The sequence below is a fragment of the Pecten maximus genome, chromosome 8, assembly GCF_902652985.1.
Source record: "Pecten maximus chromosome 8, xPecMax1.1, whole genome shotgun sequence".
NCBI lineage: Eukaryota > Metazoa > Mollusca > Bivalvia > Pectinida > Pectinidae > Pecten > Pecten maximus.
The window spans coordinates 45,578,010-45,707,943 of record NC_047022.1 but is presented as its reverse complement, the minus strand read 5'-3'; the positions used below and the strand labels follow the sequence as shown (position 1 = coordinate 45,707,943).

At 37.0% G+C, this 129,934-nt stretch overlaps 7 protein-coding genes and 2 long non-coding RNA genes across 11 annotated transcripts; 7 read left to right on the top strand and 2 right to left on the bottom strand.

The window, feature by feature from the left end:
- Positions 1 to 17,214: 17,214 nt before the first annotated feature.
- LOC117333678 (peptidyl-glycine alpha-amidating monooxygenase A-like) lies at positions 17,215 to 45,187 on the bottom strand. The gene is made up of 12 exons (XM_033893084.1): positions 44,992 to 45,187; positions 44,357 to 44,408; positions 43,746 to 43,833; positions 43,417 to 43,511; positions 41,597 to 41,668; positions 41,154 to 41,205; positions 40,786 to 40,850; positions 25,058 to 25,141; positions 24,562 to 24,638; positions 21,251 to 21,304; positions 17,668 to 17,717; positions 17,215 to 17,529 (listed from the first exon to the last, which is right to left on the bottom strand). Exons 1-12 carry the CDS (start codon positions 45,139 to 45,141, stop codon positions 17,313 to 17,315), a joined length of 1,056 nt encoding a protein of 351 aa, XP_033748975.1. The 5' UTR covers positions 45,142 to 45,187; the 3' UTR covers positions 17,215 to 17,312.
- A 7,268-nt stretch (positions 45,188 to 52,455) lies between these two features.
- Positions 52,456 to 61,059, top strand: LOC117333677. The gene is made up of 3 exons (XM_033893083.1): positions 52,456 to 52,532; positions 58,849 to 58,903; positions 59,090 to 61,059. Exons 2-3 carry the CDS (start codon positions 58,849 to 58,851, stop codon positions 60,523 to 60,525), a joined length of 1,491 nt encoding a protein of 496 aa, XP_033748974.1. The 5' UTR covers positions 52,456 to 52,532; the 3' UTR covers positions 60,526 to 61,059.
- LOC117332366 (cysteine-rich, acidic integral membrane protein-like) lies at positions 53,751 to 54,998 on the top strand. The gene has a single exon (XM_033891253.1). The coding sequence runs from the start codon at positions 53,751 to 53,753 to the stop codon at positions 54,996 to 54,998; it is 1,248 nt and encodes a 415-aa protein (XP_033747144.1).
- A 2,752-nt stretch (positions 61,060 to 63,811) lies between the features above and the next one.
- On the top strand, positions 63,812 to 75,168 carry LOC117333675. Of its 2 annotated transcripts, none has more exons than XM_033893082.1 (2): positions 63,812 to 63,966; positions 72,919 to 75,168. In XM_033893082.1, exon 2 carries the CDS (start codon positions 72,932 to 72,934, stop codon positions 74,498 to 74,500), a length of 1,569 nt encoding a protein of 522 aa, XP_033748973.1. In that variant the 5' UTR covers positions 63,812 to 63,966; positions 72,919 to 72,931; the 3' UTR covers positions 74,501 to 75,168. The 2 variants fall into 2 exon arrangements, with proteins under 2 accessions (XP_033748973.1, XP_033748972.1); XM_033893081.1 differs by lacking the exon at positions 63,812 to 63,966 and adding an exon at positions 65,981 to 66,065.
- A 41-nt stretch (positions 75,169 to 75,209) lies between these two features.
- LOC117333676 lies at positions 75,210 to 77,965 on the top strand. The gene is made up of 2 exons (XR_004533982.1): positions 75,210 to 77,480; positions 77,511 to 77,965. It is a non-coding gene; the product is annotated as an uncharacterized LOC117333676 (long non-coding RNA).
- A 925-nt stretch (positions 77,966 to 78,890) lies between these two features.
- Positions 78,891 to 80,860, top strand: LOC117332386. The gene is made up of 2 exons (XM_033891272.1): positions 78,891 to 80,092; positions 80,138 to 80,860. The coding sequence occupies exons 1-2, from the start codon at positions 79,982 to 79,984 to the stop codon at positions 80,609 to 80,611; spliced, it is 585 nt and encodes a 194-aa protein (XP_033747163.1). The 5' UTR covers positions 78,891 to 79,981; the 3' UTR covers positions 80,612 to 80,860.
- A 13,412-nt stretch (positions 80,861 to 94,272) lies between these two features.
- Positions 94,273 to 96,150, top strand: LOC117333674. Its single transcript, XR_004533981.1, has 3 exons — positions 94,273 to 94,459; positions 94,766 to 94,903; positions 95,967 to 96,150. It is a non-coding gene; the product is annotated as an uncharacterized LOC117333674 (long non-coding RNA).
- Positions 96,151 to 121,268: 25,118 nt separating this feature from the next.
- LOC117333672 (serine protease inhibitor Cvsi-1-like) lies at positions 121,269 to 124,230 on the top strand. Of its 2 annotated transcripts, XR_004533979.1 has the most exons (4): positions 121,271 to 121,342; positions 121,629 to 121,766; positions 123,693 to 123,881; positions 124,176 to 124,230. XR_004533979.1 is itself a non-coding variant. In XM_033893080.1 (3 exons), the coding sequence occupies exons 1-3, from the start codon at positions 121,306 to 121,308 to the stop codon at positions 123,878 to 123,880; spliced, it is 363 nt and encodes a 120-aa protein (XP_033748971.1). In that variant the 5' UTR covers positions 121,269 to 121,305; the 3' UTR covers positions 123,881 to 123,930. The 2 variants fall into 2 exon arrangements, 1 of the variants encoding a protein (XP_033748971.1); XM_033893080.1 differs by lacking the exon at positions 124,176 to 124,230 and having other exon boundaries at positions 121,269 to 121,342; positions 123,693 to 123,930.
- Positions 124,231 to 126,697: 2,467 nt separating this feature from the next.
- On the bottom strand, positions 126,698 to 128,309 carry LOC117333671. Its single transcript, XM_033893078.1, has 2 exons — positions 128,174 to 128,309; positions 126,698 to 127,337 (listed from the first exon to the last, which is right to left on the bottom strand). The coding sequence occupies exons 1-2, from the start codon at positions 128,216 to 128,218 to the stop codon at positions 126,828 to 126,830; spliced, it is 555 nt and encodes a 184-aa protein (XP_033748969.1). The 5' UTR covers positions 128,219 to 128,309; the 3' UTR covers positions 126,698 to 126,827.
- Positions 128,310 to 129,934: the final 1,625 nt, after the last annotated feature.

The following is a 129,934-nucleotide window of genomic DNA, read 5'->3' as shown; positions in this document are numbered from 1 at the left end:
ACAGAAAGTGTCAGTTCATCAATGAGGTCAACGTAACCACAGGTTCCTTCAACACATGATGGACAAGTATCTAAGTCGTCAGCAAAGGACAGGAAGTGTTACAACTGTGATAAGTAAGGTCATATGACGTATGACTGTCGTTTAAAGAAGAACGCGTCTGGAAACAAGTTAGCCACCGTGAGGAATGGAGAGCATTGTAACGAGAAGGCTAGGGGCTCTAGGAAGGGAACTCGTCAGAAGAGTGATACTCCAGTGACGGACAAGTCTCACCTAAGGGATACTACGACACTGCGCGTATCTTGTGATGTTGGGAGTTCAAAGTCCTTAGGTATGCCAGTAATGAGGCTAGTTATATTACCCAAGCTTCAGGATAGGTCATGAGGCGACCTTGGTGGTAACAATTTATTGAGCCATGAGACACCATCTTGTGAATTGGTTGTGAGGGTCTGTTGTACCCATCTCTTCGTTTCAAGAGTTGTGCTGAGGCACACTTTTATTTTTGTAACTCTTTGGAGTTATTGCGTGGTGATCATGTGTGGGCACTATTTTGGGTGGTCCGACTGCTGTCGGCAACCTTTGGTATGAAGAGGATGCAGCTGACGTTGTACCTACTTGAGTGACATCATGCGTCCTTTATCAATAGGTCGAACAAGGGGTCGGACAAGGGCGGACGTTGTCTTCGTGGTTTTTCCTAGTCATGATCAACGATCTCATTCACGAGTTTGACTCATCAAGGTATGGACTCCAAGTCCACAGTCTTCACATACCGGCGATATTCTTAGCAGATGACATCCTTCCTATGGACTGCAATCTCAAGTGCCTTTGAAATATGGTATTTCTATTCTCTCGTAAATGGCGCTTACATTACAATCCTGCAAAAAGCTCAATACTGATGTTTTATATCGGAAGTAAAAAGCAAAGTCCACATATCGAATGTAGGAGGAACTGCTATACAGTGGGTACACGGATTACGCGGGAATAATTCTCACGTTAAATTTTCATTGTGACTAAAGCATCAAAATATTGTGTTCGAAGGGAAGGAAGCTACTCAGTTCCTTGATAAGTGTCAATGCCAATTTCGGAAGCCTAAATGACATTCATTTGGATCGCGACAAGTGGGCCGTACTGACGGTGAACATGGCTGAGCTGGTACCCGTGATGATCTCGGAGATAAACATTTTACTGTAACCTCGTATCTGCATTGTACAATTATTTGACAGTAAAACAAAAAAAAAAAAAAAAAGAGGAAAGAAAAGATTGATGTAAACTTTTCAAAGAAGAATAAAGCCTACCTGCCTGCCTGACTGACTGACTGACTGACTGATTTCCCGAGTCCGAAGGTCATCACTTCTTTCTTATATGACAAAACCGCAACATTTTTGAATTACAGAATGATTTTAAATACCTGTCATAGAATTGAATAGATAAAGTGATCGACTGGAGAAAAGTTCAAAATGACAATTAATAAGTCAAAGTCATCAATGAATTTAAACTTCTTTATTGATCATTGCTTAAAATTCAACAAAATATAAATGCTAAAACATTTAAGAATTCAGTCTATTCAACAATACTTACATGTACATGTAAGCATAACATGTTTGAAGGCACGGATAGTTGGAAATTCCTTTGTTACTATATTTGGGTGCGTAATCGAGTTGTTGGATTGTTATGTCACTCTGGATTAGACGTCACGGTTTGCGGGAAAGTCCCTTATTACATTTGGGTATGAACTCAAATTATTGGGTGGTTATATCACTCTGTAGCGCGCATTCGGGGTTGGTAATAATTTTTGCGCAAAGTAAGAATGTTTAGAATTGGCCAATCAGGAAAGGGGGAAAATCAGTCAAATAATAATACGCGTAAGTTTCGCGTTATTTCGGTATTTTTAGCTCGTCTCTTCGAAGAAGAGTGAGAGCTTATGTTGTCCCTCCGGCGTCGGCGTCGGCGTTGGTTTTCCAAATGTTAAATTTTTGGTGCAAGTGTTGAAAGGCACAGTAATTTATGGTAATATGGTCCCTGTGGGGGTCAAACTATCCCCTCCGGAGTTAAACTAAAAGATGTTTTTTGGGAAAAAAACAGAATTTTCAAATTTTTTGACTTTTTGGATATTTTTGCGTTAAGTTTTTTGTCTGTTTAGAGTTTTTAATACATCACTTTATAATTGTACAAGGGTGCTGATATTTGGCAATAGAGTCCCTATGGAGTAAGACAATCCCTTCCTGGAGTAAAGCTTGAAAGCAACTTTTGGATTTTTTCCCTTTAAATCTGTGTTTTTTTGTTTTTTGTTTTTAAATCTTTAGACTTTGTGTTAAGCTTATATTGTGAGTGCTGAAAGGCATAGTAATTATATATAATACATGGTATTAGGTTCCCTGTGGGGGTTTAACTAGCCCTTGCCGGAGTTAAACTGAAATGGTTTTTAGAGAAAAAACCCATTTTTTAAAAGATTTTGTGCAAATGTTGAAAGCTATTTAACACATCACTTTATGATTGTACTTGGGTGCTGATATTTAGTAAAATAGTCCCTATGGAGTTACACTATCCCTTCTTGGGGTGAAACTGAATATAAAACAATATGAAAACGTCACAATAGACAATTTATACCGGTCCACATTTTTCAAGGGAGACAACTCTCATTAGGATAATATGTTGTCAAAAAATTGAAGAAATATGTCCAAAAGCAATTACATTTGTATTTAATATCTTCATTTAATCTACAACAGCATAGCTTGTCTCCCGAATGTTTTTCAATAAATAATTTATATATATATAAATTGGTATGGTTTTGAAAATTGCATGAAATCACAAAACATAATCTGATCAATTAAACAATATAAATATTATTAATGCAATTTGGGAAACCATTCCAATTAATATATTTTATTTTTTTATTGACAAACATTTGCGAGACGAGCTATGCTGTTCTCCAACAGCTCTTGTTTAGAATAGCACCATTGCTAACATTTTCATTTTTGTTGTAAGCTTCCTGAATCTGGGATCTTGAATCTTGGTTACCCAGATGTGATTTTGTGATGTAATTATAACCCGGTTATCACGGACTAACATTTCGTGACGGTTATCAATTAATTACCTCCCCTGTTTACACTGTTGTGATGTAATTATAACCCGGTTATCACGGACTAACACTGAAGGACGAATACTAATTGACTGTCAGCAAAATACTGGATTTGTACATATTTCCTTTTTAAATCTGCTTCAAATGTGGGTATCCCCGTCACCTTATTGTTATAAGATACACTTGTTTAGCTAAGTTGTCCACTTAACCAATTGACATTTCCGGGAAGTTGTGATAGCCCCGTCAATATTGACAACTCATCAGCTGTTCTGATATACGTTTGGTATAAGTGGACCACTCTGTTTTCACCATCATATCCAGCTTGTACCAAATCATTGAAGTATGCTTCTTTACAATGTACATAGCCTTTACACTATACTGACGCACCAAATGAGTTGACGTATTTCAAATGATGCATAATTTTCAAATCTGTATTTTCCAACTTTGCACAGATCTATCAACAGATAGTTCTATCTTATGACACACATATATAGTACTTGAATGGGTACACATACACAAAGCTATCGCGGAAGTATTAAGGAGTACGTTCTGTATTGACGGAGACACATGGAACGGACACATAGGTTAGACACCTGTACCGGATACCTAAACTAGACGCCAGCACTAGACACCTGGACCGGATACCTTAACTAGACACCAGAACTTAACACCTGGACCGGATACCTAAACTAAACACCAGAACTAAACACCTGAACCGGATACCTAAACTAAACACTTGGACCTGATACCTTAACTAGACACATGGACTGGATACCTAAACTAGACACTTGGACGGATACCTGGCCCAGATACCCGAACTAGACACCACATCACTCCTTTAAGGTAAGTTATAGTTCATAATTTTGTTGTCGGGTGACAAATCTTTCCATTATCAATACTTACAAAACTTGCCAAACACACACAACCGAGTACGTTTCTCTATTATAATGTTTAACTAATTATGAAATAAGCTTCTTCCCATTACATGTATATGACAAGGACTTAATTATAGTAATGGGAAATCATTCCAGAAGTTCCACAAGTGCCTCCCATATTCCCAATTGGGTCTCTAGGGCAACAAAAGCAATGCAGTGGAATTTGCGATCCTTTAAACTCCTATCAACCAATTTTCTTAGAAATCAAATTATATCTAAATTGTCTACAGCATTTGGTTACTATGGCAGCTAAACCATAACAGTTGAATTCGCAGTCCCCTAATACACCCTTTATTCAAATTTTCATCAAAATTGGACAATATTTAAATTTTGACTATTAAGAAGCCTCTTTGTGGTTAGAAGAAAGAAAACCCACTCAGTTGAATTCGCAGTCCCATAATACCCCTTATAACCGATTTTCATTGAAATAGAAATTTGTAAATTTTGACCTATGAGAAAATAATGAAAATAATGAAAATAATGTTCTATGGTAAACATATAGACCAAATTTTATCAAAACGGACAATATATAAATTTCGACTATTTAGAAGTCCAGAAAGTTTTATTGGTTTCCATTTTATGATAAAATAGTTATAGCGAATTAGTTTTGTCCATGATTTTGCAATCTTGGCTGACTGATCGGTAACCTTATATAGATTACGCAAATCTGAAATGCTGAAAGATTATTGCCAGCAAGTTTTGTTGAAATGCCCTCGGTAGTTTAGGAGAAGTAGCCGGCAGATCGTTGTGCCTACAGAAGGACGGACGGGCGACGGACAACCTGATTCATGGACACCCCAATCTTAACTTCGTTGCGGGGGTATACTTAAAATATTAATTTATGTTTATATTTTTCGGCGTGACATTTAAGCAGTGATATGTACAAATATGTTTTCTAGTTTACTCTGAATGTGACATCAAACAGTAAATATATAGTATAATTGTATTTATTTAGGGATCAGTGAACACGAGTTTCATATCAAAAATTGTTTGATATTGACAGCGAATGAAAATCGTATTCGCAAGCAAACATTGAACAATTCGCACAAGACATGTCAACTCATATTGAACAACACATGTCACACAGGACATATCAGCACACATTGATCAACAACTATCACACAAGATAGGTCAACACACATTGAACACCTGTCACACATGATATGACAACACACATTGAATAACTCCTTTCACACAAGACATATCAACACACATTGAACAACACTTGTCACACAAGATAGGTCAACACACATTGAACAACTCCTGTCACACAAGACATGACAACACACATTGAACAACACTTGTCACACAAGATAGGTCAACACAAATTGAACAACTATCACACAAGATATGACAACACACATTGAACAACACCTGTCACACAAGATATGTCAACACACGTTGAACAACACCTGTCACACAAGATATGTCAACACACATTGAACAATATCTGTCACACAAGATATGTCAACAAACGTTGAACAACACCTGTCACACAAGATATGTCAACACACATTGAACACCTATCACACAAGACATGTCAACACACGTTGAACAACACCTGTCACACAAGACATGTAAACACACATTGAACAACATCTGTCATACAAGATATGTCAACACACATTGAACAACACCTGTCACACAAGACATGCCAATACACATTGAACACCTATCACACAAGACATGTCAACACTTATTGAACTCCACACAAGATATGTCAACACACATTGAACAACACCTGTCACACAAGATATGTCAACACACATTGAACTCAACACAAATCATGTCAACACACATTGAACACCTGTCACACAAGACATGTCAACACACATTGAACAACACCTGTCATACAAGACATGTCAACACACGTTAAACAACTCCTATCACACAAGATATGTCAACACACATTGAATAACACCTGTCACACAGGATATGTCAACGCACGTTGAACAACACCTGTCACACAAGACATGCCAAAACACATTGAACACCTATCACACAAGACATGTCAACACTTATTGAACTCCACACAAGATATGTCAACACACATTAAACACCTGTCACACAAGATATGTCAACACACATTGAACTCAACACAAATCATGTCAACACACATTGAACACCTGTCACACAAGATATGTCAACACACATTGAACAACACCTGTCATACAAGACATGTCAATACACGTTGAACAACACCTGTCACACAAGACATGTAAACACACATTGAACAATACCTGTCACACAAGACATGTCAACACACGTTGAATAACACCTGTCACACAAGACATGTCAACACACATTGAACACCTATCACACAAGACATGTCAACACTTATTGAACTCCACACAAGATATGTCAACACACATTGAACAACACCTGTCTCACAAGATATGTCAACACACATTGAACTCCCGTCACACAAGACATATCAACACACATTGAACAACACCTGTCATACAATTTAGGTCAACACACATTGAACAACACCTGTCACACAAGACATGTAAACACACATTGAACAACACCTGTCACACAAGACATGTCAACACATATTGAACAACACCTGTCACACAAGATATGTCAACACACATTGAACAACTCCCGTCACACAAGACATGTCAACACACATTGAACAACTCCCGTCACACAAGACATATCAACACACATTGAACAACACCTGTCACACAAGATATGTCAACACACATTGACCAACACCTGTCACACAAGACATGACAACACACATTGAACAACTCCCGTCACACAAGACATATCAACACACATTGAACAACACCTGTCACACAAGATAGGTCAACACACATTGCACAACACCTGTAACACAAGACATGTCAACACACATTGAACAACTCCCGTCACACAAGACATATCAACACACATTGAACAACACCTGTCACACAAGATATGTCAACACACATTGACCAACACCTGTCACACAAGACATGACAACACACATTGAACAACTCCCGTCACACAAGACATATCAACACACATTGAACAACACCTGTCACACAAGATAGGTCAACACACATTGCACAACACCTGTAACACAAGATATGTCAACACACATTGCACAACACCTGTCACACAGCACATGTCAACACACATTGATCTCAACACACCACATGTCAACACACATTGATCTCAACACAACACATGTCACAAAACGTTGAACAACCCCTGTCACACAAGACATGTCAACACACATTGAACAACATCTGTCACACAAGGAAATATTTACTAAGGAGACCATGTGTCAGCCGTGAGATCATGTGTCAGCCGTGAGATCATGTGTCAGTCGTAAGATTTTCCTGTTGGTCTTCATCGACTTGTTTCCGTGATGAGTCAACAATCGAGGACATTCAATATTTAATCATCTGGGGTATATGAAACTCTATGGAAAGCAGGAATGTTATTTAGAAACTTAAAAACAGCCGTGGAGTTAAAATCTTCATAGTTATCATACAGTTTAGTTGTTTCTGCTGATAACGTTGTAGGTAAAGGTCGAGTTGAGAGACTGATAGTCGGGAATCTAGTTTCCTTGATTTTAGATTCTGTTAATAAAGTTGAGACATTTAAGACAAAACATCAATAGTGTATCTATAACGAAAATGAATGAGTTTCCAATGTTAACTGTTAGCTCGTCAACATACTCACAAGATTGGCATTATAACATATCAGGGTTTGGTCTTTATTTATATCATATCCCTACTGGGCATATATAACACATCAGAACTAGGTCTTTATTTATACCATACTAATTTTGACGATTATTAGTCCAGTTTACAAAACCCAAGCATATACTCACTTGAATATTTTATTTCTAGATTTCAATCGACCATGGATTCCTTGTGTGGCAGGTTATGGATGTCGTCCATCATTCTACCCGTTACAGCCGGGAATTACCGAAGACATCCGAATGGTTTCCGGTATTATGATTGTTCAATATCATCTCGTGTCCTCATTCTGATATTTTTTGCGTTAGTTATTGGACTGACCGTCAGTAATCGATTACCCACACACGCGGAGACCCGGTTCGTCGTCGTTCTCATCCTACTGTCGATGATAATGATTTGTGGTATAATCATCATCTGTTCCCTGGGATGCTCAGTAAGGAGACATGGTCTTCATTCCGTTGTTACCACGAGGAGACACGCCCACACTAGAAAACTACAGATGATATTCATATGGATTTTCGGTCTAATCGTCGGGATTATATTGCGTTTTGTTCGTTGGGAAACAGATCGAGTGTCTAAACACACACGGTGGACTATGTTGGAATGTCTTATTTTGTTTCAACATTATACTCATCCTGTCCTTGTTTATGGATATCATTTTTATTTCATATTTTTCTCCGTACGAACTGAAACATAGCACGGCAATAAATTACGCCATGTTTTTGCTTATAACTGCCAATATATCAGTTATCTTGTACATTTATCTGATGAAAAACACATTCTTTTATTTGATAGAAATGAACCATGGGAGCCAATTAAGGCGTTGCTTGGAAAACAATAGTACCATGACTGTTTTCATGCATAAAGCTAAAACTTTTCTAGATCCAACTTTTGTCGAATTTGCGCTTCTGTCCATTACAATACTTCTTGAGATTTGGTCTCCCAAACAAGCATGCAACTCCGATAACGGATTATCAGCGTACTCGGAAACAAACTTCGGAGCGGAATCCCAGCCCCTTCTCAATTCCGTGAGGGTAACCGAACCCCAATATTCTGAAATCAGAGGCAGAAGAACATTACACCAAATGGTTTCCCTGGCAGTGAGTATAACGGTGGGCCTGGGCCTGATTGCCTGTTATGTTATCATTACGTTGGGTATAGGAGATGGATACAGAGTACAGTACCTCGTCCAGGTATATGAACTAACGATGAAAACTACGATGATTGTAGCAACCTTTGTTGGTTTCTTTTGTTTGGTACAGTACTGTACTCCTGACGAATCGACGAAAGGTCTCAGGTCCCGGGATTATGTCTACTTACTGTCCGCGTTTGGATTATTCATGAGTCATATCTGGAGAGCGATTGGTGCTGACGTATCTTCTAACCAAAATGCAAAACTGATTTTCTTCACCAATGTCTTCAGTGTATTCCAGGATTACCTTCAAGTTGTGTTTCTCCTTTACGCTAACCGGTGTACAAAATCTGATCCTCGGTCAAACGTCAATCTGCTCGAATCAATTCTGATATTCATCATGATAAGTAACTTTGTTTTCTGGTTTACGGATAGCTTTTTCATATCTACTGCGCATGCCATGAAAAACGATCATCTCCCCAAAGAATTACTGAGATATATGTATGATATCCTCCTTCCCATGTGTATCTTCTTTAGATTCACGTCATTTTTGGAGTATTATACAACATTCGGAAAGTATAATTCATAGACATTTAGAGAGTGCACCTTGTCCCATATTAACGCTTCGGACAAAATTCCATTTTTGTCACCTGTGTGAAATTAACGCCTGTTAAACCTTTCAAAAACAAAATATGGCACACACAGAAGTATCATTATGACATTTTCTGTACCAGACTGGGACAGACAGTGATGTATCAATGTGACCTTTCCTGTACCAGAATGGAACGCCTGAGAATGCTGTTTTCTAATCAGACGGATTCATTGATGACCTGAGTCCTGTTTTCGAATAAACCGGACATATTTACATACAATGATGACCTATGATGTCTGTTTTCTAATCAACGGACGTATTTACTAACATTGATGGCCTGTAAAGTCTGTTTTCTAATAAACGGACGAATTTACTAACATTTATTACCTGTAAAGTCTGTTTTCTAATTAATGGACGTATTTATTAACATTGATGGCCTGTGAGTTCTTTTTTCTAATTAACGGACGTATTTACATACATTGATTACCTGTAAAGTCTGTTTTCTAATTAAGGGGACGTATTTACTAACAATGATGACCTGTGACGTCTGTTTTCTAATTAACGGACGAATTTACTAAAATTGATGGACTGTGAAGTCTGTTTTCTAATTAACGGACGTATTTACTAACATTGATGGCCTGTAAAGTCTGTTTTCTAATTAAGGGGACGTATTTACTAACAATGATGACCTGTGATGTCTGTTTTCTAATTAACGGACGTATTTACTAAAGTTGATGGACTGTGAAGTCTGTTTTCTAATTAACGGACGTATTTACTAACATTGATGACCTGTGAATCTGTTTTCTAATTAACGGACGTATTTACTAACAATGATGACCTTTCAAGTCTGTTTTTTAAATAACGGACGTATTTACTAACAATGATGACATGTGAAGTCTGTTTTCTAATTAACGGACGTATTTACTAACATTGATGACCTTTGAGGTCTGTTTTCTAATTAATGGACGTATTTACTTACATTGATGGCCTGTGAGGTCTGTTTTCTAATTAACGGACGTATTTACTCACACTGATGACCTGTGAAGTCTGTTTTCTAATCAAGGGGACGTATTTACTAACATTGATGACCTGTGAAGTCTGTTTTCTAATTAACGGACGTATTTACTAACATTGATGACCTGTGAATCTGTTTTCTGATTAACGGACGTATTTACTAACATAGATGACCTGTGAAGTCTGTTTTCTAATTAACGGACGTATTTACTAACATTGATGACCTGTGAAGTCTGTTTTCTAATTAACGGACATATTTACTAACAATGATGACCTTTCAAGTCTGTTTTTTAATTTACGGACGTATTTACTAACAATGATGACATGTGAAGTCTGTTTTCTAATTAACGGACGTATTTACTAACATTGATGACTTTTGAAGTCTGTTTTCTAATTAATGGACGTATTTACTAGCATTGATGGTCTGTGATGTCTGTTTTCTAATTAAGGGGACGTATCTACTAACATTGATGACCTTTCAAGTCTGTTTTTTAATTAACGGACGTATTTACTTACAATGATGACCTGTGAAGTCTGTTTTCTAATTAACGGACGTATTTACTAACATTGAATGTCTGTTAATTCTCCTTTTTAATAAAGGGGACGTATTTACTAACATTGATGACGTGTAAAGTCTGTTTTCTAATTGACGGACGTATTTACTAACATTGATGACCTGTAAAGTCTGTTTTCTAATTGACGGACGTATTTACTAACATTCATGGTCTGTGATGTCTGTTTTCTAATTAAGGGGACGTATTTACTAACATTGATGGCTTGTGAGGTCTGTTTTCTAATTAACGGACGTATTTACTTACATTGATGGACTGTGAGGTCTGTTTTTTAATTAACAGACGTATTTACTAACATTGATGACATGTAAAGTCTGTTTTTTAATTAAGGGGACTTATTTACTAACATTGATGGCCTGTGATGTCTGTTTTCTAATTAAGGGGACTTATTTACTAACATTGATGGACTGTGAGGTCTGTTTTATGATTAACGGACGTATTTACTTACATTGATGGACTGTGATGTCTGTTATCTAATTAACGGACGTATTTACTAACAATGATGACCTGTGAGGTGTGTTTTATGATTACCGGACGTATTTACTTACATTGATGGACTGTGATGTCTGTTATCTAATTAACGGACGTATTTACTTACATTGATGGACTGTGATGTATGTTATCTAATTAACGGACGTATTTACTAAAATTGATGGACTGTGAGGTATGTTTTATGATTAACGGACGTATTTACTAACAATGATGACCTGTGAGGTCTGTTTTCTAGTTAATGGACGTATTTACTAACATTGATGGCTTGTGAGGTCTGTTTTCTAATTAACGGACGTATTTACTAACATTGATGGCCTGTGAGGTCTGTTTTCTAATTAATGGACGTATTTACTTAAACTGATGGACTGTGAGGTCTGTTTTCTAATTAACGGACGTATTTACTTACACTGATGACCTGTGAAGTCTGTTTTCTAATTAATGGACGTATTTACTAATATTGATGGCCTGTGAAGTCTGTTTTCTAATTAAGGGGACTATTTACTAACATTGAATGTCTGTTAATTCTCCTTTTTAATAAAGGGGACGTATTTACTAACATTGATGACCTGTGAAGTCTGTTTTCTAATTAAGGGGACTATTTACTAACATTGATAGCATGTGAAGTCTGTTTTCTAATTAATGGACGTATTTACTAACATTGATGACCTGTGAAGTCTGTTTTCTAATTAACGGACGTATTTACTAACATTGATGACCTGTGAAGTCTGTTTTCTAATTAATGGACGTATTTACTAACATTGATGACCTGTGAAGTCTGTTTTCTAATTAACGGACGTATTTACTAACATTGATGACCTGTGAAGTCTGTTTTCTAATTAATGGACGTATTTACTAACATTGATGACCTGTGAAGTCTGTTTTCTAATTAAAGCTGACAGTGCAAGTTAAAAAGCATCTAATTGAGATTTAAAAAAAATAATACATGTAAGGTTTTCCAAAAATCGTTTCCGAGACATTCCCCAGTTAAGGTAGTGTCGTATCTAAGGACGGGCAGACATTTTTCTTTTTTGCTATGCATGGATACAACCAAGCCGCCGCTGCTATAAAAAGAACGTGCTTCGTCACACTCGCATTCACGCTAACCTCAGGTGTTCACTGTGACACACCTGTATCACCTACACTATATCTGTACACCACGTGACCTACAACTGTATTCGCGAACGACACCAAACAGACGAAGCACTTACCTGTAACCTGAGCAGAAAGATGGTCAGTGTCTCTCAGTTTATCTTTCAAATGTTGTTCAAAATAAAATCTCCAAATAAATGCTGAAAATGCATAACGAATTAATCCGAAATACTCTATCCATTTTCTCGCGTGTTTTTCGTGGGTGCAGCCATTTCGATAAGAAGTAAACAGTCTGAGGAGTTCCAATTTTTACTCGCGTCTAGCACTCGGAACTCTTCGGATGTATTCATATTATCTACACTACACTAGGGCTGTTGTAGTGCAGTAGTGCAGTTTTATCACGCTTTACTTGCGTTATGACACGTGCACAAGTAATACGAAGACAAGGAAAACATATCGATGGAAACTATGGATATAATACTGTAACAGTTGTAAAGACTCAGGTAGGAGTTTACTCATATATACTCTGTTTATAATTCTATTAGGTACATGGTTTTTTTAGGCCAAAATTGATTGGATTGTCAAAGTTTTCTTTTCTTTCTTTTATTGTAAAATAAAATTTATAGATATAATTACCTCTTTTAATTCCATATCCAAGTTCTACAATTGCGTAAAATGAAAACAAAAACCCGTTGGCGTGTGTATTGAGAACGTATACTATATAATAATGGAGAGATGTGTGGCTTTGCGTATGTATCGATAGACTGATCTCGTATCCATGCATAACGAAAAAGAAAAATGTCTGCCCGTCCTTAGATACGACACTACCATAACTGGGGGATGTCTCGAAAACGATTTTTGGAAATCTGTACATGTGTTAATTTTTTTAAAATTTCAATTGGATGCTTTTTAACTTGCACTGTCAGCTTTAAGGGGACTGTTTACTAACATTGATGACCTGTGAAGTCTGTTTTCTAATTAAGGGGACTATTTACTAGCATTGATAGCATGTGAGGTCTGTTTTTCGTTGTGCAATTTGAGTCACCATGTACATATGTATATATTTGAAATGAGTCACGTTATGGATGAAAATGTGTTATTAGTTGCATTTATCAATAATTGTTCTCTTTCATATTATGTTGATATTGAACAACGATCATAGTTTCGCAAAAATAAGTTTTTAGCTTAAGATATCACTGCATCAATATTTCTACTTTCTCTTCGTTGTACCTATTATAATCTCAACTTTGACATGTTCTTAATTCACCTGTAGAATATACATGTAGTCATTGAAGTATGAATGATATGTATTGTTTAATATATCTATAGAATATACATGTAGTCATTGGAGTACGAATGATATGTATTGTTTAATTCACCTGTAGAATATACATGTAGTCATTGAAGTATGAATGATATGTATTGTTTAATATTTCAATTTCTACTCAAGTTGGACTCAATGAAACTACCAAACTTAATCTGTTTCATTTGCTCATGAATTTGACCAGATTAACATTGATCAGTGCGTATGAATACCTAGACAAAATCCTTCCGCGAAATGATTTCACTTTTTCTACATGGTTGTTATAAACATGGAATAATTATTAAAATTATCAAATTTATAATGCATTCTTGTATTTTATGAAAGACCAGATATGCTAAATACTTCTATTTTGACAGAATAATGCTTTTTTAATCCTAAAATGGCGGACTATTTAACTCGACCGACTAGACATGCACAATCCGGAACTCCTCGGACTTTTCCGCATTTGGACTTGCACAAGCTTCGAGACATTAATGTCTAGCGACTTTTTTATTCGAAAAAAACAAACAAATGAAATATAAGGATTGAATCTTTATTTGGTCGATTTCATGGGGTCATGAATTGAGTTGTTCTTGAGACAAATTCAACATGAACTGCCTCGCAGTTCATTAAATTTGTCTCAAGAGCAACTCAATTCATGACCCCATGAAATCGACCAAATCAAGATTCAATCCTTAAATATATCTATAGAATATACATGTAGTCATTGAAATACGAATGATATGTATTGTTTAATTACGCTGTAGAATAAAGTCATTGGAGTAAGAATGATATGTATTGTTTATTTGTTGATACAGTCTTATATTACATTTCTAACCTTAATTTGAAGCAAGTTAACCAAATCAAAAACCTTTGAAAGGAAAGAAAAAACTTAGACAAGTTGCCCTGGAATGATAAGCGTCTTTCATTTCATTCATGTCTAGGTCACATGCTGGCTATTTTACAATAATTCTACTAGTGGGGTGACACCTAAAGGAGTGTCACAGAAAGAATGAAGTGTAGTTAGGGAAGATAACTCTGGATGAGCACGAAAGCCAGAAAAAAATAAATCCTGAGGGTGATACAGAAATGTCCGTCTTGAGTTCAGAGGTTCCATGCACGAGTCCTGGTTTACATCAAAATCGTTCAATGTCAATATTTCGACCAATAATAAGCAGCAGCGTGGTTACATGGCAAGAAAATCCGTGAGGTTGAATTTGCATCTAAAATTTGACCGATTGAATTCCTCAATGTGGTTGCTATGGCAATGAATCCCATGTAGTTGAATTCGAATTCCCCTATTTACAAAAATGTACCATTTTGCATCCAAATCCATTGTCTAAACTTCGACAAATCAGAAGCCTTGATATGGCAAGTATACCCATGCAATGGAATTCGCAGTCCCCTAATACCAATACAATGTATATACCATATACCAATGGTAATCGAAATCAAACAATATCTAAATTTTCACCAGTCAGAGGCAAATAAGTCTGTGGCGGCCATCTTGGCTGACCGATCGGAAAATAAAAGATCAGTTGCAAACCCCATGACATTGAAGAACATTTGTGTCAATTTTTTTTTAAGTTGGGCACTAAATAGATTATTGGTTATCTTATAACACTGGTAACCCAAAAAAACCTTTATTTCCTTTCCTTTAGCATAAATACCTTCACTTGCTCTTAATTTCCTCACTTTCACTTAATTTTCTCACTTGCACTTAATTTATTCGCGCGACATTTAAAACTCTCAAATACGTTTAAATATTAATACTGGCGCGAGGAAATTGAAGGTTTGAGGGTTACCACTGTAATAATTTTCATAATTCTTCAGTTTTCTGGAATATGGCACATTAATTGATTATGAGACATCAATTGGCATCTATGCAAGCATACGTTAGGGTCTCTCGTGTGTTGTTGTTCAGTGAGGTAGTCACCCACTACTATAAGGAGACCCAGCCTCAAAACGATCCTGATTGCAATATATACACGTGGTGACAAAACAACCAAACAATCAACCCTAAGTTCATCTTAGTAACAGATGTACTCGCGGTATTCTAATCGATAAATAATTACATATACGATCAAAGATAAAAACAAATGTCATGTATATCATTATGATGTCAAAATCAGGGCTTCTAGGGACCACAGAACCAAATCAAAAATAGATTGTGGGTTTTTCCCGTTTGGGCAGAAGATTTAATAGGAACGTGAATGCATCCGGGCCTACTGATTGGATATTTAGGTGACTGGTGACGTAACATCCGCCACCTCTCGATAAAATACGACCCTTTTTCAAAACCCTATTGTGGCCGTTCTATGAAAGATATAGAAAAACTAAAGATACGCTTTTCTTCAGAACTATCTCTTCTTGTTATGTTTGGAGTTTCAGATTTTTGGATTGAAACGCTGATTTTTAAGGACCGGTTAAACAGAAGCTACCGGTCAAAGTGACGATTTTGGCATGTTTGACCCAAAATATCTCATAAATACGAATTTCCACAGGGATACCAAATACATCCAGACCTAGATCGAGCCGAGTTTTACAATGGTTCAAAAGACCATCAAAATTGTATGTGCCATTTTTTCCGCTCCCAAATCGCTACAATAGCCGGCAAAATAGGCGAATTAGCTCATACTATCATTACGTTCCGTAAGGAACGATAACGAGTTATCGTTCCTTACTACACTTCATTCTTTATGTAAAACGATTTCAAAACTTAACAAGAGGCCCCCAAAGCCTGCATCACTCACCTGGATATTTAAGTGATCATGGCTATATACTCTCTTATAATTTATATCAAAAATATTACCGTGCTGTTTGAACCCTTCTGGCCCAAAGGGAACCACACCCTCAGTTTACCTAACATAATGTTCCGAACCAAATTTCATGAACATTTCTTCAGTTATTCGAGACTCATAGCGATTTAAATGATTAACCTCAATTTCTTATATTGGGCCACGACCCTCCCGGAAGAACATCATCCTTTTGCATAATATTATATCTTATTTCTACATTGATGCACCACACCAAATTTTATTTATATTTATTCAGTTGTTTAGCACTAGTAGCAATTTAAAGAAAATATTGACGGACAGACGCGAGGCAATGGAATACGCTTAAGGGCCCTTTGGGCCAGGTGAGCTAAAAACCGAAATAACCACGCCTAGATCTTTACTTTGATGACGATTGCATAATATTTGGTTATCTTAAGGAACCCGCTAATGTATGGGAAAGTTTATGGAACGATATACCGATATAATGACAATCCCGACGATGGTTCATGTAAGAAAAAGACAAATAAAACAATGCTGTATGCATACACAGATACAGGTGTGTCGACATGAGTTTATTTCGTTTAAGTCTGGAAAAGACAAGATATCACGTGACATACATTATGTGGAGAACTTCAGTAATTTCTGGTAAGGTGGTATTTTCGTACGTAACGGGACTGTTCCGTGTCTCCGCCAGGGTCGCTAGCGTCAGCCGGGATTTTATCAAATAACTCCTCCCATCCTCTACCCTGCGCATTTCCGGAACAAACCTTGGCTTTTGTGGCAGCGATTTTATCCGGAGTTATGCCGTAATACACAAAATAATTACACATCTCCTTCAAGTGAGTAAACCTTTAAAACATAAACGATGTGGAGTTAATTAAGTAATAACGAAATAACGGGAATATCTCAATTAAATCGTGATTCATTAACCTCATATAATACTTCATTCTCCTGGACAATTACTCTTTACTCAACAAAACTACTTACCCCATCTCTACTCTCGTGTCACCATTGTTACGATAAGTACATCTGGTCGCCTGAAATAAGGTAGAGTCCATATTTAAAAAAAAACTAGCAATGTTGATAAAATCCTTAAAATCTAGCAAGTGATATAATACATGACCTAAATAAATCAAAATCAAAGAAATATCGATAAGATATCCACTGGTATCTTGACAGCTTGTTATAATTTTTGCAGTATGGTTAATTTTGTTTTTCGCACTGCCACGGTTTATTTTTACTGAATTAGATCAGGAAGACGAGATTGTCAGGAGTCATATTGATTAATAATATCATGAAAATTTTTTTTTCCTTCATAAATTTGGATTAGATCGGTAAATGTTACAAAATCACTTTCTTCGGACCAATGCAGTTTGTCTTAAATAAACAAAAATACTGTCTCTGGATCCATTGCGATGTTAATTATATGCATTTATGGCCCTGGATACAGGGTAATATGACGGTTTGTTTAAACGAGGCTTGCCCGAGGGAAATATGAGAGCTGAGAGTAAGCAAACCTTCATATTACCCTGCATTCAAGGCCATTAATTGTTTATTATACCGAAAAATAATCAGTAATGCGATCCAGGGAGATATGATATTTATTTGTCTCCCTGGCTCACGTGCCTCAGGGAGATATGATGTTTTGTGTGCCTTCCACGTGATACGTTTTGGCTAATCAAAGGCAATGTTATAAACATGAGGAATACTAATAGGATATTCAAAAGTTTTGCGTTAAAGGTATATCTCCAGTCTGTATGGGTATAACGAAACGGTTCAAGTTTTGGGTTGAGGGATAAATAGCAAATGATGTTTATACTGGATCATTAAAACTGGTGTCGGGAAATCGGCCACTTACTGCATCTTCAACCTCATACTTGATACCCTCGGACATCTCTGGACAATATCCTGAGGTTGGTACTCCCTCATCATACTTGATACTGTCGGACCTCTCTAGACAATACCCCGAGGTTGGTACTCCCTCATCATACTTGATACTGTCGGACACCTCTAGACAATACCCCGAGGTTGGTACTCCCTCATCATACTTGATACTGTCGGACATCTCTAGACAATACCCCGAGGTTGGTACTCCCTCATCATACTTGATACTGTCGGACACCTCTAGACAATACCCCGAGGTTGGTACTACTCATCATACTTGATACTGTCGGACCTCTCTAGACAATATCCCGAGGTTGGTACTCCCTCATCATACTTGATACTGTCGGACACCTCTAGACAATACCCGAGGTTGGTACTCCCTCATCATACTTGATACTGTCGGACCTCTCTAGACAATACCCCGAGGTTGGTACTCCCTCATCATACTTGATACTGTCGGACCTCTCTAGACAATACCCCGAGGTTGGTACTCCCTCATCATACTTGATACTGTCGGACACCTCTAGACAATACCCCGAGGTTGGTACTCCCTCATCATACTTGATACTGTCGGACATCTCTAGACAATACCCCGAGGTTGGTACTCCCTCATTATACTTGATACTGTCGGACATCTCTAGGACAATATCCTGAGGTTGGTACTCCCTCATCATACTTGATACTGTCGGACATCTCTGGACAATATCCTGAGGTTGGTACTCCCTCATCATACTTGATACTGTCGGACCTCTCGAGACAATACCCCGAGGTTGGTACTCCCTCATCATACTTGATACTGTCGGACCTCTCTAGACAATACCCCGAGGTTGGTACTCCCTCATCATACTTGATACTGTCGGACCTCTCTAGACAATACCCCGAGGTTGGTACTCCCTCATCATACTTGATACTGTCGGACCTCTCTAGACAATACCCCGAGGTTGGTACTCCCTCATCATACTTGATACTGTCGGACATCTCTAGACAATACCCCGAGGTTGGTACTCCCTCATCATACTTGATACTGTCGGACCTCTCTAGACAATACCCCGAGGTTGGTACTCCCTCATCATACTTGATACTGTCGGACATCTCTAGACAATACCCCGAGGTTGGTACTCCCTCATCATACTTGATACTGTCGGACATCTCTAGACAATACCCCGAGGTTGGTACTCCCTCATCATACTTGATACTGTCGGACCTCTCTAGACAATACCCGAGGTTGGTACTCCCTCATCATACTTGATACTGTCGGACCTCTCTAGACAATACCCCGAGGTTGGTACTCCCTCATCATACTTGATACTGTCGGACCTCTCTAGACAATACCCCGAGGTTGGTACTCCCTCATCATACTTGATACTGTCGGACCTCTCTAGACAATACCCCGAGGTTGGTACTCCCTCATCATACTTGATACTGTCGGACCTCTCGAGACAATACCCCGAGGTTGGTACTCCCTCATCATACTTGATACTGTCGGACCTCTCCAGACAGTACCCCGAGGTTGGTACTCCCTCATCATACTTGATACTGTCGGACATCTCTAGACAATACCCCGAGGTTGGTATTCCCTCATCATACTTGATACTGTCGGACCTCTCTAGACAATACCCCGAGGTTGGTACTCCCTCATCATACTTGATACTGTCGGACATCTCTAGACAATACCCCGAGGTTGGTACTCCCTCATCATACTTGATACTGTCGGACCTCTCTAGACAATACCCCGAGGTTGGTACTCCCTCATCATACTTGATACTGTCGGACATCTCTAGACAATACCCCGAGGTTGGTACTCCCTCATCATACTTGATACTGTCGGACATCTCTGGACAATACCCCGAGGTTGGTACTCCCTCATCATACTTGATACTGTCGGACCTCTCTAGACAATACCCCGAGGTTGGTACTCCCTCATCATACTTGATACTGTCGGACATCTCTAGACAATACCCCGAGGTTGGTACTCCCTCATCATACTTGATACTGTCGGACCTCTCTAGACAATACCCCGAGGTTGGTACTCCCTCATCATACTTGATACTGTCGGACCTCTCTAGACAATACCCCGAGGTTGGTACTCCCTCATCATACTTGATACTGTCGGACCTCTCGAGACAATACCCCGAGGTTGGTACTCCCTCATCATACTTGATACTGTCGGACCTCTCCAGACAGTACCCCGAGGTTGGTACTCCCTCATCATACTTGATACTGTCGGACATCTCTAGACAATACCCCGAGGTTGGTATTCCCTCATCATACTTGATACTGTCGGACCTCTCTAGACAGTACCCCGAGGTTGGTACTCCCTCATCACACTTGATACTGTCGGACATCTCTAGACAATATCCCGAGGTTGGTACTCCCTCATCATACTTGATACTGTCGGACCTCTCTAGACAATACCCCGAGGTTGGTACTCCCTCATCATACTTGATACTGTCGGACCTCTCTAGACAATACCCCGCGGTTGGTACTCCCTCATCATACTTGATACTGTCGGACCTCTCCAGACAGTACCCCGAGGTTGGTACTCCCTCATCATACTTGATACTGTCGGACATCTCTAGACAATACCCCGAGGTTGGTACTCTCTCATCATACTTGATACTGTCGGACGTCTCTAGACAATACCCCGAGGTTGGTACTCCCTTACAACACTCAATCTTATACTTACGACAATATCTCCAGGCTGAAGCAGCATGTTTCTTCCTGTGATGTCAAACATTGTCTACAATAATGATTAAACTTTCCTTTAGTTGTTAAACAACGCGACAACATTCATAGGTAGCAGTGTACAGTAAAAATGCCAAATTCTGAAAAAACATGGCACATGTTTTAGATATGTAAACATTGCCAGTTAACATTACATATAACCTCTAATAAAGTATATATATTTGAAATCTGTACAACATTTGCAATTTTAATAGAGCTCTGAAGGATAAGTAAACTGATATTTTCTGTGATATTTAGAGCTGTGAATACCATGCATGGTAACAGCTTAAAAAATTCTCAAAAATTGCAAAATATTATGATATTTGACCCAAAATGACACAATTCTCTACACATTTTTTTTTTCTGAAACCTATCTAAAATTAAATATCTCTGTCCCAAAGACAGAATTAATCTTGTTTGGACATATGTTGTAAATTAAGTTTTTCCGCTATCTTACCTTTTCTGTGGGCTTCCATTTTGCGCTGTAGGCGAAACTAAATTTCCTGTGTAAACACACGTTCGGAAAATCCGGATAATTAAAATCCAGAACCAATTTATTGATTTTTGTTTTAATAAATGTGAAGCCTGTATGTACTACTTCATATTGAATATACCAATTATAGTGTACATTTATTTTTTTCATTTTTTATGCATATCATAATACAGGAGTTATTTGCTTAACAAAACAAATTGCCCATGGCCAGGCTGTCTTACTGTGGTGTGCTACCATAGAATACAAATACTTTTACCCAGCCTTTAATGCGAAAAGTTTTTTTTTATATTGTTGTTGATTTATCTAATGGCATTTAATAAATGCTCAATTTTCGACAATATTGGTTCTTGCGTTTTTTGTTAACATAAAACATAGCAGAGTTCACATGTGTGCTACACTGGGGAATTATAGCTTAAACACGATAGTATAATCATCTTCATAATTCTTACTACATCCTAATGTTACGTTATAGTGTCACCACTTGCAGGAATTCCATCCTAATTTTACGTTATGTTACCATCAGTAGTTAGGAATTCCATCCTAATTTTACGTTATGTTACCATCAGTAGTAAGGAATTCCATCCTAATTTTACGTTATGTTACCATCAGTAGTTAGGAATTCCATCCTAATTTTACGTTATGTTACCATCAGTATTTAGGAATTCCATCCTAATTTTACGTCATGTTACCATTAGTAGTTAGGAATTCCATCCTAATTTTACGCTATGTTACCATTAGTAGTTAGTAATTCCATCCTAATTTTACGTTATGTTATCATCAGTAGTCAGGAATTCCATCCTAATTTTACGTTATGTTACCATCAGTAGTTAGGAATTCCATCCTAAGTTTACGTTATGTTACCATCAGTATTTAGGAATTCCATCCTAATTTTACGTTATGTTACCATCAGTAGTCAGGAATTCCATCCTAATTTTACGTTATGTTACCATTAGTAGTCAGGAATTCCATCCTAATGTTACGTTATGTTACCATCAGTAGTTAGGAATTCCATCCTAATTTTACGTTATGTCATCATCAGTAGTCAGGAATTCCATCCTAATTTTACGTTATGTCACCATCAGTAGTCAGGAATTCCATCCTAATTTTACGTTATGTTACCATCAGTAGTCAGGAATTCCATCCTAATTTTACGTTATGTTACCATCAGTAGTCAGGAATTCCATCCTAATTTTACGTTATGTTATCATCAGTAGTCAGGAATTCCATCCTAATTTTACGTTATGTTATCATCAGTAGTCAGGAATTCCATCCTAATTTTACGTTATGTTACCATCAGTAGTTAGGAATTCCATCCTAATTTTACGTTATGTTATCATCAGTAGTCAGGAATTCCATCCTAATTTTACGTTATGTTACCATCAGTAGTTAGGAATTCCATCCTAATTTTACGTTATGTTATCATCAGTAGTCAGGAATTCCATCCTAATTTTACGTTATGTTACCATCAGTAGTCAGGAATTCCATCCTAATTTTACGTTATGTTACCATCAGTAGTCAGGAATTCCATCCTAATTTTACGTTATGTTACCATCAGTAGTTAGGAATTCCATCCTAATTTTACGTTATGTTATCATCAGTAGTCAGGAATTCCATCCTAATTTTACGTTATGTTACCATCAGTAGTCAGGAATTCCATCCTAATTTTACGTTATGTTACCATCAGTAGTCAGGAATTCCATCCTAATTTTACGTTATGTTATCATCAGTAGTTAGGAATTCCATCCTAATTTTACGTTATGTTATCATCAGTAGTCAGGAATTCCATCCTAATTTTACGTTATGTTACCATCAGTAGTTAGGAATTCCATCCTAATTTTACGTTATGTTACCATCAGTAGTCAGGAATTCCATCCTAATTTTACGTTATGTTACCATCAGTAGTCAGGAATTCCATCCTAATTTTACGTTATGTTATGGTCAGTAGTCAGGAATTCCATCCTAATTTTACGTTATGTTACCATCAGTAGTTAGGAATTCCATCCTAATTTTACGTTATGTTACCATCAGTAGTCAGGAATTCCATCCTAATTTTACGTTATGTTACCATCAGTAGTCAGGAATTCCATCCTAATTTTACGTTATGTTATGGTCAGTAGTCAGGAATTCCATCCTAATTTTACGTTATGTTACCATCAGTAGTCAGGAATTCCATCCTAATTTTACGTTATGTTACCATCAGTAGTTAGGAATTCCATCCTAATATTACGTTATGTTATCATCAGTAGTCAGGAATTCCATCCTAATTTAACGTTATGTTGGTTCTTAAAAGTATCGATTGTATCATCAAATTATCTATCGATCACCCCTACTTTTTGCCAGTGTTTTAGTGTTTTACATTGTGGATAACGCACCAGTAGACCTACAAACGTACAACTCTTACAGTTTATAACGAAAAAAGTATACGATAAATGACGTACTAACTGAGCGTTGTTGTATTTATCAATACTATGAATGACGTCACTCTCCTTAAGTACTTTTGTTTATATAAAAACGTTGTACACTAGGACTGCGTCTCAAACCTATTTCTATTCGTCCGTGAAAAATCAAGAATGCCGAGATGCGCCAGTAAGGTATCTCGCAACGCCGAGGACCTCCATATCTAACACATTGGGTCGTCTGGAACGCCATCCGCCGTCGTTCCAACTCCTTGAAACCGAGCCCAATGTTACTGTGATACGAAGTAGGATACCTTACTGCCCGTATCTCGGCATTCTGTTGGATCGCTGTGAAGTCTTGCTGTGACTGGGATTTTCACTTACTAATGGATACAATGGGTCCCCTCGTCCAATCTCAATCCATTCTCCGTTTCTCACAATGTAACCCGACAGTGCTACGCCTAAAAACAAGAGGGAAATTATAAGACATGATTATTATTATTATTTCCTAATAAATATTTACGATCAGCAGCAGTGCTTTAATCATTTACTTGAAATAACAAGTCAGTATATCATTATGTTGGTTATACATGTATATAGAGTATATGTTGTTGAGTCGTCAACATCGGAATTAGTTAGGGTCAACTAGTTTGATATAGAAACACTTAAACATGTTAGTTTTAAATTACGTCAAATTTAATGAGGCAATGTCACTCCGAAAGACGCTTTAAGGTACATAGTAATAATTGTTTGCATGAACAAAGTTAGATTAACCAGATCATCAAATGATTCCATACGGACATGTTGGATTATTGGCAGGCACATTCATCTGTGCAAAAATCTATATTAAAATAAATGACGAATGATACAGTGTACTGACCTCTAGTATGTGTGTGTATCCCGTACGCTAAAATGGGTGCGGGAGTCGTGCTGTTCCATTCACACGCAGTATCCGCCATGAAATCTGTAATACCGTAAACAGTAGGGGATATCACACACAGTATCAGTCGTGTAATCTGTAGGTGTTATACCGTAAACAGTAGGGAGATATCACACACAGTATCAGTCGTGTAATCTGTAATACCGTAAACAGCAGGGAGATATCACACACAGTATCAGTCGTGTAATCTGTAGGTGTAATACCGTAAACAGTAGGGAGATATCACACACAGTATCAGTCGTGTAATCTGTCATACCGTAAACAGTAGGGAGATATCACACACAGTATCAGTCGTGTAATCTGTAATACAGTAAACAGTAGGGAGATATCACACACAGTATCAGTCGTGTAATCTGTAGGTGTAATACCGTAAACAGTAGGGAGATATCACACACAGTATCAGTCGTGTAATCTGTAGGTGTAATACCGTAAACAGTAGGGAGATATCACACACAGTATCAGTCGTGTAATCTGTAATACCGTAAACAGTAGGGAGATATCACACACAGTATCAGTCGTGTAATCTGTAATACAGTAAACAGTAGGGAGATATCACACACAGTATCAGTCGTGTAATCTGTAGGTGTAATACCGTAAACAGTAGGGAGATATCACACACAGTATCAGTCGTGTAATCTGTAGGTGTAATACCGTAAACAGTAGGGAGATATCACACACAGTATCAGTCGTGTAATCTGTAATACCGTAAACAGTAGGGAGATATCACACACAGTATCAGTCGTGTAATCTGTAGGTGTAATACCGTAAACAGTAGGTAGAAATCACACACAGTATCAGTCGTGTTATCTGTAGGTGTAATACCGTAAACAGTAGGGAGATATTACACACAGTATCAGTCGTGTAATCTGTAATACCGTAAACAGTAAGGAGATATCACACACAGTATCAGTCGTGTAATCTGTAATACCGTAAACAGTAGGGAGATATCACACACAGTATCAGTCGTGTAATCTGTAGGTGTAATACCGTAAACAGTAGGGAGATATCACACACAGTATCAGTCGTGTAATCTGTAATACCGTAAACAGTAGGGAGATATCACACACAGTATCAGTCGTGTAATCTGTAATACCGTAAACAGTAGGGAGATATCACACACAGTATCAGTCGTGTAATCTGTAATACCGTAAACAGTAGGGAGATATCACACACAGTATCAGTCGTGTAATCTGTAGGTGTAATACCGTAAACAGTAGGGAGATATCACACACAGTATCAGTCGTGTAATCTGTAATACCGTAAACAGTAGGGAGATATCACACACAGTATCAGTCGTGTAATCTGTAGGTGTAATAACGTAGACAGTAGGGAGATATCACACACAGTATCAGTCGTGTAATCTGTAGGTGTAATATCGTAAACAGTAAGGCGATATCACACACAGTATCAGTCGTGTAATCTGTAATACCGTAAACAGTAGGGAGATATCACACACAGTATCAGTCGTGTAATCTGTAGGTGTAATACCGTAAACAGTAGGGAGATATCACACACAGTATCAGTCGTGTAATCTGTAATACCGTAAACAGTAGGGAGATATCACACACAGTATCAGTCGTGTAATCTGTAATACCGTAAACAGTAGGGAGATATCACACACAGTATCAGTCGTGTAATCTGTAATACCGTAAACAGTAGGGAGATATAACACACAATATCAGTCGTGCAATCTGTAATACCGTAAACAGTAGGGAGATATCACACACAGTATCAGTCGTGTAATCTGTAGGTGTAATACCGTAAACAGTAGGGAGATATCACACACAGTATCAGTCGTGTAATCTGTAGGTGTAATACCGTAAACAGTAGGGAGATATCACACACAGTATCAGTCGTGTAATCTGTAGGTGTAATACCGTAAACAGTAGGGAGATATCACACACAGTATCAGTCGTGTAATCCGTAATACCGTAAACAGTAGGGAGATATCACACACAGTATCAGTCGTGTAATCTGTAATACCGTAAACAGTAGGGAGATATCACACACAGTATCAGTCGTGTAATCTGTAATACCGTAAACAGTAGGGAGATATCACACACAGTATCAGTCGATTAATCTGTAATACCGTAAACAGTAGGGAGATATGACACACTCTATCAGTCGTGTAATCTGTAATACCGTAAACAGTAGGGAGATATCACACACAGTATCAGTCGTGTAATCCGTAATACCGTAAACAGTAGGGAGATATCACACACAGTATCAGTCGTGTAATCTGTAATACCGTAAACAGTAGGGAGATATCACACACAGTATCAGTCGTGTAATCTGTAATACCGTAAACAGTAGGGAGATATCACACACAGTATCAGTCGTGTAATCTGTAATACCGTAAACAGTAGGGAGATATCACACACAGTATCAGTCGTGTAATCTGTAATACCGTAAACAGTAGGGATATATCACACACAGTATCAGTCGTGTAATCTGTAATACCGTAAACAGTAGGGAGATATCACACACAGTATCAGTCGTGTAATCTGTAGGTGTAATACTGTAAACAGTAGGGAGATATCACACACAGTATCAGTCGTGTAATCTGTAATACCGTAAACAGTAGGGAGATATCACACACAGTATCAGTCGTGTAATCTGTAGGTGTAATACCGTAAACAGTAGGGAGATATCACACACAGTATCAGTCGTGTAATCTGTAATACCGTAAACAGTAGGGAGATATCACACACAGTATCAGTCGTGTAATCTGTAATACCGTAAACAGTAGGGAGATATCACACACAGTATCAGTCGTGTAATCTGTAAACCGTAAACAGTAGGCAGATATCACACACAGTATCAGTCGTGTAATCTGTAATACCGTAAACAGTAGGGAGATATCACACACAGTATCAGTCGTGTAATCTGTAATACCGTAAACAGTAGGGATATATCACACACAGTATCAGTCGTGTAATCTGTAATACCGTAAACAGTAGGGATACATCACACACAGTATCAGTCGTGTAATCTGTAATACCGTAAACAGTAGGGAGATATCACACACAGTATCAGTCGTGTAATCTGTAGGTGTAATACTGTAAACAGTAGGGAGATATCACACACAGTATCAGTCGTGTAATCTGTAATACCGTAAACAGTGGGGAGATATTATCACACAGAGTATCAGTCGTGTAATCTGTAATACCGTAAACAGTAGGGAGATATGACACACTCTATCAGTCGTGTAATCTGTAATACCGTAAACAGTAGGGAGATATCACACACAGTATCAGTCGTGTAATCTGTAATACCGTAAACAGTAGGGAGATATCACACACAGTATCAGTCGTGTAATCTGTAATACCGTAAACAGTAGGGAGATATCACACACAGTATCAGTCGGGTAATCTGTAATACCGTAAACAGTAGGGAGATATCACACACAGTATCAGTCGTGTAATCTGTAATACCGTAAACAGTAGGGAGATATGACACACTCTATCAGTCGTGTAATCTGTAATACCGTAAACAGTAGGGAGATATCACACACAGTATCAGTCGTTTAATCTGTAATACAGTAAACAGTAGGGAGATATCACACACATTATCAGTCGTGTAATCTGTAGGTGTAATACCGTAAACAGTAGGGAGATATCACACACAGTATCAGTCGTGTAATCTGTAGGTGTAATACCGTAAACAGTAGGGAGATATCACACACAGTAGCAGTCGTGTAATCTGTAGGTGTAATACCGTAAACAGTAGGGAGATATCACACACAGTATCAGTCGTGTAATCTGTAATACCGTAAACAGTCGGGAGATATTATCACACAGAGTATCAGTCGTGTAATCTGTAATACCGTAAACAGTAGGGAGATATCACACACAGTATCAGTCGTGTAATCTGTAATACCGTAAACAGTAGGGAGATATCACACACAGTATCAGTCGTGTAATCTGTAGGTGTAATACCGTAAACAGTAGGGAGATATCACACACAGTATCAGTCGTGTAATCTGTAATACCGTAAACAGTAGGGAGATATCACACACAGTATCAGTCGTGTAATCTGTAGGTGTAATACCGTAAACAGTAGGGAGATATCACACACAGTATCAGTCGTGTAATCTGTAATACCGTAAACAGTAGGGAGATATCACACACAGTATCAGTCGTGTAATCTGTAATACCGTAAACAGTAGGGAGATATCACACACAGTATCAGTCGTGTAATCTGTAATACCGTAAACAGTAGGGAGATATCACACACAGTATCAGTCGTGTAATCTGTAATACCGTAAACAGTAGGGAGATATCACACACAGTATCAGTCGTGTAATCTGTAATACCGTAAACAGTAGGGAGATATGACACACTCTATCAGTCGTGTAATCTGTAATACCGTAAACAGTAGGGAGATATCACACACAGTATCAGTCGTGTAATCTGTAATACCGTAAACAGTAGGGAGATATCACACACAGTATCAGTCGTGTAATCTGTAATACCGTAAACAGTAGGGAGATATCACACACAGTATCAGTCGTGTAATCTGTAATACCGTAAACAGTAGGGAGATATGACACACTCTATCAGTCGTGTAATCTGTAATACCGTAAACAGTAGGGAGATATCACACACAGTATCAGTCGTTTAATCTGTAATACAGTAAACAGTAGGGAGATATCACACACAGTATCAGTCGTGTAATCTGTAATACCGTAAACAGTAGGGAGATATCACACACAGTATCAGTCGTGTAATCTGTAATACAGTAAACAGTAGGGATATATCACACACAGTATCAGTCGTGTAATCTGTAATACCGTAAACAGTAGGGATATATCACACACAGTATCAGTCGTGTAATCTGTAATACCGTAAACAGTAGGGATATATCACACACAGTATCAGTCGTGTAATCTGTAGGTGTAATACTGTAAACAGTAGGGAGATATCACACACAGTATCAGTCGTGTAATCTGTAATACCGTAAACAGTGGGGAGATATTATCACACAGAGTATCAGTCGTGTAATCTGTAATACCGTAAACAGTAGGGAGATATGACACACTCTATCAGTCGTGTAATCTGTAATACCGTAAACAGTAGGGAGATATCACACACAGTATCAGTCGTGTAATCTGTAATACCGTAAACAGTAGGGAGATATCACACACAGTATCAGTCGTGTAATCTGTAATACCGTAAACAGTAGGGAGATATCACACACAATATCAGTCGTTTAATCTGTAATACCGTAAACAGTAGGGAGATATCACACACAGTATCAGTCGTGTAATCTGTAATACCGTAAACAGTAGGGAGATATGACACACTCTATCAGTCGTGTAATCTGTAATACCGTAAACAGTAGGGAGATATCACACACAGTATCAGTCGTTTGATCTGTAATACCGTAAACAGTAGGGAGATATCACACACAGTATCAGTCGTGTAATCTGTAATACCGTAAACAGTAGGGAGATATCACACACAGTATCAGTCGTGTAATCTGTAGGTGTAATACCGTAAACAGTAGGGAGATATCACACACAGTATCAGTCGTGTAATCTGTAGGTGTAATACCGTAAACAGTAGGGAGATATCACACACAGTATCAGTCGTGTAATCTGTAGGTGTAATACCGTAAACAGTAGGGAGATATCACACACAGTATCAGTCGTGTAATCTGTAATACCGTAAACAGTAGGGAGATATCACACACAGTATCAGTCGTGTAATCTGTAATACCGTAAACAGTAGGGAGATATCACACACAGTATCAGTCGTGTAATCTGTAATACCGTAAACAGTAGGGAGATATCACACACAGTATCAGTCGTGTAATCTGTAATACCGTAAACAGTAGGCAGATATCACACACAGTATCAGTCGTGTAATCTGTAATACCGTAAACGGTAGGGAGATATCACACACAGTATCAGTCGTGTAATCTGTAGGTGTGATACCGTAAACAGTAGGGAGATATCACACACAGTATCAGTCGTGTAATCTGTAGGTGTAATACCGTAAACAGTAGGGAGATATCACACACAGTATCAGTCGTGTAATCTGTAGGTGTAATACCGTAAACAGTAGGGAGATATCACACACAGTATCAGTCGTGTAATCCGTAATACCGTAAACAGTAGGGAGATATCACACACAGTATCAGTCGTGTAAAATGTAATACCGTAAACAGTAGGGAGATATCACACACAGTATCAGTCGTGTAATCTGTAATACCGTAAAGAGTAGGGAGATATCACACACAGTATCAGTCTTGTAATCTGTAATACCGTAAACAGTAGGGAGATATGACACACTCTATCCGTCGTGTAATCTGTAATACCGTAAACAGTAGGGAGATATCACACACAGTATCAGTCGTGTAATCTGTAATACCGTAAACAGTAGGGAGATATTATCACACAGAGTATCAGTCGTGTAATCTGTAATACCGTAAACAGTAGGGAGATATCACACACAGTATCAGTCGTGTAATCTGTAATACCGTAAACAGTAGGGAGATATCACAAACAGTATCAGTCGTGTAATCTGTAATACCGTAAACAGTAGGGAGATATGACACACTCTATCAGTCGTGTAATCTGTAATACCGTAAACAGTAGGGAGATATCACACACAGTATCAGTCGTTTAATCTGTAATACAGTAAACAGTAGGGAGATATCACACACAGTATCAGTCGTGTAATCTGTAATACCGTAAACAGTAGGGAGATATCACACACAGTATCAGTCGTGTAATCTGTAATACCGTAAACAGTAGGGAGATATCACACACAGTATCATTCGTGTAATCTGTAATACCGTAAATAGTAGGGATATATCACACACAGTATCAGTCGTGTAATCTGTAATACCGTAAACAGTAGGGATATATCACACACAGTATCAGTCGTGTAATCTGTAATACCGTAAACAGTAGGGAGATATCACACACAGTATCAGTCGTGTAATCTGTAGGTGTAATACGTAAACAGTAGGGAGATATCACACACAGTATCAGTCGTGTAATCTGTAATACCGTAAACAGTAGGGGAGATATCACACACAGTATCAGTCGTGTAATCTGTAGTTGTAATACCGTAAACAGTAGGGAGATATCACACACAGTATCAGTCGTGTAATCTGTAATACCGTAAACAGTAGGGAGATATCACACACAGTAATCAGTCGTGTAATCTGTAATACCGTAAACAGTAGGGATATATCACACACAGTATCAGTCGTGTAATCTGTAATACCGTAAACAGTAGGCAGATATCACACACAGTATCAGTCGTGTAATCTGTAATACCGTAAACAGTAGGGAGATATCACACACAGTATCAGTCGTGTAATCTGTAATACCGTAAACAGTAGGGATATATCACACACAGTATCAGTCGTGTAATCTGTAATACCGTAAACAGTAGGGAGATATCACACACAGTATCAGTCGTGTAATCTGTAGGTGTAATACTGTAAACAGTAGGGAGATATCACACACAGTATCAGTCGTGTAATCTGTAATACCGTAAACAGTAGGGAGATATCACACACAGTATCAGTCGTGTAATCTGTAATACCGTAAACAGTAGGGAGATATCACACACTCGTATCAGTCGTGTAATCTGTAATACCGTAAACAGTAGGGAGATATCACACACAGTATCAGTCGTGTAATCTGTAATACCGTAAACAGTAGGGAGATATCACACACAGTATCAGTCGTGTAATCTGTAATACCGTAAACAGTAGGGAGATATCACACACAGTATCAGTCGTGTAATCTGTAATACCGTAAACAGTAGGGAGATATCACACACAGTATCAGTCGTGTAATCTGTAATACCGTAAACAGTAGGGAGATATGACACACTAGTATCAGTCGTGTAATCTGTAATACCGTAAACAGTAGGGAGATATCACACACAGTATCAGTCGTGTAATCTGTAGGTGTAATACTGTAAACAGTAGGGAGATATCACACACAGTATCAGTCGTGTAATCTGTAATACCGTAAACAGTAGGGGAGATATCACACACAGTATCAGTCGTGTAATCTGTAGGTGTAATACCGTAAACAGTAGGGAGATATCACACACAGTATCAGTCGTGTAATCTGTAATACCGTAAACAGGTAGGGAGATATCACACACAGTATCAGTCGTGTAATCTGTAATACCGTAAACAGTAGGGAGATATCACACACAGTATCAGTCGTGTAATCAGTAGGTGTAATACCGTAAACAGTAGGGAGATATCACACACAGTATCAGTCGTGTAATCTGTAATACCGTAAACAGTAGGGAGATATCACACACAGTATCAGTCGTGTAATCTGTAATACCGTAAACAGTAGGGAGATATCACACACATTATCAGTCGTGTAATCTGTAGGTGTAATACCGTAAACAGTAGGGAGATATCACACACAGTATCAGTCGTGTAATCTGTAGGTGTAATACCGTAAACAGTAGGGAGATATCACACACAGTATCAGTCGTGTAATCTGTAGGTGTAATACCGTAAACAGTAGGGATATATCACACACAGTATCAGTCGTGTAATCTGTAATACCGTAAACAGTAGGGATATATCACACACAGTATCAGTCGTGTAATCTGTAATACCGTAAACAGTAGGGATATATCACACACAGTATCAGTCGTGTAATCTGTAATACCGTAAACAGTAGGGAGATATGACACACTATATCAGTCGTGTAATCTGTAATACCGTAAACAGTAGGGAGATATCACACACAGTATCAGTCGTGTAATCTGTAATACCGTAAACAGTAGGGAGATATCACACACAGTATCAGTCGTGTAATCTGTAATACCGTAAACAGTAGGGAGATATCACACACAGTATCAGTCGTGTAATCTGTAATACCGTAAACAGTAGGGAGATATGACACACTCTATCAGTCGTGTAATCTGTAATACCGTAAACAGTAGGGAGATATCACACACAGTATCAGTCGTTTAATCTGTAATACAGTAAACAGTAGGGAGATATCACACACAGTATCAGTCGTGTAATCTGTAATACCGTAAACAGTAGGGAGATATCACACACAGTATCAGTCGTGTAATCTGTAATACAGTAAACAGTAGGGATATATCACACACAGTATCAGTCGTGTAATCTGTAATACCGTAAACAGTAGGGATATATCACACACAGTATCAGTCGTGTAATCTGTAATACCGTAAACAGTAGGGATATATCACACACTGTATCAGTCGTGTAATCTGTAGGTGTAATACTGTAAACAGTAGGGAGATATCACACACAGTATCAGTCGTGTAATCTGTAATACCGTATACAGTGGGGAGATATTATCACACAGAGTATCAGTCGTGTAATCTGTAATACCGTAAACAGTAGGGAGATATGACACACTCTATCAGTCGTGTAATCTGTAATACCGTAAACAGTAGGGAGATATCACACACAGTATCAGTCGTGTAATCTGTAATACCGTAAACAGTAGGGAGATATCACACACAGTATCAGTCGTGTAATCTGTAATACCGTAAACAGTAGGGAGATATCACACACAGTATCAGTCGTGTAATCTGTAATACCGTAAACAGTAGGGAGATATCACACACAGTATCAGTCGTGTAATCTGTAATACCGTAAACAGTAGGGAGATATGACACACTCTATCAGTCGTGTAATCTGTAATACCGTAAACAGTAGGGATATATCACAAACAGTATCAGTCGTTTGATCTGTAATACAGTAAACAGTAGAGAGATATCACACACAGTATCAGTCGTGTAATCTGTAATACCGTAAACAGTAGGGAGATATCACACACAGTATCAGTCGTGTAATCTGTAGGTGTAATACCGTAAACAGTAGGGAGATATCACACACAGTATCAGTCGTGTAATCTGTAGGTGTAATACCGTAAACAGTAGGGAGATATCACACACAGTAGCAGTCGTGTAATCTGTAGGTGTAATACCGTAAACAGTAGGGAGATATCACACACAGTATCAGTCGTGTAATCTGTAATACCGTAAACAGTCGGGAGATATTATCACACAGAGTATCAGTCGTGTAATCTGTAATACCGTAAACAGTAGGGAGATATCACACACAGTATCAGTCGTGTAATCTGTAATACCGTAAACAGTAGGGAGATATCACACACAGTATCAGTCGTGTAATCTGTAATACCGTAAACAGTAGGCAGATATCACACACAGTATCAGTCGTGTAATCTGTAATACCGTAAACAGTAGGGAGATATCACACACAGTATCAGTCGTGTAATCTGTAGGTGTGATACCGTAAACAGTAGGGAGATATCACACACAGTATCAGTCGTGTAATCTGTAGGTGTAATACCGTAAACAGTAGGGAGATATCACACACAGTATCAGTCGTGTAATCTGTAGGTGTAATACCGTAAACAGTAGGGAGATATCACACACAGTATCAGTCGTGTAATCCGTAATACCGTAAACAGTAGGGAGATATCACACACAGTATCAGTCGTGTAAAATGTAATACCGTAAACAGTAGGGAGATATCACACACAGTATCAGTCGTGTAATCTGTAATACCGTAAAGAGTAGGGAGATATCACACACAGTATCAGTCGTGTAATCTGTAATACCGTAAACAGTAGGGAGATATAACACACTCTATCCGTCGTGTAATCTGTAATACCGTAAACAGTAGGGAGATATCACACACAGTATCAGTCGTGTAATCTGTAATACCGTAAACAGTAGGGAGATATCACACACAGTATTAGTCGTGTAATCTGTAATACCGTAAACAGTAGGGAGATATCACACACAGTATCAGTCATGTAATCTGTAATACCGTAAACAGTAGGGAGATATCACACACAGTATCAGTCGTGTAATCTGTAATACCGTAAACAGTAGGGAGATATGACACACTCTATCAGTCGTGTAATCTGTAATACCGTAAACAGTAGGGAGATATCACACACAGTATCAGTCGTTTAATCTGTAATACAGTAAACAGTAGGGAGATATCACACACAGTATCAGTCGTGTAATCTGTAATACCGTAAACAGTAGGGAGATATCACACATAGTATCAGTCGTGTAATCTGTAATACCGTAAACATTAGGGATATATCACACACAGTATCAGTCGTGTAATCTGTAATACCGTAAATAGTAGGGATATATCACACACAGTATCAGTCGTGTAATCTGTAATACCGTAAACAGTAGGGATATATCACACACAGTATCAGTCGTGTAATCTGTAATACCGTAAACAGTAGGGAGATATCACACACAGTATCAGTCGTGTAATCTGTAGGTGTAATACTGTAAACAGTAGGGAGATATCACACACAGTATCAGTCGTGTAATCTGTAATACCGTAAACAGTAGGGGGATATCACACACAGTATCAGTCGTGTAATCTGTAGTTGTAATACCGTAAACAGTAGGGAGATATCACACACAGTATCAGTCGTGTAATCTGTAATACCGTAAACAGTAGGGAGATATCACACACAGTGTCAGTCGTGTAATCTGTAATACCGTAAACAGTAGGGATACATCACACACAGTATCAGTCGTGTAATCTGTAATACCGTAAACAGTAGGCAGATGTCACACACAGTATCAGTCGTGCAATCTGTAATACCGTAAACAGTAGGGAGATATCACACACAGTATCAGTCGTGTAATCTGTAATACCGTAAACAGTAGGGATATATCACACACAGTATCAGTCGTGTAATCTGTAATACCGTAAACAGTAGGGAGATATCACACACAGTATCAGTCGTGTAATCTGTAGGTGTAATACTGTAAACAGTAGGGAGATATCACACACAGTATCAGTCGTGTAATCTGTAATACCGTAAACAGTGGGGAGATATTATCACACAGAGTATCAGTCGTGTAATCTGTAATACCGTAAACAGTAGGGAGATATGACACACTCTATCAGTCGTGTAATCTGTAATACCGTAAACAGTAGGGAGATATCACACACAGTATCAGTCGTGTAATCTGTAATACCGTAAACAGTAGGGAGATATCACACACAGTATCAGTCGTGTAATCTGTAATACCGTAAACAGTAGGGAGATATCACACACAGTATCAGTCGTGTAATCTGTAATACCGTAAACAGTAGGGAGATATCACACACAGTATCAGTCGTGTAATCTGTAATACCGTAAACAGTAGGGAGATATGACACACTCTATCAGTCGTGTAATCTGTAATACAGTAAACAGTAGGGAGATATCACACACAGTATCAGTCGTGTAATCTGTAGGTGTAATACTGTAAACAGTAGGGAGATATCACACACAGTATCAGTCGTGTAATCTGTAATACCGTAAACAGTAGGGGGATATCACACACAGTATCAGTCGTGTAATCTGTAGGTGTAATACCGTAAACAGTAGGAAGATATCACACACAGTATCAGTCGTGTAATATGTAATACCGTAAACAGTAGGGAGATATCACACACAGTATCAGTCGTGTAATCTGTAATACCGTAAACAGTAGGGAGATATTATCACACACAGTATCAGTCGTGTAATCAGTAGGTGTAATACCGTAAACAGTAGGGAGATATCACACACAGTATCAGTCGTGTAATCTGTAATACCGTAAACAGTAGGGAGATATCACACACAGTGTCAGTCGTGTAATCTGTAATACCGTAAACAGTAGGGATACATCACACACAGTATCAGTCGTGTAATCTGTAATACTGTAAACAGTAGGCAGATGTCACACACAGTATCAGTCGTGTAATCTGTAATACCGTAAACAGTAGGGATATATCACACACAGTATCAGTCGTGTAATCTGTAATACCGTAAACAGTAGGGAGATATCACACACAGTATCAGTCGTGTAATCTGTAGGTGTAATACTGTAAACAGTAGGGAGATATCACACACAGTATCAGTCGTGTAATCTGTAATACCGTAAACAGTGGGGAGATATTATCACACAGAGTATCAGTCGTGTAATCTGTAATACCGTAAACAGTAGGGAGATATCACACACAGTATCAGTCGTTTAATCTGTAATACAGTAAACAGTAGGGAGATATCACACACAGTATCAGTCATGTAATCTGTAATACCGTAAACAGTAGGGAGATATCACACACAGTATCAGTCGTGTAATCTGTAATACCGTAAACAGTAGGGATATATCACACACAGTATCAGTCGTGTAATCTGTAATACCGTAAACAGTAGGGAGATATCACACACAGTATCAGTCGTGTAATCTGTAATACCGTAAACAGTAGGCAGATATCACACACAGTATCAGTCGTGTAATCTGTAATACCGTAAACAGTAGGGAGATATCACACACAGTATCAGTCGTGTAATCTGTAATACCGTAAACGGTAGGGAGATATCACATACAGTATCAGTCGTGTAATCTGTAATACCGTAAACAGTAGGGAGATATCACACACAATATCAGTCGTGTAATCTGTAGGTGTAATACCGTAAACAGTATGGAGATATCACACACAGTATCAGTCGTGTAATCTGTAATACCGTAAACAGTAGGGAGATATCACACGCATTATCAGTCGTGTAATCTGTAGGTGTAATACCGTAGACAGTAGGGAGATATCACACACAGTATCAGTCGTGTAATCTGTAGGTGTAATACCGTAAACAGTAGGGAGATATCACACACAGTAACAGTCGTGTAATCTGTAATACCGTAAACAGTAGGGAGATATCACACAAAGTATCAGTCGTGTAATCTGTAATACCGTAAACAGTAGGGAGATATCACACACAGTATCAGTCGTGTAATCTGTAATACCGTAAACAGTAGGGAGATATCACACACACAGTATCAGTCGTGTAATCTGTAATACCGTAAACAGTAGGGAGATATCACACACAGTATCAGTCGTGTAATCTGTAATACCGTAAACAGTAGGCAGATATCACACACAGTATCAGTCGTGTAATCTGTAATACCGTAAACAGTAGGGAGATATCACACACAGTATCAGTCGTGTAATCTGTAATACCGTAAACGGTAGGGAGATATCACATACAGTATCAGTCGTGTAATCTGTAGGTGTAATACCTTAAACAGTAGGGAGATATCACACACAGTATCAGTCGTGTAATCTGTAATACCGTAAACAGTAGGTAGATATCACACACAGTATTAGTCGTGTAATCTGTAATACCGTAAACAGTATGGAGATATCACACACAGAGTATCAGTCGTGTAATCTGTAATACCGTAAACAGTAGGGAGATATCACACACAGTATCAGTCGTGTAATCTGTAGGTGTAATACCGTAAACAGTAGGGAGATATCACACACAGTATCAGTCGTGTAATCTGTAGGTGTAATACCGTAAACAGTATTGAGATATCACACACAGTATCAGTCGTGTAATATGTAGGTGTAATAACGTAAACAGTAGGGAGATATCACACACAGTATCAGTCGTGTAATCTGTAGGTGTAATAACGTAAACAGTAGGGAGATATCACACACAGTATCAGTCGTGTAATCTGTAATACCGTAAACAGTAGGGAGATATCACACACAGTATCAGTCGTGTAATCTGTAATACCGTAAACAGTAGGGATATATCACACACAGTATCAGTCGTGTAATCTGTAATACCGTAAAGAGTAGGGAGATATCACACACAGTATCAGTCGTGTAATCTGTAATACCGTAAACAGTAGGGAGATATGACACACTCTATCAGTCGTGTAATCTGTAATACCGTAAACAGTAGGGAGATATCACACACAGTATCAGTCGTGTAATCTGTAGGTGTAATACCGTAAACAGTAGGGAGATATCACACACAGTATCAGTCGTGTAATCTGTAATACCGTAAACAGTAGGGAGATATCACACACAGTATCAGTCGGGTAATCTGTAGGTGTAATACCGTAAACAGTAGGGATATATCACACACAGTATCAGTCGTGTAATCTGTAGGTGTAATACCGTAAACAGTAGGGAGATATCACACACAGTATCAGTCGTGTAATCTGTAATACCGTAAACAGTAGGGAGATATCACACACAGCATCAGTCGTGTAATCTGTAATACCGTAAACAGTAGGGAGATATCACACACAGTATCAGTCGTGTAATCTGTAGGTGTAATACCGTAAACAGTAGGGAGATATCACACACAGTATCAGTCGTGTAATTTGTAGGTGTAATAACGTAAACAGTTAGGAGATATCACACACAGTATCAGTCGTGTAATCTGTAGGTGTAATACCGTAAACAGTAGGGAGATATCACACAGTATCAGTCGTGTAATCTGTAATACCGTAAACAGTAGGGAGATATCACACAGTATCAGTCGTGTAATCTGTAGGTGTAATACCGTAAACAGTAGGGAGATATCACACACAGTATCAGTCGTGTAATCTGTAATACCGTAAACAGTAGGGAGATATCACACACAGTATCAGTCGTGTAATCTGTAATACCGTAAACAGTAGGGAGATATCACACACAGTATCAGTCGTGTAATCTGTAGTTGTAGTTTAGAGATGGGATGTAAGATGAATCAATCTTTACATAAGCGCCATTTAACATTAATTATTGAATTAAGTGTACTTGTATTGTCAATACATTACTAGATGTTATTAAATAAATTAATAAATATAAAGCTCACTTACTATCGACATGAGGAGGGATGTAGCCGTCGACAGCGTACATACTGACAGCAGCTGCTAGTCGTGGTCTGGTGGAGGAATGTTTCGTGGTGTCAATATAAGATCATATTGATGATGGATGTTTGATATATTGTGTATTACATGTATATAATTTACTGATATATAGTTGTTAAATATACATACTTATTATTGATTAATATCATAAGTGTGATGGTGTTAATAAAGTACACAATTTAAGTTTGAATGTTTTATCAGCATTGTTTATGGCTAGATTTCGATCATGACACAACAATATTGTTGATATGATAGACGTGGTATAACACAACCAATATGGTATAAAAATGCTCCAGAATAACTATAATGTTGGATACCTGCTGGTGCGGATTTTCAAACGCATATGTGCAAAATCTTTGACACGCTCTTCTGTAAGGGAAAGTAATGAATATCAAAATCAGCATGGATAACAATCCGCCACTATTTAAGATAATAGCGCTTATTGGTATTCTGTGGAAGCAGTTTACAAATAACACAAGATATAAGCAATGCTAGAGTTAGATATGGTAAACCGAAAATAAATTAAGCTGTATCATATTGATTTGTGAAAGAATTTATGCACGACGAAATTTTCTGTGTTTGTTTTTCTCCCTAAATGTTGTACACTTTTCTGATATCAAGATTTCGACGTGTCATTGTGTGATTACCGTGTCATGTGTAGCTATTAGATAAGATACCAAATTTATCATGAATGCTTGCAATGATGTAAAGGTACTTTTATTACATTTTATGTCTAATTAACATTCCAAATTACACTCACCTGAGATGTCGTCTCGTCCGTGAACTTGTAGGATAAAGTACCGGGGTCTACCGCCAGTATATATACCGGTATCTACGAGAAAAACGTGCGAAATACAATAGATATACATACGATGTAAGCCAAATCTGCGTCTTTTGTCATATTTAAAGCTAACCATCAATACAAAAACGATAGATAGTGAACTACACATTCGATGGTTGACATTCTTTCCGATTTACGATAGATTGACGACTCTCATTCCGATTTAAGTATATTTAATATCATACGGTTCGATTTACGGTAGATTGTCACTTACATTTCGATTTACGATTTATTTAGATATACAACATTCCAATGTACGGTAGATTCAGATTTACCATGTATTGTGATTAACGGTCCGATTTACGATAGATTTTAGTATCCGTTCCTATTTATGGTATTATGTGATTTACTGTCCATCATCATCATCATCATCATCATCATCATTCTTTATTCCTCAAAAATGATAGTTAATGTATATAATGATAGTATTTACAAAGAAATTATGTTGTTTTGGTAGTCGTAACTACAATGTCTCTTATTTCATGGACATATATTTAGTTATCAATATTGAAGTATACGTTTGTAGCTTTTCGGAGGTAAAATGCACAGTCTAATATGAACTCTTGATGAATCGTTTCATTTTCAAAATATAGTTTTTCATGGTTGCCCTTAAAAAGGGTCTTGACGAAATCCTCTTCCGACAAATTTTCAAGAACAACGTATGTTTGGACGCCAAAATAATCAACTAGTGTAGTCATCAATGTGTCTTTCTGCACATTGTAACATGCGTTCATATTTAAGGTATATTGTGATTGACGGACCGATTAACGATCGTTCCTATTTACGGAAAATTGCTATTTACGGTCAGATAAACGGTAGATTATAGCAAAGTACATCTTGGCATATTTCGAATAGCTACAGAGATCGACCGGAGGAAGTTGTGCTTCTTACAAAATCTGATGACACTAGAACATTCCTTCAAAGTGAAGTGTATTTTCATCGCACACCTATATACGTTTTTGAACATTCTAGCCGGTAAATCTGGAGCGGTTTGCGCGAAAGGATATATTCAAAGATGTGAGCTATTCTCGTACATCTATACATACCTTCGGTAATATGCATTTCCCGGAAAATGACAATGAAGTATACAGTAAAAGCTGCTATATTTTCTACCGTAAACTGGGCATTAAAAGATCGTATGATTAACGATAACAAGTTTGAACTGTTCCGTTTGTGTCATTCAACTGACCCCTGATCTCACTGCGTGACATTGAGTAAGCTGTTTTGCAGTCTCTCGTATTTCTTACCAACTGAACTGTTTTCCTTATCTACATTTTATTTTATTTTTCTCGATTTTAAACGTAAATTATTAATCTCCAATAGGAGGAAAAAAAGGATGATGATGATGATGATGATGATGATGATGATGTGTGATTAACGGTTCAATTTATTGTAGATTATGACATACTTTCAGATTTACGGTATATATTGATTAACAGAACTGTTGATCGTAACAGACATTCTTATTTACGGTATATTGTGATTAATGGTCTAATTTACGGTAGATTTTAAATCGGGTTCCGGTTTATGGTATATTATGATTTACGTTCCGGTTTACCGAGGTAGATTGTAACATACGTTTCGATTTACGGTAGATCACAACATAAGATCCACTTATGGTAAATGGTGAAATATGATCTGATTTTCGACATATTTATATTTCTCGTTCCAACTTTTGATGAATTGTCACATCTACGATAATTTACTGCATTTTGATTTACAGATTATTTGTGACTTACTTTCCGGTAAAGTCCAGCCTGGGGCACCGTTCGTCCAAGAATACAAAAATTCTCTTTTCGAGTCTTTGCAAACATGACTCGGGTCAATGCATTCCCTGAAACGAGCTCTTAGTATTGAAATATACATGAAATAAGTGACGACAGGCTAAAGTAAATCTGAGACACTATTTAGTCGAATTCATTATATTATCATTCATTTCCTTACAAACCATATCACGATATACCAAAAACTGATCCGTCGCATTAAATGATGTGGTCGTAAACACATTAAGCATACATTGTGGTTTGTATTAATGAGTGAAGATAGAAAATAAAAAGTTATTAAATACCAAATAGGCGAGTCACTGTAGGGAGTATCACAGACACTGACGGTTATGTGGTACAAGTCGTTTCGTTCTCCAACTGGTAGATATTCCACTGTAAATATAAATGTCAACTCATCAGTATTGTACGGTAAACAAAGGTAAGGACCAGGGTCATACCGGTATATCGGGATATTTCAGTAGATTTGATTTTGATGTGCCTGTATTGGGTTTTCATCAACTCCGTGTCAAAGTTTTTACAGAGACAGGGATGACATTCTTCCCTAGATGTTGAAGTTTTAGCATTGTCATTCTTTAAAAACCAAATCTTCATCACACAAACCATGTTAGGCTATTCATCTATATCTTCAAATACAATTGCGTTTGCTGTTTTCGATTAAAAACTGCAGTGATTGCTTTTAAATTGATGGCGGTTCACAGACCGCGATCTATTGGACCAATAATACGTTCAAAAGGTAGAAAATAAATAACTGTTTTTGGAAATAACTTGGCAAAAACCATTTTATTTGAAAAGGGAATAAATATAAAATCATTCTATATATTGGATATCTAAATTTGTAAAAATAAAACTTATATAGCAGACATTGGTTATCGTGATTATAACATACAATACTTACTGATGAATTCGTTTTCTTTAAGTGCAAAAGCCGAGCAGCCATATTCGATTTTCTACGAAAAGAAGAAAAAGTAACATGATCATGATACCCAGTATCATTTTTATCAATATTTATCACGATACCCAGTATCATTCTTATCAAAATTTATCACGATCATCAGTATCATTCTAATCAATATTTATCACGATACTCAGTATCATTCTTATCACTATTTATCACGATACTCAGTATCATTGTTATCAATATTTATCACGATAATCAGTATCATTCTTATCAATATTTATCACGATACCCAGTATCATTTTTATCAATATTTATCACGATCATCAGTATCATTCTTATCAAAATTTATCACGATACTCAGTATCATTCTTATCAATATCGTTGCTAGAATTTAATTTTATGTAAGTTTGAATAAAGATTATTATGGTACCATATACTGGTACGATATAATTAATTACGAAACCATTTATTTGTATTACAATGTAAATAACTTATTACAATCTAAATGACTTGTTAAAATGTAAATTGGCTTGTTAATAACTTGTTACAATATCAATAACTTGTGACATTAAAGTAACTATTCCTTACTAGTCCTACAATGTATATACCAAAACACAATCGTGTTTACTTACCTTTTCCCCGACAAAAGTACTCAGTGGTAGTTTCATGTGTTTATAATACACTTCTGAGACATTGTGTTGGTGGTCCGGCCGTATAGAAGGTAGGGTTAGCACGGCACTAACACACACAAACAACACCAGCAGTATTCTACAGGTAAACATCACGTCGGCTGTCTCACAACTGAGACGCTGTCGTACAAATCACCAGAGATAGACCACAAATAAAGCTGCTCCTTTCTTGTCAGGTTTTCCTGCGACCACCGGATGTTTGTTTGAGGAACGTATTCGTGGAAAAACGGAGCACCCGTCAAAGTCAGTAACGATGGTTTCCTTGAACATAAGGTCGTTCGTTGCCATGGTTTACGAGAAGGCTGTCTTTTAACTGCAAAAAATATAAATAATTAGCTACCTTCCTTTGAAAGCGCGGCTCCAGAATGTCTGCCGGATCGTTCGCCTGGAACTGCTTGCAAAGGGTCTTAAAATTAACAGCAATACCTATTTGGAAGAATATGCTCGGCATTTATCTTAACTCTCGTGTTTTTCTTAATGAGAAACGTCAAGACAATTTTTTTTTTAAATAATGTAACTCTAAGTTTAACAAAAAGTCCAATATAACCAACAGACAATACCGACATAATAACGAAACCGTAATGCTAACTCAAAAACAACAGAGAATACCGACATAATAACGAAACCGTAATTCTTACTAAAAAAACAACAGAGAATACCGACATAATAACGAAACCGTAATTCTAACTCAAAAACAACAGACAATACCGACATAATAACGAAACCGTAATTCTAACTCAAAACAACAGAGAATACCGACATAATAACGAAACCGTAATTCTAACTCAAAACAACAGACAATACCGACATAATAACGAAACCGTAAATCTAACTCAAAACAACAGACAATACCGACATAATAACGAAACCGAAATTCTAACTCAAAACAACAGACAATACCGACATAATAACGAAACCGTAATTCTAACTCAAAACAACAGACAATACCGACATAATAACGAAACCGTAATTCTAACTCAAAAACAACAGAGAATACCGACATAATAAAAGAGTATAACATACAATTTATGATCAGTTAGTCCGGAACGTGGAGTCGGACAATAACTGTTGGTATAACATACAATTTATGATCAGTTAGTCCGGAACGTGGAGTCGGACAATAACTGTTGGTATAACATACAATTTATGATCAGTTAGTCCGGAACGTGGAGTCAGACAATAACTGTTGGTATAACATACAATTTATGATCAGTTAGTCCGGAACGTGGAGTCGGACAATAACTGTTGGCATAACATACAATTTGTGATCAGTTAGTCCGGAACGTGGAGTAAGACAATAACTGTTGGTATAACATACAATTTATGATCAGTTAGTCCGGAACGTGGAGTCAGACAATAACTGTTGGTATAACATACAATTTGTGATCGGTTTAAAAATTGTCATTTACAATATAAATAATTAATTGTGTCGTAAAAAAATAAACAGTTCTATTTTGATGGACTTCATGCTGCCGCGGTCACACAATACTATTAAACGTATATATTATGATGTTAACTATGATACTTAGGTGCTTCTAGAACCTACTATTGTACCTGATGTAGGTTATATCTATAGACTATTGTACCTGATGTAGGTTATATCTATAGACTATTGTACCTGATGTAGGTTATATCTATAGACTATTGTACCTGATGTAGGTTATATCTATAGACTATTGTACCTGATGTAGGTTATATCTATAGACTATTGTACCTGATGTATCTATAGAGGAAACACTGGGGAAATGCCTCAACCCTCGTTATAAATTAGGTCATGCGGCTTTCGTGGAAGACAAAAAACTAAATACTCGGAAGGCATTTAACATGCACAAACACACCTCATTGTCTGTCTGACTGACATGTTACATTGTTTTGACAAAGTGCCAATTAAAACATAATGGCAGATTTACTGTTTTAAAGTTAATGTAACATGTCCAGTTTGGTTGTCAGGGCTTGGTGCATTTAGTTTCCGTCCCCTTTGCACCGTTATCACAAAGTTAAAAATGCCGAGGATGAGACCGAGGGAGTTCTATAACATTTAGTATAAAACATATACATCATCCGTCTACTTCATCAACATCAATATAATATCGCATTGTAATGTAAGATTTTTACAACAATTGCGAATCACGTTTTATTACATTTTTACAAGTGAAATATCAAAAATTATTCATTTTATAAAAGTGATATTTTTCACTAGTGAAAAATATCACTTTTGCTGATTTGACCAATCAAATTAATGATTAGAAAATACCAAAATAATTGACCAATCAGAAAGCCCGACATATAAAGTATGTCAGCACCTGGACAGGGGAAACTACATTTTTTGCTTACAAATTATCGCTGTAGTCCTAGTTAGCATACGGGGTAGGGTTTTCGTTGATAAAAAATGTAATAAACAGAATATCTAACAGTGTCTTCAGTAATACCAAGTATTTTTCACGTGCGGCTAATATTTTGATATTTTTCACTCGTGCTGCGCACTCGTGAAAAATATCAAAATATTAGCCCCACTCGTGAAATATATTTGGTATTACTGAAGACACTGTTAGATATCCTCTATTTATCAACTTACAGTGTATATAAATCACGCTTGTTGGTCCGGATGGAAGCGCGCGAGGGGTCTTACTGTGGGAGGAAAACGGAGTACCCGGGGAAACCCACGTGGTCGGGCAGGTGACCCCATACCTTTTAACGTCCGATCGTGGAATCGAATCTCGGTCACCTAGGTGAAAGACAAGTTTGTTACCACTGCGCCACCCGACAACCCTATAAGAAAATATCGCATTCCCCCTGAAGCGAAGTATTGGATTGGGTATTCGTGCTTATTTTCACACTTATTGCGGAGAAAAAGAATCAATCATAAAGATAATGAAGAAAAAGGTTGAAGTGCTTTGCTAATTCTCAATACTAATTTGCTTAAACTTCAGACTACTATAGAAAGATAATAATTCTTAATTGTGATAATTAATTGATATCATTTGGATAAACATACATTTCCTGGACGAAGGCTCGTCACCTCAAACATTTATCAAAACTGCGCAAATAACTATCAGTTAGCCAACTTTAATTAATCACAAACGAGTTCCGACCTTTTTTGTTGTTGACGCTGTAGTTTAATTTGTATTGGTCTGTCATCCTGTGTAATAATGTTGATATACGCAATTTAACTCATTAATTACGCACTAAATATTTATTTACTTTCAATGTTTCATCTTGGAATATTGTCTTTAGTGCTATAGTGTTATAGTTTACTGTAATAAAATACCGGAAACAATGTACCTGTAATAATATACCTGTTATATTATACCTGTAATGGTATACCTGTAATAATATTCATGTAATAGTATACATGTACTAGTATACCTGTAATATTATACCTGTAATATCATACCTGTTATAGTATACCTGTTATAGTATACCTGTAATAGTATACATGTACTAGTATACCTGTAATATTATACCTGTAATATCATACCTGTTATAGTATACCTGTTATGGTATACCTGTACTAGTATACCTGTTATAGTATACCTGTACTATTATACCTGTACTATTATACCTGTTATGGTATACCTGTAATAATATACCTGTACTATTATACCTGTAATATTATACCTGTTATGGTATACCTGTAATAATATACCTGTAATAATATACCTGTTATAGTATACCTGTAATAATATACCTGTAATGGTATACCTGTACTAGTATACCTGTTATAGTATACCTGTTATATTATACCTGTAATAATATACCTGTAATATTTTACCTGTAATAGTATACCTGTAATTGTATACCTATAATGGTATATTAATATTATAATCCTTATACTTTATCTGAAATAATTTACCGGCTAAACGTTCCTTATCGATTGATACAATTATTTAAGGAAACGAACACAACATATCAGCAGATTCCTGACGAAAGTTAAAAGGCGGGAAACACTAAAGAGGTGGAAAGTGATGTAACCTGACGAAAGTTAAAAGGTCAGGGACGAAACACTAAAGAGGTGGAAAGTGATTTTACCTGACGAAAGTTAAAAGGTCAGGGACGAAACACTAAAGAGGTGGAAAGTGATTTTACCTGACGAAAGTTAAAAGGTCAGGGACAAAACACTAAAGAGGTGGAAAGTGATGTAACCTGACGAAAGTTAAAAGGCAAGAAACAATAAAGAGGTGGAAAGTGATATTACCTGACGAAAGTTAAAAGGTCAGGGACGAAACACTAAAGAGGTGGAAAGTGATATTACCTGACGAAACTTAAAAGGTCAAGGAAGAAACAATAAAGAGGTGGAAAGTGATGTAACCTGACGAAAGTTAAAAGGTCAGGGACGAAACAATAAAGAGGTGGAAAGTGATATTACCTGACGAAACTTAAAAGGTCAGGGAAGAAACAATAAAGAGGTGGAAAGTGATGTAACCTGACGAAAGTTAAAAGGTCAGGGACGAAACAATAAAGAGGTGGAAAGTGATATTACCTGACGAAACTTAAAAGGTCAGGGAAGAAACAATAAAGAGGTGGAAAGTGATGTAACCTGACGAAAGTTAAAAGGTCAGGGACGAAACAATAAAGAGGTGGAAAGTGATGTAACCTGACGAAAGTTAAAAGGTCAGGGACGAAACACTAAAGAGGTGGAAAGTAATGAAACCTGACGAAAGTTAAAAGGCAAGAAATACAAAAGAGGAGGAAAGTGATGTAACCTGACGAAAGTTAAAAGGTCAGGGACGAAACAATCAAGAGGTGGAAAGTGATGTAACCTGACAAAAGTTAAAAGGTCAGGGACGAAACACCAAAGAGGTGGAAAGTAATGAAACCTGACGAAAGTTAAAAGGCAAGAAATACAAAAGAGGAGGAAAGTGATGTAACCTGACGAAAGTTAAAAGGTCAGGGACGAAACACTAAAGAGGTGGAAAGTAATGAAACCTGACGAAAGTTAAAAGGCAAGAAATACAAAAGAGGAGGAAAGTGATGTAACCTGACGAAAGTTAAAAGGTCAGGTACGAAACACTAAAGAGGTGGAAAGTGATGTAACCCAACAAAAGTTAAAAGGCAAGAAACACTAAAGAGGTGGAAAGTAATGAAACCTGACGAAAGTTAAAAGGCAAGAAATACAAAAGAGGAGGAAAGTGATGTAACCTGACGAAAGTTAAAAGGTAAGAAATACTAAAGAGGGGGAAAGTAATGGCAAGGGACTTAAGTATGGAAGATTGGGATGACCAAAATCTCGACATGGATCCGAAGGAATTCCGAAATATGGAAGTAGGAATTGTAAACCCTAACTCAATAAAGTAAATTCTTTTCAATAAGTCAAATGAATGAAACGTTACAGTCAGTACCACTACTCAATGTACAATGAAGCGTGACCCGTATATCACATGATAATATGTTATTAGAACAAGGAAAGTTAACCATGGTTTTAACGTTTTTTAGAATCTATTATCTACGGATACAAATATCAATGTATTCCATGCATTTTGTTATTCATGTACATAACAGTATACAACATATATATATATATATATATATATATATACTAATTGTTATGGAGAGTATTGACGCGTGACAACCCTTTGTTGTACAGATAACGTCATGTAGATAATACTATATACAAAATGTATATACTTATCGTAATGGAGAAAATTGATAGGTGACAACCCTTTGTTGTACAGATAACGTCATGTAGATAATACTCTATATATACTAATCGTTATTGAGAGTATTGACACGTGACATGTAGATAATACTCTATATATACTAATCGTTATGAAGAGTATTGACACGTGACATGTAGATAATACTATATATATACTAATCGTTATGGAGAGTATTGACACGTGACATGTAGATAATACTATATACATACTAATCGTTATTGAGAGTATTGACACGTGACATGTAGATAATACTATATATATGCTAATCGTTATGAAGAGTATTGACACGTGACATGTAGATAATACTATATATATACTAATCGTAATGGAGAAAATTGACACGTGATATGTAGATAATACTATATATATACTAATCGTTATGGAGAGTATTGACACGTGACATGCAGATAATACTATATATATATACTAATCGTAATGGAGAAAATTGACACGTGACATGTAGATAATACTATATATATACTAATCGTAATGGAGAAAATTGACACGTGACAACCCTTTGTTGTACAGATAACGTCATGATATGATAAACATAGAGATATATGACAATATTTAAGCAAATATAATCATGGTAGATATTTCAAATCTCCACCGCAAAAAAAAACAAAAACTTGAGTATTCGAGATTAACATCAGATTATCTAACAATGGAACTAAACCACGAATACATTCGTAACTGGTGAGATGAGCTTTGATTAAGATAGGGAGGCCCTGTCTCTACACAACAAAATGGGCACAATTACTACTTGAACAGTACAATTGTATTATTTTGTTTTTGCAATCATGTCGGTCATTAATTACTTATATCAAAAGAAATGTACAGCCTTCACAAACAAGTGTCTGATGTATCAGCTACATGGCCGACCTCGAACGCGCCCTTAAATGGTCTTTTGACATGCGTTCCTCTACAGTCGGAAAGCCCTCTCGAACGAACCCATATATCACATCTCGGACACAGGGCTCTAGCCTGGAAATAGGCCTTATGCTCATTTTTTATGACGATATCATTAAAAATAAATTACTATTACTTAGTAATTCACGATTTCTCCATAGCATTTAATCATGTATTATCACCGTGGTAGATGTCTTGACTAAACATGTGACAAATTAAGTTTCTAGACGGAAATCTGGATTTGATGGACCGCGCGAAACAGGGTCGAAAATTTTACACATATAGTATTCTCGAAAAAATTGTAGCTTGTCCCCTCTCTAAAGATGCCCCCCCCCCCCCTCCGCCCTCCAAAGATATTTAAGAAATTATGTAGATAGACAACAATTCAATAAAATCGACAATGAACCCATGTTCCTTTGATGATACAGTGTATACTATTGAGAAATGAAATACAAACATTAAAAATCAAAGGAAGTTTCTAGGAGGCCCGGAGCCCATAAACAATAAATATAAGTGCTTCCAGGAACTTCAGGCACGTATAAAATTTCCCGGTACTTAGATTAATAGTTTAATTAGAAACTCCGTAAAGTGGACATGTATCACTGTCCTAAAAAACAAATGGTCCTCCTGGTATAGGTGGTGACCTTGAAACGTGTCCGGGTCCGGGGGGACAGCCCGCCGGGACATTAATCACGACTTGTCGTTTTTGTTGTTGTTGTCCTGGATTAATGATGATGATCCAAGGTTGATGCGTTTTGGTTTCCATGAAATTATGAAATAATTAATGATACGTACTCTAGATGACAAAAACCTCCAAATGTCCCTATAAAAGCTGATACGAATCTAACTTTAATTAAACTTCTCGGCTTAACATTGGCATTTTGATTTCAGCAGGCTCAATTCTCACCAGGTGAAGAGGTAAGTTTATATTTAATTAAGATTAATCTTCTAAAGTAGGTTTGATGTTTTGTAAATTGTTACCGTAATTTATAAATAAAAATGTTACATTGACTATGGCAGACATACATGTAGTAAACATCTGATTACTGACGATGGTGACGTGTACAGTATACATCTGATTACTGACGATGGTGACATGTACAGTAAAACATCTGATTACTGACGATGGTGACGTGTACAGTAAACATCTGATTACTGACGATGGTGACGTGTACAGTATACATCTGATTACTGACGATGGTGATATGTACAGTATACATCTGATTACTGACGATGGTGATATGTACAGTATACATCTGATTACTGACGATGGTGACGTGTACAGTATACATCTGATTACTGACGATGGTGACATGTACAGTAAAACATCTGATTACTGACGATGGTGACGTGTACAGTAAACATCTGATTACTGACGATGGTGACGTGTACAGTATACATCTGATTACTGACGATGGTGATATGTACAGTATACATCTGATTACTGACGATGGTGATATGTACAGTATACATCTGATTACTGACGATGGTGACGTGTACAGTAAACATCTGATTACTGACGATGATGACGTGTACAGTAAACATCTGATTACTGACGATGGTGACGTGTACAGTATACATCTGATTACTGACGATGGTGACATGTACAGTAAACATCTGATTACTGACGATGGTGACATGTACAGTAAACATCTGATTACTGACGATGGTGACGTGTACAGTATACATCTGATTACTGACGATGGTGATATGTACAGTATACATCTGATTACTGACGATGGTGATATGTACAGTATACATCTGATTACTGACGATGGTGACGTGTACAGTAAACATCTGATTACTGACGATGATGACGTGTACAGTAAACATCTGATTACTGACGATGGTGACGTGTACAGTATACATCTGATTACTGACGATGGTGACGTGTACAGTAAACATCTGATTACTGACGATGGTGATATGTACAGTAAAACATCTGATTACTGACGATGGTGACATGTACAGTAAAACATCTGATTACTGACGATGGTGACGTGTACAGTAAACATCTGATTACTGACGATGGTGTCGTGTACAGTAAACATCTGATTACTGACGATGGTGACGTGTACAGTAAACATCTGGTTACTGACGATGGTGACGTGTACAGTAAACATCTGATTACTGACGATGGTGACATGTAAACATCTGATTACTGACGATGGTGATATGTACAGTATACATCTAATTACTGACGATGGTGACGTGTACAGTAAACATCTGATTACTGACGATGGTGACATGTACAGTATACATCTGATTACTGACGATGGTGACGTGTACAGTAAACATCTGATTACTGACGATGGTGTCGTGTACAGTATACATCTGATTACTGACGATGGTGACGTGTACAGTAAACATCTGATTACTGACGATGGTGACATGTCCATTATACATCTGAATACTGACGATGGTGACGTGTACAGTAAGCATCTGATTACTGACGATGGTGACATGTACAGTAAACATCTGATTACTGACGATGGTGACGTGTACAGTATACATCTGATTACTGACGATGGTGACATGTACAGTTTACATCTGATTACAGACGATGGTGACGTGTACAGTAAACGTCTGATTACTGACGATGGTGACGTGTACAGTAAACATCTGATTACTGACGATGGTGACGTGTACAGTATACATCTGATTACTGACGATGGTTACGTGTACAGTAAACGTCTGATTACTGACGATGGTGACGTGTACAGTAAACATCTGATTACTGACGATGGTGACGTGTACAGTATACATCTGATTACTGACGATGGTGACGTGTACAGTAAACATCTGATTACTGACGATGGTGACGTGTACAGTAAACATCTGATTACTGACGATGGTGACATGTACAGTATACATCTGATTACTGACGATGGTGACATGTACAGTAAACATCTGATTACTGACGATGGTGACATGTACAGTAAACATATGATTACTGACGATGGTGACATGTACAGTAAACATCTGATTACTGACGTTGGTGACGTGTACAGTAAACATCTGATTACAGACGATGGTGACGTGTACAGTAAATATCTAGTTACTGACGATGGTGACATGTACAGTAAACATCTGATTACTGACGATGGTGACGTGTACAGTAAACATCTAGTTACTGACGATGGTGACGTGTACAGTATACATCTGATTACTGACGATGGTGACATTTACAGTAAACATCTGATTACTGACGATGGTGACGTGTACAGTAAACATCTAGTTACTGACGATGGTGACGTGTACAGCATACATTTGATTACTGACGATGGTGACATTTACAGTAAACATCTGATTACTGACGATGGTGACCTGTACAGTAAACATCTGATTACTGACGATGGTGTGACATGTACAGTAAACATCTGATTACTGACGATGGTGACATGTACAGTATACATCTGATTACTGACGATGGTGACGTGTACAGTAAACATCTAGTTACTGACGATGGTGACGTGTACAGTATACATCTGATTACTGACGATGGTGACATTTACAGTAAACATCTGATTACAGACGATGGTGACATGTACAGTAACATCTGATTACTGACTATGGTGACGTGTACAGTAAACATCTGATTACTGACAATGGTGTCGTCTACAGTAAACATCTGATTACTGACGATGATGACGTGTACAGTAAACATCTGATTACTGACGATGGTGACGTGTACAGTATACATCTAATTACTGACGATGGTGACATGTAAACATCTGATTACTGACGATGGTGACTACTGACGATGGTGACGTGTACAGTAAACATCTGATTACTGACGATGGTGACCTGTACATTATACATCTGATTACTGACGATGGTGACGTGTACAGTAAACATCTGATTACTGACGATGGTGACGTATACAGTATACATCTGATTACTGACGATGGTGACGTGTACAGTAAACATCTAATTACTGACGATGGTGACGTGTACAGTATACATCTGATTACTGACGATGGTGACGTTTACAGTATACATCTGATTACTGACGATGGTGACGTTTACAGTATACATCTGATTACTGACGATGGTGACATGTACAGTAAAACATCTGATTACTGACGATGGTGACGTGTAAACATCTAATTACTGACGATTGTGACATATATATATGTAATAGAAGGATAATGTATGATGTAATACAAATCGCATCTATATTAACTATAAGGGTACTATGATATGTAAAACAGATCTCACATCTATATTAACTATAATGGTACTATGATAAGTAAAACAGATCTCACATCTATAATTACTATAAGGGTACTATGATATGTAAAACAGATCTCAGATCTATAATTACTATAAGGGTACTATGATATGTAAAACAGATATCAGATCTATAATTACTATAAGGGTACTATGATATGTAAAACAGATATCAGATCTATAATTACTATAAGGGTACTATGATATGTAAAACAGATCTCAGATCTATAATTACTTTAAGGGTACTATGATATGTAAAACAGATCTCAGATCTATAATTACTATAAGGGTACTGTGACATGTAAAACAGATCTCACATCTATAATTACTATAAGGGTACTGTGACATGTAAAACAGATCTCACATCTATAATTACTATAAGGGTACTATGATATGTAAAACAAATCTCACATCTATAATTACTATAAGGGTACTATGATATGTAAAACAGATCTCACATCTATAATTACTATAAGGGTACTATGATATGTAAAACAGATCTCACATCTATAATTACTATAAGGGTACTGTGATATGTAAAACAGATCTCACATCTATAATTACTATAAGGGTACTATGACATGTAAAACAGATCTCACATCTATAATTGCTATAAGGGTACTTTTGTATTTCTGTATCAGCAACGGAAGCCGCACGTGCTCTTAAAACAATACAATTAATGCCGATGTGTTTTAACTATGATCAAGTGTTTGATGAAGTGTATCACGTTTTACACTTTAAACCATTTAAAAGATACATTTTTCCAACATTGAATCCGAAGTAAAGATCGGTGATAACAGATAGTCGATGTCACAATAATAAGTGCTAACTCAACCAGACGCTGTCTCAATCAGATACTGACTCAATCAGACACTGACTCAACCAGACGCTGACTCAATCAGACACTGACACTGACTCAATCAGACACTGACTTAATCAGACACTGACTCAATCAGACACCGACTCAATCAGACGCTGACTCAATCAGACACTGACTCAATCAGGCGCTGACTCAATCAGACTCTGTGTCAATAAGACGCTGACTCAATCAGACACTGACTCAATCAGACACTGACTCAATCAGGCGCTGACTCAATCAGACACTGACTCAATCAGGCGCTGACTCAATCAGACTCTGTGTCAATAAGACGCTGACTCAATAATATGTATGTCTGTATGTCTGTCTCTATCTCATGAGGGTAAAATAACAATAATATTGTCTGTCTGTATGTCTGTCTCTATCTCACCAGGGTAAAATAACAATAATATTGTCTGTCTCTATCTCACGAGGGTTAAATAACAATATGTTGTCTGTATGTATGTCTGTCTCTATCTCACGAGGGTAAAACAACAAAAATATTGTCTGTCTGTACGTCTGTCTCCATCTCACGAGTGTAAAATAACAATAATATTGTCTGTTTGTATGTCTGTCTCTATCTCACCAGGGTAAAATAACAATAATATTGTCTGTTTGTATGTCTGTCTCCATCTCACCAGGGTTAAATAACAATAATATTGGTTGTCTGTATGTCTGTCTCTATCTCACCAGGGTAAAATAACAATAATATTGTCTGTCTGTATGTCTGTCTCTATCTCACCAGGGTAAAATAACAATAATATTGTCTGTCTGTATGTCTGTCTCTATCTCACCAGGGTAAAATAACAATAATATTGTCTGTCTGTATGTCTGTCTCTATCTCACCAGGGTAAAATAACAATAATATTGTCTGTTTGTATGTCTGTCTCTATCTCACCAGGGTAAAATAACAATAATATTGTCTGTTTGTATGTCTGTCTCTATCTCACCAGGGTAAAATAACAATAATATTGTCTGTTTGTATGTCTGTCTCTATCTCACCAGGGTAAAATAACAATAATATTGTCTGTTTGTATGTCTGTCTCTATCTCACCAGGGTAAAATAACAATAATATTGTCTGTTTGTATGTCTGTCTCTATCTCACCAGGGTAAAATAACAATAATATTGTCTGTCTCTATCTCACGAGGGTTAAATAACAATATGTTGTCTGTATGTATGTCTGTCTCTATCTCACGAGGGTAAAACAACAAAAATATTGTCTGTCTGTACGTCTGTCTCCATCTCACGAGGGTAAAATAAGAATAATATTGTCTGTTTGTACGTCTGTCTCCATCTCACGAGGGTAAAATAAGAATAATATTGTCTGTTTGTACGTCTGTCTCCATCTCACGAGGGTAAAATACCAATAATATTTTCTGTCTGTACGTCTGTCTCCATCTCACCAGGGTAAAATAACAATAATATTGGTTGTCTGTACGTCTGTCTCTATATCATGAGGGTAAAATAATAATGATATTGTCTGTCTGTACGTCTGTCTTTATCTCACGAGGGTAAAATAGACGATGGTGACGTGTACAGTATACATCTGATTACTGACGATGGTGACATTTACAGTAAACATCTGATTACTGACGATGGTGACGTGTACAGTAAACATCTAGTTACTGACGATGGTGACGTGTACAGTATACATCTGATTACTGACGATGGTGACATTTACAGTAAACATAAAATAAGAATAATATTGTCTGTTTGTACGTCTGTCTCCATCTCACGAGGGTAAAATAACAATAATATTGTCTGTTTGTACGTCTGTCTCCATCTCACCAGGGTAAAATAACAATAATATTGGTTGTCTGTACGTCTGTCTCTATATCATGAGGGTAAAATAATAATGATATTGTCTGTCTGTACGTCTGTCTTTATCTCACGAGGGTAAAATACCAATAATATTTTCTGTCCGTACGTCTTTCTCCATCTCACCAGGGTAAAATAACAATAATATTGGTTGTCTGTACGTCTGTCTCTATATCATGAGGGTAAAATAATAATGATATTGTCTGTCTGTACGTCTGTCTCTATCTCACGACGGTAAAATAATAATATTGCCTGTCTGTACGTCTTCTCCATGTTTTTTAATAGATAAATAACTATACTAGGGATATTCTTACATATGTTTCAGATGGACATGAAGCTGTGGATTTCAGTAGCGACATTTATCTGTCTGTGCTCCTTTGGTAAGATATCATTCTATTTATCAGGAAATACAGTCAATACTTAATCTTATATTGAACAAAACAACTTAAGATAAGTATAATGCATTTAAAAATGTTATATGTTATACACCTTTTGTGAAAACCTAATGAATCATAAAATATATCCAGTTGCAAAGTCCATCAAAAATAATTGTTTTTCCCTTTCAGCTTTTACTAGACATGTTTCTCTGGAAAAGAGGGAGGCTGAAGCCGATAAACCAGCCATTGTGTCTCTAAAGAAGAGGGAAGCCGATAAACCAGCGATCGTGTCTCTGAAGAAGAGGGAAGCCGATAAACCAGCGATTGTGTCTCTGAAGAAGAGGGAAGCCGATAAACCAGCCATTGTGTCTCTGAAGAAGAGAAAAGCCGATAAACCAGCGATTGTGTCTCTGAAGAAGAGGGAAGCCGATAAACCAGCGATTGTGTCTCTGAAGAAGAGGGAAGCCGATAAACCAGCGATTGTGTCTCTGAAGAAGAGGGAAGCCGATAAACCAGCGATTGTGTCTCTGAAGAAGAGGGAAGCCGATAAACCAGCCATTGTGTCTCTAAAGAAGAGGGAAGCCGATAAACCAGCGATTGTGTCTCTAAAGAAGAGGGAAGCCGATAAACCTGCCATTGTGTCTCTGAAGAAGAGGGAAGCCGATAAACCAGCCATTGTGTCTCTGAAGAAGAGGGAAGCCGATAAACCAGCGATTGTGTCTCTGAAGAAGAGGGAAGCCGATAAACCAGCGATTGTGTCTCTGAAGAAGAGGGATGCCGATAAACCAGCCATTGTGTCTCTGAAGAAGAGGGAAGCCGATAAACCAGCGATTGTGTCTCTGAAGAAGAGGGAAGCCGATAAACCAGCGATTGTGTCTCTGAAGAAGAGGGAAGCCGATAAACCAGCCATTGTGTCTCTGAAGAAGAGGGAAGCCGATAAACCAGCGATTGTGTCTCTGAAGAAGAGGGAAGCCGATAAACCAGCCATTGTGTCTCTGAAGAAGAGGGAAGCCGATAAACCAGCGATTGTGTCTCTGAAGAAGAGGGAAGCCGATAAACCAGCGATTGTGTCTCTGAAGAAGAGGGAAGCCGATAAACCAGCGATTGTGTCTCTGAAGAAGAGGGAAGCCGATAAACCAGCGATTGTGTCTCTGAAGAAGAGGGAAGCCGATAAACCAGCCATTGTGTCTCTGAAGAAGAGGGAAGCCGATAAACCAGCGATTGTGTCTCTAAAGAAGAGGGAAGCCGACAAACCAGCCATTGTGTCTCTGAAGAAGAGGGAAGCCGATAAACCAGCCATTGTGTCTCTGAAGAAGAGGGAAGCCGATAAACCAGCCATTGTGTCTCTGAAGAAGAGGGAAGCCGATAAACCAGCCATTGTGTCTCTGAAGAAGAGGGAAGCAGATAAACCAGCGATTGTGTCTCTGAAGAAGAGGGAAGCCGATAAACCAGCCATTGTGTCTCTAAAGAAGAGGGAAGCTGATAAACCAGTCATTGTGTCTCTGAAGAAGAGGGAAGCCGATAAACCAGCGATTGTGTCTCTGAAGAAGAGGGAAGCCGATAAACCAGCGATTGTGTCTCTAAAGAAGAGGGAAGCCGACAAACCAGCCATTGTGTCTCTGTAGACAATGGAATCAGATCAATTTCATAATTATTAAAGTTCTACATAATTTCTGATTTCGACAACATATTTAGATAGGTTAGTGTTAGCCTTTCACAAATATTATTCCAGTAACCTGATCAGTATTTCTTATCGACTTAACATATTGACCATTTGACACTTGTTCACATGTACGATCCCTAATGTAGTTCGATACAATGTGATTACGCCCTCTTTTCTCCAGCGGGCTAGTTATTTCTGTTGTAATTTTAGGTCCATTATACATTTTGTTTGACAAATGATTAATTCATAAGAAACAATGCCTTTTTGGGCTGTTATTCAAACCTTGGACCGGTTGGTCAAATGTCCAAATCCCGGTTTTTTTTAAAGAAACATTTAGGATGAGATGTAATTTGAGTTGCTATGTTAAATATTTTATCACTAAGACAGGTCGTCTAAACGACAACTCCAGAATGCCAAGTTAGAATATTTACACGCGACTGATATCGCCAACAGGAATTGTTTATTTTGGATAATAAAGTAAAACATATACTACGGATGTTTACTTCAGTTGTTACTATCTACACGGCATACATATGGAGACGCCTGAACCAGATTATTGATATCACGACTTATCTTTTACTAGATTTGAGACAAGCTACACATATTCTATTTACGTTCTCAACAAGTTTATGACGTCGCGGCAACAGTACAATGACGTCACGTCGACAAAGCAAGCACATTACGTCGATATTTTGTTGCATTGACATATCGGCAATATAAGATACATACGAGTGAAATCAGGATCAGAGAAAAATAATCACTTATCCCCATGAGAACGAAGCAGGTTATCTCAACCCTCAGAGAAAGATTTTTTAAACTGCTAAACACTAAGCAAGCCTCGTGTTTGACATTTAAAGAATATTTTTCCCTTGGGTTGAAATACCCCTGTTTCTCTCCCAAGGGGATGACAGATTGTATTATTTCTATAGACCTGATCACACTGATAGCAAAATATTTGATTTTGATGAAAAGAATTTAGAACGGTTCAACCAGCATCGTAATTATTGGTGCCAAATAGTGAAATAACAAAAAAAAGTGTCACAATAGAATCTAGTTGCTGACTAGACCTGAACTCTGTTGCCAGGCATCAACTAGAGCTGCCACCGAGGGGGTGACGAGTATACCCCCGCTTTTCCATGATAGGATATGTAAAAAGGGTTATTTCGGAAGAAGCCGTTACTGGCGACACAACTTCATGCCATCTTTCAACTCTGTATAAAGTTTCAAGAAAAGTGAAGAAGAGTGAAATCCATAAAGAAATGAGCGAATGCATAGCCAGAGAAATTTTGTGACGGACGGACAGACGGACGGACGGACAAGGTGCTTCCAGTATGCCCCCCTAACTTCGTTGCGAGGGTATAATATTTTAACAACAAAAATGTGTGAACTATACTCGTCGATTGGAGATAAACACTATCATAGACAAGCATAATTCAATCATCGACAAGTCACCCAGTATTCTACCATTCAGTTATAATAGCATCCGCTTGATGATATTACAGCTATATCAACAACCTTTGGTAATACTGATATTTCGCTTTCTGAGTCTCCTAATATATTTAATAATAGTTAATTTCGGGAGCAGGATGTTTGGGATCAATTCACTGTACTTAATGATAAGAACCCTGCAGGGTCTGATGAACTTATACTGAATATTATAAAACCCCTATCTCCCTCTAATAACTCCCCTCACCATGTTACGTAATCAATCATGTCATCTAGTTCTATTCCTCTGTCTTGAAATTATGGCTAACATTAATTATATATATAAAAGTAGAGATGTGATAAAAAGGATGTCTCAAATTATTGCCCATTTTCTATTAACCTCATTTTCAATACATCATTAGAAAACCTCTTTTGAAACATGTCAATAATCATTTATTTCTAGTGACCATGTGTCATAAAACATTATGAAGAACTTGAAGTTAGATCAATATTTTGTAATATTTTGCTCATTGTTTAAGCTTGAAAAAATTGTATCAAAGAAAATCAGATTATTTGGTTTAGAGATTTAATAACTGATCGTAAACGTTGAGTGATAACAAAAGACTTTTGGTCATCATATATGCGGCTAATTGCTGGTGTCCCCGAGAGATCAGTCCTTGGTCCGTGTCCCCCAGGGATCACTTCTCGGTCCGTGTCCCCCAGGGATCAGTTCTCGGTTTGTATATCCCAGGGATCAGTTCTCGGTCTGTGTCCCCCAGGGATGAGTCCTTGGTCCGTGTCCCCGAGAGATCAGTCCTTGGTCCGTGTCCCCAAGGAATCAGTTCTCGGTTTGTATCCCCCAGGGATCAGTTCTCGGTCTGTGTCCCCCAGGGATGAGTCCTTGGTCCGTGTCCCCTGGGATCAGTCCTCGGTCTGTGTCCCCCAGGGATCAGTCTTCGGTCTGTGTCCCAAGGGATCAGTCTTCGGTCTCTGTCCCCGAGGGACCAGTTCTTGGTCTGTGTCTCCCAGGGATCAGTCTTCAGTCTGTGTCCCCTAGGGATCAGTCTTCGGTCCGTGTCCCCAGGGATCAGTCTTCGGTCTGTGTCCCCGAGGGATGAGTCTTTGATAGATAATACAACACCCTACTCTGTTAACTCAGGTGATAGTGTAGCGGGACTGGACTGGGTCGATCATTGGTGACCAGGTAGCTCAATTGGTAGAACATCCGGCTTGTGTTCGGAGGTCCCGGGTTCGAACCCTGGTCTGGCCGCTTCATTTTCTCCTCTCCTGTTATAAAATTGGCGCCCATCTAAAATACCCACGGTGGTGGTATAAGGAGCTCGTGTGTCTTCGAGGGCGAAGACTTGGAAAAGAAGAGGGAGGTGTGTAGCGGGACTGGACTGGGACAATCAAGAGCATCCGGCTAGTATTCGGAGGTCCCGGGTTCGAACCCCGGTCTGACCGCTACATTTTCTCCTCTCCTGTTACAATAGATCATACAACATTCTTCTCTGTTAACTCAGGTGATAGATAATACAACATCAGTTATAAAACAATAGATTTATTGTTAGTCGTCCATAATCCCTTTGTACCTTATTGTATATTAAAGGTTGATAACTATGTTGCCGTATGTTGTTGGTTTACATTTTTTTCTTTCTGACATAAAGTGTTTATGATTTTCATGTGAACACTCGTCATATTACTTTATCAATGAAACCTTATCCAGGATTAATTTGCTCTTCCTGTCATCAGTGTATTGGGCGCCTTACATTGGCTGACATATATAGAATATACAATCCTAGCATATCTGAGCACTTTCGTTTTGGTGTAACGATTTATACCTAGAGTATCAAATTTGGTATGTTAAACAGACCTATAAATATGCTTTGGGTATCTTATTTACTTCCTCGTTGTGGAGAGAAGAAAAATAGCTTCATCACATAAACAGATACACATGAAGCTGACGGACGTCTTAAAAGTAAGTTATATACATAGAATACTTTATATTTATATTGATAAGTATTAGGTACAGGTGTTATTAGAAGTGTGTCATTGATACGTATGTCGTGGTTGTCGTCAACGTCCTACCCGATCAGTGGCCCATGTCATAATTTCATCTTTGACCTCAGTGGCGTCAGTGACCATCTTTCAGTTTACCACAGCGGTGTCGGTAATAACCTTTCCTGTGACCTCAGTGGTGTCAGTGTTCACCTGTCCTGTGACCTCAGTGGTGTCGGTAATAACCTGTCCTGTGACCTCAGCGGTGTCGGTGTTCACCTGTCCTGTGACCTCAGTGGTGTTGGTGATAACCTGTCCTGTGACCTCAGTGGTGTCGGTGTTCACCTGTCCTGTGACCTCAGTGGTGTTGGTAATAACCTGTCCTGTGACCTCAGCGGTGTCGGTGTTCACCTGTCCTGTGACCTCAGTGGTGTTGGTAATAACCTGTCCTGTGACCTCAGCGTTGTCGGTAATAACCTGTCCTGTGACCTCAGTGGTGTCAGTGTTTACCTGTCCTGTGACCTCAGCGGTGTCGGTAATAACCTGTCCTGTGACCTCAGTGGTGTCAGTGTTCACCTGTCCTGTGACCTCAGCGGTGTCGGTAATAACCTGTCCTGTGACCTCAGTGGTGTCGGTGATAACCTGTCCTGTGACCTCAGCGGTGTCGGTAATAACCTGTCCTGTGACCTCAGTGGTGTCGGTGATAACCTGTCCTGTGACCTCAGTGGTGTCGGTGATAACCTGTCCTGTGACCTCAGCGGTGTCGGTAATAACCTCTCCTGTGACCTCAGTGGTGTCGGTGTTCACCTGTCCTGTGACCTCAGTGGTGTTGGTGATAACCTTTCCTGTGTCCTCAGTGGTGTTGGTGATAACCTTTCCTGTGAATTACATTTAGGGTTTTGTAAGAGAATTTAAGGGGTTAAGAGAAATACTCCAATTGTAATGATATATCAAGAACTTGGAAGACTACCTTTACAAATGATTCGAAAATTTAAAATTTTTAAATATTGGCTTAAACTTAAATCTTCAGACAATTGTATTTTGAAAGCGTGTTATGAAGAAATGATCCAAAGAGGTAGTGAGTGGACCGATAGTATAAGAAATGAATTATTTAGATTAGGTTTAGGATACTTATGGGAGATTGAACTCAGCGGTAACGAAGCGAATATATTAAGCATTATTAAATCTAGAATACGTGATAATTTTCAACAACATTGTATGGAGTTAATAAATTCATCGTCTAAGTGTTCTTTGTACTAATATATTTGTTGAAATTTTTGTCTTAAGCAGTACTTAACAAAACCCATTGGCCAACAAACTATAAAGGAAATCGCAAAAATTAGATTATCATCGCATAAGTTGAATATAGAATCTGGAAGATATAGAAATATTGAAAGAAATAATAGAATTTGTACATATTGTGACAGCGGTGATATTGAGGACGAGTATCATTTTATAATCAAATGTAATAATCTTATAGATATTAGAAAGCATTTTATCAAACTATATTACCATAAAAAACCTAGTATGGCCAAATTTATACAACTTTTAACGACGGAAAATAATAAAGATTTATGTAATTTAGGCAAATATATTTCTATCGGTTCAAAAAGACGGTTAAATGCTGTTTAATTATTTCATGTAATAGAACGCTCTCTGCACTAGCGAAGCGATCGTGTATGTGTGGTTTGTGTGTGCTTGTGATTAACAATGCACTTTGTATTTGTATTGTATGTTATTTGTAATGTCTGCACTGCATATATATGCACTACTGAATGAATTGAAAATTGTGACCGCCAGAGGCGGCGGTGATCACCTTTCCTGTGACCTCGGTGACGTCAGTGATCACCTTTCCTGTGACCTCGGTGATGTCGATGGTCACATTTCCTTTGACCTCACCTTTTTTGTCTTTCTATTTATACCGAAACTATCAAATTAAGCGTGCTATACAGAGCTATAAATATGTTTTGGGTATCTTATTTACTTCCGCGTTGTGGAGAAGTGAAATATAGCTTCATCACATTATACATGTGAGATAATTTGGAGTGGATAAACCTGTAGCTGACGGACATCGTATACGTAAGTTTTATACATAGAATACTTTACATATATACTGATAGATACAATTATAATCGCTTCAGAAAGTTAAAGTTATACTGGGCATTCTCTTTTGAGACGTGTATCATGGTTGTCGTCAGCGTCCCAGTCAATCCATTTTCAGGGGTACATGTCATCATTCCATCTTTGACATCAGTGGTGTCGGAAATCACATTTACTTTGACCTCAGTGACGTCAGTGTTCACATTTACTTTGACCTCAGTGATCAACTTTACTTTGACCTCAGTGATCACCTTTACTTTGACCTCAGTGACCTCAGTGATCACCTTTACTTTGACCTCAGTGACGTCAGTGTTCACATTTACTTTGACCTCAGTGACGTCAGTGATCACCTTTACTTTGACCTCAGTGATCACCTTTACTTTGACCTCAGTGACGTCAGTGATCACCTTTACTTTGACCTCAGTGACGTCAGTGATCACCTTTACTTTGACCTCAGTGACGTCAGTGATCACTTTTACTTTGACCTCAGTGACGTCAGTGATCACCTTTACTTTGACCTCAGTGGCGTCAGTGATCACCTTTACTTTGACCTCAGTGACGTCAGTGATCACCTTTACTTTGACCTCAGTGACGTCAGTGATCACCTTTACTTTGACCTCAGTGACGTCAATGATCACCTTTACTTTGACCTCAGTGACGTCAGTGATCACCTTTACTTTGACATCAGTGATCACCTTTACTTTGACCTTAGTGACGTCAGTGATCACCTTTACTTTGACATCAGTGGTGTCGGAAATCAAATTTACTTTGACGTCAGTGATTACCTTTACTTTGACCTTAGTGACGTCAGTGATCACCTTTACTTTGACCTCAGTGGCGTCAGTGATCACCTTTACTTTGACCTCAGTGACGTCAATGATCACCTTTACTTTGACCTCAGTGACGTCAGTGATCACCTTTACTTTGACCTCAGTGATCACCTTTACTTTGACCTTAGTGACGTCGGTGATCACTTTTACTTTGACCTCAGTGACGTCAATGATCACCTTTACTTTGACCTCAGTGACGTCAGTGATCACCTTTACTTTGACCTCAGTGACGTCAATGATCACGTTTACTTTGACCTCAGTGATGTCAGTGATCACCTTTACTTTGACCTCAGTGACGTCAGTGATCACCTTTACTTTGACCTCAGTGATCACCTTTACTTTGACCTCAGTGACGTCAGTGATCACTTTACTTTGACCTCAGTAACGTCAGTGATCACCTTTACTTTGACCTCAGTAACGTCAGTGATCACCTTTACTTTGACCTCAGTGATCACCTTTACTTTGACCTCAGTGACGTCAGTGATCACCTTTACTTTGACCTCAGTGACGTCAGTGATCACCTTTACTTTGACCTCAGTGACGTCAGTGATCACCTTTACTTTGACCTCAGTGATCACCTTTACTTTGACCTCAGTGGCGTCAGTGATCACCCTTTACTTTGACATCAGTGGTGTCGGAAATCACATTTACTTTGACCTCAGTGACGTCAGTGATCACCTTTACTTTGACCTCAGTAACGTCAGTGATCACCTTTACTTTGACCTCAATGATCACCTTTACTTTGACATCAGTGACGTCAGTGATCATCTTTACTTTGACCTCAGTGATGTCAGTGATCATCTTTACTTTGACCTCAGTAACGTCAGTGATCACCTTTACTTTGACCTCAGTGACGTCAGTGATCACCTTTACTTTGACCTCAGTAACGTCAGTGATCACCTTTACTTTGACCTCAGTGACGTCAGTCATCACCTTTACTTTGACCTCAGTGATCACCTTTACTTTGACCTCAGTGACGTCAGTGATCACCTTTACTTTGACCTCAGTGATCACCTTTACTTTGACATCAGTGATGTCAGTGATCACCTTTACTTTGACCTCAATGACGTCAGTGTTCACATTTACTTTGACCTCAGTAACGTCAGTGATCACCTTTACTTTGACCTCAGTAACGTCAGTGATCACCTTTACTTTGACCTCAGTGACGTCAGTGATCACATTTAATTTGACCTTAGTGACGTCAGTGATCACCTTTACTTTGACCTCAGTGATCACCTTTACTTTGACCTCAGTGACGTCAGTGATCACCTTTACTTTGACCTCAGTGACGTCAGTGATCACCTTTACTTTGACCTCAGTGATCACCTTTACTTTGACCTCAGTGACGTCAGTGATCACCTTTACTTTGACCTTAGTGACGTCAGTGATCACCTTTACTTTGACCTCAGTGACGTCAATGATCACCTTTACTTTGACCTCAGTGACGTCAGTGATCACCTTTACTTTGACCTCAGTGACGTCAGTGATCACCTTTACTTTGAACTCAGTGACGTCAGTGATCACCTTTACTTTGACCTCAGTGACGTCAGTGATCACCTTTACTTTGACCTCAGTGACGTCAGTGATCACCTTTACTTTGACCTCAGTAACGTCAGTGATCACCTTTACTTTGACCTCAGTGACGTCAGTGATCACCTTTACTTTGACCTCAGTGATCACCTTTACTTTGACCTCAGTAACGTCAGTGATCACCTTTACTTTGACCTTAGTGATGTCAGTGATCACCTTTACTTTGACCTTAATGATGTCAGTGATCACCTTTACTTTGACCTCAGTGACGTCGGTGATCACCTTTACTTTGACCTCAGTGACGTCGGTGATCACCTTTACTTTGACCTTAGTGATGTCAGTGATCACCTTTACTTTGACCTTAGTGACGTCGGTGATCACCTTTACTTTGACCTTAGTGACATCAGTGATCACCTTTACTTTGACCTTAGTGATCACCTTTACTTTGACCTTAGTGACGTCGGTGATCACCTTTACTTTGACCTTAGTGACGTCAGTGATCACCTTTACTATGACCTCAATGGTGTCGTTGATCGCGTTTTCAGTGAACCGGGTTATCGTTTTTCTTTGTTTTCAGTGTTGATTGTAATCTCTTAACAGTTGGAATGATATCAAAACAAAGGCCTTGTTTTGGTACATGATTACCGACCGTAAGAAACAATAACTAAACGAAGATTTGAATAAACAAAATCATGATTCTAACTCAAACACAACAGAGAATACCGACATAATAATACAATCGTCATTTTTACTCAATTAGATAAAGCAGGCACTAACACTTAATAAAACTTCTTGGTCAGCCTGAAGACACTTGTAGGAAAACCCTTAATATCACACACAACTTCCTGGTTGGTTATCAGGGGGTGTAACCGGAATATATGATACAAAAAACATTTAATGTAGTCTCCTTACTGAGCCAAGTTATATTCGATTTAACAAATTCACACTTTCGTGAACACAGAGCAGACATTCAGGACCATGCTAGGTACATACCTAGACACATACATATATACCTATACATCATCCCATAGAGGTAAACCTACTACAGGTGATATATAGACTTACTGCAGGTTATATGTAAACTAAAAATAGGTATTATGTAAACCTGCTACAGGTGATATGTAAACATACTACAGGTGATATGTAAACTAAAACAGGTGATATGTAAACTTACTACAGGTGAAATGTAAACTAAAATCAGGTGATCTGTAAACTTACTACACGTGATATGTAAACTTACAATGTACTACAAGTGATATATAGACTTACTACAGGTGATATATAGACTTACTACGGGTGATATATCGACTTACTACAGGTGAAATGTAAACTGAAAACAGGTGATCTGTAAAATTACTACAGGTGATATGTAAACTTACAACACGTGATATGTAAACTAAAAACTGGTGATATGTAAACTTACTACAGGTGATACTGTACATAGACTTACTACAGGTGATATATAGATTTACTACAGGTGATATATAGACTTACTACATGTGATATTTAAACTAAAAACAGGTGATATGTAAACTTACTACAGGCGATATGTAAACTTACTACAGGTGATATGTAAACAAACAGGTGATATGTAAACTAACAACAGGTGATATGTAAATTAACTACAGGTGATATGTAAACTTACTACATGTGATATATAGACTTACTACAGGTGATATGTAAACAAACAGGTGATATGTAAACTTACTACAGGTGATATGTAAACAAACAGGTGATATGTAAACTAACAACAGGTGATATGTATACTTACTACAGGCGTTATGTAAACTTACTACAGGTGATATGTATACTTACTACAGGCATTATGTAAGCTTACTACAGGTGATATGTAAACTAACTACAGGTGATATATACACTTACTACAGGTGATATGTAAACCTACTACAGGTGATATATACACTTACTACAGGAGATATGTAAACCTACTACAGGTGATATGTAAACTTACTGCAGGTGATATGTAAAGTTACTATAGGTGATATGTAAACTAACTTCAGGTGATATATAAACCTACTACACTTGATATGTAAGCAAACTACAGGTGATATGAAAACCTACTACAGGTGACATGTAAAGTTACTACAAGTGACATGTAAACTTACTACAGGTGATATGTAAACTAACTACAGGTGATATGTTAACCTACTACAGGTGTTATGAATGTACGAGACGAGACGGCTTGTCTAAGCGAAGGTGTTTATGTCACCTCGTCCAGGAGTTGATATTCGGCCGTACTTGACCTCAATCGGCGTAGTCTACACCAGGTCAAGTTTGTACACGGACGTATTTACGTACCTCACTCGCGTGATCGTAGACTACACCTGCCATTGTCAGCATATTATACATTGTTGTATATTGTATATCTATTCGGTCATCCTGCACAACATTGGTGTCAGAGTAAACGGGTATTTTTCATTGTTACAGCGATTCAATTAGTAATAGCTATTTATAGCTGCACGTTTTGTGTGATATCCCAAGGCCAGTACACAGTTAGCTGTGTTCATAACAGTGTTGTTTGAAAGTGGGCTCGTACATTGTTTTCATATCGGATGAAAATGAATGCCAAAATACATATAGCTACTGGCACGGGTGATGAACTTCATATAGCTCCTCGCACGGGTGACTGATTTGAAAACATCATAGCAGAGATTGACTCCCTTATGGTGTTAAGCACCAAATATCCTCCTCTTGCATCTCCTCTTACTCAGATGGTTCTCCGACCTCACCGCAGCAAATGCCCTATATTTTGCATTGGGATTGCGCGGGGGTAGATCTCCGTCATGACAAAGGCTCCGAATTAGCTCAATATTTAAGGGGACTTTCTATTGTAAAGAGGAGAGTCCTGTTTTGAAACGGACCGAGAAGGGGACTTTGTTGCATAGCGGCATCGGTGAGGGGCTTCGCGTGTTATGATGCCCCGGAGGACTCATGTTTGGAGGGCCAGATTGGGGTTTTTCGTAGGGAAGAAACCCTGGATATTGATGTCGGGTCCACAGAGGTTCTGGCTTTGGGAACCAGTTGTTGCGAAGTTATGGATTGGAATTCCTGTTATGAGGATTCCATTTGTAGAGGTCCCTGTTGTAGGGAAAACCCTAGATTTATATTCAAGTTGCAAGGAGGCAAGTGGGGCAAGTTCTTTCTGTGAGAGAGCCCATTTAATAGATGTCAACAGGCTGCTTTATGCCGCCCTTATGCATGAGATGGATGGGATGTTGACGTGTTCAACGCAAGAAATCCCTGTGTTTCAATCCCCGGACTGATTGAGCATTGAAGGCACGACGGATTGTTAAAGCAGTCATTGGGAGGCGTTTGGAGGCAATTTTGTGCCAAGCATTTTAGAATTTTATGGCTAAGCGACATTGCTGTTTCCAGTTTGGGGATCGGACACAGATGATCCCTATGTGTACTTCCAGGATGCTGCAGCTGGCGTTAATGTAAATCCTATGTTGTTTGTTGGTTTGTCCTTATTCCATTGTAGCATCTCTTTTGTATATGTATGGCATGATGTTTACTGATAGAAGTGACGAACTGCCAGGGGGGATCTCAGTTTGCCAGTGCTGTACGGATCACGGATCTTTGGTGAGAAACGAAATACTCCTGCTGGGGAATGGCGTCGGATGATCTGCATTCCCGCAGATGACTCGTTATTGGTTTAATGTTTGCCCTGCCTGTTTCCCGTGCTATGTGGGTACATACCTAGTTGTCGGTTTTGGGCCGGTTGTTTTGGGACGCCACCCGAGTAACGGCAAGATGCTCAGTTGGCTCAATTGTTGATGACAGTGGTCGACGCTCTGCTCAGCTCTTGAGTGGTAATTGATTTCCTGCTACGAGAGAAGTTGATACATTTTTGAAGTTTGTCATGCAATGACATTGGTTAAACCTTATTGTTCCAATTCAGCTGCAGATGTTGATACTTATAGAACATTCCATTATTAAAACGGGGAGGAGTGTTGTGAATGTGCGTGTCGAGATGACTTGTCTAAGCGAAGGTGGCTATGTCACATATATAGTTATATCATACCAAGGTCTCGTAATGACGATATAAATTTTGATATGTTAGTTATAACATACCTAGGTAACGTAATGATGATATAAATGTTGATTAGTTAGTTATATCATACCTAGGTAACATAATGATGATATAAATGTTGATTAGTTAGTTATATCATACCTATGTAACGTAATGATGATATAAATGTTGATTAGTTAGTTATATCATACCTATGTAACGTAATGATGATATAAATGTTGTCTGTTAGTTATATCATACCTAGGTAACGTAATGCTGATATAAATGTTGTCTGTTAGTTATATCATACCTAGGTCACGTATTGATGATATAAATGTTGATTAGTTAGTTATATCATATCAAGGTAACGTAATGATGATATAAATGTCTATCAGTTTGATGATACACCAATACAAAATATATCGATATTTTCTGTTTTTAGGGCTCTCTATGTCATGGATTCCGTATGTGGTAAACTTTTGACCGCGGTAGTGATCCTGCCCCTCACGGCTGGAAATTCCCGACGACGACGGAATGGGTCCCGGTATTACGATTGTATTATTTCCTCCCGCGTTCTGTTCCTCGTTATCTTTGCTATTGTCATCGTATTCACCGCCAGCAAATCTATACGAACACACACGGAGATTCGCTTGGAATTTGTCCTTCTCCTCCTCTCACTGTTAATGATCTCTACAATGGTTGGGTTCTGTGTGCTGGCAATCTTGGTGCACAAACATGGCCTCCAATATGTAGTTGCCGGGAGGCGGAACACAAGCACTCCGAAACTACAGGTGATATTCCTCTGGGTGTTCGGCTTGGCTTCTGTATTTTACTGTATTTTCCTCGTGGGCAAGCAGATTGAGTGTTCCGTAGACATTGCTAATGATGGAAAGAAAGTTGGAGGATATTTTTGGGACACATTGCTTTTTTTCAATATTCTAATGATATTATGCCTATTCTCACAGATGATCGCCGTTACTTACTTCTCACCATACGAGCTGAAACAGACTGACTTGATTAACTTCGCCATGTCTATGCTGCTAATTGTAGATGTATGCATATTTGTGTACATTACTCTGATCAGTGACACGTTTGCGTACATTGTTCATATCAACAACGACGCTGGCATATCACACTGCCTGAAACGCAACAGTACGATGATCGACTTACTTCATAAATCGGAACAAATTCTCCGACCCAATTTTACCGAGTTCACTTTGCTGTCCTGTACAATACTCCTTGAGATATGGTCTCCGACTAAGGTCCCTGTTTCTACTGATGAAATGTCGTACGTAGAAACACAGGACGCAGAGACAATACCTCTCCTGCCGTATGTAACACAGACCCAACACACCAGAGGCAGACGAACGGCATGTCAGTTGATTAGTTTGATGATAAGCTTATCGCTTGGAATCGGGCATGCCATAATTTACGTTGCTATGGCAATGGGTATTGGAGAAATAGACAAAATGAGATACATAACTGAAGTATATGAATTGACGTTGAAAGTTATGATAATGTTTGCTATCTTTGCTGGGTTCTTTTGTTTGGTACAGTACTGTACTCCCGACGTATCATCCAAAGGTCTGAAGACTCGGGACTATGTTTATCTACTGTCGGCATTCGGATTATTTATGATGCATCTCGCCGAGACCATAGGAGGAAATGTATCCTCGGGCCGAACAGCCACAATACTGATGTATACCAGCATCTTCAGTATATTCCAGGACTATCTTCAAGTTGTATTTCTGCTGCATGCTAGCCGATGTAAAAAGGCCGACCCTCGAACAAACATCGACTTGCTGGAATCCATCCTGATATTCATCTTTATCAGCAACTTCATTTTCTGGTTCAACGACAGTTTCTTGATATCTGAATTTGCAGTAAATCGGATATTGGAACACGGTAGCTTTTCCAAGGATCTACAGAAGACAGTATATCATGTTTTACTACCAGTGACTGTTTTCTTTAGATTCACTTCTTTCCTGGAATATTATGCAACCTTCGTAAAGTATAGTACTTAGAAAACATGGCTGATATTTTTACGAAGAAAAGCTAAGTAGTTCAGTTTTATAGAATTGGACAAGTGAAGAATGAGCAATAGATATTTTGATAGATACAGGGTTAGGGTTGTAGCAATTATCATAGTTGTGGTATATTTGCCTAAACCCTACTACGTTATGATATTATCACCGTGCAATATCTCAAGTTCAATTTCTTTATTAACTTGGAGTCCTCAGACTCATTATCATGCACATGCACAATATTCACATTTACATAACATCGGCAATATCAAACAATGATAAATACGTCCAAGAGACAATATATTAGGAGAGCAAAACTGTGTTAGTGAAATACTTTGGCATTAGCTGCTTTAATATATTTGGCCAATTTTCGAATTATCTCGGATTTTGGCCGTTAAATAACTAGATCAGTTTAAACATGCTTCAGACGAACTCTTACTCTATACCGTATTCAACAATTTGTATTATAAAAACCTTTCGATATTTATACAAATAATGTATACATATATATAGCTTGTATATCAAAATCAGTCATGTATTCTGATATTGTATTAAGTTTTGCGTAAAAGTTATCTGTAATCTATTTTGTCTTTAGTTTTGTGTAAAAGTTATCTGTAATCTTTTTTGTGTTTAGTTCTGTGTAAAAGTTATCTGTAATCTATTTTGTGTTTAGTTTTGTGTAAAAGTTATCTGTAATCTATTTTGTCTTTAGTTTTGTGTAAAAGTTATCTGTAATCTATTTTGTCTTTAGTTTTGTGTAAAAGTTATCTGTAATCTATTTTGTATTCAGTTTTGTGCAAAAGTTATCTGTAATCTATTTTGTGTTAGTTCTGTGTAAAAGTTATCTATAATCTATTTTGTGTTTAGTTTTGTGTAAAAGTTATCTATAATCTATTTTGTGTTTAGTTTGTGTAAAAGTTATCTGTAATCTATTTTGTGTTTAGTTTGTGTAAAAGTTATCTGTCATGTAATATATTTGTGTTTAGTTGATAATAATAATAATAGGCTTTATTTAGTCTTGATTACATGTTGAGTCAATGACTCGTCTTACATATGGTCAAGTAAAATGTTCATTACTTACAACATAAATATATAATAATATCTATATTCATAAATATGCAATACATATAGCTGTAAAAAGTTAAGTAGTAATATAATGATAGACAATTATCACAGTTATATTATTTGAGATTGCCATATTGTACAAATGTTCCAGTTTCCTTGTAGCCTGATCAATCATGCAGAGGGCTATGCTTCTGTGTTGGTCATATCAACTCTTACCACGTCTACAGAGTCATCAGCATGATTGAACAGGCCCCACAAGGATTTACTAATTCTAATTAGAACAGATATCTCTATCACAGTTTTAAGTTATTTCATCTAAAAAGTAGTATATTTCAATAATAAAAAAGTCAAAACCTATTGCATTACGACACCATAAAATACTTTTTAGTGCATTTCTTAAAAGATAAAAGACTTTTGCAGTTTTTTTACATACGATGGTAAAATATTCCATATGTATGGACCTTGGTAGGCAAAAGATTTTTTGAATATATTTTTTTGAAAGATGGCATATAAAATACATTCTGTGCTAATGATCTGGTAGTTCTTGTTTGAATTGCGGATGTAAACAAGTTATTCAAGTAATCTGGGCCATATTGTTAAGGACTTTATGCATCAGAATAGAGTTGTTGTATAAAATCCGTTTTTTAAAAAGTTTTTCAATTTTAGTAATGTGGTTTTGTGAAGCATTTCCCCATATGGTAAAACCGTAGTCGAAATGGGGATTAATGAAACAATTGTAGTTAGTTAGACAAAATGATTCGGTGAGAAAAGATCGAATACGTATCATTTGGAAAATCTGGTAAAATCACTTTTTTGAAGTTTCTGCAATTTGTTTGTCCAATGTTAGACAATCAACTATGGTAATTCCGAGAAGTTTTTCTTGTTTTACATTTTCTATTGTTACATCGTTTATTGAGACAGAGAACTGTTCGGTTTGTTTAGATTTGCGCTGAGATGTTCCAATAAGCATACCTTTATTTTTTTTCTATATTTACACACATTTTGAATATATCTGGCGTCATCATTTAAATTTTGATTTATGTTCTCAACTGATTTGCCTTGTGCATGGGCGGCTGTGTCATCCGCATACATGTTCCCTGTTGAACGTTTTGTTACTACAGGCAAATCAATCACATATAAGATAAACATTAGCGGTCTGAACATTGAGCACTGGGGAACACCGACTGTGAAGGATAAGGGATGACTTTGAGAGGTTTTTTTTAAATTAACGGTTTAAACACCGTCATTGATGTAACTTCCGAAATATGCCATAGTGTTTTTGAGCAGCCAAACACTCTTAATTTGGAAAGAAACATGTTGTGATCAACAAGGTCAAAGGCCATTCTAAAGTCTAAAAATAGAACCCCTGTTAAGTATCCCTTATCTATCGAATCGTACCACATAATTATTATTTTTTGCTAAAGCAGTCTGACAGCAATGTTGAGCTCTAAAACCAGATTGACATTCTAAGATAAGATCATGACTGCATACAAAGTTGTGAAAATGTTGATGAATATGTTTTTCTGGACATGTAGATAGAATTGGTAGTACTGATATAGGTCTATAGTTACAAATTACTTCGTTTTTCCTCTTTTTAAAAAGAGGACTTACTTTAGCATTTTTCCAAAGACTGGGAAAGTTGCAATGGGCTTGATACAACATTTCAAAAAATTAGCTCCTATATTGTCAAGTCAAGTTGCTTTTGAAGTGTTTATATTGGCCGAATTTTTTTCAACAAACTGTTCTTCAATTTTAGGCATATCACAAGAGGCACCTTTAAGGTTTTCTTCAGTAAGTTGTTGAAGTGTACTCAAATGTTCGGGGGTCCATTTGTGTTCAGTATATACTGTAGTTCTGTGTATTATTATTGTCACATTTAGGTAAAAGGAGCCAACAGCTCCTTCACAGAAGTGAGGTACTCATTCTGCTCCGTCACAGAAGTGAGGTACTCATTCTGCTCCGTCACAGAAGTGAGGTACTCATTCTGCTCCGTCACAGAAGTGAGGTACTCATTCTGCTCCTACAGGTTTCTGTATACAATGTGTGAGAGCCAGAGCGGAGGTCTTTTTTTACATGCCTAGATGTTGCTTTGCTGGCTTTTACTGGTATTCCTTATAAGAGAGCGATGTTGCAAGTTTCTCTGTGACCTGTAACGATGCTTTTTTATGTTGATGTTGCTTAATACAGAGAGCCTGGAATTGTACTACGGTGTTGAATTGTGTTTTATCGACGACCCACTCTACTTTTTCTCTTAACTCGTGTATTGTGGCGGGTGTCTGACGCTATCTCGATGAAACCTACCGAGGGCCGGGACTCTCATTCGACAGTTCCGCAGTTTTCGCTACAAAGGAGACATTTTGTGTGTATTTCATATATTGAATAATAAAAATAAATAGCCAACCTCATAGTTGTATTACATGCTATTGCAAGTTAAACTAAAAGTGTTAGTCATATCATCAAATGATTTGTCAAGGAACTCTATACCATGCTTGAGTTGGTTTAGATATATGCATGTCATCCCATTGTATATTCCTGTTACAATTACACGATTATAAACTGTACGATCTTACTTCCGCTTCAGATGGGAGCCACTCGAGTCTTTTAAGAAAACATCTTATATATCATAAGTGTATTTCCTGTGGCTGCTTCAAAACGCATATCATTTCAGATTGTTTCTTTAAAATCGCACGAAATATGAGAATGAAACAATAAAAAGAAATAGAAGTGAAAACTTTTGAATTCCGCAAGGAAATATCTTTACACAACATGTCGTTGATAGAATTTCGGGGCTTTCCCTTTTTAGTATATCATATTTGGAAATATTGAGGGGTAATGTTGTTGACCATTACTTCGAAATAAGACTTCAATCAATTCACAAAGAGAGCATTTGATCATAGGAGGACGGACACAACATATGTATGATGCGGTGTTATATATTAAGTCGTACTTAAATGAAGTACTGAATTGTAGGACTCGTGTGTGACCTTGAAATATTAAACTTTAAACCCTTAAATATGTAACTATAACCATTATCATAGAAAGAAACATAAATATATGTAATATCATCATGTATCTATAACCATTATTATAAAAACAATTAAAAACATATGTAATATCATCATGTAACTATAACCATTATAATAAAAGCAATTAAAAACATATGTAATAGCATCATGTAACTATAACCATTATGATAAAAACAATTAAAAACATATGTAATATCATCATGTATCTATAACCATTATTATAAAAACAATTAAAAACATATGTAATATCATCATGTAACTATAACCATTATTATAAAAACAATTAAAAACATATGTAATATCATCATCTAACTATAACCTTTATCAGAGAAACAATCATAAACATCTGTATTAATATCATGTAACTATTACCTTTATCAGAAAAACAATCATTAATAACTGTATTAATATCATGTATAACCTTTATCAGTATTCCAGGTAACAATTCACCGTTTGCAAGCTTGGTTCGTATGGGTTTCGGGCTAGCATGCTTTTCTGCTATTGTCCAGTAGCTCATGAAGAATCTTTTTTCCTCGATGACCATTGACGTAGAGGGGCCTAACATCAGTTTTTTAAACGCATGTGAAATATGGCTTGAAGTCTTAACCTACCAAATGCGATGTTTTCATCAGTGGTGACATATCTTAGCCATGTAGTGTCAGGCATAGGAGTCAAGTCAGAAGAAGAAAGTACAACCTCTTAATCAGCTCCTCCAACGTCATGAATTATCAAAAAGTCCCCTTCGAACATAAATCAGATAAATGCAAAGCCAATACAAAGCTCCACGAAAAGGCCGAATGGGAATTGGCGGACTCCCAGGAGAAGGCGGCTGAACTGACGAAGGAGAAACTCACACAACCACCTGTATAAGCTAATGCTGAGCACTCTGAAAACCATTTATTCTTCATATTGATGCAGTACAGGAATTGGGGCAGTGCGTTACGGAAAGATAAACAAAAATCAATCTCTGTGCTAGTGGTATAGGAGTTTGGTCAAGTGAGCTCAACTATCCAACTCCAAAGCTTCCATATTTCGTTATCAAATGAACAGTTATAACAAGCTTCATGACTACATTTGTGGTAATACATTTGAAAATGTGACTGACAATAAGCCTGTAATATGTGTCCTTAGAAAAGCTAATATTGATGCTACTTGTCATAGGTAGGTTGCCGCTTTAGATAATTACAATATCACATTAAAATGTCGAACTAGGAAGAATATGGATGATGCTGATGGATCCCTTTTACCTATCGAAAGTATGATCTAACTTCATCAAAGGCGATTCGCCGGTCAATTACCTATTGATGTACCACTTGGACAGCGTGCCACTGCTTGTGTGACTCATGTGGCCATTGGAAGTGTACAGGTTGCCATTACTTGCCTGACTCGTATGCCCATTGGAAGTGTACAGGTTGCCATTACTTGCGTGACTCGTATGCCCATTGGAAGTGTACAGGTTGCCATTACTTGTGTGACTCATGCGCCCAATCGAAGTGTACAGGTTGCCATTACTTGTGTGACTCATGTGGCCGTTGGAAGTGTACAGGTTGCCATTACTTGTGTGACTCATGCGCCCAATCGAAGTGTACAGGTTGCCATTACTTGTGTGACTCATGCACCCATCGGAAGTGTACAGGTTGCCATTACTTGTGTGACTCATGCACCCATCGGAAGTGTACAGGTTGCCATTACTTGTGTGACTCATGCGCCCAATCGAAGTGTACAGGTTGCCATTACTTGTGTGACTCATGCGCCCAATCGAAGTGTACAGGTTGCCATTACTTGTGTGACTCATGCGCCCATTGGAAGTGTACAGGTTGCCATTACTTGTGTGACTCATGCACCCATCGGAAGTGTACAGGTTGCCATTACTTGTGTGACTCATGCGCCCATTGGAAGTGTACAGGTTGCCATTACTTGTGTGACTCATGTGGCCATTGGAAGTGTACATGCTGCCACTACTTGTGTGACTCATGTGCCCATTGGAAGTGTACAGGTTGCAATATGCTTAAAACGTTGAAAATGATAGGGCATCAAAGGTCGCTTCTCAGAATAAGGAGAGGGATGACCATTTAGTTCGTAACTCTAGGAGTCCTGGGGAGGAATGTCGACCCTCGAGGAAAGCAGAAACTTGCTGTTAATGCACTTAGCACTCATTTTCGGCCACGTAACTAAAGCCTTATATTAGTAGTTATTGCCAGTTGACCAGCCTGAGGGAAAAGATGTTAAAGCGTCATGAGTGATCTAATTAAAGAAGTTAGTTTAAAGAGCCTGCGGTTGAACTTTTTTTTTATATAAGTACATGTAAACACCTGAAGTGTTACACGGTATAATGTGACAGGGTGGGGTGTCATGTTACCGTGTCCAGGTTAGGACATTTCGGTGTGACGGTAAGGTTGTCAGTATAATGTGACCGGGTAGCTGTCATACTAACGTGTCCAGGATAGGACATTTCGGTGTGACGGTAAGGTTGTCAGTATAATGTGACCGGGTGGGCGTCATGTTATCGTGTCCAGGGTAGGACATTTCAGTATGACGGTAAGGTTGTCAGTATAATGTGACCGGGTGGGTGTCACGTGTCCAGGGTAGGACATTTCAGTGTGACGGTAAGGTTGTCAGTATAATGTGACCGGGTAGCTGTCATAATACCGTGTCCAGGGTAGGACATTTCAGTATGACAGTAAGGTTGTCAGTATAATGTGACCGGGTAGCTGTCATACTAACGTGTCCAGGGTAGGACATTTCAGTATGACGGTAAGGTTGTCAGTACAATGTGACCGGGTAGCTGTCATACTTCCGTGTCCAGGGTAGGACATTTCAGTGTGACGGTAAGGTTGTCAGTATAATTTGACCGGGTGGGGTGTCATACTACCGTGTCCAGGGTAGGACATTTCAATGTGACGGTAGGGTTGTCAGTATAATGTGACCGGGTGGGATGTCATGTTATCGTGTCCAGGGTAGGACATTTCAGTGTGACGGTAGGGTTGTCAGTATAATGTGACCGGGTGGGGTGTCATACTACCGTGTCCAGGGTAGGACATTTCAGTGTGACGGTAAGGTTGTCAGTATAATGTGACCGGGTGGGGTGTCATACTACCGTGTCCAGGGTAGGACATTTCAGTGTGACGTTGAGGTTGTCAGTATAATGTGACCGGGTGGGATGTCATGTTATCGTGTCCAGGGTAGGACATTTCAGTGTGACGGTAAGGTTGTCAGTATAATTTGACCGGGTGGGTGTCATGTTATCGTGTCCAGGGTAGGACATTTCAGTATGACGGTAAGGTTGTCAGTATAATGTGACCGGGTAGCTGTCATACTTCCGTGTCCAGGGTAGGACATTTCAGTGTGACGGTGAGGTTGTCAGTATAATGTGACCGGGTGGGATGTCATGTTATCGTGTCCAGGGTAGGACATTTCAGTGTGACGGTAAGGTTGTCAGTATAATGTGACCGGGTGGGTGTCATGTTATCGTGTCCAGGGTAGGACATTTCAGTATGACGGTAAGGTTGTCAGTATAATTTGACCGGGTAGCTGTCATACTTCCGTGTCCAGGGTAGGACATTTCAGTGTGACGGTGAGGTTGTCAGTATAATGTGACCGGGTGGGATGTCATGTTATCGTGTCCAGGGTAGGACATTTCAGTGTGATGGTAAGGTTGTCAGTATAATGTGACCGGGTGGAGTTTCATGTAGTCCACACCTCAACCGATCAGTCGTATACAAAGAGGATTGCCACTACTCATGACCAGACGACAATATAACAGGGTGATTGCCACTACTCAGACGACAATACTACACCGAAACTGATAAGTCAGCGACTGGTAAACAAGTTGTTTGTATGCACGATTAAAATGTATATTGATGTGAAGCATAGTGGCTTTTCGTCAACTATACGATATGTCGTTCCTCTCTGGCGGAGGGGAGATAACTCTTATTCAATATGTCCCTACATAATAACCTTACAAAGGAATATTGAAACTCTACAAATCGCTATGAAGATGGATATTTTATCCGACGAGATTAAATAGATAACCGTATCTTCCAACGCATTAGATAATTCATAAGAATTGGTACCGTATCACCAAAGTTCATAGTATCACTGCTAAGCCCTTCAATGATGCAGTGAATACCATTTTGACTTCAACTTCCTACCTTATTTTCGAATACGTAAAAATGTGAAGAAAAAAATAGACCGACATTAACCTAATATGTTGTACGTATTTTCACTCTAGAATCACACAATGAAACACATTTCGAGGTGCCGTCAGAAGGACAAATTGTATTATTTTTCAACATAATCACCTTCAGTATCCATGCACTTTTGCCAGCGGTATTTAAGGGTCTCAATGTCATTTCAGAAAGTCATCTACTGCATGTCAGGGTTGAAGTTAGTGTTATGGTGCCTGAAATAGCTGTTTTCAGATTTGGTATGGCAATAAAAAGACTCTTTCACCCTAACCCTAACACTAACTGATTCTGTCCGTTTTGCAAAAGCTGCTTGTCGATATAAACTAACCAAATGAGACCAGTCCTTGGGTAAACAGCCCTATATATTCAGAGAATAGTAGGACTTAAAAAGACAAACATGACGACAAAAAAACTGTCAACCTACCAAATCATGTACAAAAACATGACAACTACAACAAAGGCTGTCAACCTACCAAATCATGTATAACAACATGGCGACCACAAAGACTGTCAACCTACCAAATCATATACAACAACATGACGACAACAAACACTGTCAACCTACCAAATCATGTACAACAACATGACAACTACAACAAAGAATGTCAACCTACCAAAGCATGTACAACAACATGACGACAACAAAGACTGTCAACCTACCAAATCATGTACAACAACATGACAACTACAACAAAGAATGTCAACCTACCAAATCATGTACAACAACATGACGACAACAAAGACTGTCAACCTACCAAATCATGTACAACAACATGACGACAACAAACACTGTCGACCTACCAAATCATGTACAACAACATGACAACTACAACAAAGAATGTCAACCTACCAAAGCATGTACAACAACATGACGACAACAAAGACTGTCAACCTACCAAATCATGTACAACAACATGACAACTACAACAAAGAATGTCAACCTACCAAATCATGTACAACAACATGACGACAACAAAGACTGTCAACCTACCAAATCATGTACAACAACATGACGACAACAAACACTGTCGACCTACCAAATCATGTACAACAACATGACAACTACAACAAAGACTATCAACCTACCAAATCATGTACAACAACATAACAACTACAACAAAGACTGTCAACCTACCAAAGCATGTACAACAACATGACGACTACAAAGACTGTCAACCTACCAAATAATGTACAACATGACGACAACAAAGACTGTCAACCTACCAAATAATGTACAACAACATGACAACAACAAAGACTGTCAACCTACCAAATCATGTACAACAACATGACGACAACAAGGGATGTCAACCTACCAAATCATGTACAACAACATGACGACTACAAAGAATGTCAACCTACCAAATCATGTACAACAACATGACGACTACAAAGACTGTCAACCTACCAAATCATGTACAACAACATGACGACAACAAAGACTATCAACCTACCAAATTATGTACAACAACATGACGACAACAACAAAGACTATCAACCTACCAAATCATGTACAACAACATGACGACAACAAAGACTATCAACCTACCAAATTATGTACAACAACATGACGACAACAAAGACTATCAACCTACCAAATTATGTACAACAACATGACAACTACAACAAAGACTATCAACCTACCAAATCATGTACAACAACATGACGACAACAACAAAGACTGTCAACCCACCAAATCATGTACAACATGACGACAACAAAGACTGTCGACCTACCAAATCATGTACAACAACATGACAACTACAACAAAGACTGTCAACCCACCAAATCATGTACAACAACAAGACGACAACAAGGGATGTCAACCTACCAAATCATGTACAACAACATGACGACAACAACAAAGACTGTCGATCTACCAAATCATGTACAACAACATGACGACAACAACAAAGACTGTCAACCTACCAAATCATGTACAACAACATGACGACAACAAAGACTGTCAACCTACCAAATAATGTACAACAACATGACAACAACAAAGACTGTCAACCTACCAAATCATGTACAACAACATGACGACAACTACAACAAAGAATGTCAACCTACCAAATCATGTACAGCAACATGACAACTACAACAAAGACTGTCAACCTACCAAATCATGTACAACAACATGACAACAACAAAGACTGTCAACCTACCAAATTATGTACAACAACATGACAACTACAACAAAGAATGTCAACCTACCAAATCATGTACAACAACATGGCAACTACAACAAAGACTGTCAACCTACCAAATCATGTACAACAACATGACAACTACAACACAGAATGTCAACCTACCAAATCATGTACAACAACATGACGACAACAAAGACTGTCGACCTACCAAATCATGTACAACAACATGACGACAACAAAGACTATCGACCTACCAAATCATGTACAACAACATAAATACTAAAACAAAGACTGTCAACCTACCAAATCATGTACAACAACATGACGACAACAACGAAGACAACAAAGACTGTCAACCTACCAAATCATGTACAACAACAAGACGACAACAAGGGATGTCAACCTACCAAATCATGTACAACAACATGACGACAACAACAAAGACTGTCGATCTACCAAATCATGTACAACAACATGACAACTACAACAAAGAATGTCAACCTACCAAATAATGTACAACAACATGACAACAACAAAGACTGTCAACCTACCAAATCATGTACAACAACATGACGACAACAAAGACTGTCAACCTACCAAATAATGTACAACAACATGACAACAACAAAGACTGTCAACCTACCAAATCATATACAACAACATGACGACAACAAACACTGTCGACCTACCAAATCATGTACAACAACAAGACGACAACAAAGATTGTCAACCTACCAAATCATGTACAACAACATGACGACAACAAAGACTGTCAACCTACCAAATAATGTACAACAACATGACAACAACAAAGACTGTCAACCTACCAAATCATATACAACAACATGACGACAACAAACACTGTCGACCTACCAAATCATGTACAACAACATGACAACTACAACAAAGAATGTCAACCTACCAAATCATGTACAACAACATGACGACAACAAACACTGTCGACCTACCAAATCATGTACAACAACATGACGACAACAAAGAATGTCAACCTACCAAATCATGTACAACAACATGACGACAACAAAGACTGTCGACCTACCAAATCATGTACAACAACATGACAACTACAACAAAGACTGTCAACCTACCAAATCATGTACAACAACAAGACGACAACAAGGGATGTCAACCTACCACATAATGTACAACAACATGACGACAACAACAAAGACTGTCGACCTACCAAATCATGTACAACAACATGACAACTACAACAAAGAATGTCAACCTACCAAATCATGTACAACAACATGACGACAACAAGGGATGTCAACCTACCAAATAATGTACAACAACATGACAACTACAACAAAGAATGTCAACCTACCAAATCATGTACAACAACAAGACGACAACAAGGGATGTCAACCTACCAAATAATGTACAACAACATGACAACTACAACAAAGAATGTCAACCTACCAAATCATGTACAACAACATGACGACAACAAAGACTATCAACCTACCAAATTATGTACAACAACATAAATACTAAAACAAAGACTGTCAACCTACCAAATCATGTACAACAACATAAATACTAAAACAAAGATTGTCAACCTACCAAATCATGTAAAACAACATAACAACTACAACAAAGACTGTCAACCTACCAAATCATGTACAACAACAAGACGACAACAAACACTGTCGACCTACCAAATCATGTACAACAACATGATGACAACAAAGAATGTCAACCTACCAAATCATGTACAACAACATGACAACTACAACAAAGACTGTCAACCTACCAAATCATGTACAACAACAAGACGACAACAAGGGATGTCAACCTACCAAATAATGTACAACAACATGACAACTACAACAAAGAATGTCAACCTACCAAATCATGTACAACAACATGACGACAACAAAGACTGTCAACCTACCAAATCATGTACAACAACATGACGACAACAAAGACTATCAACCTACCAAATTATGTACAACAACATAACAACTACAACAAAGACTGTCAACCTACCAAATCATGTACAACAACAAGACGACAACAAACACTGTCGACCTACCAAATCATGTACAACAACATGATGACAACAAAGAATGTCAACCTACCAAATCATGTACAACAACATGACGACAACAAAGACTGTCAACCTACCAAATCATGTACAACAACATGACAACTACAACAAAGACTGTCAACCTACCAAATCATGTACAACAACAAGACGACAACAAGGGATGTCAACCTACCAAATCATGTACAACAACATGACGACAACAACAAAGACTGTCGACCTACCAAATCATGTACAACAACATGACGACAACAACAAAGACTGTCAACCTACCAAATCATGTACAACAACATGACGACAACAAAGACTGTCAACCTACCAAATCATGTACAATAACGTGAACCATTTTAAGACCCACTAAATCTTAAGGACATTTTTTTCAGAATATAAAAACTGATGATGATGATGATGATGATGATGTTAACGGTATAATTTCTGACTGTCAAAGGATTGTAATACTTGCTTATGTTATGTCTATGTAGAATTAATCTATATGTATATATACATGTCACATGAGCTTCAAGGATTATACAATTTCGGTATCTGTGTCAGATTTCGGAGAGTATAAAATCTTCCTTACTCATTATTTAAATCTGTTCTGACCATTATTATATTCCAAAATTCAAAACACACTATCTGCGTCATACATTACAAGATTTTGATACACAACAGGTTTTAATAAAATTAACAAATTAGAAGATATTGAAAATACACAATGCTAGATATCGCAATACATTACCTTTGAACCGTGGTAAACAATAGAATTACATACATGTACAAGCGGTTCTGTTTCACGATTTTCACATTTCTAAACATTTTGTAGACGTCACATTATCACGAAAGTACATATGATGGAACGTGATCACCCAAACATTGCGTGAACGTTATCACGAACTGTTATAGGTAATGTCAAAGTTCAGATGTGTTGTCATGACTAAGGCCGCTATGTTAAAAATAACATTTGCTATCTTTCAACATTCTGGGTTACTATTAAACTCCGGAACGCGACAGCTGTTAACTGATAAGACTTCCATGTATATTTTAAGATATTATAATTAAAGGAAATTTATTTTTGACTCAATCAAAGGCTTATGACTTACAGAAGATGCTTCTATATCGATTACCAATTCTTAGCTTTACCTCACCTGGACCGAAGATAATTCCTTTAAATTGGTAATAGGCATAACGTTAAGAATCATTTTTAGGGTAAGGGGAACCGATTTCGCATAAATGGTGACTCTGAAGGTAATTCCTTTAAATCGCTAGCTACTCGTTATAACGTTGAAAATGAATTTGAGCCCAATTTGGTCAGAAACATCACTTAGGAAGGGGAACTTTGGTTTGGGAAGGTAAACAGATTTAGATAAATAGCGACCCCTTTGGGGGCAGAGGAGCAGGGCCCAGTAGGGAAAAATAGAGGTTCTTTCTTCAAATCGCTACTTGTGATAAAGATATCAATGGATTTAAACCCAATTTGGTCAGAACTGTTCTGGGGAAAGGAACAGATTTTGCATAAACTCTAAACGTGACTCTGATCACTAATGGACCAGATGGAAGGGGCATCTTAGGGTAAAAGGAAGAAATACTAGCCATACAAAATTGAGTTAATGTTAAAGACATTTGGTAGGTAACGACATTTCTTAAAGGGGAAACTCATGACTTTGACCCCCAAAGAGGCAAGTGGCGGGTCCAATAGAGAAAATAGATTTTTTGTCATATTGTCAGTCATATTTGTTCCGAAACATCCTTGAGAAAATTGGGAACAGATTAAGCATAATGATAAAGATGACCGAAACTTTTTATAAAATAGCGACAGATTATTTTCTATACGGTAAATAATGTTATCTTTTATTGTTATTGTTTTAAGATCAACAGTAAATTATAATGATTTAGTTGAAATCAGAATCACTTGCCCATCTGTAAGATGCCTGTTGAGTTCACCATACTGAACTGATATTTTGTCTGGAGCATTATTGGACAAATGAGATGAAATATTGTACACACGGAGGGTTTGGGTCCCTTGGGCAAGAGAGAGCTGGGGCCTAATAGTGGAAGTGTTGAAAAAAAGGTGTAAAACCTTATTTTTCTGAAAGAAAGACAGGATTGGGTCCATACATGGTTTAACCATAGTTCGAAGAATTTGGGATAAAAGGTAGACAAATAATTGTAATGTAACTTTAAATCCTTAGCTATGAGTTATTCAGGTGAGCGATTCAGGCTCTCTGGGTTCCTTGTTATTAAATGTAACAGGTACCATCAATGATAGCCAACCTAACCTGCAGCTGCCATCGCAAATTGATACGTTTCTCTTAATATATTATTATTAGAAGTAATGGATATCATTATTATATTATGGTAAAGTGGGCCGTATTTGATAGAATTTTGTATTGTGTTAAGGTGAATGTATTATAGATGGATGAGTATGCATATTGCTTTAATATTTTTAATTTGTTTTAATTAAATAGCTTAAGGTTTGACCATTTTTATGTTATATGGAGTGTACTACCATCCATTGCTGGTTCATTGTGCAATTACACTAATTATGCTCATTTTTTCATTAACTTTAAATAAAATTTGTATTGTTTGCATGCAAGATCTATATTGGTAGTAAGACACATGTTGTTTATCTTTTTTAATTTAAAGTGAACGTGACGATAAAGATTATCAGACGTAACATATATATCATAAAACTATGACTTTTCCTTAATGATGAAAATTTAAAGTATCTGCAGCTGTGTTTTGTTAATACGTAAATCAGTACAAAACATTACAATTCCTTATGTCCTACTCGAATGCGTATATTACCGTTCGTAAGCGAAATGCTGCATGGACTCATAACTTTATACCATGAGGACTCCATATAACATTGTCAATGTTTGTTAATTATAATCAACAGTGATTCCTAATTATTAAACATATATTTATGGAACTATTTTACGGTGTAAACTCGAGTATCGTTTTACTAAAATCGCTATTTAATGTCTAAGTAGAATCTATAGATAAAGTCGCTTTTAATTGTCTAACTTATGATGGAATTAACTTTTGATTATTGAAAATTTTGTCTAAGATTAAAAGTAACCATCATCGATATCAATATACTATATTAATAAACATTAATATTGAGAAAGCAATTTTCGATATATCTTCTTTCCAATATTTTCTATTTTATTTAAGCTTTCATTCATGGCCTGGACATCCAAATGTAATAGTGATCTAACTTCGTCATTGCAGCTTATGATTTGCCAATGGAAAAAAAGAGAATAAAAATGTGAATGTGTTTACTGCAAACTGATGTCATGTGTTATAATTCTTGACATTGTGTTTTGTTGTTCCTACCGATAGGTATAGTATGTTAGCAAGGAATAGTGACAGGTTGTAGCCAATCGATCCTGTGTAGTCCACTATAGGAGGCAATGGTTGTTTCTACCAACAGGTATAGTATATTAGCAAGGAATCGTGACAGATTGTGACCAATCGATCCAGTGTAGTCAACTATAGGAGGCAATGGTTGACCCGGTTTGTGAAGTATAGGAGTGCAGTATAATCTGGGGATAACTTCTGTTGTTGAGTATGAGAATTGTTTGTATTGTTGAGTATGAGAATTGTTTGTATTGTTGAGTATGAGAATTGTTTGTATTGTTGGTCAATAATGCGCGACTCATCTCTGATTTGGTCAGAAATTTTACCATTTTCTTTTTGTAGTTAGGAGTATGGTATTTCCTGAGAACCTTGTATGGTTTGGTCTCACTAAGTAATGTCTTGCGTTTGCCACCGTAGTCATCAGTGACTAGAACTACTATAGCCTTGCCTTTGTCGGGGTTTTTTACTCGACGAGAGTTATTTTTTCCTTCCTTGTCAAATTTGATGTTTGCGTTTTCATATTTTTTAAAATACCTATGACCTCCGACCGACCTTGTCTGCTCCGCTTCGTGGTAGGAGAGTGTTGAGCTGGCTAACTCAAAATATGTGATGAAGTCATCTACCGGCACCTTCTTAGCAGCGACTTCAAAATCCAGCACTTTCCCCAGTTCGTTCGTATGTGAAGACGTCACTTTGTATTTACTGAGATTTGTGACCAATTTTTAGCTGTGTATCTGATAAGTCTATTTCTGATTTCTTTTTGTCCATTCGATACAGTGTCTATATACACTTTATGTCGATAGACGAAATATTTCATCGTAGAGCGATGATCACTAGTTACTATTTCGTCACATAGACGTACTTGTAAACATGATTTTCGCTGTTTTTATGACTCGTGCCCTGATCGGGCCTCGAACTCACGATCTACGGCACCGAATCATCTAGCCAGAAATACCCGCAGCTAATACCGCTGCTCCACATCGACGTTAAAATGGCTCAGTGATGGTTGGTCCGATATACTGACATTATCATAGTGATAAGTCGTCTATTAGATGATATGAATACCTGGATCGCACCAAATCATTTAAATCTTTAACTAGACCTTTGTTGGAAAATCAACATATGATGAATTACTGACCGCAGTCTTCCCTACTTCTGCACCTCAAGTAAGAAATCGATGCCTCGGGTCCTGATCCGATGTAACACATGCTGAAAAATTCAACGTTGTTTATCATTGAGAGATTGTACAATTTGATAACTTTCCGTCTTTCTTATATTACACCAATACATTTAAGTTTAGGTTTTGCGTTTTTTCTCCCATATATTGACCTACAATGGTAATTGATAATCAACACAAATACTGTTTTCTCGGATACGGTGGAGAGCAAGTATCTAAATATATGTAAACCGTCACCCACAATCCTCCACTTTCATGACATATTAACATCCCTATTATAATATGTTGATATCCCTTGTTTTTTCGTAGACAAAGTGATGCCTTGTCTCTAAAATTGGTTTTTGGAAACGTTGTTGGATTATTTATTCAGTTTAAGAAAGATATTTTGAATGTGTCCTCCAAATCGTCTATCTTAGTGACGAATTTCTGTTTTACATTTTTATTTACATATATATTTTACCTACACGCTTTTCTCTCTAATTATCGGATCTAGATTGTACACAACATAGAGTTGGGAATAAAGACGTATCCATAAACGTGTTAAGTGTTATATTCCCCTGGAGCAAAAGATATACTGACCTCATCAACGACATTTTCAGTTTTTAAAAATTATATCATCTTCCGTATTGCTATCAAGGTCTGTATTGCTACGAGGGTTGATTGATATGTTGTGATCCTCGTATTGAAGGAGGTACTCAATGCGGCTTTTGCAAAATGAACAAATTCGGTTAGGGTCACCAACTCATAATGGTTGTCATTCGCACGATTGATGTGAGCAGATTTTTCTTGAACTTCACGATTCTTTGGCAATGACTTCTTATAGTAAAAATAATAGTCCTATCGTTCACCTACTTAGCTATCTATATATAGATATATGTTTGTAAAGGATGAGCAGATGTTATAATTCCCACTTAAACGTTCTATAGTCCTTGATGAGTAACTGCTATTCCACTTGTAGGAACATTAAACATAATGGCACTTTGTTCCTTAATGTTAAATTTGTTGAAATTGAAATCGAGCATAATAGCGATCTGATTAACTACAGGAGGTAGTATTTACCACCTACACACCCAGACCGTAACAGTCTGTACATGTCTTAAACATGTCAAGGTCAACTTGTAATGGATCAACGTGCTGAAACATCTAGAGCCATAAATATCTGAAAAAAACGAAAACTGGTTAGCGATATAAAATGTCAGCTTTCATGCACAACAACGAATGATTGATGTAACAATAATATATTTACAAATATCAACAAAATAAACATGACAAAATGAGACTTTTTAAAAATGTGTATCCTACCTGGGCAACAATCTTGCAATACCTGTGTGTGGTGTATGTATCCAAATGATTTAGTTTGATACAACAATGAAATAAACTTCTAAACTAAGATAAATTAAGTCACCAAATATTTTAAACATACAGAATAATTCCACGTATTAAAACGTACCGCATGTTTTGATTGAGACTCTTGGGCAACAACATCAGCTCACGGTTAATTGTAATCAGCTCACGGTTAATTGTAATCAGCTCACGGTTAATTGTAATCAGCTCACGGTTAATTGTAATCAGCTCACGGTTAATTGTAATCAGCTCACGGTTAATTGTAGCTTAAAGATAAAACTGCCGTCTAGGTACTCAAAATATGCTTAATATTGAAATAAAAAAACGAGACAACACATCAGGCAGCAACAGACTACACACGTGTAAAAAGGCATTTCGGAAGGAAGCGCGTCTTTTGTTTCACCATAAATATAAATCTATGTCAAGTCTAGTTAACATTTCAAAATATTTTATTAACAATACACATATAAAATACAGTATTGTCAAAAGAATAAGACAACAGGCTAGGCCTATATAAGTCTTCTTCTGAAGATATTCCGGTTGGACCTGGCAGAAAGATGTTATGTTCCATATTTAGATACTAAAATTAATGATATATTGCTAGAAAAAGCACTATTGGTTACTGAATAGATGGTAGTATAGTATTATTAGTTATATCAAAATAGAAATAATTACAATTAATGGAATAATTCTCCAAAATAGAATTGGTCAATAGTTAAGTGGAACCATAACATATCAATGCCAGACCCAAAAATGAAAACTAGTATGTAATACAGATACATATTTGTACACACTAAGAACTCACTCACACATTCATTCACACATTTGTACTAGAATGGTATAATGTTACAGTATTAAAATATAAGGATAAGAAACTTGCTGCAAATTTTATATGCATAATGACAGAATTTTTACTACATGTAGTTTATTATGTATACATAGAAAACCGCTTTGAAGATTTAATATATAGATTAACATAATAAAGAATAGAATTATTCAAATGATCAGGTGCATTGATGATACCAGATACTAAACAGTGAAGATTTACATAACCTAACAAATTATAAATGGATGTAATATGATGTCTTGAATTGGAATATAAAGAACATTGAAAGAAAAAATGCACTGTATCCTCTTTAGGAGCACCACATGGACAGGAAGTCTAGTTAACGCCTGACAACGAGAACTATAATGGTGGTAATATAATTTTGTGACAATGTAAACTTTTTTGGATTTCTGTTTGTAACGTTAAATAAGGATTCTTGTATTTGTATGAATTTATATACATTTCTAATAAAATGTACACATTAAACAAATATTGATGCGTATTCGCCGCCATTGTATTACAAACGTAAGTGTTGAGTAAGCGATTGTGAGTCTTTTGATTATATTTTTTCGACGTAAGAAGAGTCAAAATATCGGCCCTGTGAAGACTAACAGCTGGTAACGGCACGCCTCCGTGTCGGAGAAAGCCTATAAAAGGCGGGGGACATCCAGTCACCGTACGACTGGTATTCTAACAAGGACCCATCAGACACCATGAATACTCTTACCTGCTTGGTTCTGGCAGCATGCGGTGAGTGGTGTATAAATGTCGCGTTATTCTAGGGGAAAGTAAAGCTTTATCAGTAAATGATCTAGGATGATGACAAACAGATATCTCTAATGAATTTGGACAAGATAATTAGGTGGTGTGAAATCTGCTTATATTAGAAAATAAGTTCAAATGATCAATCCAATTCTGCGTTACTTATATGACCAATCAAATTCTGCGTTACTTATATGACCAATCAAAGTATATGCTATTTACCTGGCAAATCAAATTCTGTGTTAACTTTCATCAAAGTTAACTTTTTTTTTATTGATATATGATATTTTACAGTGGCCCTCGCGGTCAGCGAACCTTGCACCGATGCTGACTCATGCACGGACACGACTTGTAATACAGGAAAGAAAGAATGTGTCGCAATACATGGTCAGCACCTGTGCACGTGCGTTCACCAAAACGAACACAACGTCGGTACGTATCACATCTGGTGTCGATGGAGGTCTTAAGATTCAGAAAAATACAATTCTTTATTCCACTGTTCATATGAGAGTTTCTAGTTCGACTAATCATATAACATCATTTCACGGAAGAAAATACTTCAAGAGTAAGTTTCTTTCAAATGTTTTTTTCATAGAAATTGTCTTAGTGGACTATAGAGCTATGAACTGTACTTCATGATAGTATATTTTTATGTTTACGGTCTCCTTGGGGATTAAACACATGAAAACTGATATAAAAAGTGTTCAAAATGTTAAAACAACAGACATTTTATATGTGGACTCTATAGTATTTATCATGATTAGTACATTAAGTAGTAAGAGGCCCATTGGCCTGAATGGCCATCTAACTTTCATTATTGTACGCTAGTTTTCTTTCAATACAAACTCTTTAAATTTATTACATATAAATAATCTTATTTGTGAATTTTTTTTTTTTTTTTCATTTGTAATGGATATTAATTTTCATAAAATGACCGTTAAATGTATCGGGATATTTGCAGTTTTCTTGGGGGTTTCCCTGATTTTAATCATATTGTAACATGAAGCGTACCGCGGTATCGCTACTTACGATGTCTTCTTTTATTTTAAAGTCAACTAAAATTCTATTCCTAAAAGTGGTCCTTAGAAGAGCTTGCATGGAACAATTGAAACAATGAATGAAAAGCAAAAGTAAAGAAACGTAGTCGATGAAATGTTTTAATTTTAACCAACTGTATTTTCTTGATCATATATAAAATATACTTCCAGCATTGAAAGAATAATGAAGTATTTCATATCCGTTCAAAGTGTAAATGACTATTTTTACGTATTATAGACGTATTCCGTTCATAACTCTCTATGCGAGATACGACCTTTATTCTTTATTTTTTATTATAAAGATATGTATAGATATAAATTCTAAATAAGATAAAGTTTCGTTCTCATTGCTAAAGATGGTTGCAGTCAACATGCTGTCAGCTAGTCGGTTTGGCCATTATCTACCTATTATAAGATTCTATCTTTATCTTTATATACTATTATAATTCTACTTACAGCCTGTACCGCCGTCGGCGACTGCTCCTCTGATAAGATAAGCTGTAGCCAACACGGTCCTAACACACCGGTACACTGTGTGGACAGCTTTTGTAGGTGTGAGGGGCACGGTCACAACCATGGCAACCATCATCCTCCTGGGGGACACCAACCAGCCGCCGCAGGACAACACCACAACAACTAAGGGTACATACTCAACACCACAACTAGGGTACATACTCAACACCACCACAACTAGGGTACATACTCAACACCTCCACAACTAAGGTACATACTCAACACCACCACAACTAAGGTACATACTCTACACCACAACTAGGGTACATACTCAACACCACCAAAACTAAGGTACATACTCAACACCACAACTAAGGTATATACTCAACAACACCACAACTAAGGTACATACTCAACACCACCACAACTAGGGTACATACTCTACACCACAACTAAGGTACATACTAAACACCACCAAACTAAGGTACATACTCTACACCACAACTAAGGTACATACTCAACACCACCACAACTAGGGTACATACTCACACCACACAACTAGGGTACATACTCAACACCACAACTAGGGTACATACTCAACACCACCACAACTAGGTACATACTCAACACCACCACAACTAAGGTACATACTCAACACCACCACAACTAAGGTACATACTCAACACCACAACTAAGGTACATACTCTACACCACCACAACTAGGGTACATACTCAACACCACCACAACTAGGGTACATACTCTACACCACCACAACTAGGGTACATACTCAACACCACCACAACTAAGGTACATACTCTACACCACCACAACTAGGGTACATACTCAACACCACCACAACTAGGGTACATACTCTACACCACAACTAAGGGTACATACTCAACACCACCACAACTAAGGTACATACTCAACACCACAACTAATGTACATACTCAACACCACCACAACTAGGGTACATACTCAACACCACAACTAAGGTGCATACTCTACACCTCCACAACTAAGGTACATACTCTACACCACCACAACTAGGGTACATACTCAACACCACCACAACTAGGGTACATACTCTACACCACAACTAAGGTACGTACTCAACACCACAACTAAGGTACATACTCAACACCACCACAACTAAGGTACATACTCAACACCTCCACAACTAGGGTACATACTCTACACCACCACAACTAGGGTACATACTCTACACCACAACTAAGGTACGTACTCAACACCACAACTAGGGTACATACTCTACACCACAACTAGGGTACATACTCAACACCACCACAACTAGGGTACATACTCTACACCACCACAACTAGGGTACATACTCTACACCACCACAACTAGGGTACATACTTAACACCACCACAACTAAGGTACATACTCTACACCACCACAACTAAGGTACATACTCTACACCACCACAACTAAGGTACATACTCAACACCACAACTAAGGTACATATTCAACACCACAAACTAAGGTACATACTCAACACCACAAATAAGGTACATACTCAACACCACAACTAAGGTACATACTCAACACCACAACTAAGGTACATAATCAACACCTCCACAACTAAGGTACATACTCAACACCTCCACAACTAAGGTACATACTCAACACCACCACAACTAGGGTACATACTCAACACCACCACAACTAAGGTACATATTCAACACCACCACAACCAAGGTACATACTCAACACCACAACTAGGGTACATACTCAACACCACCACAACTAAGGTACATACTCAACACCACCAAAACTAAGGTACATATTCAACACCACCACAACCAAGGTACATACTCAACACCACAACTAGGGTACATACTCAACACCACCACAACTAAGGTACATACTCAACACCACCACAACTAGGGTACATACTCAACACCACAACTAGGCTACATACTCTACACCACAACTAAGGTACATAATCAACACCTCCACAACTAAGGTACATACTCAACACCACCACAACTAAGGTACATACTCAACAGCACCACAACTGAGGTACATACTCAACAGCACCACAACTAAGGTACATACTCAACAGCACCATAACTAAGGTACATACTCAACACCACCACAACTAGGGTACATACTCAACACCACCACAACTAGGGTACATACTCAACACCACCACAACTAGGGTATATACTCAACACCACCACAACTAGGGTACATACTCAACACCACCACAACTAGGGTACATACTCAACACCACCACAACTAAGGTACATACTTAACACCACCACAACTAAGGTACATACTCAACACCACCACAACTAAGGTACATACTCAACACCACCACAACTAAGGTACATACTCAACACCACCACAACTAAGGTACATACTCAACACCACCACAACTAAGGTACATACTCAACACCTCCACAACAAGGGTACATACTCTACACCACAACTAGGGTACATACTCTACACCACAACTAGGGTACATACTCTACACCACAACTAAGGTACATACTCTACACCACAACTAGGGTACATACTCAACACCACCACAACTAAGGTACATACTCTACACCACAACTAGGGTATATACTCAACACCACCACAACTAAGGTACATACTCTACACCACCACAACTAAGGTACATACTCTACACCACAACTAGGGTACATACTCTACACCACAACTAGGGTACATACTCAACACCACCACAACTAAGGTACATACTCAACACCACCACAACTAGGGTATATACTCAACACCACCACAACTAAGGTACATACTCTACACCACCACAACTAAGGTACATACTCTACACCACAACTAAGGTACATACTCTACACCACAACTAAGGTACATACTCTACACCACCACAACTAGGGTACATACTCAACACCACCACAACTAAGGTACATACTCAACACCACCACAACTAGGTACATACTCAACACCACCACAACTAAGGTACATACTCAACACCACCACAACTAGGGTACATACTCTACACCACCCACAAACTAAGGTACATACTCAACACCACCACAACTAAGGTACATACTCCAACACCACAACTAGGGTACATACTCAACACCACCACAACTAGGGTACATACTCAACACCACCACAACTAGGGTACATACTCAACACCACCACAACTAGGGTACATACTCAACACCACCACAACTAGGGTACATACTCAACACCACAACTAGGGTACATACTCTACACCACAACTAAGGTACATACTCAACACCTCCACAACTAAGGTACATACTCAACACCACCACAACTAAGGTACATACTCAACAGCACCACAACTAAGGTACATACTCAACACCACCACAACTAAGGTACATACTCAACACCACCACAACTAAGGTACATACTCAACACCACCACAACTAGGGTACATACTCAGCACCACCACAACTAGGGTACATACTCAACACCACAACTAATGTACATACTCAACACCACCACAACTAGGGTACATACTCAACACCACAACTAAGGTGCATACTCTACACCTCCACAACTAAGGTACATACTCTACACCACCACAACTAGGGTACATACTCAACACCACCACAACTAGGGTACATACTCTACACCACAACTAAGGTACGTACTCAACACCACAACTAAGGTACATACTCAACACCACCACAACTAAGATACATACTCAACACCTCCACAACTAGGGTACATACTCTACACCACCACAACTAGGGTACATACTCTACACCACAACTAAGGTACGTACTCAACACCACAACTAGGGTACATACTCTACACCACAACTAGGGTACATACTCAACACCACCACAACTAGGGTACATACTCTACACCACCACAACTAGGGTACATACTCTACACCACCACAACTAGGGTACATACTTAACACCACCACAACTAAGGTACATACTCTACACCACCACAACTAAGGTACATACTCTACACCACCACAACTAAGGTACATACTCAACACCACAACTAAGGTACATATTCAACACCACAACTAAGGTACATACTCAACACCACAACTAAGGTACATACTCAACACCACAACTAAGGTACATACTCAACACCACAACTAAGGTACATAATCAACACCTCCACAACTAAGGTACATACTCAACACCTCCACAACTAAGGTACATACTCAACACCACCACAACTAGGGTACATACTCAACACCACCACAACTAAGGTACATATTCAACACCACCACAACCAAGGTACATACTCAACACCACAACTAGGGTACATACTCAACACCACCACAACTAAGGTACATACTCAACACCACCAAAACTAAGGTACATATTCAACACCACCACAACCAAGGTACATACTCAACACCACAACTAGGGTACATACTCAACACCACCACAACTAAGGTACATACTCAACACCACCAAAACTAGGGTACATACTCAACACCACAACTAGGGTACATACTCTACACCACAACTAAGGTACATAATCAACACCTCCACAACTAAGGTACATACTCAACACCACCACAACTAAGGTACATACTCAACAGCACCACAACTGAGGTACATACTCAACAGCACCACAACTAAGGTACATACTCAACAGCACCATAACTAAGGTACATACTCAACACCACCACAACTAGGGTACATACTCAACACCACCACAACTAGGGTACATACTCAACACCACCACAACTAGGGTATATACTCAACACCACCACAACTAGGGTACATACTCAACACCACCACAACTAGGGTACATACCCAACACCACCACAACTAAGGTACATACTCAACACCACCACAACTAAGGTACATACTCAACACCACCACAACTAAGGTACATACTCAACACCACCACAACTAAGGTACATACTCAACACCACAACTAAGGTACATACTCAACACCACCACAACTAAGGTACATACTCAACACCACCACAGCTAAGGTACATACTCAACAATACCACAACTAAGGTATAAACTCAACACCACCACAACTAGGGTACATACTCAACACCACCTTAACGTGAAGACAATGGCGAGACACTGATTAGTAAGGTCAGGGACAGTTCTGATCTCATCTTAGTCTGAGTAAATGGAATAGTTTCCTCTGCGTTATATACTTGTCGATCAAGACTTATGGATATTTTAATATTAAACCTTTTTTTCGTTGTAGGTAAAAGTCTACATGCCAACTCGTCAAGAATGTTAATAAAGGTGTACCTACTTTATACTGGTTTTTGTGTTATTTTTGTATTGAATTTATTCCTAGTTTTATGGTACTTTCATGATGAAAGAATCACGTACAAGAACAAATTTGGAAAAAACAACGTGTAATTTGAATCAACCTTTGAGAAATCTGATGAGGTATATTTGAAAAATTAAAAGGTCCCAGAGGCCTGAAGTATGGCCAACTTAGTGTTACCAACCGGATGTTTAGGACGTTGTTGATTTTTTGATACTATCAACAGAATGCCGTTTATTTTCAAATGATCGCATATTCTGAAGGGTATGATTTGCTGCAAAATATGAGCTCTAAATTGTAGATAAATATTACACAATGAATACATCACACAATCTTAAAGATAACATTTTGAGGCACATTTTTAAATCTGTCAATTATTTACAGAAATGATTACATCAAAATATTTTGCTATCATTTGGCAAATTAGACTGATTAATGGTTGGTCGAAAATTCAGAAAAATTAGAAACTGATACATTTGTCATCGAAAGTTCAAAATGTGAGAGGGTATCTTTTAAAAATCAGTAATTAAAGAAATATTTTCGTGTTTAATAATTCAACAATCTATTTGCAGATATGTTTATATTATCATCTGTAAACATCTAAATATATAATTATTTACCCAATACTAACCTTCTAAGGAACCCGATAAAACGTGTAGACCTGAGGACAACCAATATTTCTGAATTTTCAAAATAATCAGAGGGATATATTTTGTCAATGGAGTAAACGAACACTTGTGACAGCCATCACTGGAAACCCTTTCATACTAATCCACGGATCACTAGAAATGGTTATTGTTGACAAGTCAGAGACGTGGTTCTTGATCAGGAACAAGCAAAGGAAAATAAGACTTATCTTATTATGGCTACAGATAGGACAATAAGGAAAGAGGAATGTTTGGGTAATCTGTGAGTTTGTATTCAATAAATGGCAACAATACAATGGGGGATATAGTCATAAGAACATGGGTACTCCATTTTGTTTGATGAGGATTTGTCCTGAAAGATTTTGATGGCTAGGACAAGATAGGTCTTCTGTCTAATAATCAAAATTAGAGCAATGGAAATCTGTTCAAAATTAACCAGCTCAGAAATGTCATACTTTTTGCCAGTCGATTACCTAAAATATTTTGGTAACAAGGGTACATACTCTACACCACAACTAGGGTATATACTCTACACCACAACTAGGGTACATACTCTACACCACAACTAAGGTACATACTCAACACCACCACAACTAAGGTACATACTCAACACCACCACAACTAAGGTATATACTCAACACCACCACAACTAAGGTACATACTCTACACCACCACAACTAAGGTACATACTCAACACCACCACAACTAGGGTACATACTCAACACCACCACAACTAGGGTACATACTCTACACCACAACTAGGGTACATACTCTACACCACAACTAAGGTACATACTCTACACCACAACTAGGGTACATACTCTACACAACAACTAGGGTACATACTCAACACCACAACTAAGGTACATACTCAACACCACAACTAGGGTACATACTCAACACCACCACAACTAAGGTACATACTCAACACCACCACAACTAGGGTATATACTCAACACCACCACAACTAAGGTACATACTCTACACCACCACAACTAAGGTACATACTCTACACCACAACTAAGGTACATACTCTACACCTCAACTAGGGTACATACTCAACACCACCACAACAAGGGTACATACTCAACACCACCACAACTAGGGTACATACTCTACACCACAACTAGGGTACATACTCTACACCACAACTAAGGTACATACTCTACACCACCACAACTAGGGTACATACTCAACACCACCACAACTAAGGTACATACTCAACACCACCACAACTAAGGTACATACTCAACACCTCCACAACTAAGGTACATACTCAACACCACCACAACTAGGGTACATACTCTACACCACCACAACTGAGGTACATACTCAACACCACCACAACTAAGGTACATACTCAACACCACAACTAGGGTACATACTCAACACCACCACAACTAGGGTACATACTCAACACCACCACAACTAGGGTACATACTCAACACCACCACAACTAGGGTACATACTCAACACCACCACAACTAGGGTACATACTCAACACCACAACTAGGGTACATACTCTACACCACAACTAAGGTACATACTCAACACCTCCACAACTAAGGTACATACTCAACACCACCACAACTAAGGTACATACTCAACAGCACCACAACTAAGGTACATACTCAACACCACCACAACTAAGGTACATACTCAACACCACCACAACTAAGGTACATACTCAACACCACCACAACTAGGGTACATACTCAGCACCACCACAACTAGGGTACATACTCAACACCACCACAACTAGGGTATATACTCAACACCACCACAACTAGGGAATATACTCAACACCACCACAACTAAGGTACATACCCAACACCACCACAACTAAGGTACATACTCAACACCACCACAACTAAGGTACATACTCAACACCACCACAACTAAGGTACATACTCAACACCACCACAACTAAGGTACATACTCAACACCACAACTAAGGTACATACTCAACACCACCACAACTAAGGTACATACTCAACACCACCACAGCTAAGGTACATACTCAACAACACCACAACTAAGGTATAAACTCAACACCACCACAACTAGGGTACATACTCAACACCACCTTAACGTGAAGACAATGGCGAGACACAGATTAGTAAGGTCAGGGACAGTTCTGATCTCATCTTAGTCTGAGTAAATGGAATAGTTTCCTCTGCGTTATATACTTGTCGATCAAGACTTATGGATATTTTAATATTAAACCTTTTTTTTTTCGTTGTAGGTAAAAGTCTACATGCCAACTCGTCAAGAATGTTAATAAAGGTGTACCTACTTTATACTGGTTTCTGTGTTATTTTTGTATTGAATTTATTCCTAGTTTTATGGTACTTTCATGATGAAAGAATCACGTACAAGAACAAATTTGGAAAAAACAACGTGTAATTTGAATCAACCTTTGAGAAATCTGATGAGGTATATTTGAAAAATTAAAAGGTCCCAGAGGCCTGAAGTATGGCCAACTTAGTGTTACCAACCGGATGTTTAGGACGTTGTTGATTTTTTGATACTATCAACAGAATGCCGTTTATTTTCAAATGATCGCATATTCTGAAGGGTATGATTTGCTGCAAAATATGAGCTCTAAATTGTAGATAAATATTACACAATGAATACATCACACAATCTTAAAGATAACATTTTGAGGCACATTTTTAAATCTGTCAATTATTTACAGAAATGATTACACCAAAATATTTTGCTATCATTTGGCAAATTAGACTGATTAATGGTTGGTCGAAAATTCAGAAAAATTAGAAACTGATACATTTGTCATCGAAAGTTCAAAATGTGAGAGGGTATCTTTTAAAAATCAGTAATTAAAGAAATATTTTCGTGTTTAATAATTCAACAATCTATTTGCAGATATGTTTATATAATCATCTGTAAACATGTAAATATATAATTATTTACCCAAAACTAACCTTCTAAGGAACCCGATAAAACGTGTAGACCTGAGGACAACCAATATTTCTGAATTTTCAAAATAATCAGAGGGATATATTTTGTCAATGGAGTAAACGAACACTTGTGACAGCCATCACTGGAAACCCTTTCATACTAATCCACGGATCACTAGAAATGGTTATTGTTGACAAGTCAGAGACGTGGTTCTTGATCAGGAACAAGCAAAGGAAAATAAGACTTATCTTATTATGGCTACAGATAGGACAATAAGGAAAGAGGAATGTTTGGGTAATCTGTGAGTTTGTATTCAATAAATGGCAACAATACAATGGGGGATATAGTCATAAGAACATGGGTACTCCATTTTGTTTGATGAGGATTTGTCCTGAAAGATTTTGATGGCTAGGACAACATAGGTCTTCTGTCTAATAATCAAAATTAGAGCAATGGAAATCTGTTCAAAATTAACCAGCTCAGAAATGTCATACTTTTTGCCAGTCGATTACCTAAAATATTTTGGTAACACACACACAGACATACCAACTGTTGTCGGAGGACTGTTCTAGAAACATAAATCTATAAAAAAATGAGGAGATTACCTGTGTGTGTAAAAAAATATAAGCTACGAGGAATATTGGTCTGACAGCCAGATAGATTTAAGTATTCTATCTCTAACTCTAACGTCAACGTTTGACATAATACACCAATTCCATTTGATGTAATGCAGTTATAGACGTTAGAGTCAATGACTCTTTATTCTCGTCTTTTGTTATACCAGTAGGACATACTTCACTAGAAAGAAGCTAGATTGAAACAACACAACATATACACACTCTTTGGATCTTGTTTATTTACCTACATTATATACACGTCAATCTGAAACTTAAATTTTGCAATACCTTGAAGATTTTTCATTTGTCAGTGACATTGGCAAATTTTCAAATAACCCTTCCCTCTGAAGTTTCAGGCGGGTCATGTTCCACAAATGCATAAAAATGTTGTTTTCACAAACGTATTTAAGCATTACACTCCTTTCTCTCTTCCCTTTCCTTCCAAAAATTGTGTTTTTCTGTGAAAGTATGCTATCTCAATTTAACAAAAGGAGGTTTTCATTAGGGTTGAAAATCGTCTCATGATTTTTTTTTAATTTTTACATTTAAATTTAAAATTATATTAACACATATATATCCACAATAATTTCAACTCTATCGGGCCATTATTTTTACTGCAGCACCCCTACATTATTTGAGTACCTTAAAATGTCCATGCTTAAATCTATATTTAGATTATTATCGTATCACCCCAAACTGCTGATATTGGTTAATCACTGGATAAGCCTAGTTTTTTCGAGAGATGTTTTTCTTCTATCCTTTCTTCTATCCAAATGCTTTGACAAAATATCAGAGTACTGAGAGTTATGGTTCGAAGTGAATAGAATATCAAACATAGTCTTCAGAATGGTAACATGATGCTTATTTCGCCTAATATTAGTATTTAGTTATCTTAGTTATGATAGGAAATAGGCACATACTTTTTTGTATTAATATTTATACCCAGAGTTATCATATAATGTATGTACGAATCATGTATGCACACTAAACTGGCTGTCATAGGATATCTGATTATATGCATGCATTCTATCCAAAAATGTGTAACAACGTGATGGATAATAAATATATACATCAATTGTTTGTGGGGTGCTGCATACAATGTGTAACAACGTGATGGATAATAAATATATACATCAATTGTTTGTGGGGTGCTGCATACAATGTGTAACAACGTGATGGATAATAAATATATACATCCATTGTTTGTGGGGTGCTGCATACAATGTGTAACAACGTGATGGATAATAAATATATACATCAATTGTTTGTGGGGTGCTGCATACAATTTGTAACAACGTGATGGATAATAAATATATACATCAATTGTTTGTGGGGTGCTGCATACAATGTGTAACAACGTGATGGATAATAAATATATACATCCATTGTTTGTGGGGTGCTGCATACAATGTGTAACAACGTGATGGATAATAAATATATACATCAATTGTTTGTGGGGTGCTGCATACAATGTGTAACAACGTGATGGATAATAAATATATACATCAATTGTTTGTGGGGTGCTGCATACAATGTGTAACAACGTGATGGATAATAAATATATACATCAATTGTTTGTGGGGTGCTGCATAAAATGGCTTTTATAAAGAATGTCATAAATAGAATGTATCACCAAACAAAATGATGAACAAACAAAGCACTGGCGTAAACACATATAAAATGTATCGGGGTTTTTGTCGTTTGTTTTTACTTGTTTTAATTTCTTTTTGATATAACATTACCGGGGGTTAAAGTGCTCCTTGATAAAACCATGTCTTCACATATAACTATTAAAGCAAGAAACTACCTCACGTAGACCATAACCTTAGAGATTCATCATCAGATAACTACTCGTATCATTATCAAAATATTATAATCTCCAAGGAACAAGTACATATCGTGTTTTTATGCTCTTTACTATACATTTACAATTTATATTATTCTACAATGGAAAAAAAAGCATGTGTTGGATTTAAATGCACTACTAACTATACGTACTTAAAGTGTTCAGCCATGTATGCTGAAGCTTTTGTCTGAAGAAGGCGCCTTTGTCTGAAGATTTTGATGGCTAGGACAACATAGGTCTTCTGTCTAATAATCAAAATTAGAGCAATGGAAATCTGTTCAAAATTAACCAGGTCAGAAATGTCATACTTTTTGCCAGTCGATTACCTAAAATATTTTGGTAACACACACACAGACATACCAACTGTTGTCGGAGGACTGTTCTAGAAACATAAATCTATAAAAAATGAGGAGATTACCTGTGTGTGTAAAGGAAATAAGCTACGAGGAATATTGGTCTGACAGCCAGATAGATTTAAGTATTCTATCTCTAACGAACTTCATCGTTTGATATAATACTCCAATTCCATTTTATGTAATGCAGTTATAGACGTTAGAGTCAATGACTCTTTATTCTCGTCTTTTGTTATACCAGTAGGACATACTTCACTAGAAAGAAGCTAGATTGAAACAACACAACATATACACACTCTTTGGATCTTGTTTATTTACCTACATTATATACACGTCAATCTGAAACTTAAATTTTGCAATACCTTGAAGATTTTTCATTTGTCAGTGACATTGGCAAATTTTCAAATAACCCTTCCCTCTGAAGTTTCAGGCGGGTCATGTTCCACAAATGCATAAAAATGTTGTTTTCACAAACGTATTTAAGCATTACACCTCCTTTCTCTCTTCCCTTTCCTTCCAAAAATTGTGTTTTTCTGTGAAAGTATGCTCTCTCAATTTAACAAAAGGAGGTTTTCATTAGGGTTGAAAATCGTCTCATGATTTTTTTTTAATTTTTACATTTAAATTTAAAATTATATTAACACATATATATCCACAATAATTTCAACTCTATCGGGCCATTATTTTTACTGCAGCACCCCTACATTATTTGAGTACCTTAAAATGTTCATGCTTAAATCTATATTTAGATTATTATCGTATCACCCCAAACTGCTGATATTGGTTAATCACTGGATAAGCCTAGTTTTTTCGAGAGATGTTTTTCTTCTATCCTTTCTTCTATCCAAATGCTTTGACAAAATATCAGAGTACTGAGAGTTATGGTTCGAAGTGAATAGAATATCAAACATAGTCTTTAGAATGGTAACATGATGCTTATTTCGCCTAATATTAGTATTTAGTTATCTTAGTTATGATAGGAAATAGGCACATACTTTTTTGTATTAATATTTATACCCAGAGTTATACAATGTATGTACGAATCATGTATGCACACTAAACTGGCTGTCATAGGATATCTGATTATATGCATGCATTCTATCCAAAAATGTGTAACAACGTGATGGATAATAAATATATACATCAATTGTTTGTGGGGTGCTGCATAAAATGGCTTTTATAAAGAATGTCATTAATAGAATGTATCATCAAACAAAATGATGAACAAACAAAGCACTGGCGTAAACACATATAAAATGTATCGGGGTTTTTGTCGTTTGTTTTTACTTGTTTTAATTTCTTTCTGGTATAACATTACCGGGGGTTAAAGTGCTCCTTGATAAAACCATGTCTTCACATATAACTATTAAAGCAAGAAACTACCTCACGTAGACCATAACCTTAGAGATTCATCATCAGATAACTACTCGTATCATTATCAAAATATTTTAATCTCCAAGGAACAAGTACATATCGTGTTACCCAGGAAAATAGTTTAGTAGTTACATTTCTCGTTATTTCTAAGAAAAATTCAGACACGATTTTATGCTCTTTACTATACATTTACAATTTATATTATTCTACAATGGAAAAAAACATGTGTTGGATTTAAATGCACTACTAACTATACGTACTTAAAGTGTTCAGCCATGTATGCTGAAGCTTTTGTCTGAAGAAGGCGCCTTTGTTGAAGACAAGCAGAATATTAGTCTCTTAAGAAACGGCCACGGTAGCAATAAAACTAATGACGATGTCAGCGATGACAACGATGTATGCGATATCAAACCCACGTCCATGACTAGGTGTCCTAGTAAAAATGGTCTCAAGTATGTCCCAGCCTCACATCGGAAGTGCAAACAAGTATGTGATGCTAGTACATGGAGGATACATACAATATACCAAAAAGAGCTAGACACCAACTACTACTCACTCACAATATACATATGTATATATGTTTTAAAGACTCCAGGGTATGTTTCAAGCCTTTGACTGAGAAGGACTTGAACCCTGACGACACACTGACATGCCACATGGATAAAAAATCAAAAGATGTCATAAATTATATTTTGGATATCAGCTGTGATAGGATGATCGTTACTTTCTTTTATTTGATTATATTTACCATTGTATGGCATTGCCACTATATAACACTACCAATTCAGTTGCGAGTTCACCAGCTTATGAACTGGCAAATGAAATTTGAATTTGAAAATTTCAAAAAAAAAAAAAAAAAATCGCTAGCGCGCTTCATGGAATTTCCCTCTGTCCAGTTGGCATTCATATTGACTATGAATGCCAACTGAAAGCCGTTCAATGCTTAAATGAATACATGAACGATTACGAGTTGATAGCATGGATAAGATTGAACAGTGACAAATTTAAAAAAAAAACATTTCTATTTATTGTCAAGTGTCTAGAAACATTGCGTATACAAGGCATGCCAACACATAACGCATTTTTAATGTTGTGAATACATTTTTAATATCTTTCTTTTTATTTTATCCAGATAGCGTCATTACTCAAATTCCACAAATCTACTATAAGTAGATTGTTTCAAACCTTTTGTGAAGTGCTTGAGTCAAATCTTGTACAATCCTATCTTGGACCCAATCTTTAATCAGGAGAGCAAGCTCTCGGCAATAATAACGGTTTTACAGAAACTGTTTACGTGACAGACTAACTTTCATTCTAGATTGTACTTGTACTTATATCTACATCGGTAATAGTGACGATCACACTTTCTACAGACTTATTGTACTTGTACTTATATCTACATCGGTAATAGTGACGATCACACTTTCTACAGACTTATTGTACTTGTGCTTATATCTACATCGGTAATAGTGACGATAACACTTTCTACAGACTTATTGTACTTGTGCTTATATCTACATCGGTAATAGTGACGATCACACTTTCTACAGACTTATTGTACTTGTGCTTATATCTACATCGGTAATAGTGACGATCACACTTTCTACAGACTTATTGTACTTGTACTTATATCTACATCGGTAATAGTGACGATCACACTTTCTACAGACTTATTGTACTTGTACTTATATCTACATCGGTAATAGTGACGATCACACTTTCTACAGACTTATTGTACTTGTACTTATATCTACATCGGTAATAGTGACGATCACACTTTCTACAGACTTATTGTACTTGTGCTTATATCTACATCGGTAATAGTGACGATCACACTTTCTACAGACTTATTGTACCTGTACTTATATCTACAACGGTAATAGTGACGATAACACTTTCTACAGACTTATTGTACCTGTACTTATATCTACATCGGTAATAGTGACGATCACACTTTCTACAGACTTATTGTACATGTGCTTATATCTACATCGGTAATAGTGACGATCACACTTTCTACAGACTTATTGTACATGTGCTTATATCTACATCGGTAATAGTGACGATCACACTTTCTACAGACTTATTGTACTTGTGCTTATATCTACATCGGTAATAGTGACGGTCACACTTTCTACAGACTTATTGTACTTGTGCATATATCTACATCGGTAATAGTGACGATAACACTTTCTACAGACTTATTGTACTTGTACTTATATCTACATCGGTAATAGTGACGATAACACTTTCTACAGACTTATTGTACCTGTACTTATATCTACATCGGTAATAGTGACGATCACACTTTCTACAGACTTATTGTACTTGTACTTATATCTACATCGGTAATAGTGACGATCACACTTTCTACAGACTTATTGTACCTATACTTATATCTACATCGGTAATAGTGACGATCACACTTTCTACAGACTTATTGTACTTGTGCTTATATCTACATCGGTAATAGTGACGATAACACTTTCTACAGACTTATTGTACTTGTACTTATATCTACATCGGTAATAGTGACGATCACACTTTCTACAGACTTATTGTACCTGTACTTATATCTACATCGGTAATAGTGACGATAACACGTTCTACAGACTTATTGTACATGTGCTTATATCTACATCGGTAATAGTGACGATCACACTTTCTACAGACTTATTGTACTTGTACTTATATCTACATCGGTAATAGTGACGATAACACTTTCTGCAGACTTATTGTACCTGTACTTATATCTACATCGGTAATAGTGACGATCACACTTTCTACAGACTTATTGTACTTGTACTTATATCTACATCGGTAATAGTGACGATCACACTTTCTACAGACTTATTGTACCTATACTTATATCTACATCGGTAATAGTGACGATCACACTTTCTACAGACTTATTGTACTTGTGCTTATATCTACATCGGTAATAGTGACGATAACACTTTCTACAGACTTATTGTACTTGTACTTATATCTACATCGGTAATAGTGACGATCACACTTTCTACAGACTTATTGTACCTGTACTTATATCTACATCGGTAATAGTGACGATCACACTTTCTACAGACTTATTGTACTTGTGCTTATATCTACATCGGTAATAGTGACGATCACACTTTCTACAGACTTATTGTACTTGTACTTATATCTACATCGGTAATAGTGACGATCACACTTTCTACAGACTTATTGTACTTGTACTTATATCTACATCGGTAATAGTGACGATCACACTTTCTACAGACTTATTGTACTTGTACTTATACATTTATACATCGGTAATAGTGACGATCACACATTCTACAGCCTTATCATACTTATATCTATATCTACATCGGTAATAGTGACGATAACACTTTCTACAGACTTATTGTACATGTGCTTATATCTACATCGGTAATAGTGACGATCACACTTTCTACAGACTTATTGTACTTGTACTTATATCTACATCGGTAATAGTGACGATCACACTTTCTACAGACTTATTGTACTTGTACTTATATCTACCTCGGTAATAGTGACGATCACACTTTCTACAGACTTATTGTACATGTGCTTATATCTACATCGGTAATAGTGACGATCACACTTTCTACAGACTTATTGTACCTGTACTTATATCTACATTGGTAATAGTGATGATCACACTTTCTACAGACTTATTGTACCTGTACTTATATCTACATCGGTAATAGTGACGATCACACTTTCTACAGACTTATTGTACCTGTACTTATATCTACATTGGTAATAGTGATGACCACACTTTCTACAGACTTATTGTACCTGTACTTATATCTACATTGGTAATAGTGATGATCACACTTTCTACAGACTTATTGTACCTGTACTTATATCTACATCGGTAATAGTGACGATAACACTTTCTACAGACTTATTGTACTTGTACTTATATCTACATCGGTAATAGTGACGATCACACTTTCTACAGACTTATTGTACATGTGCTTATATCTACATCGGTAATAGTGACGATCACACTTTCTACAGACTTATTGTACTTGTACTTATATCTACATCGGTAATAGTGACGATCACAATTTCTACAGACTTATTATACCTGTACTTATATCTACATTGGTAATAGTGATGATCACACTTTCTACAGACTTATTGTACTTGTACTTATATCTACATCGGTAATAGTGACGATCACACTTTCTACAGACTTATTGTACTTGTACTTATATCTACATCGGTAATAGTGACGATAACACTTTCTACAGACTTATTGTACTTGTACTTATATCTACATCGGTAATAGTGACGATAACACTTTCTACAGACTTATTGTACCTGTACTTATATCTACATCGGTAATAGTGACGATCACACTTTCTACAGACTTATTGTACCTGTACTTATATCTACATCGGTAATAGTGACGATCACACTTTCTACAGACTTATTGTACTTGTACTTATATCTACATCGGTAATAGTGACGATCACACTTTCTACAGACTTATTGTACTTGTACTTATATCTACATCGGTAATAGTGACGATCACACTTTCTACAGACTTATTGTACTTGTACTTATATCTACATCGGTAATAGTGACGATCACACTTTCTACAGACTTATTGTACTTGTGCTTATATCTACATCGGTAATAGTGACGATCACACTTTCTACAGACTTATTGTACTTGTACTTATATCTACATTGGTAATAGTGATGACCACACTTTCTACAGACTTATTGTACCTGTACTTATATCTACATTGGTAATAGTGATGATCACACTTTCTACAGACTTATTGTACCTGTACTTATATCTACATCGGTAATAGTGACGATAACACTTTCTACAGACTTATTGTACTTGTACTTATATCTACATCGGTAATAGTGACGATCACACTTTCTACAGACTTATTGTACATGTGCTTATATCTACATCGGTAATAGTGACGATAACACTTTCTACAGACTTATTGTACTTGTACTTATATCTACATCGGTAATAGTGACGATCACACTTTCTACAGACTTATTGTACTTGTACTTATATCTACATCGGTAATAGTGACGATCACACTTTCTACAGACTTATTGTACTTGTGCTTATATCTACATCGGTAATAGTGACGATCACACTTTCTACAGACTTATTGTACTTGTACTTATATCTACATCGGTAATAGTGATGATCACACTTTCTACAGACTTATTGTACCTGTACTTATATCTACATCGGTAATAGTGACGATCACACTTTCTACAGACTTATTGTACCTGTACTTATATCTACATTGGTAATAGTGATGACCACACTTTCTACAGACTTATTGTACCTGTACTTATATCTACATTGGTAATAGTGATGATCACACTTTCTACAGACTTATTGTACCTGTACTTATATCTACATCGGTAATAGTGACGATAACACTTTCTACAGACTTATTGTACTTGTACTTATATCTACATCGGTAATAGTGACGATCACACTTTCTACAGACTTATTGTACATGTGCTTATATCTACATCGGTAATAGTGACGATCACACTTTCTACAGACTTATTGTACTTGTACTTATATCTACATCGGTAATAGTGACGATCACAATTTCTACAGACTTATTATACCTGTACTTATATCTACATTGGTAATAGTGATGATCACACTTTCCACAGACTTATTGTACTTGTACTTATATCTACATCGGTAATAGTGACGATCACACTTTCTACAGACTTATTGTACTTGTACTTATATCTACATCGGTAATAGTGACGATAACACTTTCTACAGACTTATTGTACTTGTACTTATATCTACATCGGTAATAGTGACGATAACACTTTCTACAGACTTATTGTACCTGTACTTATATCTACATCGGTAATAGTGACGATCACACTTTCTACAGACTTATTGTACCTGTACTTATATCTACATCGGTAATAGTGACGATCACACTTTCTACAGACTTATTGTACTTGTACTTATATCTACATCGGTAATAGTGACGATCACACTTTCTACAGACTTATTGTACTTGTACTTATATCTACATCGGTAATAGTGACGATCACACTTTCTACAGACTTATTGTACTTGTACTTATATCTACATCGGTAATAGTGACGATCACACTTTCTACAGACTTATTGTACTTGTGCTTATATCTACATCGGTAATAGTGACGATCACACTTTCTACAGACTTATTGTACTTGTACTTATATCTACATCGGTAATAGTGACGATCACACTTTCTACAGACTTATTGTACCTGTACTTATATCTACATCGGTAATAGTGACGATCACACTTTCTGCAGACTTATTGTGTGCAGAAAATATATGTCAGTTGGTCCATTTCTTAGTTCTGGAAATGTTGCAAAAATAACAAAATAATTTCAAAGTCTGTCGTAAACTTGATTGTCCTTATAGATGAAGATGATCATATAATAGTTGATCGTGGTTAGGGCTAAGGTCACGGTAAAGGTTAGGATTACAGTTTTGTAAGCATTGATCAGAAGTCAACAAAAAAACATTTAAAGCTTAGGATATTTTCCTCTTTTGGAGCCTCTTCCCTGTGACCATAGGGGTCAAACTAACCATAATCATTTAGGAAATATTGATCCTCTTCCAGTGGTATATTTCAGTCCAAAGGCTAAAACCGACATTTTTTAGGCCCGATCCCTCGATCCCCAGATGTCTAACTAGCATCGTTAATTCATGAAATGATTGTCCTTTCCGATGCATGATGTTTCTGATTAAATTTAGCTGAAATTTACTTCACATTAATGAAAAAAGAAGCACGAGATACCATGGACACTAAGTTTATATACAATTCATGATTGTCCTGCAATAATGCTTCAGACTAAACTTTGGTTTAAAGAGTAGTTTTTTGGAAGTAAAACGCACGGTGGACACATCAGGATATTTATAGATTACCTTACCCTTTCCCATTAGCTGCAAATTAACAAGTAAACTCGCACAAAAAGACAGACAACCAAGAAAAAAAAGGCAAGGATAGTTAAACCATTAAAACAGCTTCTGTGACGAAATAGGTTCTATACTAATGTTAAAGTAGTTTCACCTGTGACTAAATAGGTTATATACTAATGTTAAAGTAGCTTCTCCTGTGACTTAATAGGTTCTATACTAATGATAAAGTAGCTTCTCCTGTGACTAAATAGGTTCTATACTAATGATAAAGTAGTTTCTCCTGTGACTAAATAGGTTCTATACTAATGATCAAGTAGTTTCTCCTGTGACTTAATAGGTTCTATACTAATGATAAAATAACTTCCACTGTGACTAAATAGGTTATATACTAATGATAAAGTAGCTTCACCTGTGACTTAATAGGTTCTATACTAATGTTAAAGTAGCTTCTCCTGTGACTAAATAGGTTCTATACTAATGTTAAAGTAACTTCCACTGTGACTAAATAGGTTCTATACTAATGTTAAAGTAGCGTCTCCTGTGACTAAATATGTTCTATACTAATGATAAAGTAGCTTCTCCTGTGACTAAATATGTTCTATACTAATGATAAAGTAACTTCTCCTGTGACTAAATAGGTTCTATACTAATGTTTAAGTAACTTCTCCTGTGACTAAATAGGTTCTATACTAATGTTAAAGTAACTTCCACTGTGACTAAATAGGTTCTATACTAATGTTAAAGTAGCTTCTCCTGTGACTAAATAGGTTCTATACTAATGATAAAGTAGCGTCTCCTGTGACTAAATAGGTTATATACTAATGTTTAAGTAGCTTCTCCTGTGACTAAATAGGTTATATACTAATGTTAAAGTAGCTTCTCCTGTGACTAAATAGGTTCTATACTAATGTTAAAGTAGTTTCTCCTGTGACGTAATAGGTTTATACTAATGTTAAAGTAGTTTCTCCTGTGACTAAATAGGTTCTATACTGATGATAAAGTAGTTGATCCTGTGACTAAATAGGTTCATACTAATGATAAAGTAGTTTCTCCTGTGACTAAATAGGTTATATACTAATGTTAAAGTAGTTACTCCTGTGACGTAATAGGTTCTATACTAATGTTAAAGTAGCTTCTCCCGTGACTAAATAGGTTCTATACTAATGTTAAAGTAGCGTCTCCTGTGACGTAATATGTTTATACTAATGTTAAAGTAGCTTCTCCTGTGACTAAATAGGTTCTATACTGATGATAAAGTAGTTTCACCTGTGACTTAATAGGTTCTATACTGATGATAAAGTAGTTTCTCCTGTGACTAAATAGGTTCATACTAATGATAAAGTAGTTTTTCCTGTGACTTAATAGGTTCTATACTAATGATAAAGTAGCTTCTCCTGTGACTAAATAGGTTCTATACTAATGATAAAGTAGCTTCTCCTGTGACTAAATAGGTTCTATACTAATGTTAAAGTAGCTTCTCCTGTGACTAAATAGGTTATATACTAATGTTAAAATAGTTTCTCCTGTGACGTAATAGGTTCATACTAATGATAAAATAGTTTCTCTTGTGACTTAACAGGCGTGACATTTAAGTGACTTCACTGTCAACTCTGAATGACAAATGACCAGTTAGCAGCAATATGCAGTTTCGTGTTATGTGTACGAGATGGTAATCAAAACAACAGGTCTTCACGTTTATACGATATTCTTCAGAAATTAAAATTTTACAGAAATAAAGATTACAGATTTTAGCATATAAAAGAATACGTGGTAATATGAAATATATGACAAAGATATATTTAAAATTGAATATAAATGGTGATAACCTTGGAACGTATAAAAAAAACATTCACGGATAAATTCCTTCATTCCCTCACTCAAAGAACTGCAGATAAACATAAAAAAATGACAAACATGAAAATATCATCTTAAAAAAGACATTGTATAAATTATGATTATTGTGTTGTATATGGTATAAATAAGGTGACTATCACTATTGTAAATCCTGTTATATCTCTGTTATCAGAATTAATCTATGTATCTGTGTTTGTCAGTTGGTGCTTGATGGGTAATACAATTTCGGTACATTGACTTATTACATTTCAGATAGTCCTGATCCCTTATCTGTTCTGACTATCCCAAATGATCTGTAATGTTCTGTGGTATTACGCTAAATAAATTTTCGTTTTACGATATGCATCATAGGATACAGATTATAATTCACAACATGTTGAACACAAAATTCTACATTCAAAATTCAAACACAATTTTCCTCTATACGTCACAGGATTTTGATGCACATATCATGTTTTGATATAAATCTGAAGATCTGAAATACAAAACAGAAGCCATTGAAATAAAAACAGCCGATGTTAGGATATCGCCCTACCATGGTTAATGGTACTATAATATACATCTACAGGCTTCGTTGTCTCACGATGATACTATGATATACATATACAGGCTTTGTTGTCTCACGATTTTCACATTTCAAAACATATTGTTTACGTCACATAATCACGAAAGTGCATATAGCAGTATGCTATCAACCAAACATTGCCTGAACGCTAGCACGACCTATAAGGACAATGTCAAAGTTCACATGTGTTGGCATGACCAACGCCACTATGTTAATAATACCATTCGTTATCTGTGAACATTCTGGGTCACTATTTAAAACCAGATCAGGTAGCTGCTCGTACACTGTAGAGTATCAACCTCGAACACTGTAGTGTATCATCCTCGTACACTGTAGTGTATCAACCTCATACACTGTAGGATATCAACCTCGTACACTGTAGGGTATCAACCTCGTACACTGTAGGGTATCAACCTCGTACACTGTAGGATATCAACCTCGTACACTGTAGCGTATCAACCTCGTACACTGTAGGGTATCAACCTTGTACACTGTAGGGTATCAACCTCGTACTTTGTAGGATATCAACTCATACACTGTAGGTTATCAACCTCGTACACTGTAGGGTATCTACCTCGTACACTGTAGGGTATTAACCTCGTACACTGTAGGGTATCAACCTCGTGCACTGTAGGTTATCAACCTCGTACACTGTAGGGTGTCAACCTCGTACACTGTAGGGTATCAACCTCGTACACTGTAAGGTATCAACCTCGTACACTGTAGGGTATCAACCTCGTACACTGTAGGGTGTCAACCTCGTACACTGTAGGATATCAACCTCGTACACTGTAGTGTATCAACCTCGTACACTGAAATATTTAGAAATTATTATTATTTTTTTTTTACATGTACTACTTTTATTAGTATTTAAAACTACAAATATCCAGCTTGGGTGAGTCCGGTCGGCTCATTGTTTATCACCTGATTTCAATACCAACAAATTACGGTATAAAACTGTACGTATGAAATTTGTGATACAACCGACAACAAGATTTGACGGCATAATTAAAACAATAAATGTATGGAGGAGTACCTGTGAACCAATGCATGGTTTTCATTACTACTCTTATCTACTAGGGACACATAAGATATTCTGCATGATATCATCTCTGTGACAAGGTGGGGATATCAAAGAGTATCTCTGACATTCACTTCTTGCCCTATAGTGAAAACATATTTCAGGTTACAGTGCTGAAGATATTGCCAGGGTATAACTTTTTTTTTGAAACAGCAGAATCACTGGTTAAAATTACACGTGAATCAAAGGGAAAAAAAGACATCTAGGGTAATATTACATGTGAAACAAGCCACAACTAGTACAGGTTCGGTCATTAAACAGTCAAATCATGGTAAGTTACATTGCTAAGTTAAACAGATCCACGTATGTGATACTGAAATAGAAAAATCTGTCAATGAATGTTTATAATATGAGACAGGCTCTTTCACCAAGGGATTCATACTGATGATGATCTATTATTATAAACAATGTAATAATCAACACAATAGTGATTAAATACATAACATTTACAGAGTATCACATCTGGACAGTAACATTATGTGCGAAAGAAAACATTTCAAAGTTAACTTGTAAATGAGCGAAGTGTTGACAGATCATGAGGCATAAAGATGATAAAATACTAAATACCAACTGAAAACACTTCAACAAAAATGATAAAAGCTTCCATGCACAACAATGAAACATTTTCGTAACTTTCTTCTTTCATTAATCCATCTATCAATATCTACAAAAGACATACACAACAGATGACGACATTTGTTTTTAACATTCTGCCTGTCTTTTCAGCAAACTCGCAAAATATGTGTGTGGTGTATGTGTGTATTCCTTCTTCAGCTTTGATGGGAAAAAATTAGTTTGATACGAAAGATACAGAATATTTCTACAATATTAAAAGTAATATATCACTCCAAGACCTCTTATGAATATACATACCAAATTTGAAAGATGTACAGTATACATCCTTTTGACTTTAAAAAAAAAACATACCCCAAAATCTGAAGTTTGTTTTTTATACAAGAAAAAAATCAATATAAGACATGATATAATAATAAGCTTCAAAGTTTGAATGGGCCGTCGACGCGGACAGGGACAGTTATGAAAACAGCCGCCATTTTTGTACTTAAATATGCTAAATATTGTAACGAACAATATGAATACTCATAGAAAACATTCATATCACACAAGCAATATTTCAAACAAACTCCATAAATGCTCAAGGCAGCGTGGCTACCATGAGTTGTGAATCTGAGTCAAATGTTTTGGTAACAGAATGTTGACATTTAACTGAATGTCATGATTATTTTTAAAATAAATTACAATTAGATAAAATCAGAACAATTTGCTATCGATTTGATAGCAAAAAATTCACTAATGGGCAAATTTGTTCCAGCTAGTAGGCGAGGTTATTTTCCCATAGATAAACGGATTTGTTTCCAATAGTAGGCAACAAAGCCTGTCCACCTGTAACCAAAGCTATAAACAAGGCTTTTTGGAAGGATAAGCGGCTTCTGTTTCAACAGTAATGACAAGCTGGGTAACGTCCAGTTAACGTCTAGTTCTGACGAGAACTATGAAGGTGATAACATAGTTCTGAGAGAATATAAACGCTTAAGTATTTCTACAAGTAATGTTAAAACAGGAGTTTATTTTATGATGATTGCTGTATTAATCTACATTTAAATACAATGTTAATACAAAGTACACGTATAATAGATTACGAGACCACTAGTTTGGACACATACGTGCTGATGTACCTATTGTCAATCCGTTGCTTCAATTTTGTTTGTCAATCACATATTTAACGAAGGAAAAGTCAAAATATCGGCCTTGTGAAGACGAACAGCTGGTAATGGCACGCCTCCGTGCCGTACAAAGCCTATAAAAGACGGGGGACATCCAGTCACCTTACGACTGGTATTCTAACAAGGACCCATCAGACACCATGAATACTCTTACCTGCTTGGTTCTGGCAGCATGTGGTGAGTGGTATATAAATGTCGCGTTTTTCTAATAAACAGTAAAGTAATACAATTAAATGATTTAGGATGAAAAACAGAATTCTTTAACACGATAATTAGATCGTGTGAAATATGCGCGAGATAGTGGGATTTTATTTTAGAAAATTGGTTCAAATTACGTATCAAATTCTGTGTTGAGTGAATGACCAATCTAATTCTTTGTATTTTACACGACTCGTCAAATTTTATGTTAGCTATAACTTTGAATAAGTTTGCTGTTTATTCATTGATATATAAAATTTTACAGTTGCCCTCGCGGTCAGTGAGACTTGCACCGATGTCAACTCATGCACGGACACGACTTGTAATACAGGAAAGAAAGAATGTGTCGCAATACAGGGTCAGCACCTGTGCACGTGCATTCACAGCAACCAACATAACGTCGGTACGTATCACATGTGATGTGGAATAAGTTTTCTCACGTTTTTGACTCCGCACTCTCTAGAGTGATAGCACGTTGTATTGATGGTAAACTGCTGAATCTTGGTATGGTTTGCAATTGATCATTATATAGGGTATCACACAACTGAATCAGCCAATCAGCTCTAATGGGTGTCTGATGTTTGCAGATTTTTTTCCTGAGTACTTAGCATATGAAATAAATACATCAGGTGTACAAGAATAAAGAGTAAGGTCTTTAGATTCGTAAACAAAACAAACTTCCGTTCATCGTAAATATCCATGTCACTGTCTTTAGAATACCCCCAAGTACTCTAATAAAACATTCGACTTATCCAATGATATAAGAGCGCGAAAAGAAATTGATTTACATTCCATACCATTTGAACTTCAAATGAGCACTTTTGAGGATAGTGTCACTAAAATGTGATTTACTTTTCCTTTTAAGAGTTTGATACCTATACAATATATTTACTGAACGTTTAATGTACTCTAATTTATACAGCCTTATAAAAATACAAATTGTTTAAATTAAAAAAATAAAAACTGTCTTAGAGGTAGCCCTCCAGCTATGAGAGATACTTTATGATAGATAGTATGTTTTTGTTTTATTTTTACAATTCTCTGGGGGATTAAACCCCAAAAACTGATTTAAAATAGTGTTCACATTGATACAGACATTTTATATGGGTTCACTATATATCAATCATGTTTAGTTCATTAACCTATAAGCGGCCTATTGGCCTGAGTGGCCATCTAGCTTTCATTATTGTATGCTGGTTTGCATTCAATACAAAATCAGGTTTTAGCAATTTGGCCTGTTTAAACCTAATGGTGATCATTTTAAGTCTGAGTTCTGAACACTACACTTAAACTATAACATATGATTATTCTTATTTGGGAAACATGTGTTTAAAATTGAATGACCGTAAATCTGCATAATTTGCAGTTTCCGTGGGGGCTTCCCTAATTTCAATCCTTTATTGACATGAAACACATCGAAGATCTGCAGAACCAACTCTTACAATGTTTTATTTCTTATTTTATCCATGTACCAAATGAAACTAGAATCTAATTTCTGAAAGCGGCTCTCCGATGCCCGGATATCAAAAAAGAAAAAGAAAAGAAAAAAAAAAGAATAAAAGCAAAAATACGGTTGATAAAAGTTGTGTTATTAACCTAAACTAGACTGACTTCACACGCCTCTCTTTTTTATATTGAAATTTCTTACTACCATTTTTTTTGTCATTTTTTAAAGACATTTTAAACGTTTAGAGTATGTTTAATTTAAAACGCTTATACTTTAGATAGAAATTTAATGTGGATTTTAAAGATAAAGATTTTACTTAATGAAAAAAAAAGGAGTTAAAAACCCCGATTTACTCATCCGTTCAAAGTAAAATGTTTTTAAAAAACTGCATACATAGATAGGTAGTGTCAAATTTCTATCTAATTTGTCAATTTTTACATACGGCATTGATTGTCTACATATGCGTAATGTTTTCGTTATCTATTCAAAACACAGTGCACCAATGGTCATACCTTTTTATTTTGTAAATGTAGGAATCACAATAAGTCACGTGATATTTTACCTACATTTTAGCTCAAACTATTAGGACAGGCGGCTTTTATTTCCTAATATAATATAAAGGGGGGGGGGGGGGGCTGTAAATACACCATTATGGGTCAAGATAGGTATGAATTCTGATTAAGGTAAAAAGTGTTTCGGTCAACATGCTATTCAACCACATGGTTTAAATTTACAAAATACATGTAGGTGTCTTTACTTTGAGTGAACCTGGATATGCTGACTCAGTTGTTAATACTGTATGTTTCCACCTCCAGCCTGTAAACGATTATTTATTACTATTTACTCTGTATCTTTGTTAATATTGTATGTTTCCACCTCCAGCCTGTACCACCGTCAGCGATTGCTCTTCTGATAACTTCAGCTGTGATCATCATGGCGCTAACACACCATCACACTGTGTAGACAACTTTTGTAGATGTGAAGGGCAAGGTCATAACCATGGCAACCACGGTGACCATCATTTTCCTGGAGGACACCAACCAGCCGGAGGACAACAACCCCAAAACTAAGGTACATATAGTACTGATCACAGCCATGGGGTAAAGGTACATACTGAACCCACCACAACTAGAGTATATACTGAACACCACCACAACTAAAATTCATACTCAACACCACCGCAAGCCACACAAAAAATAAAATACAGATCCGCAAGTACTGGTCATAGCAGTGCCAGACCTGATATCCCCTTAATTTGATCACATTATATACCATCAGCTGAAGATATGTTTCCCCGTCGCTTAATATAATTGTTGATTAATACTTAATACTTTTAATATTAAACCTTTTCTTTTTTTGTTGTAGGTAAAAGTCTACATGCCAACTCGACAAGAAAGTAAATAAAGTTGTACTTACTTCATATGGTTTTTGTTATTTTTGTATTGAATGTATTCATAGTTATATGATTTTTACAAAAATCAAAAGATACAGATCCTTATGAAAGATTCTCTAACAAGAACCATTTTTTTAATGAACCGAAGGGGAAACAAATGAAGTATGTTTGAAAAATTCGAAAGGTCCCAGAGGCCTGAAGTATAGCAAACTTAGTGTTACCCACCAGAGGTGTACGAAATGGTTCACGTTTTGATACTTAGAAAACATTGTCGTGTGTTTTCAAATGATCGCATATTCTGAACGGTATGATTTACTGCAAATTAAGAGCTCAAGTATGTAAAGCTTAGCGGATTCTTACAGAAGTGTGCAAACAAAATTTGTTTCATACCCCGATGAAGCTAAAAAAAATTGACATCAACGCTAATAAATATTTTTTGAAAATGATTTTCTAATTTAAGACATGTTTATGTACAATTTTACTGGTTTTAAATGGGATTATTTTTCTCAAATCAATACGCAACGTCAATTGTCGTATTGTGACGTCACATTTTTCGCGCCATTCTCGGAATTTCTTTCATAGAAGAATGAAAAGAATTTTTCGACCAATCACATTTGAGTATTTACCATGAAAACAAAGAAAAAATAATTATTACACAATGAATACTTTTTTAGTTTAGTGTCAAGGAGAATTCCTTCACTCGTTCCTGAAAAATAACCGAAACAAATATCGGATGATCAAAGTTTAAGACGGCCGTTGACACTGATGATGGGAATTATCTTTGAAGTGAATCCCTTGAAATATATTATAGATTAGGCAATAACATCTTAATATATAATGTTTTACCCAATACTAACCTAAGGAACCCGAAAAAAAACGTGTAGACCTGATGACAACCAATAACTCTAAATCTTCAAAAGAATCAGAGGGATATATTTTGTCAATGGAGTAAACGGAACACTTGTGACTGGAAAACCCCTTCTTACTGATCCACAGGTCACCAAAAGTGGTTATTGTTGACAAGTCAGAGACGTTGCTCCGGTTCAGGAACAGGAAACGGAAAAGGAAAATCAGATGTCCGGTGCAGTGCTTATTATTCTTATAGATAAAACATGAAGGACGTCAGAATGATATCTACTGTATTGCTTTACATTGTTTGGGTAATCTGTGACTTTAAAATCTATATTTAGCAACAAAACAATGGGGGAAATATAGACAAAAAAACATGGAAGCTCATTTTTGTTGAAATCGAACCCAAGTTTTATGAGGAATAGTCCTCAAAAGATGTTGATGGCTTCGACAGCATAGATCTTCGGTCTAGTAACCAGAGCAATGAAAATCTTTGTTACCCAATGCAATATGCAACACCATCTCTTATATAATCAAGAAATATGGAGGAAAGCTGTTTAATATCAACGAACTCAAAATATCATGCGTTTTGCAAGTCAAAACTCTAAAGTGGTTTGGTAGCAAACATAGATACATGCAAACTGTTGTGGAAGGATTGTTCTAGAAACATAAATATATAAAAGTGATGTGAGAAACAGAACATCCAGATGTGTAACGTCTTTGTGTAATTAGGTACGTATACAGTACATCAGCTACGAGGGACATTGTCTTGACAGCCAGATAGGTTTGAGCATTCTCCCAACAACCTTCAACGTGGGATATACTACTCCAATTCCATTTCATGTAATGCAGTACTAGACGTTAGAGTTAATGACTTTTCATCTTGGTCTTTTGTTATACAAGTAGGACATACTCCACTACAAAGTAGCCAGATTGATACAATACAAACTATACACACATTTTATGGATATTGTTGGAATATCACACGTAAATCTGAAACTTGAAATTTGCAATTCATTGAAGTTTATTCATTTGTCAGTGAAAAATTCTAATGAGAAGCCCCCTTCCCTATAAAGGTTCGAGGTTGGGGAGGGGGGAAGGTCAAGGGAGGGACCGACTTTCCAAAATATTCCAAAATTCATTAAACAAAACATGCAGTAGAAAATATTTCAATGATATTAACTGAATTGTAAAACAGTTTATATAGAGTGTATTGGGACTTATGCGTGGCATTATATAGTTAATGTAATTATCATCAAGTTTGTGGTAAGCGGTTTTTGAAATGTGGTATAGAAATGGGAAACTTGTTTAAGCACATTACACAACTATTAGGCATTTAGGGTGCTCTTAAGTTTCATGAAGTTATTTGTAACTGACGATATACCTCGGAAACGGTAACAACGAAATCGGAAATGTCAAACGACATTTACATGTATTTGTATATCTCCTGTAAACGTTTTGGAGGATAATTTGCTTCCATTAATAATCCACTTACTAAGATGTCGAATGTTTGTTTAATGTCTTATTTTTTGTTTGTTTGTTTTTTTTTTGTTCTTTTTCGCACTAAGGAAAAGGTTTGTGTAATGTCTTTATGTAAGAGTTGAGTCACGCTCCTCGCCTTCATATATATGATATATAATCATTGTTGTCTTGCAATACACAAATGTATCTGATAAAATGTTGATAAACATGTTTTAACTGAATTCAATCATAAATCGTAGTTTAGTTACTATAAGGTATAATTGTTAAGTATTTATGGAATGAGCCTAAAATTGTCATGTGGTTACCAAATCTACAGCTGTCACGTTAACGTTGTTACTACCTTCTATATTTGTCACGTGGTTACTGCCTTCTCCTATATTTGTCACGTAGTTACCGCATTCTCCTCCAGCTTTCATTTGGTTTCCACGTTCTCTTACAGTTGTCACGTGGTTACCACATTCTACAGTTGTCACGTGGTTACCACCCTCGACAGTATCTAACATAGCGAATCTATTTGGCCAAGCTTGAACAATGTCCTTCAGAACTTCAGTCTCTTCGTTGAGGTTTTGATCCATTTCTTTCTCAATATCACCGTCATTTGCCATGCCAATAGCCCCTTTGCGTTTGAAAGACGTTAAACGATGGACAATGGTACTGTAGCCTTGACCAGTTGCCATGACTTTGTCCCAAAGTTTCGTGAGGGTCATCACCTCAATTTTGTGACGACCACGCAGATGTTTATCAAGGTTACCCTTCACTTTACACCGAAAGTCACATAAGTGACACTGGAAAGGCTTATAGTTCTGAAAAACAATAAACGAAATTGAGAAATAGACTGTAAACCTACTTTGGCGTACTCTTATTCTAGCACATAACAGAATTCAAAGCAAATCAGCCCAATGATGAATTCACGTGACCAGACCATGTCGTAGAAAGTAAAAGACAAAAATTACAGTCAGCACACTCATAATTAAAAGCGCTCAAACAAAATCACCGATGAGATAAATATCAAGAAATATATCTCAATTGTGGTTCAACAGTCATGGAACAAACCAGGGAGGTTTACGCTACATTGATGAGAACGTGTGGTAGAAGTAATGTTATGCTATGAATTAGGTTTTATTTCACCAGTGACCTATAATGCTATTTGTTCTTTGGATCAAAGTCACTAAATAACACAAACAGGGGTGTTCAGTCAGCTGTTTCATCTTCAAAAATATCTTCTATCTTTATTTTGTCATATTTTCTTCTTCGGGTTTCAGGACAACCTAAATAATAACATTAATGGCTTTTAATTCACTCCCATTAGTGAAGTCATTAAAGTACAGAGAATGACGCTCAACGTCCATGAAAAGTGTGCTTACCTCACTGATATACAAATAAAGTTACATAACTATCGGTAAAAATAAAATCAAGAGAAGCGATATGATACTTCTACCTCGAAAACAAAATCTAACTATTATTTCGATGGTTTGTTGCGAACAGCCTTTGCTGTAAAACTTTTTAGGCTTATCAGTTCCAACAAGGATCACTGAATTTACAATGAATAATAAACAATAGTAATCAGCTAGGAAGCATAGTGTCTATATATGAAATATTTAACCCCATAACGTTTTAAGGACGAGATTATACAACTTATCGAATGCTTTGCGTCCTGGTGAATCTTCAGTGTTGCTTTAGACATAGTTTTATAGTCACAACCAGGATGGGAGCAATTGGTCGTTTTTACTTCAGCTGAAAAAACAAAATATGAAATTAACCTTGACCTTTTTCCTTACTATGTCGACAGTTTTCGATCACCAAGTACAAATGTCCTTTACATTTTTTAGTAGCATCGAAACTAAACAGGCAAAAACGGGACAAAGGAGACCTACGGTCCAGAAAAGCATCATGGGCATTGTCTCCAGTTGATAAGTAAACAAAACACTTATGTGCCTAAACTGACCACAAGGACTAACATCAGGAAGAATGATAAACTTTACTTTTCTACTTTCAGCAGAATCACACTAAACTCTACTTTCATGATAGCACTGTTTGTAAGCAGTGAGTAACTACTAGATCAACAGTCATCAAATAAAACACTGAAAGCTCTATTTGCGATTATGTCCTCTATTTGAGACTATCCCCTTTGCTCTTATGGGACAAACTTATCATAATTATTTAAGAAATATTGACCTTATTTCAGTTTTATATTTTGGAGACCCACTCCCTCTGTCCCCAAGGATCGAATTAGCATCTTATAGTAAAGAAATGATTGTCCGCTCAAATGATTTTTGTGACCGAAAATGGTTGATATCTACAAAACATTAAGGGAGAGAGAAGCATGTTAAAACACAATGATAGCTAAGTTTTTTTGTTTTTTTTTGTTATTGTTTGTGGTTATTTGGGGGATTTAAAAAAGAAATTTAGGCCATAACCTAGTTCTCAAGAGATGATACCTGCCTCTATTATATAAATAATGATTGCCCTCCTGCGATGATGCTTCAGAACAATCTTTAGCGTTAAATAGTAGCATTTTGGTAGTAAAACATTACGCATGGCGGATAATGCACGACAACGGGCGAAGCCCTATGGCTTTAGTTAACCCTGACCCATTTCCATTAGCAGCAAACCAAACAACCAACAGGTTCAACATTTATTGCTCAGAGATGTTTATTTCAATTGTCCTTTGGCAATTTTTACAAAAGACGGTCACGCTGACTTTTTCTTATAAAATTCAAGTTATTATGTTTACAGATTAAGGACATCATAATACAAAATTCTTAATTGATTATTTTTATCCACACAGCATCAATATACCAATGAAGTCTCACATATTACACGCATCAATTTATACATGTTTTGTATCTTAAAATTTTCGAAATATCTTCACATTTACTTCATTTGAGATGTGCTACATCTATGGTGTGTCTAGTGTCCAAATACATTTGTTAACAACCAAATTTTATCAGTAACAAAGCTCAGGAATGGAGTCCCTACAAAGGGTCTCCATATCAAAATACTTTAATTCAATACATACACAGTTAAGGAAACCCCTTTGTCACCTCCCAAAACAGAAACACATATGAAGATACTATGGTATTTGATCAGCGCTAGCAGTTGTCCGAGATGCTCACCAAGGAATATCAAACATCTGACATGAGTAAATATATTGTAAAGGCAAGTGTTTGAAGTAGGAGGGTCAGCCATATATTTTTCAAAAATACATTGTGTTAGACAATCAGTTTTTGCTGACAAAGAAGAAATGAAATTAATTTCATTTCTTTAGAAATACAGTTCATGCATGTTTGTCTCCAGATTTTTTATCAGTTTCGTACTTATCTATAAATACACGTTCTCGCCAAATTTGGTTGCAGTAAGAAAAAAAAATACGAAAAAAATAATTTCCAAGAATCAGTTT

Coding starts and splice junctions, on each gene's coding strand:
- LOC117332366 (XM_033891253.1), top strand. CDS start 53,751: ATGGTGACATGTAAACATCTGATTACTGACGATGGTGATATGTACAGT.
- LOC117333671 (XM_033893078.1), bottom strand. CDS start 128,218: ATGTCTAAAGCAACACTGAAGATTCACCAGGACGCAAAGCATTCG. Junction 127,338..128,173: donor ACCAGGACGCAAAGCATTCG/ATAAGTTGTATA, acceptor ATTGTTTTTCAG/AACTATAAGCCTTTCCAGTG.
- LOC117333678 (XM_033893084.1), bottom strand. CDS start 45,141: ATGTTTACCTGTAGAATACTGCTGGTGTTGTTTGTGTGTGTTAGTGCC. Junction 40,851..41,153: donor TTGAAAATCCGCACCAGCAG/GTATCCAACATT, acceptor TTCCTCCACCAG/ACCACGACTAGCAGCTGCTG. Junction 25,142..40,785: donor CATCCCTCCTCATGTCGATA/GTAAGTGAGCTT, acceptor ACGGTATTACAG/ATTTCATGGCGGATACTGCG.
- LOC117332386 (XM_033891272.1), top strand. CDS start 79,982: ATGCCCATTGGAAGTGTACAGGTTGCCATTACTTGCGTGACTCGTATG. Junction 80,093..80,137: donor CGCCCAATCGAAGTGTACAG/GTTGCCATTACT, acceptor GGAAGTGTACAG/GTTGCCATTACTTGTGTGAC.
- LOC117333675 (XM_033893082.1), top strand. CDS start 72,932: ATGGATTCCGTATGTGGTAAACTTTTGACCGCGGTAGTGATCCTGCCC.
- LOC117333677 (XM_033893083.1), top strand. CDS start 58,849: ATGGACATGAAGCTGTGGATTTCAGTAGCGACATTTATCTGTCTGTGC. Junction 58,904..59,089: donor TATCTGTCTGTGCTCCTTTG/GTAAGATATCAT, acceptor TTTCCCTTTCAG/CTTTTACTAGACATGTTTCT.
- LOC117333672 (XM_033893080.1), top strand. CDS start 121,306: ATGAATACTCTTACCTGCTTGGTTCTGGCAGCATGTG. Junction 121,343..121,628: donor CTTGGTTCTGGCAGCATGTG/GTGAGTGGTATA, acceptor AAAATTTTACAG/TTGCCCTCGCGGTCAGTGAG. Junction 121,767..123,692: donor CAGCAACCAACATAACGTCG/GTACGTATCACA, acceptor TTCCACCTCCAG/CCTGTACCACCGTCAGCGAT.